Source organism: Lepisma saccharinum, chromosome 26 (genome assembly GCF_977018435.1).
Source record: "Lepisma saccharinum chromosome 26, izLepSacc3.1, whole genome shotgun sequence".
Taxonomy (NCBI): Eukaryota; Metazoa; Arthropoda; class Insecta; order Zygentoma; family Lepismatidae; genus Lepisma; species Lepisma saccharinum.
In genome coordinates, this window is record NC_139254.1 from 47193013 (window position 1) to 47337191 (window position 144179).

Consider the following 144179-nt stretch of genomic DNA (forward strand, 5'->3'; position numbering starts at 1 on the left):
AAGGTGTTTCGGGTGTTTCTTAGTTTTTTCGACAACATTGAATTCTTTACATGATCGGATTTTACTTGTTGTCCCCGAGAAATTCGCTATAAATAACATGCATGCAAATTCAATCTTTTTTTACTTGACTTTTGATTTGTGTGAAATCGTATTTAAAAAAATGGAATCGACCAGGTTCACTCGTAAAAATGATAAAACCGAATGCGTATCTTGTAGGAAGCTAATCTCAAGAAACAATTTATCAGTACATAGGGCAAGGTGTAGAGAAACAGATTCATTTCTAAAATGGTGATATTTGATCTTAATTTTGAAACTTCTTCCCGTTAGAACTGTTCCGCGACCCTCTTTACATTTTTGACATCTTTATAGCAAACGGGTATGAATTAGTGTACAAAAGATTTTTTTTAAGTATAAGTCAGGTATAAGTGAATCTGGTGGATGTCGACTTGTTAACAACTTGTCTATATACTTAAAAAAATACGATTATTCTAGTGGCGAAGTTGATAGCGAAAGAGTTTCAACCATGGATTTTCCAATCCTTATTTTCAAGTTCAGCCAATGACAGGAAAAAAAGAAAACACTTTACACTTTACATAAGGGCGTGACTCATTCCAAAAGTCACATTACAGAATTGTCCATAGATGTTAAAACTTTCACTGTTCTCTGAATAATCGCACATATCAATGTTGCAATATTTTTGCTTCTGTACATTCATCTCCACCGAGATTTTTGGACAACGTTTTTTGAAGAGGTGCTCTTAAATTAACTGGCGTCCAGAATGAATGCATAGACTATATTTTTCTTGTTCTGATTGAAATAAGGTTTTACACCACTGCTCTCTTGTTCAATTGTTTTGAATTTCCTTTATCATTGTAAACAGCGTTGATATGACCGAGGCGTCGTGTCTCATTCTGACAACTGAACTAACTGTGCCCCGTGACGTAAATTTAATACTTCTGTATGTATGCAAATTTTGGAACAGGCTTCTTCATAAATAATAGAATTATCTCTGCTCTTAAAACAGTAGAATAGGATATCATATGCAGTTTTACAGGGTAGGTGGTGTAAAATTATTTTAATAAACATTCACGCAGCAACGGAAGATAAAGATGATTTTCTTTGCAGAGTTTGAACAGATATTTGATCAATTTTCCCAGTATGACATGGAAATTCTGTTAGGTGACTATACTTCACAGATTGGTATAGATGAGACATTTAAACCCACGGTTTTTAAAGGAAGTCTTCATTAATTAAGTAATGATAATGGTACTTTTGCAACCTCAAATAATTTAACTGTGGAAAGTACCATTTTCTTCTGGTCTTCTCCAGATGGTAAAACTCATAATCAGATAGATCATATTCTTATTGATAAGAGAAGGCATACTAGTATAATTGACGTTCGTTCACATAGAGGTGCTGACTGTGCCAGTGATAATTATTTAGTAATTGCTAAATTAAGAGAAAGACTCATAAGCAACAAAATCTAAAAGTTCTAAAATGTAATACAGGAAAATTTGTTGATGAATGAATTAAGAAAGATTACCAAATTAAACTGTCAAATAGATTTGATGTTTTGTAGGATTTAAATGATGATGAAACAGACATAAATAAGAATTGGGAGCACATACGTAATGCAATAGAATCAGCAGCTAAAGAAAATAGGATACCATAAACCAAGAAAGGTAAGCCATAGCTTCATAGCGAATGTCATAATGTAATAGAAATAAGAAATCAGGCTAGACAAATGTAAGCAATTATAATAGAATAAAGCGAGAAGTTAACTGCACGTTTAGAAGTAAAAGAAGAGCAAGATTAACGAAATTGAAACAAACAGCAAAAAACAAAATATCAGAGATTTATACAAAGGTGTAAATGAATTTAGAAAGGGGTGGCAACCTAAAGTAAACTTGATAAAAGATAATGACGGTTATTTTTTGACTGATCTAATCGACATTTTAAATAGATGGAAGAACTACTTAAATGTTCATGTAGAAGTAAATGAAGTACACACAGGATGATCGCTTTTTGCGTCCCTTCATAATTTCGACCGGATCTCGGACGGTTACACTTTTGGTCAAAAATCTGTTTCTTTTTTGAATTAGCATGAAGGTTAGTTTATCACATAAAAGATAGTAAAAAAAATTAAAAATCTTTGGGGCCAGTGATTTTCTTAACAAATAAAGAATTCTTTAACACGCATTGTAGAGTTCGCCTTTATCATTTTCTACAGTGAAGGTGTGATGTGATGTTAGAGGTTAGCTTAGCCGTAAAATGTCGTAAAAAACAAAAGTGGGTCAAAAAGCACGTTAAGCATAAGAAGTAACATGGTTCAAATTTGCAAGAGGTAAAAAATAGCTTAAAAAGTGTTGCCCGTGCATTTTGTCTCCTTTTAGGTTAGTTTTGTCCGTAACAGGATGTAAAATCAAAAATAGGTCAAAGAGTGTGTCCAGCTCCTACAGTTTCATACTACTACAAAAGTAGGTCAAAGTATGTGTATGTTTTCTAACTCGTGAAAGAAAGCGATTAGGTTACGTTATATCACGTAACATCGTAAAAGGTCATAAGAAAAAAATATGTAGACAAAATCAACCCTTGTAGGTTGACTTAGCCCGTAAAAGGTCGTAAAAGGAAAAGTAGCGATGCATTTCGACCAAGAAAATGAAAAACGACCAAAAGGATTGAAAACTACCAAAAGGAGTACGCAGAAAAAAACAACATACACTACTTGGGTTAACTCTGAGTTTACTGTTACTCGCGAGTAAATTGACATTGGTGCAAACGGCCATACGAAACAGAATAACGATGTACTGATATCATTTTAACTTTGTATGAGACGCTGGTTCAAAAATATTATCATATAACATACGTAATACCATTCCATGTAAATATTGAATAAACTTTGACACACCTGATATCAATTTAGACGGTATATTGTATATAATAATTGCTCAATTTACACAAAAACAACACAGCGTGTCAATAATCTCCGTCATTAGTAGGCAACATCGCCACAGGTCCGTTCTAGAAGTTAGTTTTATAGAAAAGGAACTATAATCTATCTCTTCCCGAATTACCCTATATTAGGTTAAGTGGACGGATTTACGCTGGTGTGTCAAACAATCTAGTTATAGAACCGTATTTTACCGCATCATATTAGTTAAACATATTGACAGTGGTGACGATTAGGAGGCAATAGGGGGAGTATTTCACCCACTTTCTGCCCCAGCACTATCGCCTCTTAATGCTTCTAGGTCTTGTCGACCAAGAGGAAATAAACTGTTCTTGCCTTTCTAACCCCCCCCCACTTGCAGGTTTGACACCCAAACACCTCTACTGTGTGCATATATTTTAAAACGACAAACGCAAGTGAACGAAACATTGCAGAAAAATATACTACGTTCTCACCAATATCGCAAGAAAAGAATCACATCAAATATAAGGAAACACGTGACTCTGTTTTAAACTACATTATCTTCTCAACCCCTGACTCTACCGGCACGAAACGAAAAACATTCTCTAGAAATAATCGTGAACAATGAATTTGGTCCCGTGGATTTATGTCGTAAATTACTACGTTTGTTACATAGTTGCTGTTATTTATGTCGGAAACAACCTTTTATCACAATTCTAACAATGAAAGAAAAGATTTGACGCTTTGTTGGTCAATTAAGACTTATGGTAGCTATACCAAACACAATCCATAATTTCCAAATTTTCTGCTCTTTCATTTTGATTATCTTCACTTTTTGTGTACAATGCGCTGTTTTTGAGATATAATATTTTTAAATTTCCAATGAGAATTTTGACGCCATTCGTTTCCAAGATCACTGCACACCTACTGGTCAGAGAGCGATAGACACTTTAAAATTGCATTCCTCACATTTGTTTTACTAAAGAAGAGTTGGCTTCATTTCTCTTGCAATTTGTTCTTAAGATGGTCAAAAAGTTGCATAACTTTTCTTGACTCGAAGAGGAGCAAATATCAATAGTTTTATCAAAGGAGGAATTGAGGAAAAGAAGAAATTAGGGGAGGTTATAACACGAATGATTTAATTACTACATCGGACAGCAGAAAATGAAGTTACACAAAATGGGTTGTGGTTGGGCTGGGTACGAAGGAACTCAACATGGAGCCACCTCCTCGCGATTAGCTTCGGGTTGTATCTATTCAGAAGCAAAGAAAGAGCTACATAATTAAAACATCATGCAGTGGTTTCCCATGTGATAAAAGGGAATTTAATTGAAATCTTATGAAACTCCTTAACACGATTAAAAGATATGTTAAGGATGAGATTGAGGGTTATAAATATTTTCTTATCAAAAGGAAAATCATATAATTTTGTATTTTCATTACGAATATAACTCTTTACTTAAGGAAGTTGTGAACAAAAAGCAGTAAAAATCCTTAAAAACAATGCGTTTGTAGTGTTCGCACTAAAAATATCGTCAGTAGAGCAACAAAATGTTGCATGTTCAATTTTTGTAGAGAACGTTTACGCACTAGGCTCTTCCCAACTTTGAAATAGATGACCAGTGGAAGAACATTTCACACAGGTTCGTACCATACTTTAAACTGTAGGTCCACTCCCGATTAGCCTATCTGTATACAAAGTAGACACAAATCCTAACTCAAACAGATAAATGAATTTCGAGAAAAATGTTTAAAATTACAATTTAGGATCCACTCTAGTACCCATGGAGCAGAAAGAGTCAACATCGTCACTGCAACTCCAATTTTATATAACAGAACAATTTAATACATTATGTACATCTGTGAGCACGGGATGGCTTGTATACTATGTAGACTTCTTGCTCATTTTAGTCTTCCCCTGTGGCATAGTAGTAACGCTGTTGTTTGTAATTAAGGCGTCCGAGATTCGATTCACAATGGAGATGAATTTTGCAGTGGTGTGGACTACACTGTATATCCAGACCCGTTTAGAGTGTGGGGATATATGCGCTATCTGGAGGAAAAGGTAAAGATCAGTGACAGGACCGTTGCTGGAAGTTGCATGATATGGTTTCCATAGCGTTTTCTCATTTTAGAATCTCATCAGACAGTGAATATAAATGCCAGTGACAGCAAGGAAGCAGTGAGATTGCATAACTTTAGGATACTGTAGAATATCCTATCTTCGATGTATTGATGTCCTCTACACATTGTGAAATTTGTCAGTGTTGCACAGCAACGCTGTGTATTTGTAATCAAAACCATTCAGGTAGCAAAAATTCCGATTAACAGAAAATATTAAATATATAAAAATATATCTTATGATTCATTTCCATTATTTTACTTCGCTTTTTGTGCCACTTTTGGCTAATTTGCGAAGATGGGGATGAGTGATGATAGGATTAAATTGATGAATTGACACACACAAAACATTCATGCCCAGGCCGGGTTTCGAACCCTGGACCCCTGGCGTTGTAGCGCCATGTGCTAACCACTCCGCAACTGGGGCAGGCATATTATATCTTATTTCATTATGTGTATTTGAAAAAAAAAATACATTGTCTGTAGTAGTGTAAAATACAATATTACTGGGACGAGAAAGTATGAGCCCCCCTCAGACAGATTTGGCTACACTTAAAACTAGCTCAAGATGCCCATATGAGCTTTTTGCTCAAGTGTGGTACCCTGTCTAACCCAAGATTTTTGTAAAAATGCCCTCGGGAATTTCCCGTGAAAGTATGACCCCCCCCTCAGATTGATTTGGCTACACTTACAAAAGCTGCATCTGCCAGATTTTTGTCCATAAGCTTGTCAAAAATATGAACCTCTTGATATTGTTTTGGCTACACTTAAAATTAAGCCAAGATGCTCATAAAACCCACACCCACCCACATCTACACCCACATATATTTACTTCCAGTCCGGTAATATGCAGAGGCCTTCTAGAATTGCTCTGTGACTCTCTCATTTCTTACATCATAAACATATGATTTTTCACTTATAAGAATAACACTACATATGGTGTCATCAGGGAGTGTATCGTGGAATTCACAGATAATTTTAATGTTTGTCCTGTCATTAACCACAACTTGTTTCCTTTTTGAAGTGTTGATGACAAACATGGGTCTCTGTGCTTTGAATTCATCTGGTGTGTAATACATGTCAGTATTGCCAGTAGTGACCCTTTTGTATGCTGTAAATGCTTCATATAATTTAAGAAAATCATCCTTGGACATGTCTAAATTATAATTTTCTCTAGGAAATACCTCATTTCTGCCATTTTTAAGATAAATGTTCTTGATGTTGCAGTTATCAAATTTACTTGAATTTTTTTCCTGATTATTGTGTCTTCCAGTCTGAAACAGTACCACCACAAAATCTGGCATATCATATTGTATACTGGAGAATGAATTTGTAGCATCAAACTCATAATAGGTACCAGTGGCAGGCTTTTGTACACATTGATATGTATAAAATTGTAAAGGTACCTGTGGATTTTTTAGGATATCTGCTTTGTATTTAAGAGCATAACTGGCTTCATATTCAACAACCGGAGTAGTATAAAAGTATATAGGATGAGCGCCACTTACAAGTGTAGAAAAGGAGAGGCTATTTGATTGAACAATCCGATTTGCCTACACTTAAAACAAAGCCAAAAGGGGCTTATACCCCAATTCTTCAGGTGTGATATGCTCTGATTTTTAAGAAATTCTGAATTTCTAGTGTAGAAAAGGCGAGGGCTCAACAGATAGATTTACCCATACTTAAGACAATGGCAAGAGTGGCTTATACCCTAATTTTTCAGGTGTGGAGGTTCGGGTTTAAGTCCTTATAAAATATGAAGCCTCCCCTGATGGCAAAATGATAATATTGTTGCCTTGTAAACAAAAGGCTCGGGGTTCGAGTCCTGATAAAATATTTAAGATTGAAATACATGTGGCAAAATAATATGTCCACAAGTGAGATTTTGAGAATAATTACTGCTAGTTGATAGCCCCCAAATCTGAAACCCCCCCCTCCCTCCTCTGCTCAGACAGATTCGGCCATATGTGTAAAAGCTATATCTGTGTGATTGTTGTTTATAAACTTGTCAAAAATATGGCTTTTTTGTATGAACACATACAATCCTGAATACAATTCTGGTTTTGTATTGTTCTGTTAATATAAACACAAGTGAGACTTACAGAATATTTATTGCACAGTTCAAAATCCAATTTTGAATTGTATTTAGTTGATATAGAGATGAGGTTTTAAACCTGGTGAAGTGTGTTGTACATCAGCAAAACTATCACCAAAACCTAGTTACTGCTGTTGTTTGGGTATAAAAGCACCAGCTCAGCCACTAACTGCTGAACCCAACTGATATTTTTTATTAAGTATAAAGTTTTGAATTGATAGCCCCCAAATCTGAAACCCCCCCCTCCCTCCTCTGCTCAGACAGATTCGGCCATGTGTGTAAAAGCTATATCTGTGTGATTGTTGTTTATAAACTTGTCAAAAATATGGCTTTTTTGTATGAACACATACAATCCTGAATACAATTCTGGTTTTGTATTGTTCTGTTAATATAAACACAAGTGAGACTTACAGAATATTTATTGCACAGTTCAAAATCCAATTTTGAATTGTATTTAGTTGATATAGAGATGAGGTTTTAAACCTGGTGAAGTGTGTTGTACATCAGCAAAACTATCACCAAAACCTAGTTACTGCTGTTGTTTGGGTATAAAAGCACCAGCTCAGCCACTAACTGCTGAACCCAACTGATATTTTTTATTAAGTATAAAGTTTTGAATTGAAGCCCAGAAAATCTTATATAATAAACAACAAGAAAAAATGCCAAAACAAAAATATTGCAATCGGTGTAATAAAAATATATCTAGTTCTCATTGGGCTAGGCATTGCCGTATTTGTAACTCTAAGAAATGCAGAAAAGCCACAAAAATGTGTCCAAGATGCCATAAAATATTAAGCAAGGCATATTACAAATGGCATAAGTGTAATTCTTATGTACAGTCATCAGCATTGCCCTCACAACCATCCACATCTGGTCTGAAAAGGAAGCATGAAACACCTGTTAATGCTTCACCTGCAAAGCAGCCACGCCATGCACCTATCCATAGCAGTTTTAATGCCCAACTTAGAGATTATCGGTTTGTATCAGAGCCAAGATGTGGCATTGAGAATTTTTTGAACAGTAAAAAACCTGATATACAGGCAATTCTAAATGCACAAAATGGCTCTTATAAGCTGTCCCTCAAATTGTATACTCAATATAAGAAACCAAATGGCACAAAATTTACACAGCCCCACATAACAGAAACTGTACCGGTTTATTCAAATACAAATTCGGACAAAATAATAAGCAGGTTGATAGATCAATTGAATATGAAACACTCTGAATTTGCGGCAAAAGAGTCAGGATGGAGCCTATGCGGCTCTCCACACAAGTTATATGTTAATATTTCTGAATTCAGCCCATTACAAGGATCTACATATCTGCCATTACCTGCTAATATCAAAAACAAAAGAGCCGTGGTCAATATAAAAAATAATGACGCGAAATGCTTTTTGTGGTGTATATTAGCTGCTCTGTATCCAGTTTCAAGGGATCCTCAGAGAATAAGTTATTACAAACAACATGAGCACGATTTTGACGATGCAATGGAGGGTTTAGAATATCCAATGTCTGTTCAGAATATTGATAAATTTGAAAAAAAGGCCCGGGATATTAATGGCAAACAATTATCTATTAATGTATTTATTTGTTCCACTGGCAATTGCTTGATAGCACCTCTCAGAATCAGTACACTTGATGATGATTCTGCTGTTCCGATTGATCTGCTCTTAATTGAAGGGAATAATACATATCATTACACTCTGATACACAGTCTTGAAGCTTTAGTGAGAAAACAACAAGGCAAATCCAATACAATATTCAAGTCGTGCAGAAGATGTTTAACTGAATTTGATGGTAAAAAAATAATAAATGGGGTTCGGGAAGTGAATGCAGAAATTGCTAAAAACAAGTTAATTGAGCATCTGAAATACTGTGGCAACCATAAACCTGTTCATATGGTGATGCCCAATCCAAGTGAAAATTGCAAATTCAAAAAGTATGAAGCCTCGTTGGAACACCCAGTATATATTGTCTGTGATTTTGAATCGAACGTCAAACCTCTTGAATTCTGCAATCCAGATCCTGAAGAATCTTCAAGTACACCATACCAGCTACACGAACCTTCCAGTTTTTGTTATGTGGTTGTACAGGATGGTGTAGCTAGTGAGCCACACTTATACATGGGACCAGATGCCATCAAAGAATTTGCACATAGAATAGAAAATGTGTGCCGTGACATAGCATCTAATATTTTATTAAAATCAAAACCCATGTTGCCTTTAACAGAGGAACAGATTGAAGATTTCAACAATGCAGAAAAATGCCCGGTATGTGATTCTGAATTTTCAGATACAAATATCAAGGTGAAACACCATTCTCATACAGATGGTAAATTCTTAATGGCCCTGTGTAATAGCTGCAATATTCAGATCAAGAGACCAAGATTTGTCCCCATATTTTGCCATGGAGCATCCAATTATGATTTCCATCATCTGATCAGGTACAAGGGGTTTGACAAGCAGAATTTAAATATTTTAGCTGAAAATGATGAGAAATATATATCTATTAGCAAGATAATTAAAGTTGATGGTGTTCCTATTCACATAAGATTTCTTGATTCTTACAGATTTTTATCTGCTAGCCTGGCTACACTGGCCTCTCAATTACCTGATGATCACTTGAAAATCACACGTGCATTGTTTCCAAATCAGGACCTGAAATTAATTAGGCGGAAGGGTGTATATCCATATGACTATGTTACAGATTTTTCTAAATTTGATGAGTGTTCTTTGCCACCACAACAAGAGTTTTACAGCAAAATCAGAGGATCTGGAATCACTGATGATGATTATCACCATGCCCAGTTGATGTGGAACAATTTAAATTGCAAGACATTTGGTGATTACCACATGGCATATTTGAAACTTGATGTGACCCTCTTAGCTGATATATTGCAGGCATTCAGAAAATCTTCTATGCAAAATTATAAACTGGACCCAGTGTATTTTTACAGTGCCCCGGGCCTAGCATGGGCCGCAACGTTTTTGAATACCAAAAAGCAATTGGATCTGATCCACGATCAAGATATGTATCTGTTTATGGAGCAATGTATAAGAGGAGGGATGGTGCAATGTTCCCAGAGATATGCCAGAGCAAATAACAAGCATATTATGCTGCCTGATTATGATCCAGCACGGCCATCAAATTTTATACTGTATGTAGATGCAAACAGCCTGTATGGTTATGCCATGATGGTTAAACTGCCATATGCAGGGCTTGAATGGGTTGAAAATTACAATATTGAAGATCTTCAGGATTTTGATGACAGTGACTATGGCCTCTTCTTAGAGGTTGATCTGGCCATTCCTGATGATTTGCACAACATATTTTCTGATCTGCCCCCAATTCCCGAGGTTCAGTGCTCACCTGGCTCTAAACAGAAGAAGCTCATGATGACCCTGGAGCCAAAACAGGATTATGTCATATATTACAAAAACCTCCAGTTCCTGATGAAACAGGGTGTTCAAGTGACCAAAGTTGGCAAAGTTTTGAGGTTCAGGCACTCAGAATGGTTGAAACCATACATTGATACAAACACAGAGCTTCGAACATCTGCAAAGAGCCAATTTGATAAGGCCTTGTTTAAATTGATGGTGAATTCTGTCTATGGCAAAACTATTGAAAATGTCAGAAAACATACCGATGTTAAAATAATTACTGACCCCAGCCGGAGCAAAAAATTGGTTGCAAAGCCTAATTTCAATTACAGAAAAATTTATGATGAGCACATGGCACTTTTCAACATGAAGAAAACAAAGATCAAGTTTGATAAACCTATTTATGTAGGGGCTGTGATATTGGAATTGGCCAAATTACATATGTTAACATTGTATTATGATGTGTTGAAACCTTTTTATGGTGATCGTGTAAAATTATTGTACATGGACACGGATAGTTTTGTTCTTGATATTCAAACAGAAGATGTTTATCAAGATATTGCACAGTCTGAATTGTTTCAATACTTTGATACCAGTGAACATACAAAGATTCAACCCCACAACAAAAAGGTGCCTGGCAAGTTAAAAGATGAGACATGTGGTGATGTTATTGTGAAATTTGCTGGGTTAAGTGCCAAGATGTACACTTTTGAGACATGTAGTGGCACTGTTGCCAAAAAGGCCAAGGGTATTGGCAAAGTAACTGTTGAAAAAGATCTTCAATTTGAAGATTATGAAAATTGCATCAAATCACAGAGTTCAATCAGAACATCAGAAAATAGAATTCAGAGTGAGGATCACTTGTTGACTTCAAATATTGTAACAAAAGTGGCTCTGGACCCACATGATGATAAGAGATGCATTTTATCATGTGGCATACATACTTTGCCATGGGGTCATTGTGACTTGATAAGTGGCAAACAATGCCCAATTACAGAGCATGATTTGAAATAAATAAACATGCCCATGAACTTATTTGGGTTCAAAAAACAGGCTAATATGGAGCTGCCAACCCCACAACCCTCTTCTGATATGCTGTCTAAACTGAGTGGCTTGTTAATTATTCATCTGAACAGCATACTTACAGATGTTGATGACGAAACAGGTAAAACATTGTACATATTTAACAATAATTTAAATCACTACCAATTACCTGTAGGTGGGCAATTGCAATTTATTACAACCCCTGAGGGTGATGTCAAGATTTCAGTAGGGAGAAATATTTATAGAATTAAGCACTCAAACATGATTTCTGGCACTGTACATACTGTTTCTGCTGGTGACTGCTTATATATTGAGGTCCCTGGGTCATATGACAAGCTTATACCCTTTTTTATAGAATTAAGAATTAGATACTCTATAATAAATAACCATTAAAACAAAAATGCCTAATGATATTTTTGGCCACACAAGACATGAAGATCACAGTGATGAGATTCTTATGCTTGATGTCAGAGTCAAGAAATTAAGAAGTGATTTACAAGCTTTACAAACCACACTCAATGCCAGTCTTCAATTAGAAATTACAAATTTACAATCACAATGCATGGACCCTCTTCTTAAAATTGATTCTGAACTCAAATTGTTGCTTCAGAAATATACTGATCTGGCAACATTAGATAATTTTCAAAGTTTAGAAGAAGCTGTAGCAGCTCTTCAAGCCAAATTTAAGACCCAGACCACCAACTCTGAGCAATTGAAACAGCAATTGGAAGAGCAGATAAATAATGTCCAGACACAGCTCCAAACAATTGTTAATAGCATAAAATCACAAGAAGATTTTGATCTAGTCATTTCCACTCTAAAAGAACAGATTCAATCACTCCAAATACCTAATCTGGATCCTCTGCACAATGCCATAGCCGAGGTTAAAGAAAAAATTGAGACACTTGAAAATTTTATGAACAATTTGCCATCTTCTGATGCTTTGAGTGCAATAACTCGGAGTGTAGCAAATATTAAGCTGCAACTTGAAACATATGAAGATTTTGGAAAAATTCAAAGTACCATAACCCATCTTGAAGGTACAATAGCAGCAGTGCAAAGTGATTTGGCAAATGTACAAGAAACTCGCCTGCCTGGGATTGTAGATACACTTGTCAGTGTCCAGCAACAAATCACAAAGCTTGAAAACCTCAATACTGAATCTGAGCTGTCACATTTTCATCACTTGATAGATGATATCCAAACAAAACTTGAAATTTTACAACAATCAACACCCACTCAGGCAGATATAGCCCTGCTCCAAAATGCTATGCAAAATGTGGCTGATGCTTCTGAATTAAATAATGTGAAATTGGCACTTGAATCTTTGCAAAATACAGTATCAAATCTTCCCACATCACAGGAACTTAAAAATATTAAGAGAGCAGTGAATAGGATATTGAAATCAGAAGATATCAAGAATATCCAAGCAGAGATCAAACAACTCACTCAGACAGTGGCCACTCTTCCAACCAATCAACATATTAATGAACTGCATGCCCTGTTTGAGGATATCAGAAGACAGGTCCATGATCTTACTGCTCAAAATTCAAAATTGGCAGTTGTTGAAAATTTGCAACAAATTGTAGCTAATATCAAGCAGCAGCTAGGGACCATGGAATCCAATCAAGCAAATGCTCTGTCTGTTTTTGCCACCCAGCTTCAAGAGATTGTGCAACAATACAAGAAACTTATTGTAGACATAAAAATCAAGCCAGGCCATGATGATGTTGTTAGGACCATCAATGAGCATCTTGAATCTGTAACAAGCAGATTGCTTACAGCAGAAAAAGAAATAACTGGCATAATCGAGAATCCAAAACATACAGTAATTCTTGAATTGTACAGCATCCCCAACAAAGAATATGATTCACCATTTACACCAGGTGGCAAAATATATATGCTGTCCCCTGCACAATTTTATTACCAGTTTTTTGTTGGGGGCACATTGAGACCAATCAAGATCAAATATTGGCATCAACCACAGGCACACCACTACCCTACCTTATCAATAACAAATGCTGAGAACAAAGCAAAGGTCACCAGTGTAGAGTTAGAGGATTTTACAGACCCCAATACATTAGAAACATCTTATGCTGAAGATGATGGCTCTCTGGAATTTAATATACAAATAGGAGACAAATTATATTTAGAAAATCCTGCAGAATCAGCTGCTGAATACCCCATAGTTGCAATATTCTTGTTTACATATTATGTCTAGTAGTTGATGAATTACACAGACAAGCCAGGCATAATTTTAAGAGACTCCCAGTAGTCACAAAGGGCATAGATGATTTATGGCAGAGCGACTTGATTGAGTTGTCAAGTGGACAGTTGAAAAACTTAGACAAAATCAACAAGGGCTACAAGTATCTACTCACTGTCATAGATACATTTTCAAAATTTGCCTGGGCTGTGCCACTCAAATCCAAGACTGGAAAATGTGTTACAGAAGCCCTCAGGACAATCATCAATCATTCAGGAAGATCACCGCGCTATTTGCAAACAGATAATGGCAAAGAATTTTATAATTCAGTGTTTCAACAATTTATTAAAAGCCAGGCAATAAAACATTACTCGAGTTACAGTGATCTCAAGGCCTCAATTGTAGAGAGATTCAACAGAACCTTAAAAAATCTTATGTATAAACAATTTACACTTCAAGGTAATTATAAATGGATTAATATTCTTCCAGAACTTCTACATAAATATAACAACTCTGTTCATTCCACAATCAATATGAAACCCTCTGAAGTAACTTCATCTGATGAGCAAAATTTGATCAGGACTGTTTATTATCCTAGATACCAGCCAACAACAAGAAGGGCCAAATACAGGGTGGGTGATCAAGTAAGAATCAGCAAATATAAGCACTTATTCAAAAGAGGCTTTACAAGAAACTGGAGTACTGAATTATTTACAGTAGTTCAAGTTAAACCCGGGACCCTTAACACATATATAATAAAAGATCATCGAGGGGAAATTCTCAAAGGCAGATTCTATGAACAAGAGCTCAGCAAAACTAAACAGCCTGCCACATATCTCATAGAAAAAATCATCCGCAGAAAAGGCAACAAGTTATTTGTCAAATGGCTGGGTCATCCGGAAAACAGCTGGATCGATGCAGACAAAGTGATAATATGAGCACCTGGGATGTTATAAAAAGGCTGCCAGAACCTGAACAACAGAATAAGAGAAATGGCAACTTGCTGCCTGATAATATTAGATGTCTTATTGTTGGGCCATCTGCTTGTGGTAAAACTACACTAATGGTTGATAATTTTTTATTGGCACCCAACTGGTTAGACTGGAAAAACAGGCACTTGTATGTCTTTTCTAAGAGCTTGGAACAATTAAAATATCAGCAGCTGATGAAGCTATATGATGGATTGGATATAGCCACTTTTGAATCAGATGTTAAGCCACTTCATGAATGTCTCGATAATTCTGTTGTTGTGTTTGATGACATTATACTGGATAATCAAAACAAGGTTAGAAATTTCTTTACACAGGGGCGGCACAAAAACATTGATTGCTTCTACCTGGCACAGACTTTTTCTAAAATACCGAAGCAGCTGATCCGAGACAACAGCAATTTTATATGTGTGTTTCATCAAGATCATACCAACCTCAAACACATACATGATGAATATGTAGGTGGGGACTTGAGCTACAATGATTTTTCTAAATTTTGCAGCAAGTGCTGGAACCAGGACAGTTATGGGTTTGTCACAATTGATATGACAAGAACACCCAGTAGCGGCAAATACAGAAATAAAATCAACGATTTTCTAGACGTTGAGACGTATATAAATAACCATCAAAAGGCCAATCATTGATGATCTTAAGTTAAGAGATTATCTTGTAAAAAGATTCAAGGGATGGAAATCAGAGAACCGGGGAATTTATGAAAAACACAAACAAACAGAACAGCCTGTAATTGATGCTATTAATAATTTAGGTAAGAATATCAAAACTGTTACAGAGCAAAATCAAGATTTGATCACAGAGCTTGTGCCTGTAGCTGCAAGGAACATATTAGATTATCCATTCACCCCACTTTCCAGTATTCATACACCTAGTCCTGTTGCTCCTAGAAGAATTGAAGCTACTCAGGATCCAATTGAATTGGGTCTTCTTGCTCAAAAATATTTAACCATACCTAAAGACAACAAAGATGAGGTTTTTGGCTTATATGCCGATACAGAGCTTGACGGCAGCATCATTCATAGAATTGGCAATTTCAGAGTAACATTTATGGGAGATGATATAATTGTTTATTCAGAATCTCGTCTCGGAGAAAAAGGTGGTTTTGTTAAGTATCCCGGCACACCTGGATTGTGGGAATTGATGACTAGGAAAAGGCCTGGCAGCTATACAGATCAAGATTATGAACATTACAAAGAAATATTAATAAAATCAGATGCTCTATACCAGAACAATGATCCCACACAAAAAAGAGTCAAGTCGAGCAGTGGAGCAAAATACAATAATTTAATCAAGCCCATATGGTCACAGATCAAGACTGGCAGTGGAATCAAACAATACAACACCCTGCCCAAAGAATTTGTGTGGGTTGATGATGTCAGGAAACTTGTAGATAGGTTATTGGTGATAGCTGGGGAGGAAAATGCTGGCAACCACAATTTTTACAATGAAAAGGTTGGAATTATGGACATGATAAGCACAAAATTGTCTAATTTTATAGTGAATGACCCTAAGGGGATTGGATATCTTATAAAAATTATTAATACTCTACCACCTAAATTTTGGAATATTTCTGAGGGCCGGGGGCTGGTTAATGACATTATAAACAAGTTGCCATTTGAACTACACATTCCAGGCTATCAGTATTGTGGTCCCGGTACAAAATTGGATCATAGATTAAACAGAGGGGATCCTGGTGTAAATCCCCTAGATGCTGCTTGTAGAGACCATGACATAGCATACAACACACATTCTGATCTTGACAAGAGACATGTTGCAGACAAGAAATTAGAAGAGGCTGCATTTGGTAGATTTGTAAGCAAAGATGCTTCTTTGAGTGAAAAAATAGCAGCATTGGGGACCACCATAGCTATGAGCACCAAACAAAAACTGGGGTGGGGTTTGTGAATATGTATATAATAAACCTACAATGAAGGCCAAGGGTGTTATGTATCAAATACCTTATGCAGGTCTCAAATCTCTTAAAACTATTGACGGCCTTTTAACCAAAAAGCAGCGCAAGAAAAAAAGCTCTTGTATTGCCAAGGGACATGGTATGAAATTGTTGCTTAGTACCCCCCAATTAAAAAAATTACAGCAATCAAGAAAAAAATCACATGTGGGTGGGTTTATATTTACCATCCCTGCCATCTTAGCAGCACTCGGGGCTGTTGGGAGCTTGGCTGGGGGATCAGCTGCCATAGCAAAAACAGTAATAGATGCCAAGAAAAATAAGGCAGAATTAGATGAGCAGAAGCGCCATAACCTGGCAATGGAGAAAAAAGGCAAAGGTGTTAAGAGAGCCATGAATAAGTTTAAAAAAAACAAGAGCCGCTTACAAACCAAGATATTGAAGCTTTAATCAATCCACTGGGCATCAAAAATTTTAGAGGTGTGTACATGTCTAATTCTTTACCGGAACAACCACTCAACAAAGAGTGTGGCATTGTCAATTTGGATAAGTACAAAAATCAGGGCACTCACTGGATCTGTTATAAATATTTAAACAATGAGGCATTTGTGTTTGATTCATTTGGAGGTGTTCCACCTGAAAATTTAATAAAATATCTAAAATCACCTAATCTTTGTTACAATAATGCCCGTGTTCAAAATTTCAAAGATGTTAATTGCGGACATTTGTGTTTATCTGTTCTCAGATATATGTCTCAAATAAATAAACCATCAATTGAAAATTTTCAAAAAGCCTTGTGGTATCTGAAACATCATGGGGGTATTCCATCTCACCAGCCAAAATTCAATATTGAAACTCAAATTGCATGATGACATTGTGTATCCCAAAACAATAGCTCTCAGAGCATTTTACGGCATGTACCTGATCCCTAATATTACACACCACAACAACACAATTGCAGTAGGGGATCAAAAAATTGTCATCACTCCAGGGCAATATAATCTGTCCTCTCTAAATGCTCAATTACCCAGAGGTGTAGTGTTAAGTCAAAATTCTGTCACTCACAGAGTAGAGATTGTATCTGCTACAGAAACAGTGGAACTGGGTACTATAGGAGAGCTGTTAGGATTTGAGAACAACACAAAACTCGAAGCGGCCATCAAACACACTGCTATGAATATACCTAAATTCTTAGCCATAGAGACTCTGAATATTCACTGTAATGTGGCTGAGGGTATGATCACCAAATCAAATGGCATAGGCACTCACAAACAAACCGGCATCATTGCAACATTCAAACCTAATTCCGAATTCATGGAGCCCATCATCTACAATCCATCCCCAACATTATATTTTCCTGTGTGCCATAATAGAATAGATTACATTGAATTGATGGTCACTAATGAAAAAGAAGAATTAGTTGATTTTGCTGGAGCCACAACAACTGCTATCATAGAGATTAACATTTAAATAAAAATACATACAATGGAAAATATTGAGAGTTATGAGCTACAATCATTCCCTCCAAACAGGAGGACATTTGCAAATTTAAATCAACCCAACACAGAGATTGAGGTTGATCTTCATGTAGGGGATGGATTTATACACCCCCACAGAGCAGATCTATACATCAAATTTGATGTTGTAAAGCTCGATGGAACAGATTACCCGGCAAATTCTAATATAAGATTGGTAGACAATTTTGTGCCGCATCTATTCTCTGAAATTGAGATCAGAAAGCATGGCGTTGTTATAAACAGAGTGGATTATCCCGGTATTACCTCCACAGCTTTGGCCACTCTAAAATTATCCAAAACCGAAGCTTCATACTACAAAATCGGTGGATTTGAAGCTGGTGATAAGATATTATCTAAAAACCATACAGTGCTGTTCCCCATGCGCCTGTTGCCAGGATTCTTCTCAGATTACAAAGATATTATGTGGAAGGGCGGGTTAAGAATTACATTTAGAAGAGCTGCCAATGATAATAATGCTTTGATGAGATACAGCACATTAAACTCTACAGGGGAAGCTCTGCCTAATACCTTACCTGATGCAGGCAAGTGCCTTATTCAGACTATGGAGCTAAGAATCCCTGTTGTTGAATATGAGGCCAGTTACGCTCTTAAACACAAAGCAGATATAGTAAAAAATCCACAGATTCCTCTGCAATTTTACACATATCAATGCGTACAGAAGCCCGCATCTGGCACATATTATGAGTTTGATGCTACAAACTCATTCTCCAGCATTCAATTTGACATGCCTGATTTTGTGGTGGTATTGTTTCAGACTGGAAGACACAATAATCAGGAAAAAAATTCAAGTAAATTTGATAGCTGCAACATCAAGAATATATATCTTAAAAATGGCAGAAATGAGGTATTCCCTAGAGAAAATTATAATTTAGACATGTCCAAGGATGATTTTCTTAAATTATATGAGGCTTTTTCGGCTTTCAAGCGTGTCACTACTGGCAGTACTGATATGTATTACTCACCAGATGAATTCAAAACACAGAGACCCATGTTTGTAATCAACACTTCAAAAAGGAAACAAGTTGTGGTTAATGACAGGACAAACATTAAAATTATCTGTGAATTCCACGAGGCTTTACCAGATGACACCATATGTAGCGTCATTCTCATAGGGGAAAAATCATATGTTTATGATGTAAGAAATGAGAGAGTCACGGAGCAATTCTAGAGATCCGATTCAAACACAGAAACCCCTTGATTACAAAGCAATAATACCAACACTTTGCTGTCAGAGAGGTCCCAGACACTCTACCAGCTTTGAAACCTCAACTGTATTATCAGCTAGCAGTGAATATCTTATGTGTGGGCAGTTGTATATATTTCAATCTTTTATCAGGACTCGAACCCAAAGCCCCTGATTACAATGCAACAATATTAACACTTCTCAATATGGAATATGCCCACATTTTACTGGGTTCTGAGACCCTTATACAGACAAAATTGGATTTTGAACTGCCATAATATTTTCTAAGTCTTTGCCTAGGCTCATATTATCAGAATAGAATTGCTTTCAGCATGAAGGGGGTGCAGTTCATTGCCACTGTGTGAAAATATGTATTTTTATCTCAATAATCTTTGTTACACTTTTACATGTCTGCAACATGTTACACTTTTTCCCCCTGTCGCACAGAAAGATTAATGTCCCCTTCAGTGAATCGTACAGAAAAATCATTAATGCTCCCTTCTAGCGTGTAGATTTTATCTCTTGCGTGCCGGCAGGACATGGAGGCAATTAATTATGCCTACCCACTATTCTTCTATTGTATTGAGCAAGTGGTTATAAAACATGAGAAAATAAGAAAATTGAGAAATTCAGTTTTTGTACAATATATTGTTGTAAAACATTGTTTTACCAGGGTTTCAGATTTGGGGGCTATCAACTAGCAGTAATTATTCTCAAAATCTCACTTGTGGACATATTATTTTGCCACATGTATTTCAATCTTAAATATTTTATCAGGACTCGAACCCCGAGCCTTTTGTTTACAAGGCAACAATATTATCATTTTGCCATCAGGGGAGGCTTCATATTTTATGAGGACTTAAACCCGAACCTCCACACCTGAAAAATTAGGGTATAAGCCCCTCTTGCCATTGTCTTAAGTATGGGTAAATCTATCTGTTGAGCCCTCGCCTTTTCTACACTAGAAATTCAGAATTTCTTAAAAATCAGAGCATATCACACCTGAAGAATTGGGGTATAAGCCCCTTTTGGCTTTGTTTTAAGTGTAGGCAAATCGGATTGTTCAATCAAATAGCCTCTCCTTTTCTACACTTGTAAGTGGCGCTCATCCTATATACTTTTATACTACTAACCGGGATTCTTAGCTCCATAGTCTGAATAATGCACTTGCCCTCATCAGGTAGGGTATTAGGCAGAGCTTCCCCTGTAGAGTTTAATGTACTGTACCTCGTCAAAGCATTATTATCATTGGCAGCTCTTCTAAATGTGATTCTTAAACCACCCTTCCACATAATGTCTTTGTAATCTGAAAAGAATCCTGGCAACAGGCGCATGGGGAACAGCACTGTGTGGCTTTTAGATATAATTTTATCACCAGCCTCAAATCCACCTATTTTGTAGTAAGAAGCCTCGGTTTTGGATATTTTTAGTGTGGCCAAAGCTGTAGAGGTAATGCCGGGGTAATCCACTCTGTTTATAACAACACCATGTTTTCTGATCTCAATTTCAGAGAACAGATGTGGCACAAAATTGTCTACCAATCTTATATTTGAATTTGCAGGATAATCTGTGCCATCGAGCTTTACAACATCAAATTTGATGTATAGATCTGCTCTGTGGGGGTGTATAAAGCCATCCCCTACATCAAGATCAACCTCAATCTCTGTGTTGGGTTGATTTAAATTTGCAAATGTCCTCCTGTCTGGGGGGAATGATTGTAGCTCATAACTCTCAATATTTTCCATTTTTTTGTATGTATTTTTATTTAAATATTAATCTCTATGATTGCAGTTGATGTGGCTCCAGCAAAATCAACTAATTCTTCTTTTTCATTAGTGACCATCAATTCAATGTAATCTATTCTATTATGGCACACAGGAAAATATAATGTTGGTGATGGAGTGTAGATGATGGGCTCCATAAATTCAGAGTTAGGTTTGAATGTTGCAATGATGCCAGTTTGTTTGTGAGTGCCTATGCCATCTGATTTGGTGATCATACCCTCGGCCACATTACAGTGAATATTGAGAGTCTCTATGGCTAAGAATTTAGGTATATTAATAGCAGTGTGTTTAATAGCTGGTTCAAGTTGTGTGTTGTTCTGGAAGCCTAACAGCTCTCCTATAGTACCCAGATCCACTGTTTCTGTAGCAGACACACTCTCTACTCTGTGAGTGACAGAATTTTGAGTTAACACTATACCTCTGGGTAACTGAGCATTTAGAGTAGATAGATTATATTGCCCTGGAGTGATGACAATTTTTTGATCCCCAACTGCAATCTTGTTGTTGTGGTGTGTAATATTAGGGATCAAGTACATGCCATAAAATGCTCTGAGAGCTATTGTTTTGGGATACACTATATCATCATGTAATCTAAGTTTCAATATTGAATTTTGGCTGGTGAGATGGAATACCCCCATGATGTTTTAAATACCACAGGGCTTTTTGAAAATCTTCAATTGATGGTTTATTTATTTGAGACAGATATCTAAGAACAGATAAACACAGATGTCGACAATTAACATCTTTGAAATTTTGAACATTGAATTATTGTAATAAAGATTAGTTGATTTTAGATATTTTACTAAATTTTCAGGTGGAACACCTCCAAATGAATCAAACACAAATGCCTCATCTTTTAAATATTTAAGATAACAGATCCAGTGAGTGCCCTGATTTTTGTACTTATCCAAATTGACTATGCCACACTCTTTGTTGAGTGGTTGCTCTGGTAAAGAATCAGACATGTACACACCTCTAAAATGTTTGATGCTCAGTGGCTTGATTAAAGCTTCAATATCTTGGTTTGTAAGCGGCTCTTGTTTTTTTAAACATATTCATGGTTCTCTAAACACATTTGCCTTGTTTCTCCATGGCCAGATTATAACGCTTCAATTCATCTAATTCTGCCCTATTCTTCTTGGCATCTATTACTGTTTTTGCTATAGCAGCTGATCCCCCAGCCAAGCTCCCAACAGCCCTAAGTGCTGCTAAGATGGCCGGGATAGTAAATATGAAGCCACCCACATGTGTTTTTTTCTAGATTGCAGTAATTTTTTTAATTGAGGGGTACTAAGTAATAATTTCATACCATGGCCCTTGGCAAGACAAGAATTTTTTTTCTTGCGCTGCTTTTTGGTTAAAAGACTATCAATAGTTTTAAGAGATTTAAGACCTGCATAAGGTATCTGATACATAACACCGTTGGCCTTCATTGTAGGTTTATTATATATATATTCACAACCCCCACCCCAGTTTTTGTTTGGTGTTCATAGCTATGGTGGTCCCCAATGCTGCTATTCTTTCACTTAAAGAAGCATCTTTGCTTACAAATCTACCAAATGCAGCCTCTTCTAATTTTTTGTCTGCCACATGTCTCTTGTCAAGATCAGAATGTGTGTTGTATGCTATGTCATGGTCTCTACAAGCAGCATCTAGGGGATTAACACCAGGGTCCCCTCTGTTTAATCTATGATCTAGTTTTGTGCCTGGACCACAATACTGATAGCCTGGAATGTGTAGTTCAAATGGCAGCTTATTTATGATGTCATTAACCAACCCCCGACCCTCAGAGATATTCCAAAATTTAGGTGGTAGAGTATTAATAATTTTCATAAGATATCCAATGCCCTTAGTGTCATTCACTATAAAATTAGACAATTTTGTGCTGATCATGTTCATAATTCCAACATTTTCATTGTAAAAATTGTGGTTGCCAGCATTTTCCTCCCCAGCTATCACCAGCAACCTATCTACAAGTTTCCTGACATCATCAACCCACACAAATTCTTTAGGCAGGGTGTTGTATTGTTTGATTCCACTACCAGTCTTGATCTGTTTCCATATGGGTTTATCAAGTTGTTGTATTTTGCTCCACTGCTAGACTTGACTCTTTTTTGTGTGGGATCATTGTTCTGGTATAGAGCATTTGATTTTATTAATATTTCTTTCTAATGCTCATAATCTTGATCTGTATAGCTGCCAGGTCTCTTCCTAGTCATCAGTTCCCACAATCCAGGTGTGCCAGGATACTTAACAAAAGCACCTCTTTCTCCGAGATGAGATTCTGAATATACAATTATATCATCTCCCATAAATGTTACTCTGAAATTGCCAATTCTATGTATGATGCTACCATCACGCTCTGTGTCAGCATATAAGCCAAAGACCTCATCTTTGTTGTCTTTAGGTGTGCTTAAATATTTTTGAACATGAAGACCCAATTCAATAGGATCCTGAGTAGCTTCAATTCTTCGAGGAGCAACAGGACTAGGTGTATGAATACTAGAAAGTGGGGTGATTGGATAATCTAATATGTTCCTAGCAGCTACAGGTACAAGCTCTGTGATCAAATTTTGATTTTACTCTGTAACAGTTTTAATATTTTGAAATAATTCACTAATAGCATCAATAATAGGTTGTTCTGTTTTCTTGTGTTGTTCATAGATTCCTCGGTTCTCTAATTTCCATCCCTTAAATCTTTTTACAATATAATCTCTTAATTTAACATCATTAATGATTGGCCTTTTCATGGTTATTTATAAATGTTTCAATGTCTAGAAAATTGTTGATTTTATTTCTGTATTTACCACTATTGGGTTTCCTTGTCATACCAATTGTGACAAACCCATAGCTGTCCTGATTCCAGCACCTACTGCAAAACTTGGAAAAATCATTGTAGCTCAAGTCCCCACCTACATATTCATCATGTATGTGTTTGAGGTTGGTATGATCTTGATGAAACACACATATAAAATTGCTGTGGTCTCGGATCAGCTGCTTTGGAATTTTAGAAAAAGTCTGTACCAGGTAGAAGCAATCAATGTTTTTGTGTCGGCCCTGTGTAAAGAAATTTCTAACCTTGTTTTGATTATCCAGTATAATGTCATCAAACACAACAACAGAATTATCGAGACAGTCATGGAGTGGCTTAACATCTGATTCAAAAGTGGCTATATCCAGTCCATCATATAGCTTCATCAGCTGCTGATATTTTAATTGTTCTAAGCTCTTAGAGAAGACATACAAGTGCCTGTTTTTCCAGTCTAACCAGTTGGGTGCCAATAAAAAAATTATCAATCATTAGTGTACTTTTACCACAAGCCGATTGCCCAACAATAAGACATCTAATATTATCAGGCAGCAGCATTCCATTTATCTTATTCTGCTGTTCAGGCTCTGGCAGCCTCTTTATAACATCCCAGGTGTTCATAGTATCACTTTGTCTGCCTCGATCCAGCTGTGTTCTGGGACTCCTAGCCATTTCACCAGTATCTTGTTGCCTTTTCTGCGGATGATTTTTTCTATGAGATATGTGTCAGGCTGCTTAGTTTTGCTGAGTTCTTCTTCATAAAACCTGCCTTTGAGAATTTCTCCTCGGTGATCTTTTATTATATATGTGTATCGGGTCCCAGGTTTAACTTGAACCACTGTAAATAATTCAGTGCTCCAGTTTCTTGTAAAGCCTCTTTTGAATAAGTGCTTATATTTGCTGATTCTTACTTGATCACCCACCTTGTATTAGCTTTTTTTGTTGTTGGCTGGTATCTAGGATAATAAACAGTACTGATCAATTTTTGCTCATCAGATGAAGTTACCTCAGAGGGTTTCATGTTGATTGTGGAATGGACCGAGTTGTTATATTTATGTAGAAGTTCTGGAAGAATATTAAGCCATTTATAATTACCTTGAAGTGTAAATTGTTTATACATATGATTTTTTAGGGTTTTGTTGAATCTTTCTACAATAGAGGCCTTGAGATCACTGTAACTCGAGTAATGTTGTATTGACCGGCTTTTAATAAATTGTTGGAACACAAAATTATAGAATTCTTTGCCATTATCTGTTTGCAAATAGCGCGGTGATCTTCCTGAATGATTGATGATTGTCCTGAGGGCTTCTGTAACACATTTTCCAGTCTTGGATTTGAGTGGCACAGCCCAGGCAAATTTTGAAAATGTATCTATGACAGTGAGTAGATACTTGTAGCCCTTGTTGATTTTGTCTAAGCTTTTCAGCTGTCCACTTGCCATCTCAACCAAGTCACACTGCCATAAATCATCTATGCCTTTTGTAACCACTGCCAGTCTCTTATAATTATGTCTGGCTTGTCTGTGTAATTCATCAACAATAATTTGTCTAGACATAGTATGTAAACAAGAATATTGCAACTATAGGGTGTTCAGCAGCTGATACTACAGGATTTTCTAAATACAGTTTGTCTCCTATTTGTATATTAAATTCCAGAGAGCCATCATCTTCAGCATAAGATGTTTCTAATGTATTGGGGTCTGTAAAATCCTCTAACTCTACACTGGTGATTTTTGCTTTGTTATCAGCATTTGTTATTGATAAGGTAGGGTAGTGGTGTGCCTGTGGTTGTAGCCAATATTTGATCTTGATTGGTCTAGGTGTGCCCCCAACAAAAAACTGGTAATAAAATTGAGCAGGGGACAGCATATATATTTTGCCACCTGGTGTAAATGGTGAATCATATTCTTTGTTGGGGATACTGTACAATTCAAGAATTACTGTATGTTTAGGATTCTCGATTATACCAGTTATTTCTTTTTCTGCTGTGAGCAATCTACTTGTTACAGATTCAAGATGCTCATTGATAGTCCTAACAACATCATCATGGCCTGGGTTGATCTTTATGTCCACAACAAGTTTCTTGTATTGTTGCACAATTTCTTGAAGCTGGGTGGCAAAAACAGACAAAGCATTTGCTTGATTGGATTCCATGGTCCCTAGCTGTTGCTTGATATTAACTACAATTTGCTGTAAATTATCAACAACTGCCAATTTTGAATTTTGAGCTGTAAGATCATGGACTTGTCTTCTGATATCCTCAAACAGGGCATGCAGTTCATTAATATGTTGATTAGTTGGTAGAGTGGCCACTGTCTGAGTAAGTTGTTTGATCTCTGTCTGAATATTCTTGATATCTTCTGATTTCAATATGCGATTCACAGCTCTCTTAATATTTTTAAGTTCCTGTGATGTAGGCAGATTTGACACAGTATTTTGCAAAGATTCAAGTGCCAATTTCACATTATTTAATTCAGAAGCATCAGCCACACTTTGCATAGCATCTTGGAGCAGGGCTATGTCTGCCTGAGTAGGTGTTGATTGTTGTAAAATTTCAAGCTTTGTTTGGATATCATCGATCAAGTGATGAAAATGAGATAGCTCAGATTCAGTGTTGAGGTTTTGCCTGCAACTTTAATTATTTTGCTAGTAGCTATATATTTCTCATCATTTTCTGCTAAATTCTTTAAATTCTTCTTGTCAAACCCCTTGTACCTGATCAAATGATGAAAATCATAATTGGATGCACCATGGCAAAATATAGGAACAAATTTTGGTCTCTGGATCTTAATATTACAGCTATTACACAGAGCCATTTTGTATTTACCATCTGTATGAGAATGGTGATGCACCTTGATATTTATATCTGAAAATTCAGAATCACATACCGGGCATTTTTCTGCATTGTTGAAATCTTCAATCTGTTTCTCTGTTAAAGGCAACATGGGTTTTGATTTTAATAAGATATTAGATGCTATGTCATGGCACTCATTTTCTATTCTATGTGCAAATTCTTTGATGGCATCTGGTCCCATGTATAAAAATTCTTCACTAACAACACCATCCTGTACAATCACATAATAAAAACTAGAAGGTTCATGTACCTGGTATGATGTAATTGAAGATTCATCAGGATCTGGGCTGCAGAATGCAAGGGGTTTGAGGTTTGATTCAAAATCACAGACTATATATGCTGGGTGTTCCAACAAGGCTTCAAATTTTTTGAATTTGGCATTTTCACTTGGATTAGGCATTACCATATGAACAGGTTTATGGTTGCCACAGTATTTCAGATGCTCAATTAACTTGTTTTTAGCAATTTCTGCATTCACTTCCCGAACCCCATTTATTATTTTTTGACAATCAAATACAGTCAAACATCTTCTACACAACTTGAATATTGTATTGGATTTGCCTTGTTGTTTTCTGACTAAAGCTTCAAGACTGTGTATCAGAGTGTAATGATATGTGTCATCCCCTTCAATTAAAATAAGATCAATCGGAACAGCAGAATCATCATCAAGTGTACTGATTCTGAGAGGTGCTATCAAGCAATTGCCACGGCCAGTAGAACAAATAAATACATTAATAGATAATTGTTTACCATTGATATCCCTGGCCTTTTTTTTCAAATTTATCAATATTCTGAACAGACATTGGATATTCTAAGCCCTCCATTGCATCATCAAAATTATGTTCATGCTGTATATAATAATTTATTCTCTCTGGATGATCTAAAACTGGAAACAAAGCAGCTAAAATACACCACAGAAAGCATTTCTCATCATTATTTTCTATGTTAACCACGGCTTTTTTGTTTTTGATATTGGCAGGTAATGGCAGATATGTAGATCCTTGTAATGGGCTGAATTCAGAAATATTAACATAGAGCTTGTGTGGAGATCCGCATAGGCTCCATCCTGATTCTTTTGCAGCAAATTCAGAGTGTTTAATATTCAATTGATCTATCAAACTGCATATTATTTTGTCTGAATTTGTATTTGAATATATAGCTACAGTTTCTGTTATGTGGGGCTGTGTAAATTTTGTGCCATTTGGCTTCTTATATTGTGTAAACAATTTGAGGGACAGCTTATAAGAGCCATTTTGTGCATTTAGAATTGCCTGCACATCAGGATTTATACTGTTCAAAAAATCCTTAATGTCACATCTTGGCTCTGATACAAAACGGTGATCCCTAAGTTGGCCATTAAAACTGCTATGAATAGGTGGTGCATAGCGTGGCTGCTTTGCCGGTGTAGCATTAACAGGTGTTTCATGCTTCCTTTTCAGACCAGATGTAGATGGTTGTGGGGGCAATGTTGATGACTGTGCAGAACAAGTACCTTTATGTTTATATAAGAAATATTCCAGACTATATTTTCTATGGCATTTAGGGCATATTTTTGTGGGAGTTCTATATTTGTCTGGATCACAATTTTTTTGGTGCTTGGCCCAATTAGGGCTGGATATATTTTTATTGCATTGATTGCAATATTTTTGATTTGGCATTTTTGTTGTTGGTTTATTATATAAAATTTCTTGGGGTTCAAATCAAAATTCTATGCTTAATATATATATATATATATATATATATATATATATATATATATAAGTTTTGTTCAGCAGTGTGATTTGTATATTTCTTGTATATTTTTAATATGTTAATATTATTAATTTTTATCCTCGGTTTATTATATAAAATTTCTTGGGTTTTAAATCAAAACTCTTTGCTTACTATGACAGGTTGTAAAGCTAATAAATAGCCTACATACACAAAGATGGAATAAATATTGATCTACACTGACCTAGCACAAATGCCTGTGCAGACATGCATGTCCTAGAAAGGCAATGACCTAATACTGTGTGTTATGTATTGATTATGTATAACATTCTGGGACAGATATAAGCCTGACACTAAATATGAGTGGATTACAACAAACAAGCTGGATGTAACAAATATCAGATTTTTTATACAAAATATAAGCCTTTTGTTCAATATACCAGAAATATATTTAATATGAATAATAAGAAATGTTATATATTAAACCAAACAGACCTGTAGTATGAGAAGCACTATAGCAACACATCTGTACTCTTTAACCACTCTCACAATACTAACTGATATGTAAATTCAACCTGATAATACTATTCCCTATGAAAAACTCTATGACCTTACTTGGGTTTTCCGCCAAATTATATGCTTCTAGTCTCCTATACTTTGGTGGAGCCTGTTCAGGTTCTATCCCCCGCGATGTGGGTTCCTCTGCCGATCCAGCAAAGGTGAGAAATCTGCACTGTGCTCTGGCTTATATAGATTTATAGAGCCAATAGAAATCTTGCTTACTTAAACCAATCAGAAAACACCACATCATCACATTATGTCATAACCAACTAATCAGAAAACAACACATGCCTAATAATTTATTGCATAATATTGCACAACATGATGCAATAGAAGTGGACCGGAAGTAAATATGTATGGATGTGGGTGGGTGAGCATCTGGGCTTAATTTTAAGTGCTGTGTTCAAAATAAAAATATAGTGGCTGGTAGCTGTATACAAGCCAGCAGAATGCCCTTCTTGTTGTATCCAAGCCCTATTATAATTTTTGTTTCTACATTCTGTCACTAGTTTTGATACTAGGACAGTTATATTTATGGGGGTGACTTTGCATGGCCCCCAGAGCAACATACTGAAATTTTTAAAAAATCGATAATTTTATTTCTGAATTTTTCACTAGTTTTGATCTTAGGCCAGTTATATTTCTTGGGGTGACTCTGCATGCCCCCCAGACCAACATACTAAAATTTTGAAAAAATCGATATTTTTTTTGAATTTTCATTATCTCTGGAACCATGAATGCTAGAGACATGGGGCTTGTTGCTTTAACATGGGCATGCCGAGATGTAACTTTTTGATCTCTATAATTTTTCAAAAATCTCTTGCTGTTCTCTAGATCTTGAACAACTTGCCTATTTTTCAAGATAGGAGCATGGGGGTTGCATATTTGAAATCTAGAGGCTGTTTAGAAGTTTTGTTAAAAAATCGATAATTTTTTGAATTTGTGATTTTTTCAAAAACTATCAGTGCTGGAGACTTAAAATTTTGTAGGCATATTCTAGGCATGATTCTCTACATTTTTTGTCTCTATAATTTTCCTGATATATGCAATATTTAAGCTGTAAATGCCTAATTTTTATAAATAGAATTTTTTGAGAAGTGCAATAATAACAGAATTGTTAATATTTTGAAATCTATACATGCTAGGGCACTATAGCAGTCACTATACTTAAGATATCATAAGATATCATACAATATCAAGAGGGGCATATTTTTGACAAGCTTATGGACAAAAATCTGGCAGATGCAGCTTTTGTAAGTGTAGGCAAATCAATCTGAGGGGGGTCATACTTTCACGGGAAATTCCCGAGGGCATTTTTACAAAAATCTTGGGTTAGACAGGGTACCACACTTGAGCAAAAAGCTCATATGGGCATGTTGAGCTAGTTTTAAGTGTAGCCAAATCTGCCTGAGGGGGGCTCATACTTTCTCGTCCCAGTAATATTGTATTTTACACTACTGTCTGTTAAACGTACTTCTGGCTCAAAATTTTTTTTCAAATACTATATTCTAGTAGTTCTGCCTTAAAGTGGATTCTCCTATTAAACGCATTAATGCCTATGCCTTTCCGTAACTTAAAGAACTGGCTGAAAAATGACAAAGCACCTGGCATTGATTTAATCCCTTCTGAGTTAATTAAATATGGTGGGAATATGTTAATATGTTAGATTAATAAATTAATTTGTATAATATGCGATGAAATTCCTCAAAAGTGGAAAGAATCTACAATTGTTCTTGTGTTTTAAAAAAATTGAGAAAACGAACTGCAAGAATTAGAGTGGAATTTCTCTACTTTCAACATCATGAAAAATATTATCTAACGTTCTTCATTGCTTCATTCATTAATTTTACAGTATGCACAGAAAGGCTAACCGGAACTGGACATACAGTTTAAATGGAATTCAAACCACTTGTGCCTTCACCGGATATTGAACCCGTGACACCCTTGAATACAATGCGACGACGTTACCACTACGCCATCGGGAAGGCGCCCTAACGTTATTTTAACAAGAGTAAGCGCATATGCTAATGAAGTGATTGTTAATGTAGATTTAAACATTACAGATCAACTATAGATAAAATTTTTAAGATTAGACAGACACTAGAGAAAAGTGGGTATATTATCAAAATGTAAATCAGGTATTCATTCATTTTAATAAAGAGTATATGATTCTGTTAAAAGGGATAAATTATATAATATTTGTCGAACTTAAAAGCTTGTTAATATGAGCGACAATTAGGGGATGTGGGTGGCAGTTGCCCACCCCCACTTGTTGCCACTTTCACCCCCACAATATGCTAAACCCTATCTCCCAAGGAAAAGAAAACTATCTTTGTTCCGCTTCCAGTTTTGGAAACCTATCGACGCCACTGGATAAAAGTAACTACCTCCTACATAAATTATCTCATCGTTTTAATATTCATGGGAAATTTCTCTCTCTGCTCAAACACTACCTCCGAAACAGACAACAAAAGGTTGTGTGTGCTTTTCGTAACCTCTTCTTCATATGGAGATGTATCTTCTGGTGTCCCCAAGGCAGTGTTCTTGGACCTCTTCTCTTCATCCTCTAAATTGATGATCTTCCAGAAAATCTTTCTGACTCTTGTAAAAACCTTCTTTTGTTCGCCGATGATTGCAAAATATACAGTAACATATCAAATTTAAATGACACGGCACTTTTGCAAAATAACTTAGATTCCTTAATAAAGTGGGGTGAAATATGGAACCTGAAACGTAATCCTTAGAAATATACCACCAAGACCTTCTCCTTAAAGAAAAATACATTTAATACACAATATTTCATAGCAAATTATTGCGTTCAAAGTGTTGCCGCACAGAAGGACCTGCGCGTCATATTTGATGAGAAACTCTCCTTTTCTGATCACATCTCTGCAGTCGCTAAGGGTTCCATGCGTATGCTATCGTTTTACTGAAATAAACAACCTGTCTGGTCTCGCCACGTTTTACAAATCTTTCGCTTCACCTAAACTTGAATACTGTTCTCCGATCTGGTCTATGGCATGCCCCTCAAAATTAGATAGACTAAATTTTGTTCTAAATTTCTTCCTGGCCATTGTTCGCCACCGAATTCCATCCACAAAACATTTACAAATGTCCATCCTTCTGAAAATGCTAAATATCCATACCCCTCATGATAGACACATACTTGCAGACCATATTTTCCTCCACAAAATGACCAATGGGAACATGAGAAGTGTTCGCCTTCTTCAAGAAATTCACTTTCGACTATCGTCCCGCACCAAAAGGAGCACTCAGCTTTCCACGTATCAGAAACCCAGATTAAGCCTAATACAGCGTTCTCTCTTCCACAGACTACCCGGCCTGTATAACACTCTACCAAACCAAGTTGATATTTTTGATAACCAGTCACGTTTTAAAAAGCTACTGTGTAACAACATGTAATCCACTTTATCTCATATGTATGTTTGCACACAGGTGAAGTATGAAGGAAAAGAGTTACTTCCATTGTTATTTTTATTATTTACATTGTTATTACATTCCAATGTAAAGTGGCCAAAGCTGTATTTGGAATTCTCTGGTAAATAAATAAATAATTGGTTGCTAATATTTCTGACAAATTCACAATTCACGATGGGATAGAACATGGCTATTCATTATCTCCATTGCTCTTTAAGTTTGCCTTAGAATATGCTGAACTAAACTAAAATTAATTAGCATGACTCATTTGTCAGCATATGCAGATTATGTACACCTACTGTAGTGTGATATAAATACAACTTAGTATAATGCTAAAGTGTTTTTAAGCAGCTGAAGTGATACTGTAGGTTTGGAAATTAGCAGAGAGAAAACTAAATAAATGCTTACATGCCGAAACCAAGTGCTAGGTCGTCGTCGCCTTGTAATCAAGAGGTCCAGGGTTCGATATCCGGTGGAGCCACATAGTGGTTCGGATCCCATTTTAAACTGTAGGTCCAATCCCAATTAGCCTTACTGTGCATAAAAAGGATTTAAAACACCAAATCAATCAATGAAGTCAATCAAGTGCTAGGTAATAATCAAAATTTAATTATTGATAACAACTTGTTTGAACCAGTTTCCAAATTCAAGTACTTAGGAGTAAAACTAACAAATGAAAATCACATTAAAGAAGAAACATAAAGCAGACTTAATTCAGGAAATGCGTGTTACTTTTCTCTTCATAAACATTTATCTTCTCCTATAATATCTAATATACTAAAAGTTAAAATATACAAAACAGTAATTTTGCCTGTAGTATTATATGGATGCGAAACTTGGTCCCTCACATTAAAATAGGAACATAAATTAAGAGTATTTGAAAATAAAATCCTTAGAAAAATATTTGAACATAAAAGGAAAGAAGAGACAGGTGAGTAGAGAAGGTTACATAATGTAGAATTACGTAATTTGTATTCATGGCCAGAGATTATTAGAATAATTATTTCAAGAAGACGTAGGTGGGCAGCCTTGAGACACGAATGGGGAGGAAAGATGACTTAATAAGATACTTGTTGGGAAACCTGATGGTAAGGGACTTGTAGGAAAGCCAAGGCAAAGATGGATGCATAAGTAACATTCTAAGGGATATCGGTTAGGATGGAAAAAATTGAATCGATCTGGCCCAGAATAGGGGCAGACGGAAGGCTCGTTTGCTGCAGCCTACAAACCTTCGGGTTTGAGCCTCCGTCATCCGTGTCCTTATATTAGCATAAATGTCCATCAAAACAAATTTTATTTACGTGAATTATTAATGCAAATCGATATTGAATTACACTAACACGTACTGGAAATCAGGCGAAATAAATGCAAACATGTCCAGTTCGGACATTTTTAGGGCCTCCAGATGGCGCAGTGGTACCATCGTCGCCTTGTAATCAAGCGGTCCCGGATTCGATACACGGTGAAGGCATGTAGTGGTTCGGTATCCACTTTAAATTGTACGTCCATTCCCGATCAGCCTTACTGTGCACAAAGTGGACTTAAAACTCAAGTTCTGACATTTTTATTAGCTATTAAAATAAATGAAAACTTAAAAAAATTGTTTTAGAAAGTGTTTTAGAATTACAAGCTTTCGCTCTTGAAGCAAATGCACTAAAATATTATTCTCAAAATGATTAAAACTTTACCGTATATTAAAGAAACTAATAAACGAATTCACCATTCGCAAAATTTGCAACGTATTTCATAAAAATTTTCAGCGAATTCTTCAAAACGAATTGAAATTGTAGAACTTATATGCGCTTAGAAAGGAGCTATTTGTTTCAAACATTTCAGTCAAAATCCTACTGACTCGCAGGAAAATAATCAAATGTGTAAAATACAACACGAAGAAACTTACAAAATATTATTAAAATATTCAAATCTCAATATGTTTCTCCTACCTTTACGAATATACGTAAACAAAAGACGTACTTACTTAAACAAATGGAACCAAAAGTTGTCAATTTTGAATACCGTTATTTTGACAACTCTGACACTTCTTGTGGGCACTGCAATGGTTTCTGCATACAAATAATTCTCATTCCGATCAACGTACCGTCGTTTTATTCTTCCTATATCCGCCAAATTCACGTCTGGCATGCTATGATTTAAGTTAGGAAACGTTCCCGCGCGCAGTACTGAGTGCCGCCAAAGGGGGACCGGTCACTTCAGAGGCGTGTAAGCAACTAAAAGAACGCCAGTAAAAAGGCACGAACGGCTTTATGTTTTCGTGGGAAAGGAAAAGGGGGTTGTCGGCTCTGCGTGCCCCCTTAAAAAAATTAGTCTCGAGTGATTTGTCAACTAGAGTTAATTATAATCAACATTGTCACAAAATAATTACTGAAATTGCCGTAGATTGTGATTAAATCGTTCTAAAGTCCCTAATTATTATTGATTTCTAATATCATTAATTTATCTAAAACTCGCTCACGTTATGAAGAATAACAGAGGAAATAACCCTTTGTGTTATATATAAATGCAGTGATTCTAATAGTGTTGCCGTTTATAAACATTCATTCTTTCATGTATTAGTGCTCCCTTTGCGTGGACGCAAGATTTTTTCATAAAGACAGTTCATGATTAGCTCCTCGGAGAAGACTCTTAGACTTGCACTATACAGGCTCCCTCAAGCTCCCCGGTGTTTCTTGTTCCTCGATCCAAAGCAAAAGACCTCACGTCGCCCGTTACACTCTAACTTATCCTTTCTTCCACCACCTGGTTATTGCTCCCTAATACCAGTTGATCAGCAACTTAATCAAGCAGGAGAATTAATTTAATACTGACTTAGCATTCTTTGAATGCTTGAGAGAGTAACGGCCGACGAAGGAGGTTATTGATTCTGGCTTGCTACTTTTCTCTAATCAGGGGAACCTGTTACGTTATGTAGAACTACTGAAGAAAAATATGATTTTAGCAAGTAATGTCTTAAGAACTGCTCGTGTCTAAGAATACATTAGATTACTGTCTCACGCATGTTATAAAAAAATATCATTCTGTAATTTCCCAACTTGTCAATTTGCATTTCCATCACTATCTTCATCACTAATACCTTGAACAATGGATTCATCTAGGGGATGTGGTGCACTTTCCTCTAGTAGTACTTCTAACCAGTCAATGCACTCTTGGTCCATGAACTTGAACAATAGGATTTTTCAAAAACATAGGCTCCAAAGTGATCCTGAATTTCTGTTTCTCTTGTTTACTTCTTGTTTCCATCCACTCTTGTTTACCGGTTTATTTCCACCATGTTTGGAAACCTTTAATGCTGGTTCTGAATTAGTAGTAGCAGGCCTACTCATTTTTGTACCCTTCCAATGCTGGAAAACACACAAAATGGAAGATCATTTTCATGGCGCATTTGTTCAAACAAACAGGGCTACCCCACTCAAAAATGGAAATACCCCAGAGATTTTACTCAGACTAGTGCGGAAAGATACGGTGATTTTTTTAAAGCGTTCTCCATAAAAAGGACACATACCGGTATGTGCCCCTATTGGAGATAACTCCTCATATATATATATATATATATATATATATATATATATATATATATATATATATATTAGGGCTGAGCCGATACCGTTACTTGTAAAATTCCAATTTAAAATAACAAAGGCTAGTTATTGAGTCACAAAACTCATCACATCACATTCTATTAACATCTACTCCAGAAATATTCTCGTATATCATTATATCACTTAAAATGTCCTACCCCCAGAGAATGAAAAGAAGAAGAAGAAGACGTTTTTGAAATATTGCAAGCATTGTTAAAGTGTTGCAGATACAACGAAAACAACGTTATAGCGTGTAAAAAAATGTAGTGCGTACAGCATACAGCTTGCGTATCGAATACAAAATAAATACAAATGTAAACAATATTCCTTTCGTTTGGATTAACTTGGACAGGAGGGAAAACCAAGAAAAAACACACAAATACAGATATATATTTGATGCTCATTTGGCAGTTCTGTATATGCCCTTCTGTTCATTAAACTCTGTTATTTGCAATAAAAACAAATCACTGCAGTGTCGGCATCGGACAGCAGTCACACAGAAGGGTAAGAGCACAAGAAGAAAACCCACAACCCTCCCTCCCACAGCGACATTCTTCCCTTTCCCAGGAACTCAGGAATGAGCCTAGCATTATAATAATGCTGATTTTGAAAACGTCACGATCTTAACCCACGACTTTGCAAGCAAGAATTTGCAACGAATGTTTTGTTTTATTTCCACATGACGTTGACCACCATGTAGTTACATGCCTTCAATGTCACGTTTGGGCGCAGCGCTTTCATTTAGTCTGCCTTTGATGTTGTCATCCGCTTTCCAGGAGGGTTAATAATTTTTCGAAATATACATGGAATTCTTGTGCGGAACCCCAAACTGTCACAAGGAAAGGTGAACGAACCTTCGAAATGAACAAATCTTGACAAATGAGTTGTTTCTCTTGGCCGCTGTAGCCTCCTTGGTATTGGATGGTATCGGCGAAAAAAATTCAACCGATACTTACCGATACCAATGCACCTGGTATCGGCTCAGCCCTAGTATATCTGTATATATATATATATATATAAAGGATGCATGTGTGTGTGTGGGGGTGAGTATATTTGTTTGTTCCGGCCTAACTGTCGATCGCCTGGAGCAATTTCATCTAAATTTGGTACACGTATCACTTGCAAAGTAGAAATAAATACTGTGGGGGTAAGACACCCCTGGGACACCTAGGAGTGGGGTTGGAAGGGGTGACTTGTAAAAATAATCGAGAACCACCGACATTAATTTCCTCACAAACAGACATTCGTGACTCTATGCAATCCACACAACGATAGTGTTTCTCGGGTTGTCTAACATTCAGGCTGTGTTGCGAATGGAATCCATAGTTCTCGTGATACTCCCAATGCGGCTCTTCTCTAAGTTCATCACCTATCGGCATGGGGGGGGGGGGTGAGAGGTGGTGAAAAATAAAATGCCACAAATGACCTAGATCACGGCCTCCTTTATAAAGGCCGGAATACTGAAATGTGGCAACGCTGTCTCGCCGGCCTAAACATACAGCTACATAGCAAGGGTGTTACAGTGAGATATGTTACAGTGAAGTTTTAGTGAGTTTTGTTCTACAGTTTTTGTTAGGTTAGGCAATTTTGTGCTCTTAGAGGTTTTGTTTGAATTTGTATTGTTTTTAGAATTCTTGCTTGAGTGTTGTAGTTTAACCCTTGTGCATAATACGTACAGTGTCTCTCAAAAGTTTTAGGACAACGACATTTTAAACTAGGCAACCCAATTTACACAAGGCGTTGGTGGGTTGCGTGTAGAGTTAGGCTCAATTTCAAGATTGTCACATGCACAACAGATATTTATAAAATACGCGAAAGAAATAAAAACAAGTAACATTGTATAAAATTATTAAAAATATCACTATTATATCGCAAGTGACAAAATTCTTTCTGTAAGAAAAAAATAGGTTTTCTAGTATTTCATCGCTGATGAGTCTACAGAAAGGAAAAGAGGTAAGAGAAAACGAAAGGTGACAAAGGAGAGGAGAAAGAGAAAGCGAAAGGAGAAGAGGAAAAGTAGAGGGGAGAAGAAAGAGAGGATAGACGAGGAGAGAAGATGTAGTGAGGAGAATGGAAAAAGATTGTAGGAGAGATGAGGAAAATGGAGCAAAGAAGAGAGAATAGGAGAAGAAGAAACTAGAAGAGGCGAGTGGAGAGTAAAGTAAAGGAGAGAAAAAGAGATGAACGAAAAGAAGAGGAGAAGAGTGCAGTGGAGTCGGAAATCTAAGACAGGAGAGGAAATACGAGGAGTGGAGATGAGTCGGATGGAGATAAGATGCGAGAAAATTAGGGAAGGCGATATGAGATAAAAGCAGAGCGAGCAGAAGGAGGGGAGAAGAGAAGAACAGAAGGGACTGAAGAGAAGAGGTAGTTGCAGAAAATATCGTCTCAGCGTCAAGAATTGATGCATTGGTCAAATTATCGACATGAAACATTCAATAATATTTTGAAATGTATTTGAGAATGTATTAGATCGGTTCGAAATGCCTTTTGGCTTAGTTCAGAGCAAGGTAAAATCTCCCATGTAAGATCTTTGATTTTACCTGCGATTATACTACTAAAAACATGAATGTAATTTGAATATTTATAAGAATTATCGAATTTTTGTCCACTTCTCGGTTCGTTGAAATGGAGATTTTGCAATTTAATATTTCCCCTCCCCCCATCGTTAATTCCAAACTGAATCTTTCCGTTTCACACAGCGTGGACAATGAACACAATGGGATAGGTCTAAAACTTACGATTTTTTTTTGCCACCGGAAGGGTTTGAACCTACGACCATCAGATTTACAGTCCTGAACGGTAAACACTACACTACAAGCCTTCGCTGCTGAAAGTAAGTAGAGGGAGCTGACCAATGTGAAATGAAGATGCAACTCTCCTCCTACGTATGATGTGCAAAGAATACTTGTTTGTAACAAAGAAAACGAAGGTAGTACGACTCGGCGAAAACATTTAATGGAGAATTGCACATGATGAAAACTTTTCGTTCGATATTTGCGGAGGTATCCTTGCATTGAACTTGAGTCGGAAAAGGGGTAAAATTAGTATGTCCTGAATTGCCACAAATATAAATAGTTATTTCATTAATATTTGTCAATGTCTTTGAAACAGTACACAATTATCGTTAGAGTATCATAATTCATGATCTTATACATGAAAATATCCCTTTGAATGTACCCAGTAACCAGGGGGCGGGAAGGGCATGGGGCCATGCCCCTTCGAACCCTGAAAAAATATTTAAATGTGAACCTATCAATAACTACGAAAATAACATCGTCGAGTTTAGAAATGTGTAAAAATTTCAATTTTGTTCTTACATAAATGAATCTGTTTCTTGCGCAAAAGTCTTCAGGCTGCAATATTGGGTACTTTTAGTTTTATAATCATTGATGCAAGGCTACCAGACGTCTGATTCAGCGATTTAGTCAGGACAGTGCGTTACTTTCAATCCCTGTCCTGACTTTTTCGAACTGCAATCGTGATGCGAGAATGTCTCTTTATTATTGCTTTTTCTTAACTCACAATTAGACATGTTCTTTATTGAAATAATAATTCCTAATACGCAACATTTAATTTATAAATATATTATTTTCTAAACATAGAATTAGCATGACGTTTCAATGGCGCTCGCACTATTTGAACTATTTTGTAATCTCTCTCTCTCTCTCTCTCTCTCTCTCTCTCTCTCTCTCTCTCTCTCTCTCTCTCTCTTATATAATAATAATAATCCTTTGCGCAACAGCACCTCTCTCTTATCTATACATTTGGGTCTGGCCCCTCCCTCACAGAATCAAACAAATCCTGCGTAGTATGGGTCTGGTCTACGTCAATGACAGAAATGCAAGCAATATTATTATTTATTTTTAACCCAATTAAAGGAATGTGGAAGAATTTAAAAGAAATAAGAAAGAGCAGAACGACTCTTGCTCTACTTTAAAAATTGTTGTTCTCCGAGAGAGAAAAATAAGAAGTATTTACTCCAGCACCTTAACACAGTGTCCCACGAGTCTCTCTTGACTAATACTGTCAAATGTGAAGAGATTTTATGAATAAAATTTTCCGCCTGTTTACGTCTAACGTTTGGTAGTTCGCAAACAGTGTAATTATTTCGTGTTACCTTACGCAACAGCAACTACATTTCATCATACTGTACTGAACACGGCACTTGCGTGAGTAAACAAGCATTTCGTCTGTTGCAGTATCGCAGGAAAATAATATCGTCCTGCAATGTTCAAGCCTCTAGATATTTTCCATTAATAATGTATAATCACAATAATATGTTAGAAAAATTACTCGCATTTTCGCAACTACCAATATTCTAGTTTTTCTTCATAACTTCGAAAATTATTTCTCGAAGATATCTGCTATACTACAAGAAAGCAATTCAAAATTAAAGTAAAAGTTCAACTACATGTATACTCAACGACATTTACAATAATGAAGGGACAGAATTCTTAAAAATTGTTGTTTCAATCGAAGGTAAGGGCGTGGTATAGTGGTTAGAGTTCTCGATTGGACTGCTAGCGGTCCCAGGTTCGATCCTTCATACTAGGTGTGGAGAGCATGGTAACATTATTTGTAATAGCAGTGTATAGTGGCTACATTGTTCTGCATATGGAATTTATAAAAAGAAATAAACAAATAAATGAATTGACACACATTCAAAGGGATATTTTCATGTATAAGAACATGCATTATGATAATCTAACGATAATTGTGTACTGTTTCAAAGACATTGACAAATATTAATGAAATAACTATTTATATTTGTGGCAATTCAGGACATACTAATTTTACCCCTTTTCCGACTCAAGTTCAATGCAAGGATACCTCCGCAAATATCGAACGAAAAGTTTTCATCATGTGCAATTCTCCATTAAATGTTTTCGCCGAGTCGTACTACCTTCGTTTTCTTTGTTACAAACAAGTATTCTTTGCACATCATACGTAGGAGGAGAGTTGCATCTTCATTTCACATTGGTCAGCTCCCTCTACTTACTTTTAGCAGCGAAGGCTTGTAGCGTAGTGTTTACCGTTCAGGACTGTAAATCTGATGGTCGTAGGTTCAAACCCTTCCGGTGGCAAAAAAAAATTCGTAAGTTTTAGACCTATCCCATTGTGTTCATTGTCCACGCAGTGTGAAACGGAAAGATTCAGTTTGGAATTAACGATGGGGGGAGGGGAAATATTAAATTGCAAAATCTCCATTTCAACGAACCGAGAAGTGGACAAAAATTCGATAATTCTTATAAATATTCAAATTACATTCATGTTTTTAGTAGTATAATCGCAGGTAAAATCAAAGATCTTACATGAGAGATTTTACCTTGCTCTGAACTAAGCCAAAAGGCATTTCGAACCGATCTAATACATTCTGAAATACATTTCAAAATATTATTGAATGTTTCATGTCGATAATTTGACCAATGCATCAATTCTTGACGCTGAGACGATATTTTCTGCAACTACCTCTTCTCTTCAGTCCCTTCTGTTCTTCTCTTTTCCTTCTCCTTCTTCTCTCCCCTCCTTTTACTCGCTCTGCTTTTATCTCATATCGCCTTCCCTAATTTTCTCGCATCTTATCTCCATCCGACTCATCTCCACTCCTCGTATTTCCTCTCCTGTCTTAGATTTCCGACTCCACTGCACTCTTCTCCTCTTCTTTTCGTTCATCTCTTTTTCTCTCCTTTACTTTACTCTCCACTCGCCTCTTCTCGTTTCCTCTTCTCCTCTTCTCTCTTCTATGCTCCATTTTCCTCATCTCTCCTACAATCTTTTTCCATTCTCCTAACTACATCTCCTCTCCTCGTCTATCCTCTCCTTCTTCTCTCCTCTACTTTTTCTCTTCTCCTTTCGCTTTCTCTTTCTCCTCTCCTTTGTCACCTTTCGTTTTCTCTCACCTCTTTTCCTTTCTGTAGACTCATCAGCTATGAAATACTAGAAAACCTATTTTTTTTTTCTTTCAGAAAGAATTTTGTCACTTGCGATATAATAGTGATAATTTTAATAATTTTATACAATATTACTTGTTTTTATTTCTTTCGCGTATTTTATATATATCTGTTGTGCATGTGGCAACCCTGAAATTGAGCCTAACTCAACAAGCAACTCACCAACGCCTTGTGTAAATTGGGTTGCCTAGTTTAAAATGTCGTTGTCCTAAAACTTTTGAGAGACACTGTACAAGTAAAAGCTTAGCATATGGTGCCTCATGCACACAACTTTTCTCAGCGTCAGCATGGAATTTGTTTTTGCGTAAACATGTTTTAAGCCTCTATGTTATAGCTCTTCGACATCGCTAATTTATTTTGCTCATGATAATTAAGAATATCAATATGGGATATTTATATATTCCATGATTCACCACATGTGAAAGGTACGGAATGCTCTCTGAAATGCCGCTCAAAATATGTAATGTATATTTTTAACAACTTGATAGCGAAGCTATTAAAGTCGGCGCAGACATATTGACAGACGAAAATGACATCGCGGATGTCTTTGCAACTTACTTTCATTCTGTGTACGCGGCCGAAAGAGCTAAATATGACGTAAATAATCTGAAAATAGAAAATGCTAAAGAACAACTTGATATTTTCACTTTGCGCAACATCCGCGTTAGCTAAGTAGAAGCTGCCATCAAGAATTTGAATTCCAAATCAACGACTGGCCCTGACAACATACCACCATATATAGTTAAAGGATGTTGCGATATTTTAAAATATCCCTTGCTGGAAATTTTTAACCTTTTCCTCGATACCAATACTTTTCCCTCAAGATGGAAAACATCGTCAGTCTGCCCTATCCCCAAGTCTCACGAAAGATCAAGCTTAGAAAATTATAGACCGATAGCAATCCTTTCTAGTCTTGCTAAAATATTTGAACAAATCATTTACAAAAGGATGTTAGCACACGTCAATCCAGTTATCTCTCCTTATCAGCATGGATTTACTCCAAAAAGATCTACCGTAACAAACTTAGTTAACTTCACCCATTACGCATGCAATGTACTAGATAACACAGGACAAGTCGATGCAATATACACCGATTTTACTAAGGCATTTGACAAAATTGACCATGATATATTACTACAGAAAATTGCATCATTCAATATTTCACTTAATACTTTAAATTTCTTCTTTTGGCCGATCTAACGCAAACTGTAATATACAGGAATATCAAAAGTCGTCCCTTCAAGCCACATTCTGGTGTTCCCCAAGGGTCCAATTTTGGACCGCTTTTGTTATTATTACTTATCAACGACTTACCAAATTGCATACAAAATTCTCAAAAGTTGCTTTTCGCCGACGATCTTAAGCTTTTCCACGAAATAACTACCTCTGACGACTGCTTGAAACTACAGGAAGATGTAGACAGAGTCATTTCTTGGTGTAAAAATAACAAGTTGGATCTTAACCCAACAAAATGCAGCGTAGTCACTTACACAAAACGCAAAGCTCCTTGTGTGTTTCCACACCGTATTTAAAAATGAACAAATCACGCGCAAAAATGAAATTAAAGACCTCGGAGTGGCCTTCGACACCTCAAAATTAATAAGCATATTGAAACTGTTACTAACGACGCTTTCAGAAACTTAGGTTTTATAACCCAGTCAAGCCACGACTTCACGAAAATAGAACCAGTGAAAATACTTTACTATTCCCCCATACGGTCAAAACTAGAATATGCGTCAGTAATCTGGAATCCCATTCAAATAGACTTAATTCATAGACTAGAACGTATTCAGTCCAAGTTCTTAGATATCTCAAATTCAAAGCCTGTGGAGAATATCCAACATTCGATTCATACGATAATATAGTCTCAGAGACCAACTTCAGCAAACTAGGACTCCGACGACAAGTAAATTATCTGCTCTTTCTGTATAAAGTAATTAACGGTATAATAGACGATTCCAACTTATTATCAGCCGTATCATTTAATGTTCCCAGCTCCAAAGCACGTCCCAAGCAAAAGATTTTTCATTGCCAGAGAGCGAAAACGTCAATTCTTTCTGCCTCTCCGGTGTGGAGAGCGTGCAAATCTTTCAACACAATTTCATGTGTAAATAACACAATTGATATTTTCAATGAGTTTATCCAATTTTAAAAATACTATTACTGGAACACTGAATCTATTGTAGTAATATTATGTAATTAGAGCACTACAATTGGGCTCAGTCTGTTGAGCTCTATCAATAAATAAATAAATAAATAACATATTGCTTTACTTAGGAAAAATAACGTTCAATAAACTAGCAAATACAATTTGAGCGAAGGAAGTTATTACGGGATGAATAGGCTACATAACATTATTATTTTTTTACATTTGGACGTTCATTCTGTAATGTTTATTCCGAGAAACATGAGCCGGCTGATGTCACGGTTTACAGGGTTGCCAAATTGAAAGCTCCGGCCTCTATTAAAGATGGCCGTGCATAGATTAGTATCGAATTCATAGTTTTCGGAGTAGCTAAGCTAATTGGTGACATTCACGATCACATTTAAAATTAGTTACATTTTACACTATAGTTAGAATTCATTATTTTCCTGTCTAATACAAGAATGGGATAAATATATACCTGGGCAAATCTGGGTAGTGAGCTAGTACATATATAATTTCTAGACAAAGTATGATGACGGAGATCATGCAGAGAGTTTATTCAGTCACATTCTAGAACAGTTTCTAACCTCTAGGTGAATAATGGCCACAGTGAGTAGACGGCGAACAATCCCTTGATGTGGAGAAACGATGAAACCTTTTTCTTCTTTTCAAGTGTGAAAATTGCGTAACACACAAGCCACTGCACTGACCTCGAACGTTGACTGCTTTCGGTGACACAATTCCATGACCTTCCATTACACTAAACTTCTTGCCGTTTGGCATTCAAATTGTCCTTGCGTGTGCGGTGCCTATCGTGAAATCCGATGCTAAAGAGGTTGGTTTCTTGAGTGTGTTCCAAGAACCAGTCGTCAGTAGTAACCAGAGAACGTGCTGGAAGTGTCTATCTTCTTGATTTTTACTACAGGTTCCCAATCAGGTAGCTTTTTTTCCTGTATGTAGATATTGTCTTGTAAAACAGTAATATTTAAGAACAAATTAATTTCTAAATGAGAAAATTAAAGTAATTCTATGTTAACTTTGTCTTCATCAAGTTTGCATTTTCTTGCCTATTATCATCTTGCAATGCTAAAACGGATAATTTGACGGTCGTCTGACACTTTGTTTGTATTCTGCTAGGATCGGTTGATGTTTTACTCGGGGATGTAGATGAATGATTGATTTGGTTTATTTTACTCCTTTTCTCCCACTTTTGGCTAATCGTGAAGTTGAGGATGAGCAATGTTTTGATGAAACAAAAGAGACACTCACCAAGAACACCCATGAACACGCGACAGGCCAGGATTCAAACCCGGGACCTGTGGCTTTGTAGGGTGCTGATCACTCCGTCAAGGAAGCCGGTCAATGAAGAAAGGGTGTAGGATTTTGTTCGTGGTGCTAGCTTTCATACCAAACTTGCGGGAGTGAAGAAATGGACGAAATGTAGGTGTCGCATTGACATGACAAAGTTAGATTGGGAACACAGGCGTGCACAGACCCTGTGATTAGGAAGGGGGCAAACATAGGCACCGACTTAGGGGGAAATACAAATTCTGCCCCCCCCCCCCCCAAATTCCTCAAGACTTATGTAGAGGGTGGCCAGAAAATCCCTTTACACCTCCACTTATTTCATCCCTACGTGAATAATATTGACAGTTGGTTGTCCAAAACATCCGTATGTGCACCTCCATGATCCCTGCACAGCTTGATATGCCTCCATGTCCTCTTACTATTCCGCTTTAGCAGCTGAAGCGTCACAAGCTGGAAGGCTTCAAGCACACTTGCCCGCAGAGCATCATTGTCCACGTACCGCTTCTTCCTGACGTGTGATTTGATGATACCCCACAGGGCATTGTCTATTGTTGTAAGGTCCGTGCTTCGAGGCGGCCAAGGTAAAAATCTTAAATGTCTTACCATCTTAAATTGTTACACGCATTTAGTTCGGGTGTAAAGGGACTTTCTGGCCACACTGTACATTATATATATACAAATTGTGTATATACGCACGCCCCACATACACACATATTTACATAAAGTTTACCCTCTGGGCATTGGTCCCTCTATTGTTAAATATTGCCCTGCATTTTTTGAAAAATTTAAACAATGGTTGATTGACGAGATAATTGCACTTGTCATTATTGTATTAACATTTTTGGTTATTATCTTACACAAATCTCGTGTCCATTGACTAACGGTGATATTTATTATGGTAAACACACGGGCAATATTTATGTATTAATCTTAATGATTGATCGATTTATTGTTTTAAGTCCACTTTATGCACACTAAGGCTAATCGGGACGTTTCAAGTGGGATCCGAACCACTATGTGCCTCCACCGGGTATCTAACCCGGGACCCCTAGTATTAATCTTAAGTACTTCATGTTATTATATGTGTAAATTTAAGCATTTGACCCAGCATAAGTTGTTTTCCTTACATATATACCCTTGCCACGAGTTTGTTTACTTCCTTCCTGGTCAGCAATTAACTTTTCACACTACAAGGTGTGGTACTTTTGGTCACTCTCGTACCGCTACACGGGTTCGAATCCTGACCTGGGCACGGATGTATGCGAGTGTCCATTCATTAATTTAATCGTATCATCACTCATTCCCATCTTCTCAAATTAGCTACAAGTGGCACAAAAAGCGAAGTAAAATAATAAAGAAAAATTATAGAAATCAAAACCTAATCATTGTTCAGATACATGCAGCTCAATGCCAATATCGACTACTGATGGTATCATTGTTCAGACATTGTTGTTCATTTCCCATGTCGACTAAGGTTGCTAAATGCGCATGTTGTCTACTGATCTTGTTATTGTTCAGCCAGGTGTTCCTCAATGTCATTGTTGACTACTGCTCTTTCCTTTTTTCAAGGTAATAATAACTAATTACACTGTGGATTCATATCTTGATAGAGTTCAACCGGACAGACAAATCAGTAGAATATCACGTCAGTTAAAAGCCCAAATCATTCTGTGCAGTTTCTTGAGATGTCACACAGAACGTGAAGTCTGAAACAGTGATGTAATCGAATCGAGATTTTTAATCGAGTGAAAGAGTGGAAAGATGCATGAGGATCTCTAGCCGTTACTGATATTTAACAAAGTTTTTATTATGCAGGCAATTGTATTAAGAACGTAAAACTATATTTTTAAAATCTTATTGAATAACAACGCGAAAAGCATCTTATAATGGAATGTAATATTTACTCACTATTCACTGAGTCGACGATTGTAAGTAGAGCTGAGGTGATAATTCTAGTCTTTCGGAAAAAGTCACGTAAATCATAATATTTAATTTTCTGTTCCTTGCATTTAAGTAAAAATGAATCAATTAACGTAAATATTAGAAGTAAAATTTCACATTGGACATGTGTAAATTTTCTAAACAGTGTAGATTAGAGAACGGATTTCAAGACCCATACCTATTTGTTTTGCTACATCCTAGACTTATCCTATTTAGAGATATTTACGTTTCATGTACACAGCACCTCCTCTACGGAAATTCTGTGTGAGCTATAAATAGCTATAAATGCCCTAAAAGCTATATTCTGACCTAAAAAAACACATTTTAAACCTTTGACGTAACTTTTAAAATAACCTTTATTATGAACAACCCTTAATTGAATTGTTTGAATTGAATTGATTGCATTGTTGTTTTAAGACCAATTTATGCACATAAAGGCTAATCGGGACTGTACCCACAGTTTAGAGTGGGGCCGAACCACTATGTGCCTCTGATATCGAACCTACGACCTATTCGTTACGATGACCTTATTACTACTCCTCAGGGAGCTCCAAACTGGTCTTAGGAATCAGCAGCAGTTGAGAAGTTTCTCCATGGACACATCTGGGTTGTAACGATCACATTGAAAGTTAATGAAATTCTTACAATCCAGAAGTGCCCATAACTGTAAAAATGCATACTAACGGACGACTGGAAAAATGCACTATGGAGAACATTGAAAAGCATATGCAGTATTTTGAAATATGATGAAAGATGTTGTATTGGACAAACTGTATCTTGTCTATAATGAAATTACATGTAAGATTGCACCTCTTTGTATACAAATTGTACCTGAACTAGTTATTTCATTGTTATTTTTAATTAATAATTACAGGTATTAATTTATTATAAGCAGCTAAAAGCCCTGAAATGGAGTTTATAAAGTCCTAAATTCCTCTTTTTTTACCACCTAGAAATCTGTTGATGGTGATCTTACATATATACGATGACTGTAAATTTTGCTACATAAAGAATTGGCATAAAATTGTCTGTCGTAACGTTGTATATTTCGACTATATTTATATTTCCAGAGAGATTCCCTCTGCATTACGCAAAGCGGGAAAAATGTTTCATGCAGAACGAACTAAGGAAGAGGAGGAGAAACTTCGAAGCCTTTTCAACGACGAAGACGCTGAGCAGATTCAGAAAGACTTGGAGCACCTGAAGGAGTGGCTGAGGAAGCAGCCTCACTTGCCACACGACGTTGGTGAGTAACGACTCAATTGCATAACTTTTAAAGTACAAGTTCAATCTTTCCCAGCATTAAATATTGCAGGTGTTCCAGACCAATTGAATTCTTGGGAAAATCCAAGCTTTTCGTGTATGAGGAGATACCTTAGCTTGACGAAACTTGATCAGAAACCTGAGAGAAATTCTACGCTGGTGATCTGGCGTTCCAGCGGATGGAGACTGAAGGGAGGTTCTAAAATCGTGGACTATTCTCCAGAAATCAATAGTTCACATGATATAACAGCTTAAGTTCAATTCCTAAAGATGAGACTCAAGGTATCTCTTGAAAGTTTTTTAGTTTAGTCTGAACTTGTTAAAAACTCCAAAGTATTTTGAATATAATTTCAATTTTATGATTTGTATAATAATAATAATTATAATAATAATAACCAGCACCTTTTTTTTCTGTCACCTTTTTATTTGTGAACATGCTAGAATATTTTGAGTAGTTTTCATGATGAATGCAAGAACAAACCAATTTCAAGAGTACCGGAACGTGTCCTCCCAGATCAATATAAAACTGAAATTTTAAGTTTATATGACTGAGGGCAAGGTGTGACCCCTCCCCTTTCCCCCAGGAAAACATCCTGCTCACACCCTTACAATGCTGTGGTTGATCAAAGAGTTCAATTTATTTACAGTGCCGAAACAATGCATCAAAAATGCATTTTTAGTGGCTTCTACTTGCACGAGTGGCACCAATGTTGATATTTAAGTTAGGAAATATAATTTAGTTACTCAAAATACATATACTTTTGTTCTTGGTACTTTATATTTTTTTACTTCGATCAATTTGGGAGCTGATGAATTCAAAATGACTTTCATATTTTTGTAAGATCAAAATTTGTTTTCTGTATAAGGTAAATAAAATCACCGAAGAATTGCTTCGTATGCATTATGCATACAAATGTATAAGTTGAAAAATATGCATTTAGATGCATAAAAGCCCATCGGACGGGCAAGTGACACACTAAGGTGCATCAAAAGACACACTCCACAGTCGATATTCCATTTGATGAAGTAGACGTCCATCAAACCGGGAGACAATTTCCAATAAAATAAGATTACACGTTTAGATGTGTTATTTGATGCACTAAGAGTGCATCAAATTCGCTTTGATGCACTTCGTGTTCTCTGACTGGAAGTACGGTGTTACGTTTCTTTAAAGTAAAGATATTCTATTAACGATTTCAAGCGTACGTTCATTACAATATTTTATTGCAATTCTTCTTAAGAGAACAACGTGCATCTATTTTCTGAGATACTCTCTTAAGGGAGGATGCAATAATATCGATGTTAAAAAAATCCGAAAATAAGACGGTATCGTAAAACTCAACAAATGCATGCTAAAATATTATTTATATCTGTAATATTTTAATGATTGTATTGTTGTCAACTCCACTACCTTTGGTAGTTCCTTCATGCCTTCCTGATGTCGTAGTGGTTACATCGTCGCCTTGTAATTGAGGATTTTAAACTGCTGGTCAAGTTCCGAATAGCCTATCTGTAGGATAAAGTTAACTTAAAACAAAATTTTAATATTTCCTCGAGTTACGGAAAAAATGCTGTATTAGACAAAAGGCAATTGTTTCCTTGAGCGAAAAATAATCCTTCTTCTACATGTAAGTATAAACTGTGAAGACGCATGTTCTCATTGTAATTTCTAAGGCTTAAAAATACAGATTATGTTGGAAAACAATAAATTCATTTCACATTTAGATATATTTACTTCATTGTACAAATTAACTTAGGATATGTTTCTTCTTAGCTACAATAATTACATAGACATTATCTATTCCGTTTTCATTGGCAGTACTTTTCAAGCTAAATAAATCTATTTAGTAAATATGTTTGACGTTGAGAAGAATAATGTCACTTCAATGCTCAGTTCAAAGAAAGGTACCCTACTATCTCTAGCACTCACCACACGTCAGCACGTGACTGGATGTATGATCTGCCAACTCGGCAGGTTGGAGTGAGACCGGTAGTCGACAGGTATCTGCGCCCTGGCTCTCACGGCCTGTTGCGACACGGTGAAGATATATTTAATATCAAATCGTCTCAGGGAATCTCTTAGGTGCATAAATTGCTCCCCTTAAAGTAGCGGAAATTAATAATATGTTTCCAATATTGATGTTCCTATTTTCAGATAACACCATGCTGCTAAATTTCTTACGTGGTCGAAAGTACAGTTTAGAGGCCACGAAGACTAAGCTGGACAAGTTCTTCACTTACAGGGGAATCCTGCCAGAGTTTAGCCAGAATCTCGATCCACTCTTACCTGAAGTCAAATTCTCAATGGAACATCAGTGAGTATTACTGCAGGCAGTATATGTTATTTTATGTTTAACTTCAGTTCTTTAAACAACACTCACACTAACCTTACGAGAATATTTTCCATCTGTTGAATATTTCGGAATATTGACATTCTTGTTCCAAATTATACAACTCAACGATCAAAATGTTCATGCAATAAACATAGCAATATATTTGCATTACTCGCTTCAAATCACATTGTGCCACTACGCACATCACACAATGATAATAGCTTCCTAATGATGGGAAAGTCGAACTGTGAACTAGTTCTCGTGGCATTATTAACATGAGTCTGAAATGAACTGATAAATGGTCAATTTTGACAAGGATAGGTCTAGGAAACGACATATTCAAATTTAGAAGCATATGGTATAATTTTTTACATTCATTAAATTCAATATTACCACGTCCTCAAAAATACCCCGCTTAAGTAAACTACAAAAACGCTGAACGGAAATCTGTTTTAAATTTTCTCTCAATCATAAATTATATTTGGAGATCCGAATTTGAGGATGTAAGTAGGACCAACATTGGTGCAATATTTAAAGATCATAATTGATTAAAGTTTTTACTAAGTTTAATCACGCTCTTCTTCTAAATGTATTCTGAGAGAGTGAATTCTTGCGCAAGATGTGAAAAATCATTTTAATAATTATTGAATTTTAGTGTTCTTCAGTTGCATTCAATATTCACTTGACATTGTCCATTGTGTAGTTCTCCTACTGCATGTACCTATTTTAACAATTTGGTGCTTTTTGAGGTGAACAATTTCTTTAATTGTAATTTTATTCATTGTCTAGCGCAGAGGTTTTCAAACCTTATGCTGTCGTGGCTCACCTTCGCTTCGAAAATCTGTACGTGCCTTCGGTCCGAAATTATAATAGAATAATTCACAGGACTACCGAAAAATAACAGAAAATCTATTCATGTGTTTCTTCACTGTTGATAGACATACAGGTAATGAAAATACGAATATAATGTGCGTAATTGATGCAGGTGGCTTACAACTTTTTAATGTTTATTATCTTGTGTCAATTCATTCAGCGATTACTAATTCATCAGAATAAAGGATAAATACAGACAGTAAGATCTGACGCATAGTAGATGGTAACACAATTAAGCCTTGATCTTATACTAAATAAACTAAAGTTCCACCCTGCTATTTGTATAAATACTTTCTGGTTGTGTATTCCATCATTTTAGTTTAGTTCCACGTCTAAGGAAGACACTTATATAGTGTTGAAACGTTACGTGTAAAGTTTTTTTTTTCAATTTTTAATAAACTGCCTTGGTCAGCAATTTTAGTTTACGTGGATAATATATGTTAAAAATTGGCATACAGATACAGCAATGGTTGAATTTCTTCATTTACTTGCATTTAATTGTAGGTCTCTTCCTTCAAACAATTTTCTCAACGTGCGAAGCCAGTCACCAATGCTTTCATCTTTATTTTTTTTTTATTTATTTGAGAAATCCTGAATACAGAGAGAATTTATTTTATATCAGGATATAAACAACAGAGAGAAAAATAGAAATTAACAAATGAGAAGCACGCAGACATACACAAACATTATTAATTACCCTTCAGCTGCTTGATGCACGTCTTTCTGAAAGCCTGCTTAGATAGATGGAAGCCTGGAGGAACATTTAATGTATTGTGCCTTGTTTGTAGCCTATAGAGAAGTGACCATTGTTCTAGAGATAGCCTTGAGGGTTTTGTGTAAAAGAACTTGTTGCATTTGCTGTTGGTACGTGGGATCCGGATGTGAAGATGTGGCAAGAGTTCGTTAGTGAAAAGATGTCCATTCATGATTCTGAAAAGAAATGTTGGATCTGAAACTTAACGGCGAATTGAATGATCGTGAATTTGAAGAGTGGATAGAATTTCATGTTTGGAAAAGTTTGCAAGGGTTGGACATCTAGGTTCAACTATTTTGATGAAGTAATTTACCACTTTGTTTGTTCTCTTTATATTGCTATCACAGGCCATTGACCAAATACAGCAACCATATTCAAGAATAGTTACAACGCACATTGTAAAGTAGGTTTTGAGGGCAGAAACATGTGTGAAATCTGTAAATCTGTAAATTAGCCCAAGGGTTTTCATGGGTCTGGAAGTTGTGTAATCTACATGGCGGCTGAAAGTGAGTTTGCTGTCGAAAATGACTCCAAGATCTTTGTGCTGTTGTACGAACGGGATAATTCTGTTGCATAATCTATAGGATGGTGCTGTAAAATTGGATTTGAGGGTAAACCTCATAACAACAGATTTCTCGGGATTTATTTTCAGATTCCAGTCCCGTTACCAGATTTCAATCTTTCTCTTACAAAGCAGCATCTTCCTTTTGAAGGCTAGGTGCACAAATCCCTTTTACTTCGACGGGTATTCGCGATTAAAATTATCCGATATGCCATCTGGTGAGATTATCAGGAACCACTCCACGTAGGATACCCCGTTGCGCTTCGCCGTGTTGAAGCCATTCAAAGCATGGGAAACATGCGAAAAAGTAGCGTATACTGTTCAGTTGTTTTCTCTAAATCGTTTTGTGGTTCAGGACAAGTGAAAAGCTTACATGTGTTTTCCACCCCGTGAAATCAACAAAATGAAATGTTAAATAAATCAGGGAAAACAGAACTGATTGACAAGATTGGCATAACTGAAATGCGGCAAGGAAATTACGAAGAATGTACGAGTCTGTTCACTCTATTTTCCGAAATAATCTTTCCGGAAGATGATTTTATTGCCATGAAAGTAAGTTTTAAATTGTTCTTTATGAATATAACATTTTTTTCAAAAACAATGTATTATGTATGTAATTTGAAACAGGTTCAAGTCGATTAAGTGCAAAGATGAAAATAGTTTGAGTATTAATTAATGTCCCTAATCATAAAGGTAAGTCAGAAAAACATAATTGACATGCTAATGTTGCTGTTTGATTCAGTATGTCAATTTTCACAAAAGATTGAAAATAGCGTCAATGAAATTGTTGTTATTGTTATTATTATTATCATTACCCGGTGTTGTTAATAAACCAGCCTGCCTCTTTGGGGAAAAAACCTGCAGCAGCATGTTTTCATTTATTTCCTCCTAAGCTTTGCGATACAGGTGAATTGCTTCATTTTCAAATCATTTCTGAGAGCCCCAGTTAGGCAGTTACAACGGAGGTGCAGTGCAGATGAAACAGCACCGCATTAAAATAACCAGTGCGTATACATTAGTTTCGTGTGCGTTTCCCGTGTTATTTCTATTATCATAATTAAATGCTTCACCTTCCAGCTTCACCTTCGTTATAGTCCCTGGAATTCACATCGCATTCTCAATATTTAAATATAACGCGTAATTTAAACGTTTCTTCCATACCAGCAATAACAACACGCTGCTATTACGCAAGGACTACTACTACTAGTACTACTGAATGTAAACAAAGATCTATGCTACGTAGAGCGGTCATATTGGAAGCAACACTAGCGCTCAGGTGGTAATTGTAATCGCGAATAGAAGTTTCTTCAATGAATAAGGCATACTGCTTTCAGATTATTCTATATTCCTGTTTACAAAGTCATCCCAAAATTAAACTTTCACCAAACAGAGTTTGCATTTAACTGTGTAACATACTTTGTTCCCTACAAACTTCAACATTCATATGTTTATATATGCAAGGTCAAAAGTCACATCACGTGAACTTGAACTGAAAATTTTGATATTGTCATATAATTATATTTCTTAATGAAAACTATGCCCCCTTAGCTTTAAAACAAGCACAAGTTGAAAGTTATACCATAATTGGAAACAAAGTTATGAATTGTCTTATATGACCTTGAAGGCACATCAATTTTACATTTGTTATAAGTAGGGCTAGGACATTTATGACCTAAAAATAAAAAAAAATATGCAAAAGAAAATATGCTCTTATGACCTAAAATTTAACAAAATATGCACTATAATTTGGAAAATATTCCCTTATAACTAGACTGTTTCAAACATCACTAACTAACTTCTCCTGAAATATTTTATTTACATGCTAATTTTAGTTCACTTTATGGGCCCTGATGAATTAAAATGCACAATGGATACCTTCTGTAAATTTTCAATTAAAAATGAAAAATATCTTACTGGAGTCCAAAAAAGAAAAAACTCGACTGAAAATGGGAGTAAGAACGAACACACTTGCAAAATGATTGTATATTTTTTGAAAAGGCGAATATATGCTGAATATGACCAAAAAAAAAACACATCAAAATATGCTTTATCAGGTAGAAATTGCCAAATATGCCAAAATATGCCCTTAAAAAGCACCTTAAATCAGTTTGTTTCTTCACAGTATGAATTTTTATGCATATTTAGAGAACACATCACCCTTATCAAAAAAATATCATAAGTCCTAAAAATCCTAGCGCTAGTTATAAGATTGGCAACCCTGCTGTATGAATACCGTGTATCGCTGAGAGCTAAAATTTTACACATGTACATTACTTCATGTCTTCTACCATTCGATAATGTCATGGAAATCTGAAATGATCGGGTTGAAAAGTTCATTTTTTTTGGTAATGATTTGACATGGAATAAACCACATGAATGTACATAACATTTGTTTAATGAAGATTTATTAATAGAAACAGTGAGAAAGCCGATAATTTTATTTTATAGCCTTTTGTAGAATATACGTTAGTCTTCATTTTTTTAAAAAAAATGACCTGAAAACTGCAGTGTCTTTTAGTGATAATGCAATTTTAGTAACGTTAGACTTTGACACAAAAGAGAAACATTATTAAAAATGCAATAATTTTTCTGCCTCTCAGTGCAAAGGAATATTGCTAACAACTTTTAAAATGGAATATACATATATATATATGAAATTTAGGAAAAAAAATTCAAAGTGATACATTGATTTGATTTTGAGACATATTTTTTTTAATCACTGCAGGCAACTATCATGGTTTTGGCAATGACCAATCCGTGGAAAATTCTGAAAATTTAGCCTCAAGTTTCTCAGTAACTATGAGATGTAGAGAAGAAAAAATTTGAAATTTGTCTGGGTTATTTGATGTCGAATCAGTCAATGATCGACTGGCCTTTCCTTTCCCAGAAAAGGAAATTCTGCTTGTTTACAAATCCATGAACGTACACATAGTTCTTGTGAGAATAATAAAAAATAATAATTTTAAAGTCCATCTTACTTCCGTCAGCCATTTCCCATATTTTTCGCAGCATTGGAGACGTCTTTGTTTGTCAATGTTACACAGCTGCTCGATGAACAAGTAAAAATGTGAAAACGTTACATGCACATCGCTCTCCTCCTCAGTCCACTGAAAAATGCTAAGAACGCATAAATGAAATCAGGCTACTATACGTGCATCTTACTGTACCACGCCACATGCCACACAAATATGTTTTGTTGCCTGAAATTATTGTCATCAATTCTTAGATTCCTAATACTGTACGGTGTTGTGATGCCATACAGCATTTCGGGTCAAGCATGTGACATTTTCTGCTACCAATGAGGTTCCTGAACGGTACACGGTACATTGAATATTCAATCACTTTAGATTGAAACTCATCCATTTCGAATAATTTTCCCTCGTTCCATTTCTCGCTATGTACACTAACAATGGAATTGCCTATTAGTAGTGTGTTTTGTGGTATTATTAGCACAAAATCATACAAATGAAAGAGCCATATGCCCGATTTGGCTACACTTAAAACTATGCCAAGATGCCCATATGCCCCAATTGTTCAAGTGTGATATGCTCTTAATCCCAAGAATTCTTAATCCTAGTGTACAAATGAAGAATCACACAGTGTACAAATGAAGAGCTCATATGATTAAACAGCCAGATTTGGCTACACTTAAAACAATGTCAAGATGTCTATATGAATCAATCGGCCAAGTGTGCACACATTTAAATCTAAAGAATCTTGAGCCCTAGTGTACAAATGAAGAACCCTCAACAGACAGATTTGCCCATGTGTGCAAAGGCTGAATCTGTGAGATTGTTGTCCTCACCCACCCACACCCACTTATATTTACTTCCGGTCCGGTAATATGCAGAGACTTTCTAGAATTGCTCTGTGACTCTCTCATTTCTTACATCATAAACATATGATTTTTCACCTATAAGAATAACACTACATATGGTGTCATCAGGGAGTGTATCATGGAATTCACAGATAATTTTAATGTTTGTCCTGTCATTAACCACAACTTGTTTTCTTTTTGAAGTGTTGATGACAAACATGGGTCTCTGTGTTTTAAATTCATCTGGTGTGTAATACATGTCTGTATTGCCAGTAGTGACCCTTTTGTATGCTGTAAATGCTTCATATAATTTAAGAAAATCATCCTTGGACATGTCTAAATTATAATTTTCTCTAGGGAACACCTCATTTCTGCCATTTTTAAGATATATGTTCTTGATGTTGCAGCTATCAAATTTACTTGAATTTTTTTCCTGATTATTGTTTCTTCCAGTCTGAAACAGTACCACCACAAAATCTGGCATGTCATATTGTATACTGGAGAATGAGTTTGTAGCATCAAATTCATAATAGCTACCGGTGGCAGGCTTCTGCACAAATTGATATGTATAAAATTGTAAAGGCACCTGTGGATTTTTTAGGATATCTGCTTTGTATTTAAGAGCATAACTGGCCTCATATTCAACAACCGGGATTCTTAGCTCCATAGTCTGAATAAGGCACTTGCCCTCATCAGGTAGGGTATTAGACAGAGCTTCCCCAGTAGAATTTAATGTACTGTACCTCATCAAAGCATTATTATCATTGGCAGCTCTTCTAAATGTAATTCTTAAACCACCCTTCCACATAATATCTTTGTAATCTGAGAAGAATCCTGGCAACAGGCGCATAGGTAACAATACTGTGTGATTCTTAGATATAATTTTATCACCAGCCTCAAATCCACCTATCTTGTATTATGATGCCTCGGTCTTGGATAATTTTAGTGTGGCCAAAGCTGTAGAGGTAATACCAGGGTAATCCACTCTGTTTATAACAACACCATGTTTTCTGATCTCAATTTCAGAGAACAGATGTGGCACAAAATTGTCTACCAATTTATATTTGAATTTGCCGGATAATCTGTACCATCGAGCTTTACAACATCAAATTTGATGTATAGATCTGCTCTGTGGGGGTGTATAAAGCCATCCCCTACATCAAGATCAACCTCAATCTCTGTGTTGGGTTGATTGAAATTTGCAAAGGTCCTCCTGTTTGGGGGGAATGATTGTAGCTCATAACTCTCAATATTTTCCTTTTTTTTAAATGTATTTTTATTTAAATATTAATCTCTATGATAGCAGTTGTTGTGGCTCCAGCAAAATCAACTAATTATTCTTTTTCATTAGTGACCATCAACTCAATGTAATCTATTCTATTATGGCACACAGGAAAATATAATGTTGGTGATGGAGTGTAGATGATGGGCTCCATGAATTCAGAGTTAGGTTTGAATGTTGCAATGATCCCAGGTTGTTTGTGTGTGTCTATGCCATTCGGTTTGGTGATCATACCCTCGGCCACATTACAGTGAATATTTAGAGTCTCTATGGCTAAGAATTTAGGTATATTAATAGCAGTGTGTTTGATGGCTGGTTCAAGTTTTGTGTTGTTCCCAAATCCTAATAATTCTCCTATAGTACCCAGATCCACTGTTTCTGTAGCAGACACAATCTCTACTCTGTGAGTGACAGAATTTTGAGTTAACACTATACCTCTTGGTAACTGAGCATTTAGAGTAGATAGATTATATTGCCCTGGAGTGATGACAATGTTTTGATCCCCAACTGCAATCTTGTTGTTGTGGTGTGTAATATTAGGGATCAAGTACATGCCATAAAATGCTCTGAGAGCTATTGTTTTGTGATACACTATATCATCATGTAATCTAAGTTTCAATATTGAATTTTGGCTGGTGAGATGGAATACTCCCATGATGCTTCAGATACCACAGGGCTTTTTGAAAATTTTCAATTGATGGTTTATTTATTTGAGACATATATCTAAGAACAGATAAACACAGATGTCCACAATTAACATCTTTGAAGTTTTGAACACGGGCATTATTGTAATAAAGATTAGTTGATTTTAGATATTTTACTAAATTTTCAGGTGGAACAACTCCAAATGAATCAAACACAAATGCCTCATCTTTTAAATATTTAAGATAGCAGATCCAGTGAGTGCCCTGATTTTTGTACTTATCCAAATTAACTATGCCACACTCTTTGTTGAGTGGTTGTTCTGGTAAAGAATCAGACATGTACACACCTCTAAAATTTTTGATGCCCAGTGGCTTGATTAAAGCTTCAATATCTTGGTTTGTAAGCGTCTCTTGTTTTTTTTAAACTTATTCATGGCTCTCTTAACACCTTTGCCTTGTTTCTCCATGGCCAGATTATGGCGCTTCAATTCATCTAATTCTGCCCTATTCTTCTTGGCATCTATTACTGTTTTTGCTATAGCAGCTAATCCCCCAGCCAAGCTCCCCACAGCCCCAAGTGCTGCTAAGATGGCCGGGATAGTAAATATAAAGCCACCCACGTGATTTTTTTCTAAATTGCTGTAATTTTTTTAATTGAGGGGTACTAAGTAACATTTTCATATCTCACATGACTGCGATCATTTCCATGTGTATTTTGACAATGACCTGTACTTTGTTGTCCAGGGAGGGGCATTTTCTTTTAGAAATTTTGGAATTCTCTGGTTCCTCCCCTCCGCCCGCATCCATATTTACATTCAATGTGCATAAAATGTATGTAATCCGAATCTATGGTTCATTCCCCTTATAACGGTACCTCATTCGTCTGTCTAGGGCAATTAGCCTCCGATCTACAGTCATCTAAATGAAACTCTGCATTTTGCTCAAAATTGGCCCGGTCACAGCGTGCTGACATGACAAAAGGGCTTGGTAATCTAAAGGTCAAACCCGAGACCTCTTTATTACAAGGCGAGATGAGTTCACTGAGCCATCCGGAAGGCCCTTGGAGTTGCCTATCGGACCGGGCATTTGTATCATCCTCTATTTCTAATAGCTGGGAATGTATACATCAGCATCATGTATGTTAATTAAAACAATATTGAATTTCATTTGTGTCAGACTTTTACTTTTTAATTATTGGAGTTGGTTTATCAAAACATTTTATAATGTGTTACGTAACCTAAATCTAATATAACTCCGGATCCTATTGACTACTCTTTATTCAATTTTGTAAGTTACTAAGTAATATTGTTTGTATGACAAACATGGTTTTTGGAAATAATTAAAATATCCACTTTTGAGAAAATGGGTACGAAAAATTTATTTGCGATACCTTCAGTTATTTTTTAACGGGACATAGGCACGTAATATCTCGTGTCAATTAGCCCTCAAGACCTTTTCAACGCCGTCTGAATCACTTCTAAAGAGGCCCTGATTGCCGAAATATTGCGATTTAAAGATAACAAAATGTTGAAAAAAAAATGCTCATTATCTCACATTTTGCGTCCTTGTAATTTCGGAAATACGAAAGATATTAATCTTCAACTTAGGTGCTCTTCGTAATGCAGTATTAGAATAGGCTAATGGACAACACTAGGCAATAGATAATGTCCAGTTAACATGAAGACGAAAGAAGAGTTGCTCTCTCGAAAGATGGTGTTAAAATGGGAATATGCATTAGAAGCACTAGGCAATGGATAGTATTGGCCAACTAACATGGCATGCCAAAGAACCTATTTACGTATATTGAAAAATCGCTTTTAACTTTAAAGTTAAGAAATGTATTTAAAGAGAACGAGTTGGTGACCGAACTTTCATACAATCCTCCACATGCTAGCCACTGGTATGACACTAAACAACGTTGACATAATTTGGAGATGTTGATTGATTGATTTGGTGTTTTAAGTCCACTTTATGCACAGTAAGGCTAATCGGGACTGGACGGTTTATAGTGGGATCCGAACCACTGTGCCATGTGCCTCCACCGGGTATCGAACCCGGGACTCCTTGATTACAAGGCGACAACGCTACCACTGCGCCATCGTGGAGGCACCATTTGGAGATGTTGTGTGACACACATCTTTAGGAAGCTTAGGACTATCTGTTCTCAAATTTGTTTATTATGCATTTAGATTCAGATTCAGGTAGCGCACTTATTACACAATGAATGTTATACATTTCAGAGTATTATGCGTTGCACCCGGATACACACCTGACGGGTATAGATTAATCATCATGAGCTCTCAAGACGTCGATCCAGAACCCTTCGACTGCGGCGTAGCCATCAAGCGCCTGCTATGCTGTTACGACACTTTGTTAGGATGGGACACTCTGAAGAGAGGCACTGTGATAATCTGTGATTTGAAAGGATTAAAAGCCGCACATGTAGTGAAAATTACTTTTCCACACATAAAGAAAACATTGACGCTGCTTCAGGTAAGCCTTTCTTACTTAGTAGGCTACTTTTTTATTAACTTCAAGGCTAATACTGTCTAACTAACTATCACTGTAATTAATTTCTTTGTTGTCTTGTATGTAGGGCATCCGACGATGACATGGGATTGTAGCTTTCTTTTCCCGAGGTATCGTCAAGCGGGGTAACTTAGTCATGAGACTGATAGATGTCGGTAGGAGTCACATGATGGTGGATCAAAGGGAGTGTGAAGCCACAGACGTGCAGTTGTGGAGCGGACATCAACGGAGGAAGTGTGTTGTGTGCAAGTGCATTGTGCTTTAGCGCTTTTTCTCGTGCACGGTGCCAAGAACATATAAGAAGGTAGTTGGTGGTCGGAAATTTCAGAACTATACCTCCGATCAGGTGCAGGAGGCTTTACGACTGATCGGAAAGGAAAAACGGTCGTGGAAGCGTGACGATCTTACCTCTTCGTGGGGATAATTTTGACCTGCTAGAAACGTAAGCAGAGATGAGGAAGTTACCCCATTTGCTGGGGTAACTTCGTCACGAAAATACTGACGTATTTGCACCCATAATATTTTTTGGAATTTCTTTGGTATTCCTTCAGTACATTTATAGAGGACAAAGTGTTCCTCGCGTATAGTTTTTGTGTTGTCACTCGCCACGGATTTTGCAGGGCACATTAGAATATGCCAAAATGTACGAAGTAGGTAGGTGATTTCAGGGAGGAATATTCCCAGCAATGCCCTTTCATTGAGTGGTTCATACATTCATTGAGTCTATAGCAAGCGGGTACGTGCGAGCAATCGTCCAGGGTAAGGACGACAGGGGAGTGGTGCTGTCCACGTTACTTTAACACTATCTGCTGCGAACAGCTGGTATCTGCAGTTGCGTTGCCCACCACCATACAACCCCTTCCCTCTCAAGCGTTCATTGGTTGAGCCCTGTCGAGTCACTACTTGCGCACGAACATGGTTTCGGTCGCTTGCTCAATAAATACCTGGGACAGAGCATATATTGTTATTTGAACATGAAAACTCTGATTTTGAAACATCGTTGCGTAGCGTAGAAACAGATTTTAATATTGAAATAATCATACAAGAAAAATACAAATAATAAAAATATGCTAATATTTACTGTAATATACATTTCCATGTAAAAAAATCATGCGTAATCCTATGTATAAAAGCCTCAATCCCACAACTCACTGACATAAATGTTCACCGTAAAGGAAGGCCCTGAGACAAAGAATGGTCCATTACAAAAACCTACCCCGAGAAAATCTAAAAATTCACTTAATTTTAAGGGTGAAAATGTATTTCTTTATATCCCTAATATCGCCAATTTCTAGTGGCTACAAATCCGACATTTTTTTCATAGTTCATCTCCCATGACCAAACCTTCTGATGCATGACTATATAATTTGGAGCTGTGTGCTGACACGGTCGTGCCAGGTTCAAGTATAGGATATTAATAGTCATAAGAATATGTTTATCTCAATACAAATTGAGAATGAGCAACATGAGACTGTATATTGGTATACGCGTGATATCTCCCAGGGCACGGGAAAACATTAAGATTTGCAGTAAATAGAAACATAAACACAGAACTTACGTTTATCATATGAATTCAGAATCTATTTATCTTGATTATGCAATTTAAAAAGAACCAAAGTTATACATCATAACGAAACTCACAAAAAAATCACAGTAACAGCACAATCTATCTCTCATGCACTTCCATTAATCTCGTAACTTCCAGCTACAAGATTCATATATATCAGGCGGGATGGTGTACTTCAACAGTCTGTTCATACGTCCGGGAAGGACATGTCTATTGAGAAACAAAATCGACGACGACTCGTGGAAGCACTCACTGTCTAGGAGATTTTGGATACAACCTTCTAAAAGTATCTTCCTCGTGTGTGGAGAACAATTAAAAATCTTCAGATTGTCGAAATTCATCTTGCACACTTCCTTGCCAGTTTTTGTGTCCAATAACACTGCCGTGTTGAATTTCACTTGGGTAGCTATGAACGGTCCTGTCCACAAATAAAACAACTTGGAAACGGTTGGGTTAACAGCTGAACTTGGACGATGACTTCTTAGCAGCACCAGGTCAACCTCCTTCAACTGCAAAGCATGGCACTTCTGTTTCAGTTTCCGCCTCTGCAAAGCATATCGTTCCCTTAACTGCACTTGAACAACCTTACTCTGCCAGTCGTTCTCACCTTCTTCTGACTCAGGCCATGGAAAATCTCTTAGCACTTGTGGTGGAACTGAATGGTGGAAAAACAATTCAATGGGTGAATATCCTGTAACTTCAGAAAGAGAATTGTTAATTAACCAGGCAACTTCATAAAGATGTTTGGATCAAATTTGCTGATCATGCTGGCAATAAACCCTAAGTAAACGAGTTATCTCTTGGTTGGCTCTCTCCACTAGGTTTCGTTGAGGGTGATAGGGCGTCGGACACACATGTTTCATTCCCATGGATTCGATGAAACTCTGCCATGATCGGGAAGTGAACTGGGACCCTCTACAAAATTAGTTTAACAGCTGGATAATGGGCGAAATATCTCTACTTCATTAAGCGAATTATCTCAGTGGTACTAGCCTTCCGCACAGGATAAACTGTGACGAACCTATAGAAAACATCTATAAGGCTGAGAATATATTAGTACCCTGAAGAAGGTGGTAACTTTCCAATAAGGTCAATGGAAAGCATCTCATGAGGTTCCTTTCCACTAATGTGTAGCTTTTCCTTCATGATACTTTTGCACAAATCAGGCAATCACGGATATAGTTATAAATATCAGGTTTCATTTTTTTTTCAATAATATCAGAATTGCAATTGCCTATAACACTTTCCCACACCAAAATGACCGCCGTCATCATGATTTTTTTTCCAGAAGCTCGGGACGTCTGAAATTCGGAACACACAACTTGTATTGTGAGGCCTCCCCACTGTATCTTCTAAACAGCAATCCATGATGAAGTTTAAAGGACTTCCGTAACCTGGTCATGCCTGCATCTTCGTTTTCAGTAGGCTGCTGAAGTTTAGCAATAATTTCACTGCAAAAAGAATCTTTAGCCTGGGCTTCTTTCCAATCACTCACTTCTTCATCTTCATCTTCTTCCCAGAGAAAATTTATGTGGTAATGCAGACAATCAGACTCCAGCTTGCTCTCGGTATCTGCCTTCACAGGATATCTAGATAACGTATCAGGAATGATAATTTCCTTTCCACTAACATACACTATTTCGAACTGATATGATTGGTTTTTCAAAGACCAACGGGTCAATCGACTATTCTAATTTTTACTATTTTGCAGCCACTGTAGTCCTTTATGATCAGTATAAATTTTAAATTTTCACCCCTACAGATAGACTGCAAAGCGTTCTATTCCAAATAATATAGCAAGGCACTCAAGTTCATGAACAGAAAAATTAAGTTCATTGTTACGTAACTTTCGGCTAGCATACTGGATAACGAAAATATCATGTCCGCCTGTCTGGAACAAAACGCAACCGAGCCCTTTTCTACAGGCATCTGACTGCAGACAAAGTTCTTTAGTAAAATCTGGTTGCGACAGCGCAGGCGCACTAACCAATTCAAGTTTCATCAATTACAAGAATTCATTTTCTACTTTTGTCCATTGAAATGTCACATTTTTAGACAAAAGATAAGTAACTGGTTGCACTTTTACTGCAAACTTTTCAAAGTACTTTCTCCTCCAAACGGCAAGTTCCAAAAATTTTCTAACGTCTTTTTTTATTTCTAGGTCTAGGAAAATTTAAAATGGCGTCGTTTTTCTTAGGATCTGTTAGGATGGAATCCCCAGAAACAATATGCCTTAAACATAATATTTCCGACTTAACTAAGGCACATTTCTTTAACTTCATCGTCATTACAAATTCTTCTAGTCTGGTCGAACATAATTAATGTGCCAGAAATGTTTCTGCAAATCACTATCGAAGAGTAATAAATCGTCGATATACTGGGTCAAAAATGAATCAGTTTCGGGCCCAAATATAGAATGCATAGCCGAAACGAAAACTGAAACTGCGTTAGCTATTCCGAAAGGCACTTTTTAAACATCCACTGTCTTCCTTTATACGAAAATGCTGTGTATGACTGGCATTCTTGCTTTACAGGAATCTGCAGATACCCGGATACCAAATCAAAACTAGTGAAGTACTTGGCACCTTTAAATTTCTATTAGTTCAACAGAACTTCTAGGAACAATAACAAACTTGTTCAACAACCGAAAATCTACACACGGACGTACAGACCCATCCGGTTTGTCCACAACAATTATCGGGTTCAAGTACGGAGAGCTACAAGGCACAATCGTACCCCAATTTTTCCATTTTTGCAGCTCAGCCTCCAGTTTTGCCCTTTTTGCCACTGGAATCGGGTACGGTCTTTCACTCGCTGGAACGTTACTGGACAAATGAATATCACAAACTAAGTTCTTGGGAGTGTCAGGCCTCTCTGAAAACACTTTACTATGTGTAATAAATATCTTAAATAATTCGGCTCTTTGCTCCTTAGTCAATAATTCACTGGAGTCAATCTTCTCTCTTGTATCCTCTAGCGGAGTAGCCCATTTATTGTAGCTAGCTTCAATCCCCTGGACGCTCATCTGCTGATCAACGGAATCATCATCAAGCTTTTGCTCAATTGGCTCTCCATCCACCATTAAATACAACTTTATGCTTGAGATTGATCTCTGCTTCATATTTCTGCAGGAAAGAATAACCCAATAATAAGTCTGAAGGCAACTCCTTCACAACAACAATTTCTAAAGGTATGGTGTTCTCAGCAATTTCCGGCACGATTCTGCGCTTTCCCACAACTCGAGTTCGACTTTTTCCAGCGAAATCAATAGGTCGCACCTCTGGAGTAGCTTGTAACATGGCTCCTGGCAAATTTTGCGTTATTTTCGTCAAAATATCTAGACTCAGAACAGATATTTCAGCTGCAGCGTCTACTATACAAGTGATATCAACATTTGCTACACGTGCCTTCAACTCAGGCGCTCTTCCAAAGTTTTTAGACTGACTAACCTGACACAAATTGTAAAGAAACTCACTCTATTCATGATTAATAACAAATACCAGCTTCAGTTCATTATTTACAGACTGGGAAATATTTTCTGCAGGCCCCAGTTCTATCCGAGACCACCTGACATCAGAAGGGGACGTTTCTATGCCAGGCATGGGGTAAAATCCCGCACCTGGTCGAGATTTGCTCCAGTCTCCCTGCAAAAATTTCTGGTCAGCTCGACGCTCTGTTGCTGCTCCTTACTAAGGTACGACACTGCAGCATCTGTTTGTAAGCCACTGCTCGCCACTTGCAATCGTTGAGAGCTACGACCTTCCCTCAAAGGTTCACTGTGCTCCGGTGAAGATAAACGGTTCTCAGTTCGTGGTTTCTCACAAGGTTCGTATCTGGTAGCAGCATACTCACGGCTCTACCTATTTTGGCTTTGTTGACTATAACGATTGTCGTTTCTATATGGACATACAGAGCGATTTTTACGGTAATTGTTCTGCCTCTGGACCATACAAACCCTCGGGTTTCTGTTTACCGAGTTGCCTGGAATATCTCGGTTGTTCTGGTGAGTAGGATTCTCCTTTCTCCACGCAGTTCGCCAAGCATCCTGCTCTTTTCCGCTTGCTCGTGTCTCTTAACAAATTGTGCAAGCAAATCAACAGTTACGGGAGCGTGGGTCATACACAATTGCTTCACTCTATAAGGCAATTGGCCGATTATGAGGTTTACCACCTCCTGCTCTGTGTAGTGGCTACTCAGGTTTCTGTAAGGAGAGTATACAGACCAAACATATTCTCCCAAACTATTGTAATTTTTGTGCCGTTTGGCCCTAACAGATGCCAACTCCCTTTATTTTGCCTCTGAAGAAGCAAAACGCCTCTTAAACGCCCTGCGGAAATCTGAATATGTGTGGAAATCATTCTTATGAGAGTAGAACCAATGATAAGGCATGCCCGTTAGCAAACGAGGAATAAACTCCAGCCTATATCTATGCGAGATATGAAGGATCTCAAGGTTGGTATCTAATTCCTTCAGATAAATCTCAGCCGAAGTGGCTATAATATTTCCGTCGAATTTCCGCATGGATTCAGGTCAGCCATCCGGGGAGTCATCACACCACGCGTAGCATTGGTTCGAGGTTTTCTTTCTTTTCTCTGTTCTGATAAAGTCGACTCGCTGCCTGAAGAACTGGAAACGATCTCTCTGTGGCGTTTTTGCTTCCCTTGTTTGGATTCCATATCATTTTTCCACTCTTCAACATTCTCTCTAGGACCCTCTGTGCCTTTACGTTTTTTCGCCACCATCTCTTCAACTCGCAAATTCAGGTTTTCTCCCAGCTGATATGCCATACTGGTCACCTGGTTGCCCAACTCTATGGGCATTTCTTCCCTGAAACCGCTCTGCGTTTCAGTGATTCCTTTCGGAAGTCCTCCTTGGTCTGCTCAGCTTCTTCCCTCAACAGAACAACTGTTTCATGGAGTTTAGATTCCACCTGCTGAGAATTTGACTGACATGCTTGACGTTGGCTCATCATCTCAATTTCAAGGCTTTCCTTCAATTTCCGCTGTCCCTCAGACATTTGCAGAGTCAGTTGTTCGATCCTCCTTCCCATCTCTGAATTGGACGCAGCGAGTTGTGAACAACTCTGGGACAGTTTCTCCTCCATCCTTTCTTCTAGCCAGCACTCAAGAGTTCTACTACTTTCTTCTAGTTTTAGTTGTAAACTGTGCTCCAAAATATTCACATTTTCCTGGAGTTTATCCTCTAACCTCCTACAGTTCTCATGTAACTTACCCTCCAAGCTATCAGAATGTTCCCGCATTCTAGATTCTAGATTATTAGCATTTTCCGTAATCCTTTCCTGGATTCTAAGTTCTAGATTACTAGTATTTCCAGTAATCTTTTCCTGCATTCTAAGTTCTAGATTACTAGAATTTTCAGTAATTCTGTCCTGGATTCTAAGTTCTAGCTTACTAGAATTTGCCTCCAGCATTAGCTGTAATGACGCGAGAAAATCAGCAGTAACAGGAACAACAGGAACTACAAGTTTTTATTTGATTGCCAGACATGTTAATTCACCAGGAAAATTACTTAACGGGCGCCAAACCAAAAGACCCAATCAGTAAGGTGGAGTGAAAATATAGGGCATTTTTTTTAAAAAAAAAATTAAGATGCCTGTAGTTGGAAAGGCTGTGTTATTATACAGTTAATTAACCCTAACTATTTCAGAAAAAAATGATTTTTAGTGGTGCCCCAGGGTCACTGATAATTTCATATTGAAAATCAGCATTTACGCACCGAAAATTATAACTTTTTATTTATTTTCCTGAACTGAAACACAGAATACCGTGTTTCCTAAGTAAACAAGTGCAAAAAATAGATATTTGAATACAACCATAAAGTTGTGCTACCGAAATACATAAAATAAACTACCGAAGTACCCATTAGTACCCAAAATATGTAACAATGTTAAACTTTTACATTTACATATAGCCCAATATCGTATTACTAATTACATTTAAAACTTATATTCTTTCTTAGTGTGAAATGTTTTCATCAATGCTCTTGACTTGATAGTTGAAAATATAAATCCATCTCTTTGCACTGGAGCATATACCATCAACACAAAGGTCACAAGAGTTGTCAGATTATTTGAGGGTTTATCAGTCGATACATACAACCTTAGCATTCTTGCAGCTGTTGTTAGCCATCTAGAATGGTTTAATGGATGGGCCTGGTTTGCGATTCGCTAATTCATCACTGCAGTGTCCATTTGTTACACTAATACACCAATACATCATAGAGATACCTCTGATCAGTACTTAAGTCTTCAAAATCAACATTCCCAACAAGCTGACAAGAAGAAGGAACATTTATTGGATCGAATTGCACAAGAGGTTGTTTTTTCAAGTTTGTAGAGCTGTTCTTATTTCCCCAGAAAAGAACATTTTGGACCAGTTGTGAATCCATCATTTTCTGAAAGAAATGGTGCAGTGGGAGTTCATTAATATGAAGCAAACAAATAAGCCACTAGAGGGGTCTACCAAGTTCTTTTTTGAGTAAAACAATAACTCCTCCTTTGTTTCCTGTATTCACATTTGTACCATCACTAGAGCTAGGAATTTTAGGTGCAAAAATTTGCCACTAAAGGTGCAAAAAAGGTGCCAATTTTTGTACAAAAAAGGTGCTAAAATAGGTGCTAATTTTCAGATGTAAAATTTATTTGAGCAGTGCATATATATATGATTCAACTTGTCTGGATAAACACATAGAGTATTCTCTGGTTTTAAATCGTTTAATATAACTAAGCAAAGAAAATTCTCTGATACATTAGAAAGCGACATAAAGGAAAACATGCTTCTTCTTACTTGCTTAGAATTAGTCATTTAGAAAACTGTTAAAATACATTACATTCAAAATTTCTATGTTCTTCTGAGTGAGGCTACATCCGCGGTCACTAAGCAGATACTTGTAAGTTGAAAAAGAACGTTCAACGTCAACAGACACAAGTGGTGCGTATTTTGTTTTCAACCGGTAATCCACATCCTTGTTGGTTGCGACTTCTTGAACATCAGGGTTTTTGGCTAAATTTTGTTCTAACTTCTCTTTCCCGACCCCTTGCAGCTCTCGTTGCACATCCATCAAAACAGCCCACTGTACTTCCTTTTCAGGACACTGCTCCACCAGTTTTATTTGCAGTAGTAAGGAAAGAGAAGCCATGTACAACATAGAGTTCATCTTGCAATTCCTGTTTAAGTGCAAGCACGCTATAAATGTCCTTGCTGTCTCACTGAAAAATTCATTTGTATTTCTGAATTGTTGTCGCTTCCCATCTTTACCATCTCGTAGTTATTTATTCCTGACGTGCTTCCCACTTTGTAGATGCTGCACAACCCGAGTGCGTGGGTGTTTGTCATCAACAGCAATAGAAATATCACACACATCACACCTCAGGACAGATACATCACTCTGAATGCCATCACTGCTAAACTGTTTAACAATGTCCTTCAGTTTCCCAACATTTACTTTATGTTTTGGCATGGTGAACAAGCAAATCCGATGCATCGATCACATACTGCAGTTACCTTGCTCGCTGAGACGGGAGAAGGAAACTGAAACAAAACAGCTTTCCTACAACAATTCGTAAACATTACAGCATAGGACAAGAAGAGCACAACTTCTAGCAATTGTAACGCGTCATTGTTGGCACTGTTTAAAGTCCGCACGCTTACTACATTAACGTCCAAGAACTGAAGAAAGCAGATTCATTGTTGTGCGGTAAACAAGAATTGCGTGCCAAGAAGCTGTGCCTCGAATGTGGGTGGGTTTAAACAGCGCGTGAGTTGTATTAAAAAAATGATAAAGATGCAAAAAGGGCGAAAAGGTGCGAAAGGTTCTGAGATTGTGAAAAAGGTGGAAAAGGTTCTGAGATTGTGAAAAAGGTGCAAAAAGGTGCAACCGAAACACCATGAGTAGAGTTCAATACGTGCTTATTTTGGGGATGAGTTACTTTTTTACCCATTTTCACACAAAAAAATTTAAGGCGCAGCACCTGAAATTCCTAGCTCTGACCATCACATCCAACTGCTAAAAGATCGTCCATACTTATTTCCTTCCTAGCACAGAAGCTCAAGATCTCATTTTTTATAGTAAGAGATGACCCATTGGATACAGTGACGTGTCCCATATACTTTGAATTTGGCTCCTGGACTAAAGTCACATGCTCTTCTGTTACGACGAGACCATAATTCTTCACTCCTCTCTTCTCATTAATTCTTCTCTGGTCCTTCCTGCCATCAAAATACAATCCAGTCAGAGTATCCAAACTACCAGCAGCTGTTTTCCTGACTTTACTTATTTCCCTTCTAACCTTGCTCCTATCTATCACTTTAGAAACATATGCATCACTAATAACACCTACATCTTGAAGAACTGCACTAGCAATTTTAGCAGCACTTCTGTCAGATATGCAATGTCTGTCACACTCTCTAGCAAAATTCTTAAGAGGCAACCGCATTTGAGTTTCGTTTGAGGTTAATGAGGAATTCGCTGAAGTGGAGGGCATTTCCGATTTGGTTTTAAGTACTTTACTCGTGTCGCTGTCAGTATCTCAACCTTCTTCCTCCAGGTCACTTGATGGACTTGATTGAGGACTAATAGTAGCAGCATTGACACTACAGCTTGACAAATGTTTCTGAAGTCTTGCTTCTTCCATAGCTTTTCTTCCTTGCTTCTTCCGCAATTCTTTGGATTTTTTTAAATCAGTTTTCCCAATGAACATTTTTCTCGTTCTTTGATCCAAAAGAAATTCTCTTTCTTGAATAGGTACTTTCTTCTCTCTAGAACAAACACAGGTTGAAAAGTCTTTACACTTGCAACACGATATATCAAATAATGTAGAGTTACCATGTGAGAAATACAATGCAATTTTTTCTTGTAGTTTTCTTCATTTTGTCTATACTTAAAGGGCTTTAAGAGATTTCGATAGTGTTCCTAAAGTTTTTTCACTTTTGCAACGACTTGCTGATGTGACACTGATGGCAATGAAGCTTTCATCAAAATTCCTACCACTTGCTGAGAAACACTTTCACTAATTTCTGAAACATGAGGTTCCTGCGTTTTTCTCATTTTGCTTTTAAAGGCGGATATGAAGATATAATTTCATCACATCCAGAATTCTCCATGTGTCTTTCAATACTCTGAAATAAGTGGAAATATGAAAACTTCGGAGGCCTTTGGGCACTAGAAGAAATTGACCTAGAGAGCTGATTTTTTATATTTGACTATCTGACACCAAAATGCAACTTTCTTGACTACAGGCATTTCGAAAATAAAAAAAAAATATCCATGTATCTTTGAATACGCTAAAATAAGTGGAAATATGAAAACTTCGGAGGCCTTGGGGCACCAGAAGAAATTGACCTAGAGAGCTGATTTTTTTATTTGACTATCTGATACCAAAATGCAACTTTTCTGACTACAGGCATTTCGAAATTCAAAAAAAAAATTCACTCCACCCCACCAATCAGCGTTCTCCACGCAAATACTGCAACAGCGTCAGAGGGAACGAAACTCGTATTCGCGATTAAAAATACCACCTGAGCGCTAGTGTTGCTTCCAATATGGCCGCTCTATGTAGGATAAATCTTTGTTTACATTCAGTAGTAGTATGTAATAGCTGCGTGTTGTTATTGCTGGTATGGAAGAGACGTTTAAAATACGCGATATTTTTAAATATGGCGAATGGGATGTGAATTCCAGGAACTATAACGAAGGTGAAGCTGTGCTGAGAGCGAAGCATTTAATTATGATAGGTAAAAATGTCACGGAAAACGCAAACGAAACGAATATATATGCACTGGTTCTTCAAAGCAGTGCTGTTTCATCTGCACCTCGGTTGTAACTGGGGCTCTCAGAAATGATTTGAAAATAATCCAATTCACCTGTATTGCAAAGCTTGGGCAGGAGAAAAATGTAAACATATCTTTGCAGTTCTTTCCCCAAAGAGGCACACTGGTTTCATAACAACACAGGTTAATAATTATAACAATAACAACAATTTCATTGAGGCTATCTTCAGTCTTCACTGAAAATTTGACTTATTGACTGAATGAAACAGCAACATTAGCATGTCAATTTCCTTTTTCTGACTTACCATTATGATTACAGACAATAATTAATTCTCAAACTATTTCTATCTTCGCACTTAATCGACTTGCGCCTGTTCCAAATTACATGCATACTATTTTGTTTTCGAAAAAAATGTTATATTCATAGCAAACAATTTACAACTTACTTTTATGGTAATAAAATCATCTTTCGGAAAATAAAGTGAACAGACTCGTGCGTTCTTCGTAATTTCCTTGCCGCATTTCAGTTATGCCAATCTTGTCAATCAGTTCTGTTTTCCCTGATTTATTTACAAATTTCATTTTCTTGATCCCACGGGTTGGGAAATGCATGTAGATAAGCTTTTCACATGTCCTGGCCCACAAAACGATTTAGAGGATAAAACTGAACAGTATACGCTACTTTTTCGCATATTCCCTATGCTTCGAACGGCTTCAAAAGAGCGAAGTGTCCTACTTGGAGTGGTTCATGAAAATCTCACCAGATGGCATATCGGATAATTTTAATCGCGAATAGTGTGAGCGGGCCCCGGTCTACGGGGGGTTGAAATCACTGATCGCTCGCTTCTCCACCACCTCTCTTGGTGAAGGGGCGTGGGAACACTTGATGTTTCGAAGGAGACAGAGTTCAATGAATAAGTATGATCATAATGATTTGCATTACAGATTTATTTTGGGAGTCCACGTGCGAATGTGTGAATAGGCAGAAGCCGCTACTGTTTGAAAGTCAAGGTGGGGATTACCGAGAATGACGGAATACAATTGAAAGGGTATGGGGTAAAACATGGTGAGCGACATTTTGGTAATTTTTGAGTTACAAAGTAAAATGTACCATCCTTCAATATTCGGGTGAAATTGCCATGTCATACAATTTACATTGGGCTCAGTGAAGCGTTTTGAATTTGGTAAACACAACACAAGAACAATTTATCTAAAGTATAGCGTCTACTAACATTTTTTCTTATAGAACTCCGAAATTATCAAAATGTCACTCATCATCTTTTGCACCCGAGGACTTCAATTATTATTAAAAATGTAAACATGCCTTTTCAATTTAGGGTCGTTATCGAATGTAAGACAACTAACTGTTTTGAAACGGGCAGTACGTACCCAGTTTATTATAAGAAAACAGCCAAAACTATCTTGAGTACTAGTACAATATTAGAGCACGTAGAAACATGACGTTACGTTATAAACTTTTGAAACAAACGAACGCAGTCACTTGTTTATCTCCCTCTCATACTATATGCTGACATTTTCAAAAACGTTAAGAGCATTGAGGAACCCTAACATGGCAGAGGCCTCCAGATAGCGCAGTGGTAGCGTCCTCGCCTTGTAATCAAGGGGTCCAGAGTTCGATACCCGGTGAAGGCACATATTAGTTCGGATCCCACTTTAAACTGTAGGTCCAGTCCCGATTAGCCTTACTGTGCATAAAGTGGACTTAAAACACCAACTCAATCCAATCCAAAACCTAACATGAGAGCGCGCAGAAAGTGTCCCCAATCGCACCAATGGCTCACTGATGTAAATTTTCTCCAAGAAATAAGTCCTGTGAAATAGTTTCAAAACAAAGACAAAATTAAAAAAAAAGCCTCACTTCTTTCTTCAATGTGATAATGCCCTTTTCTAACGTCCCTAGAAACATCAATTTTCAAGAGCGAAATTCGACATTTTTTTTTCATATCTTGAAATCAACAACAATGCAAATGATTCGATTTCACATTGTGTGTCAGAAGAGTGACAGTTACATAAGAAGATGTAGCCATGCAACTTAGTACTCATTACGAAAATAACTACAGAGTGTTCACCGTGAGACTCCTACATTTTAAACAAATATAGTGGAAAGAAACATTTGTGCACCATCAATGCTATACATAAAGATGCTAATGTAACTCACACAACTCACAAAGTTCAGTTCAGTGTACTTGCAAATGGGCGCCTTTGGTGGCATTTTGGTCTTTCACGGACTCTACAAAAATGATACTTTCTGCCACCGTGTCCCTTCACAACACTGCCGGTCGTCAACAACTGATGACGTCACTGCTTTATTGTCTTAAATGTCGGTGTACACACGAGGAAAGTTTCGTGGCACTTGTGTAATAGATTTTGTTTCTGCATACCACAACACAACGCTCGTTTGGAATCGTCATTTTAGAAACAATTTATTGTTTTAGTGCCACTGTGGTTCTAGCTCGAACTACAACATTACCATGTCAACGTTTTGAGTATATGCATCTGCTCCTATTGGAATCACAACAGTATGACCTGAAATGAAAAAGAAATACACTTTCGAAATGTTGGAGAGGACTCGCTCTATATGGTGACTGATTTAATCCAATGTTAGAGATCCAACACTGTCTTGTTTCCATATTTATTGTTGACCATTGCAACTTGAGGAAAGATTATTTTCAATTGGTTTTCAGAAGTTCAAGTTAAACGAATATGTGTTTGTGTATTCATTTTATTTATTAAACTAGAAAAACATGAAGGCTGACACGCGAGCGAGAAGGCCACGTTGAAAGTGCTCTAGTATTACATATTATATCGTGGACTTGATTTATATGAAAATGTAATTTTTGTGTTTTATGTTGCGTTCTGTTCTACTTATGCAGTTTTGTGTGCTTCCGTCAGATTACATCGGCGTAGGTTCCTATAGTTCATTTTACATGGGGATTGGTAAATTATCCATTATGAATGAGATAAAACTTATGCTCGTACAGTAAAAAACACCTGCGAGATATACTATTGGCTGTTCCACATGAACAGTCGGTACATCTATGGACGAGCAGAGTTGAAAATATTTACTAATGAGGAAGTAGTAGGGAACGGATATTGATTGATTGATTGAGTTGGTGTTTTAAGTCCACTTTATGCACAGTAAGGCTAATCGGGACTGGACCTACAGTTTAAAGTGGGATCCGAACCACTATGCGCTTCCACCGGGTATCGAACAAGGGACCGCTTGATTACAAGGCGACGACGCTACCACTGCGCCATGGGGAATCCCGATAGGGAACGGGTTTTTACATATATACATATTTATGCATGAAGCTGAAATCTATTATATTTTGTATTTTTTTGCCCATCATGGCATGTAGTATCGAAAAATTCAGTTTTCATTTACCATATTTGTACATATATTATGTACGTTTCGGATCATATTTAGCATATTTTGATTAGTTTGACATATTATTTCCATATTTCAGAACCTTTCTCAACATATACTCCATATTGGTGCACATTTCTCTTTTGACCGAAGATGTTGGGTGAATTCCTTTCGGATAATGGACAAATTTGAAAACCTCTCCAATTATATTTTGCGATATTGAACGCAGTTTTAGTGAATATAAATCCATTTAAAGAGACAACAGAAGTAAATTCACTTTTGAACACTTACAACAAAATTTTGTTTTTCACTGTTTTGGAAACAGAAAATGAAAACACATTTTGTGTTGTTTTACAATTAATGTCATTTTATGTAGCTCGTGCAGTGTCATATATTATTAAAAAAGGTATTTTTTTAAAAAAAATTAAGTCCATATTTAACTCCATATTTTTTCGTGAAAATAACTAAATATTGAGCACATTTTTTAGTACTTTCTAAAAGAACACACAATGTGTTTTCATTTTCTGTTTACAGAACAGTGAAAAACAAATAAATCCGTTCGGTGCTCATAAAGTCATTTGTTTTTGTTTACGCTGGCTTATTGCTTCGAACGATTAGTAGATAACAATGCATGCGTGTGGGTAAGTATTACGTTCTATTATATTAGATTTGTGTACATTAATTATAATTGTAAACGAAATTTATCCAATTTCAGGAAGGATATCCAGACCAATTCAATAATATTTTTGTGTTAGGATTGAATTCCATTACTACAAAAATTATGAACCTCATAATTAGCTGCCTGAAAGAAAAGCTCCGGAAAAGGGTGAGTTAAGTGTACTTATTTCACTACAGAGTTTCTCGTCCAGAAGAGTGACCTGGAGTAAAGTTGGCTACTCTCTGCTCGTTCACAAAGGCTATGTTGCCAATTTAACTTGTTCTGTACTTAGAAAACTTTTAGGTCGGAAATGTACATAAAAGAATGAACGTAGAAATTTGTCCAGCACCGCGAGCCAAAGAAGAAAATACTACTGAAATATTGTAAGGTGAGAGGATTTGTTGTTAATCTTAAGTCGGCTGACATGCAGTAGTTTTCAGTTAATAACTTATGCTTATTGCTCCATACCACTAACTGAATATTAGTAGTTGTATTTGCTATAATACCAGCGCCGGAAAGTATGAACCCCCCTCAAGCAGATTTGGCTACACTTAAAACAAGCTCAACATGCCCATATGAGCTTTTTGCTCAAGTGTGGAATCTTGTCTAATCCAAGATTTTTGTAAAAAATGCCCTCGGGAATTTCTCGGAAAGTATGAACCCCCTCAGATTGATTTGCCTATACTTATAAAAGGCACTTCTGTGAGATTGTTGTCCATAAATTTGTTAAAAATTTGATATTTTTTTGGCCACACTTAAAACTAGGCCACCCACACCCATACACACCCACCTATACACACCTACACCCACCCACACCCACCCACACATATTTACTTCCGGTCCACTTCCGGTCCACTTCCGGTCCACTTCCGGTCTACTTCCGGTCCACTTCCGGTCCACTTCCGGTCTACTTCCGGTCCACTTGTGGCCAAGTTGTGGCCTATTTCTGCTTTTTTTATCCAGCATAGAGTTTTGATTTGAACCCCAAGAAATTGTATATAAATACCAATGCCAAAAATATCAACACACATACACACATACACATACACATACACACACACATACATACACATACACATACACATACACATATACATACACATACACACATACACACATACACACACACACAAAGCACAGTGCTGAACCCAGCTGATATTTTTATCCAGCATAGAGTTTTGATTTGAACCCCAAGAAATTGTATATAAATACCAAAGCCAAAAATATTAAGTGTATACACACATACACACATACACACACACACAAAGCACAGTGCTGAACCCAGCTGATATTTTTATCCAGCATAGAGTTTTGATTTGAACCCCAAGAAATTGTATATAAATACCAAAGCCAAAAATATTAAGTGTATACACACATACACACATACACACACACACAAAGCACAGTGCTGAACCCAGCTGATATTTTTATCCAGCATAGAGTTTTGATTTGAACCCCAAGAAATTGTATATAATAAACAACAACAAAAATGCCGAATCAAAAACATTGTAATCAATGCAATAAGAATATATCCAGTCCCAATTGGGCTAAGCACCAAAAGATTTGTGACCCAGACAAATACAGAACTCCCACAAAAATTTGCCCCAAATGCAATAGAAAATACAGCATGCAATACTTCACATATACACATAAAGATACTTGCTCTGCACAGTCATAAACATTGCCCTCACAACCATCTACATCTGCTCTGAAAAGGAAGCATGAAGCACCTGTTAATGCTGGACCTGCAAAGCAGCCATGCTATGCACCCATCCATAGCAGTTTTAATGCCCAACTTAGGGATTACCGGTTTGTATCAGAGCCAAGATGTGACATTAAGAATTTTTTGAACAGTATAAATTCTGATCTGCAGGCAATTCTTAAGGCACAAAATGGCTCTTATAAACTGTCCCTCAAATTGTTTACACAATATAAAAAGCCAAATGGCACAAAATTTACACAGCCCCACATAACAGAAACTGTACCGGTATATTCAAATGCAAATTCGGACACAATAATAAGCAGCTTGATAAATCAATTGAATATTAAACACTCTGAATTTGCAGCAAAAGAGTCTGGATGGAGCCTATGCGGCTCTCCACACAAGTTATATGTTAATATTTCTGAATTCAGCCCATTACAAGGTTCTACATATCTGCCATTACCTGCCAATATTAAAAACAAACAAGCCGTGGTTAATATAAAAAATAATGATGAGAAATGCTTTTTGTGGTGTATATTAGCTGCTTTGTATCCAGTTTCAAGGGATCCTCAGAGAATAACTTATTACAAACAACATGAACACAAATTTGATGATGCAATGGAGGGTTTAGAATATCCAATGTCTGTTCAGAATATTGATAAATTTGAAAAAAAGGCCAGGCATATCAATGGCAAACAATTATCTATTAATGTATTTATTTGTTCCACTGGCAATTGCTTGATAGCACCTCTCAGAATCAGTACACTTGATGATGAATCTGCTGTTCCGATTGATCTGCTCTTAATTGAAGGGGATGGCAAATATCATTACACTCTGATACATAATGTTGAAGCTTTAGTCAGAAAACAACTAGACAAATCTAAGACAATATTCAAGTTGTGCAGAAGATGTTTAACTGTATTTTATGGCAGGAAAATGGTAAATAGGGTTCCTGAATGTAACACAGAAATTGCTAAAAACAAATTAATTGAGCATCTGAAATACTGTGGCAACTATAAACCTGTTCATATGGTGATGCCTAATCCAAGTGAAAATTGCAAATTCAAAAAGTTTGAAGCCTTGTCGGAACACCCAGCATATATTGTCTGTGATTTTGAATCGAACCTCAAGCCTCTTGCATTCTGCAATCCAGATCCTGAAGAATCTTCAATTACACCATACCAGCTACATGAACCTTCCAGCTTTTGTTATATAGTTATACGGGATGGTGTAGCTAGTGAACCACACTTATACATGGGACCAAATGCCATCAAAATATTTGCACATAGAATAGAAAATGAGTGCCATGACATAGCATCTAACATCTTATTAAAATCAAAACCTATGTTGCCTTTAACAGAGAAACAGATTGAGGATTTCAACAATGCAGAAAAATGTCCGGTATGTGATTCTGAATTTTCAGATACAAATATCAAGGTGAAACACCATTCTCATACAGATGGTAAATTCTTAATGGCCCTGTGTAATAGCTGTAATATTAAGATCAAGAGACCAAAATTTGTCCCCATATTTTGCCATGGAGCATCCAATTATGATTTCCATCATCTGATCAGATATGAGGGGTTTGAGAAGCAGAATTTAAATATTTTAGCTGAAAATGATGAGAAATATATATCTATTAGCAAGATAATTAAAGTTAATGGTGTTTCTATTCAATTAAGATTTCTTGATTCTTACAGAATTTTATCTGCTAGCCTGGCTACACTGGCCACTCAATTATCTGATGATCAATTCAAAATCACAAGTGCCTTGTTTCCAAATCAGGACCTGAAATTAATTAGGCGGAAGGGTGTATATCCATATGATTATGTTACAGATTTTTCTAAATTTGATTAGTGTTCTCTGCCACCACAAGAAGAGTTTTACAGCAAAATCAGAGGATCTGGAATCACTGATGAAGATTATCACCATGCTCAGTTGATGTGGAACAATTTAAAATGCCAGACATTTGGTGATTATCACATGGCATATTTGAAACTTGATGTGACCCTCTTAGCTGATATATTGCAGGCATTCAGAAAATCTTCTATGCAAAATTATAGACTGGATCCAATATATTTTTTCAGTGCCCCGAGCCTAGCATGGGCCGCAACGTTTTTGAACACTAACATGCATTTGGATCTGATCCACGATCAAGATAAGTATCTGTTTATGGAGAAATGTATAAGAGGGGGGATGGTGAATGTTCCCAGAGATATGCCAGAGCAAATAACAAATATATGCCTGATTATGATCCAGCACGGCCATCAAATTATATAGTGTATGTAGATGCCAACAGCCTCTATGGTCACGCTATGATGCAAAAACTGCCATATGCAGGGCTTGAATGGGTCGAAGATTTCAATATTGAGAATCTTAAGGATTTTGATGACAGTGACTATGGCCTCTTCTTAGAGGTTGATCTGACAATTCCTGATGATTTGCACAATAAATTTTCTGATCTGCCCCCAATTCCTGAGGTTCAGTGCTCACCTGGCTCTAAACAGAAGAAGCTCATGATGACGCTGGAGCCAAAACAGGATTATGTCATATATTACAAAAACCTCCAGTTCCTGATGAAACATGGTGTTCAAGTGACCAAAGTTGGCAAAGTCTTAAGGTTCAGGCACTCAAGATGGTTGAAACCATATATTGATACAAACACAGAGCTTCGAACATCTGCAAAGAGCCAATTTGATAAGGGCTTGTTTAAATTGATGGTGAATTCAGTGTATGGCAAAACAATTGAAAATGTCAGAAAACATACCGATGTTAAAATAATTACTGACCCCAGCCTGAGCAAAAAATTGGTTGCAAAGCCTAATTTCAATTATAGAAGAATTTATGATGGGCACATGGCACTTTTCAACATGAAGAAAACAAAGATTAAGTTTGATAAACCTATTTATGTAGGGGCTGCGATATTGGAATTGGCCAAATTACATATGTCAATATTGTATTATGATGTGTTGAAACCTTTTTATGGTGATAATATAAAATTGATGTACATGGATACGGATAGTTTTATTCTTGATATTAAAACAGAAGATGTTTATCAAGATATGTTACAGCCTGAATTGTTTAAATATTTTGATACCAGTGAACATACAAAGATTCAACACCACCACAACAAAAAGGTGCCTGGCAAGTTAAAAGATGAGACACTTGGTGATGTTATTGTGGAATTTGCTGGGTTAAGTGCCAAGATGTATAGTTTTAAAACATGTAGTGGTGTTGCTGCCAAAAGGGCCAAGGGCATTGGCAAAGTAACTGTGGAAAAAGATTTTGAATTTGAAGATTATAAAAATTGCATCAAATCCCAGAATTTAATCAAAACATCAGAATCCAGAATCCAGAGTGTGGATCACTTGCTGACTAGCAATATTGTAAGAAAAGTGGCTCTGGACCCACATGATGATAAGAGATGCATTTTATCATGTGGCATACATACTCTACCATGGGGTCATTGTGATTTGAAAAATGGGAATCAATGCCCAATTACAGAGCATGATTTGAAATAAATAAACATGCCTATGAACTTATTTGGGTTCAAAAAACAGGCTATTATGGAGCTGCCAACACCACAAGCCTCTCCTGATATGCTGTCTAAGCTGAGTGGCTTGTTAATTATTCATCTGAACAGCATACTTACAGATGTTGATGATAAAACAGGTAAAACATTGTACATATTTAACAATAATTTAAATCATTACCAATTACCTGTAGGTGGGCAATTGCAATTTATTACAACCCCTGAGGGTGATGTTAAAATTTCAGTAGGGAGAAATATTTATAGAATTAAGCACTCAAACATGGTTTCTGGCACTGTATATACTGTTTCTGCTGGTGACTGCTTATATATTGAGGTCCCTGGATCATATGATAAGCTTATACCCTTTTTTATAGAATTAAGAATCAGATACTCTATAATAAATAACCACTAAAACAAAAATGCCTAATGATATTTTTGGCCATACAAGGCATGAAGATCACATTGATGAGATTTTGATGCTTGATGTCAGAGTCAAGAAATTAAGAAGTGATTTACAAGCTTTACAAACTACACTCAATGCCAGTCTTCAATTAGAAATTACAAATTTACAATCACAATGCATGGACCCTCTTCTTAAAATTGATTCTGAACTCAAATTGTTGCTTCAGAAATATACTGATCTGGCCACATTGGATAATTTTCAAAGTTTAGAAGAAGCTGTAGCAGCTCTTCAAGCCAAATTTAAGACCCAGGCCACCAATTCTGAGCAATTGAAACAGCAACTGGAAGAGCAGATAAATAATGTCCAGGCACAGCTCCAAACAATTGTCAAAAGCATAAAATCACAAGAAGATTTTGATCTAGTGATTTCCACTCTAAAAGAACAGATTCAGTCACTCCAAATACCTAATCTGGACCCTCTGAACAATGCCATAGCCGAGGTTAAAGAAAAAATTGAGACACTTGAAAATTTTATGAACAATTTGCCATCTTCTGATGCTTTGAATGCAATAACTCGGAGTGTAGCAAATATTAAGCTGCAACTTGAAACATATGAAGATTTTGGAAAAATTCAAAGTTCCATAACCCATCTTGAAGGTACAATAGCAGCAGTGCAAAATGATTTGGCAAATGTACTAGAATCCCGATTGCCTGGGATTGTAGATACTCTTGTCAGTGTCCAGCACCAAATCACAAAGCTTGAAAACCTCAACACTGAATCTGAGCTATCTCATTTTCATCATTTGATCGATGATATCCAAACAAAACTTGAAATTTTACAACAATCAACACCCACTCAGGCAGATATAGCCCTGCTCCAAAATGCTATGCAAAATGTGGCTGATGCTTCTGAATTAAACAATGTGAAATTGGCACTTGAATCTTTGCAAAATACAGTATCAAATCTTCCCACATCACAGGAACTTAAAAATATTAAGAGAGCAGTGAATCGCATATTGAAATCAGAAGATATCAAGAATATCCAAACAGAGATCAAACATCTCACTCAGACAGTGGCCACTCTACAAACCAATCAACATATTAATGAACTGCATGCCCTGTTTGAGGATATCAGAAGACAGGTCCATGATCTTACTGCTCAAAATTCAAAATTGGCAGTTGTTGAAAATTTACAGCAAATTGTAGCCAACATCAAGCAACAGCTAGGAAGCATGGAATCCAACCAAGCAAATGCTCTGTCTGTTTTTGCCACACAGCTTCAAGAGATTGTGCAACAATACAAAAAACTTGTTGTGGACATAAAGATCAAGCCAGGCCATGATGATGTTGTTAGGACCATCAATGAGCACCTTGAATCTGTAACAAGCAGATTGCTTACAGCAGAAAAGGAAATAACCGGCATAATCGAGAATCCAAAACATACAGTAATTCTTGAATTGTACAGCATCCCCAACAAAGAATATGATTCACCATTTACACCAGGTGGCAAAATATATATGCTGTCCCCTGCACAATTTTATTACCAGTTTTTTGTTGGGGGCACATTGAGACCTATCAAGATCAAATATTGGCATCAGCCACAGGCACACCACTACCCTACCTTATCAATAACAAATGCTGAGAACAAAGTGAAAATCACCAGTGTAGAGTTAGAGGATTTTACAGACCCCAATACATTAGAAACAGCCTATACTGAAGATGATGGCACTTTGGAATTTAAAATACATATTGGAGACAAATTATATTTAGAAAATCCTGCAGTCTCAGCTGCTGAACACTCCATAGTTGCAATATTTTTGTTTACATATTATGTCTAGACAAATTATTGTTGATGAATTACACAGACAGGCCAGACATAATTTTAAGAGGCTCCCAGTAGTCACAAAGGGCATAGATGATTTATGGCAGAGCGACTTGATTGAAATGGCAAGTGGAGAGTTGAAAAACTTAGACAAAATCAACAAGGGCTACAAGTATCTACTCACTGTGATAGACACATTTTCAAAATTTGCCTGGGCTCTGCCACTTAAATCCAAGACTGGAAAATGTGTTACAGAAGCCATCAGGACAATCATCAATCAGAGTGGAAGATCATCGCGCTATTTGCAAACAGATAATGGCAAAGAATTTTATAATTCAGTGTTTCAACAATTTATTAAAAGCCAGGCAATAAAACATTATTCGAGTTACAGTGACCTCAAAGCCTCAATTGTAGAGAGATTCAACAGAACCTTAAAAAATCTTATGTATAAACAATTTACCCTGCAAGGTAATTATAAATGGATTAATATTCTTCCAGAACTTCTACATAAATATAACAATTCTATCCATTCCACAATCAACATGAAACCCTCTGAAGTAACTTCATCTGATGAGCAAAAATTGATCAGGACTGTTTATTATCCTAGATACCAGCCAACAACAAGAAAGGCCAAATACAAGGTGGGTGATCAAGTAAGAATCAGCAAATATAAGCACTTATTCAAAAGAGGCTTTACAAGAAACTGGAGCACTGAATTATTTACAGTGGTTCAAATTAAACCTGGGACCCTTAACACATATATAATAAAAGACCACCGAGGAGAAATTCTCAAAGGCAGATTCTAGAACTCAGCAAAACTCACAGCCTGACACATATCTCATAGAAAAAATCATCCGCAGAAAAGGCAACAAGTTACTTGTCAAATGGCTAGGACTTCCAGAACACAGCTGGATCGATGCAAACAAAATAATAATATGAGCACCTGGGATGTTATAAAAAGGCTGCCAGAACCTGAACAGCTGATTAAGAGAAATGGCAAATTGCTACCTGAAAATATTAGATGTCTTATTGTTGGGCCATCAGCTTGTGGTAAAACTACACTAATGACTGATAATTTTTTATTGGCACCCAACTGGTTAGAGTGGAAAAACAGGCACTTGTATGTCTTCTCTAAGAGCTTGGAACAATTAAAATATCAGCAGCTGATCAAGCTATATGATGGATTGGATATAGCCACTTTTGAACCAGATGTTAAGCCACTCCATGAATGTCTCGATAATTCTGTTGTTGTGTTTGATGACATTATATTGGATAATCAAAACAAGGTTAGAAATTTCTTTACACAGGGCCGGCACGAAAACATTGATTGCTTCTACCTGGCACAGACTTTTTCTAAAATACCGAAGCAGCTGATCCGAGACAACAGCAATTTTATATGTGTGTTTCATCAATATCATACCAACCTCAAACACATACATGATGAATATGTAGGTGGGGACTTGAGCTACAATGATTTTTGTAAATTTTGCAGCAGGTGCTGGAACCAGGACAGTTATGGGTTTGTCACAATTGATATGACAAGAAAACCCAATAGCGGCAAATACAGAAATAAAATCAACAATTTTCTAGACATTGAAATATAAATAAATAAACATGAAAAGGCCAATTATTGATGATCTTAAGTTAAGAGATTATCTTGTAAAAAGATTTAAGGGATGGAAATCAGAGAACCGGGGAATTTATGAAAAACACAAACAAGCAGAACAGCCTATAATTGATGCTATTGGTGAATTAGGTAAGAATATCAAAACTGTTACAGAGCAAAATCAAAATTTGATCACAGAGCTTGTACCTGTAGCTGCAAGGAACATATTAGATTATCCATTCACCCCACTTTCTAGTATTCATACACCTAGTCCTATTGCTCCTAGAAGAATTGAAGCTACTCAGGATCCTATTGAATTGGGTCTTCTTGCACAAAAATATTTAACCACACCTAAAGACAACAAAGATGAGGTGTCTGGCTTATATGCTGACACAGAGCTTGATGGTAGCATCATACATAGAATTGGCAATTTCAGAGTAACATTTATGGGAGATGATATAATTGTTTATTCAGAATCTCATCTTGGACAAAAGGGTGCTTTTGTTATGTACCCCGGAACAACTGGATTGTGGGAACTGATGACTAGGAAAAGGCCTGGCAGCTATACAGATCAAGATTATGAATATTACAAAGAAATATTAATAAAATCAGATGCTCTATACCAGAACAATGATCCCACACAAAAAAGAGTCAAGTCTAGCAGTGGAGCAAAATACAATAATTTAATTAAGCCCATATGGTCACAGATCAAGACTGGCAGTGGAATCAAACAATACAACACCCTGCCTAAAGAATTTGTGTGGGTTGATGATGTCAGGAAACTTGTAGATAGGTTATTGGTGATAGCTGGGGAGGAAAATGCTGGGAACCACAATTTTTACAATGAAAAGGTTGGAATTATGGACATGATAAGCACAAAATTGTCTAATTTTATAGTGAATGACACTAAGGGGATTGGATACCTTATAAAAATTATTAATACTCTACCACCTAAATTTTGGAATATTTCTGAGGGTCGGGGTCTGGTTAATGACATTATAAACAAGCTGCCATTTGAACTACATATTCCAGGCTATCAGTATTGTGGTCCAGGCACAAAATTGGACCATAGATTAAGCAGAGGGGATCCTGGTGTAAATCCCCTAGATGCTGCTTGTAGAGACCATGACATAGCATACAACACACATTCTGATCTTGACAAGAGACATGTTGCAGACAAGAAATTAGAAGAGGCTGCATTTGGTAGATTTGTAAACAAAGATGCTTCTTTAAGTGAAAAAATAGCAGCATTGGGAACCACCATAGCTATGAACACCAAACAAAAACTGGGGTGGGGGTTGTAAATATATATATAATAAACCTACAATGAGGGCCAAGGGTGTTATGTATCAAATACCTTATGCAGGTCTTAAATCTCTTGGGCCTATTGATAGCCTTTTGACCAAAAATCAGCGCAAGAAAAAAAATTCTTGTATTGCAAAGGGACATGGTATGAAATTGTTGCTTAGTACCCCCAATTAAAAAAATTACAGCAATCAAGAAAAAAATCACATGTAGGGGGATTTATATTTACCATCCCGGCCATCTTAGCAGCACTTGGGGCTGTTGGGAGCTTGGCTGGGGGATCAGCTGCCATAGCAAAAACAGTGATAGATGCCAAGAAAAATAGGGCAGAATTAGATGAGCAGAGGCGCCATAACCTGGCCATGGAGAAAAAAGGCAAAGGTGTTAAGAGAGCCATGAATAAGTTTAAAAAAAGCAAGAGCCGCTTACAAACCAAGATATTGAAGCTTTAATCAAGCCACTGGGCATCAAAAATTTTAGAGGTGTGTACATGTCTGATTCTTTGCCAGAACAACCACTCAACAAAGAGTGTGGCATTGTTAATTTGGATAAGTACAAAAATCAGGGCACTCACTGGATCTGTTATCTTAAATATTTAAAAAATGAGGCATTTGTGTTTGATTCATTTGGAGGTGTTCCACCTGAAAATTTAGTAAAATATCTAAAATCAACTAATCTTTATTACAATAATGCCCGTGTTCAAAATTTCAAAGATGTTAATTGCGGACATTTGTGTTTATCTGTTCTCAGATATCTGTCTCAAATAAATAAACCATCAATTGAAAATTTTCAAAAAGCCTTGTGGTATTTAAAACATCATGGGGGTATTCCATCTCACCAGCCAAAATTCAATATTGAAACTCAAATTGCATGATGATATAGTGTATCCCAAAACAATAGCTCTCAGAGCATTTTACGGCATGTACTTGATCCCTAATATTACACACCACAACAACAAAATTGCAGTAGGGGATCAAAAAATTGTCATCACTCCAGGGCAATATAATCTGTCCACTCTAAATGCTCAATTACCCAGAGGTGTAGTGTTAAGTCAAAATTCTGTCACTCACAGAGTAGAGATTGTATCTGCTACAGAAACAGTGGATCTGGGTACTATAGGAGAGCTGTTAGGATTTGAGAACAACACAAAACTTGAACCAGCCATCAAACACACTGCTATGAATATACCCAAATTCTTAGCCATAGAGACTCTGAATATTCACTGTAATGTGGCTGAGGGTATGATCACCAAATCAAATGGCATAGGCACTCACAAACAAACTGGCATCATTGCAACATTTAAACCTAGTTCTGAATTTATGGAGCCAATCATCTACAATCCATCCCCAACATTATATTTTCCTGTGTGCCATAATAGAATAGATTATATTGAATTGATGGTCACTAATGAAAAAGAAGAATTAGTTGATTTTGCTGGAGCCACAACAACTGCAATCATAGAGATTAACATTTAAATAAAAATACATACAATGGAAAATATTGAGAGTTATGAGCTACAATCATTCCCCCCAAACAGGAGGACATTTGCAAATTTAAATCAACCCAACACAGAGATTGAGGTTGATCTTGATGTAGGGGATGGCTTTATACACCCCCACAGAGCAGATCTATACATCAAATTTGATGTTGTAAAGCTCGATGGTACAGATTATCCTGCAAATTCAAATATAAGATTGGTGGACAATTTTGTGCCACATCTGTTCTCTGAAATTGAGATCAGAAAGCATGGCGTTGTTATAAACAGAGTGGATTATCCCGGCATTACCTCCACAGCTTTGGCCACACTAAAATTATCCAAAACCGAGGCTTCTTACTACAAAATAGGTGGATTTGAGGCTGGTGATAAGATATTATCTAAGAACCACACTGTGCTGTTCCCCATGCGCCTGTTGCCAGGATTCTTCTCAGATTACAAAGATATTATGTAGAAGGGTGGTTTAAGAATTACATTTAGAAGAGCTGCCAATGATAATAATGCTCTGATGAGGTACAGCACATTAAACTCTACAGGAGAAGCTCTGCCTAATACCCTACCTGATGAGGGCAAATGCATTATTCAGACTATGGAGTTAAGAATCCCTGTTGTTGAATATGAGGCCAGTTATGCTCTTAAATACAAAGCAAATATAATAAAAAATCCACAGATTCATCTGCAATTTTATACATATCAATGTGTACAGAAGCCCGCAACTGGTTCTTATTATGCGTTTGATGCTACAAATTCATTCTCCAGTATTCAATATGACATGCCGGATTTTGTGGTGGTACTGTTTCAGACTGGAAGACACAACAATCAGGAAAAAAATTCAAGTAGATTTGATAACTGCAACATCAAGAACATATATCTTAAAAATGGCAGAAATGAGGTCTTTCCTAGGGAAAATTACAATTTAGACATGTCCAAGGATGATTTCCTCAAATTATATGAGGCATTTTCATCATACAAAAGGGTCACTACTGGCAATACTGACATGTATTACACACCAGATGAATTCAAAACACAGAGACCCATGTTTGTAATCAACACTTCAAAAAGAAAACAAGTTGTGGTGAATGACAGGACAAACATTAAAATTATCTGTGAATTCCATGAGGCTTTACCTGATGACACCATTTGTAGTGTTATTCTCATAGGGGAAAAATCATATGTTTATGATGTAAGAAATAAGAGAGTCACGGAGCAATTCTAGAGGGTCTCTGCATATTGCATTGTCTTAGTACTAGATATGCAATATGGGCCTGGTGTCCAATTGAACTTAAACCGGAAGTAGACCGGAAGTAGACCGGAAGTGGACCGGAAGTAGACCGGAAGTGGACCGGAAGTAGACCGGAAGTGGACCGGAAGTAGACCGGAAGTAGACCGGAAGTAGACCGGAAGTGGACCGGAAGTAAATATGTGTGGGTGGGTGTGGGTGGGTGTAGGTGTGTATAGGTGGGTGTGTATGGGTGTGGGTGGCCTAGTTTTAAGTGTGGCCAAAAAATATCAAATTTTTAACAAATTTATGGACAACAATCTCACAGAAGTGCCTTTTATAAGTATAGACAAATCAATCTGAGGGGGTTCATACTTTCCGAGAAATTCCCGAGGGCATTTTTTACAAAAATCTTGGATTAGACAAGATTCCACACTTGAGCAAAAAGCTCATATGGGCATGTTGAGCTTGTTTTAAGTGTAGCCAAATCTGCTTGAGGGGGGTTCATACTTTCCGGCGCTGGTATTATAGCAAATACAACTAATAATATTCATTCCCTTGTAACCCCAAGTGTTCCTGCCCTAGATCTGTTGTGTGATTCTCCTGTACGTAGACATGAGTTAAGAGGTAAAGAGGGTCTTTTTACACAGAATTCCGTGGATAGGACGAAATTACCCTACATACTTTTGGGTTCCTCAAACCCGATTTGCTTATCTAAACACTACTGCATACCGAACCCAAAGCAGACAAACTGGTAGCAAAGGCAGACCAATTACAGAAATGTTGTGAAACAGTTATTGGTCTATCATTATGAGCTGAATTATTATGTCTTTAAACAAATCTCGAAAGTGTTTGATCAAAACGTTTCCTCTTCTGCACATGATTCTGCAAAACTTCTGTATGATTGATTGATTGATTTAGTTTATTTTACTTCGCGTTTTGTGCCTCTTGGCTAATTTGCGAAGATGTGGATGAGTGATGAAATGATGAAATTGATGAATAGACATTCACAAACAACCAAGCCCGACCGGGATTCGAATCCGGGACCCTTGGCGTCGCAGCGCGATGTGCTAACCACTGGGCCACAGGGTCGGGCAAAAATTCTGTATGAAAAGTACAATACAATTCTGTAGCCGTCTATATACAGACCTCCGTGGCGGAGTGGTTAGCATGACGTTCTACGACGGGGGTACCTGCTTTGAATCCGGGCGGGCATGAGTGTTCTATTTGAATGTTCCTTCCTCAGTTGCTACCCATCATCATTCTCATCGTCGCGATTAGCCAAAAGTGGCAGTAAAGCGACGCTCACAAACATTAAATCACACACACACATATACATTGAAGAAACTGAATAACAGCAAAAACCTTGACATGGCCTTTCACAAATACCGTGTATTTTACATGGAAGAAGCCTCTAGTAATATTTTTTGAAGAGCCTGAAATTTGTAGATTCAGCATTGCCATGGACATTTTTTTAAAAGCGTGAGCATTATAGTGACTCTTCCTAATATGTGAATACCGATACGAAATAAGGACACAGTAAAACGAAGAAAATGGAAAGTAATGTCGCATAATGGCTGTGGGTTTGTGTTTCTACAGTTTTTGGAGAGACGAATTCTAAAGTTAGTTCGCAACCTCAAGATAGCGCAAGTCGGTCTGCATACTATCACGAAAATACGAGCAATTCTCAGAAAAATGTCAAACTTGATGGTCTTAGTTATATATAAGTGATAAGCATTATATATAAGTGATAAGCATTATATATAAGTGATAAGCAATGTGCTGCAGAGAAATATCTGTAGATCGCGAATATAAATTACACTGTACACTGTATTTAAACTCTAAAATTTGCCTGTAAAATGTTTCCTCTTCAAGCACTAACTCTGATTCAGAAAATCCGTTACATAGGTTTCCAATCGTGTCAGTGCGCTGCTTTCAAATTTATAGCGTGAATCACAAGTCCCTTAATACCTCTTATAAAACGTGAAGAAGTTATGCTCGGTAGAATTGATCATAACTGAAACAGGATATGGCCAGAGGAAACCATAGTTGTGTGTACCAATCGGAGGTCCGCCATATTGTTAGCCGCCATATTGAATTCTACTCGAAAATTTTAAATGGATGGTGGGTGTCTGGACATATGTAATTGCGCTAGAATTTAAGGAGATATGCAGTTATGTAGGTTTTGAATGTGTTTAACCGATAAAGAGTTATGAATGCATCCTTCTAACCACTGGCGTACGCAGAAGGGTTGCTGATGGGACTACAGCATTCTCCGAAATTTTGAGAAAGTTAACATTTTCAAATTCAAGCAGTGAAGAACTGGCGGTAAAAAAAGAAAATAGTGGTAAATGATAACCCACTCCTTTAAATAACGTTCGATTGCCATTTTTTTAAAAATGGACAGTTCTAAAGATACAAAATATTTTATTGTGTATGCAGCCCTCCCCAAAAAGCAGCTGTGAAGTAGCCACCTTTACAGTTCCAGCCCTTCCCGAAAAATTCCTGAATACAGTAGTGCTTCATGATATCTAGGTGTCAGAAAAAAAATTAAAATGTCTCTAAGGCATGACGCCTCCAATCTTACAACAGTGTATAGTTGACAACTGATCTAAGGACTCTTGGAAAAATATATACGTACAAACTTACTTTGTCACTAAACCTTGTTGCTAGCATTGTTGGAGAGTTTTATCTTTTGTTGTTTACAATACAACCTCATCCAATCGATCAAATTTTTACTTCTTCAAAATTGACGCCTCTCCCATGTTCTAATTTGTTGCAGCCATCGGTAGGTCATTTGAAGCATGGTTTGCTTTTATTTGTTAGAGGTATTTTATAGCTCTGCACTCCTCTAAAATATTTTTCCGATATTTGATATTATACGTACAGTAATATAATTCCGTTTCATTAATGTAACAAACTGAAAAAAATTACCCAACCAAAATTTATGGTAGCAAAATATTTTCTTTAAAAAAAATCGATTTGTCACTTATTTCTCCATAATTCTAGTAGCATCAGGTGACCCACCTTCCCACCCGAGAGTTGCACCAACACGAAATGGCGCCTGCATGACTTTTGTTAATGCCACTTTCTGCAATATTTTGCTGAATCCAACTGACAGATGCCTCATAAAGACACACAAACACATGTGAACACATACAAAATATCTATTATCCGTGACAAAAGTATTGCGTCTGTGAGGCAACCACCAGTTTAGTATTTCTTTTTCAAGAACAATATACATATATTTTTTTTGTATGTGTTTCGTGTGTAGTTTGCGCTCTTCTCTGGAGTATAAGTGATCCACTCAAGGAGGACTCTGACGAGGAGGTGCGTGTAGAAATTTTGAATTTTAATTATATTTTTTTCTTGGGTTTATATTAATATTTAATTTATTCCTATTCTCCTGGGGTATTCGGGTTATATTTAGGGATTAATTGAGGTCCAGTACTATCAGTGTACCCTCATATACGGTCCATGAAAGATTACGGGCAGCTAGATGTGGAATTTCAACATGTAGTGTAACATACGCAAGAGGGCAGCACCTCGTGTGACTGACCAAAAAGGACTCTTGTTGGACACCCCCTCTGCCGGTCAGTCCACGAACCACCCCAGGAGGGAGAAGGGGGAATTTTTTTTGTTTTTTTTTCTCTTCGAGGAGAGAGGCTACTAACCGACACAACAAAGAAATAGTATGGCGGAGTAGAAGGACAAAGTAAAACAGCCTGTAGAGAGTGTGCGAGTGTGCATTGTGCAAATAGTGTGGATAAGAATTTTTCTTCATGTGTAAAATTGAACTAAAGACCAGAAAAGGAGTGAAATATGTATAAATTCGGAAGAAAGAAGCCGCCGAAGGAAAGTGTGTCAAAGAAGAGGACTGGACTAGGCTAGAAGGAATATGCAGGTGAGAGTGCAGTGAATAAGGGCCCCAACGGAAGGCGCCGGGACTTAGTTAATGTGTGTGTGCATGGGATAAGTAAAACAAATAGTAGAGGCCTTTAATAACCAAGACGGAACTGTAAATACAACAAGAAGCAAAAGTATATAACCTATCACAATCATTTAATCATCTTTTATAACAACGCAGAAATAATAAATTCAATATTTGTATAAATATTATTGTACTGGTTGTTTTTATGAACAAGTTATAGTGCTCACGGCGGCGATGTGGGGAAAGGGTTAACACCTACGTAAACTTTCATAAGAGTTTCATGCCATCCCTTTCGACTCTCCCCGTTGTGAATCACATGGCGCCCAACGTGGGGCGAATCCACGTGAGATGCAGAAAAAATCAAAAGAAGGAAACAATAGATTAGTAACACAGTTTTAAATCTGAAAGGATGAAAATCAAAATGCTAGTTTCGTTGTATTTGCCATGAACCGTATATGAGGGTACACTGATAGTACTGGACCTCAATTAATCCTTAACTATAACCCGAATACCCCAGGAGAATGGGAATAGATTAAATATTTAATATAAACCCAAGAAAAAATATATAATTCAAATACAAAATTTCTACCCGCACCTTCTCGCAAGTGTCCTCCTTGACTGGATCACTTATACTCCAGAGAAGAGCGCAAACTACACACGAAAAACATACAAAAAGAATAATATGTATATTATTATTGAAAAAGAAATACTAAACTGGTGGTTGCCTCACAGCGTCCTTTGTTGATGTTCTTGCAAAATTTTCTCCGTGGGAGGAAAAAGTCAAATATACCTAATTGGAGAGCCAGAAGTGTCTGCTTTTAGACAAAAGCAGTACAAAGTGATTTTACCTCTGTCTGTTCCTTTATTCAGACAAAAGAGTTAGTAAAGGTGTAGTTTTCTCATGTGTTTTTTACATAAGTCGAATTCAGTTGTGTGTAGCTTCTTGTAAGTTTGTCGTAAATATATGGTAGTTCTTGTGATTGAACCTTGTTTATGTGGAAATATCTCAGGCACAAGTAATGTTGCTATTATCTGTGGAACAGCCACAATTAATGTTTAATAAGTGTTGAGATCTCGGTAATGGTCAGCCCAATGGCGATGCAAAGCAAATGCAAATGATGAGGATTGAAAAGAAAATCAAATTTCCATATCTTATCTTTCACATTGTACAAACTGAGAACAACCAACACGATTGTTTTTCCTGACAACGGGCTCGCGCGTTTTCCTTACCGTTGCTAAGGGCAAGTGCGCTTTGTTGCTACACGCCGTTGCCCGCCCTTCAAACTCTGCGTCCAGCCAGCAGCTTTGACACGGAAAGCGAGCCGAAAGTTTTGGTTACTCAGTGAATTGTTGCGCACAGAGAAGCATAGTTGAGATGCTGTAATTGACCATTGCAAATTTTATTTTATCACTCCTGTGTTCCTACTATGAATTATTACCTGATCTCTCACACATCTATAACAGCCCTTACGTGCAATTTTTCTTTCCTGTTTTTCTTTGTTAAGAATTTGCTGTACGTCGCAGGAACGTTTTTTTATACATAGGAGAATGCGAAACCGGAAGTTACGGGTTCGAATATTTGTTAAGATCTTCATAGCCTTAATCAAATCATGCTCATCGTTGCACTTACTCTGTTTAAGGAAGCGACATAAAAATGATACGTAGAAAATGACGTTTGTATAAGGATTGGATAAAAGCTGGAAAATGTAAAAAACAAAAGTACAGTATGCAACGAAAATATATTTCATTCATAATATGACAAATTCTTCATTCTTTATTATACACTGCCACAATGCTTTGGAACGGAACGAACTTTTAGTATTCCCGCAGACCTTATGAGGTGGCAACACTGTGGAAGTCACCTGCTGCCCGTGGAGTCTGAGATTGGCCGCATCTTGTAATACGTCATCCGCGCGATTATCATATCAGGAGTGGCAAATAATAATATACATCTGTGGCCATACTTGAGATACACACGTTAAACTTATGGGATTGGATTAATTGTGTTACATAAACGTATTTTTACAATTTTATTGAACTTCCAATAATGCATTTCAAGATTGCAAGTTTCCCTAAATTATCAATTTTTGAAGTATCTAGTGAAGATTTGCTTTTCACTTTTTCCACAGAGGTGCAAGAGGTGCAACAATAAGCCGTCGTCAAGTACAAAACTCACAGTATTACATCAAGAGTTGACTATGAACTGTATGATCTAAAGTTACCCGTTCTTGCAAAATGGAAGAGAAACTACACTTTTAAGTGAGTTCTTCCATATAATAAGAAAATGCAATGAATAATACTTTTAAGATTCTTATTTAAAAATAGATACGTGAAGCTTTCCAAGGAGGTATATTTGGAATTTTTCCTCGTACTGAGTAAAATGTTACAAGCACGTAAACAGAGGGCTCAATATTTTTTGTCACGAAAAGTAGTGTGAACTTCCCCGCACAACCGACAATGGTTGTTAAATCCCACTGAAATGTTTTCATTTTATTTTGCAGTTTGTATTTTTGTCGGAGAAAAATTTCGAACCACTCCATGAAGTGGTGCCTAAGAAAATGCTCCCTTTTGAATATGGAGGATCTGCTGGAACTCTGTTCGAAGTCCATGGTAAGTTTGCATACTGCAGTAGATGTAATACGGTTAAGCGTAAAATAATAAAGTTTGGATAATTAGCCAATATCAATGGTGCGAGTTACTTTATTTCTATACCCTGTATAATAAGTCTCTCCTCAAATAGTGACAAATTGTTGCTCATTGGCAACACTGTAGGTTAGCGGGGTGGCCTTGACTTGACTGTTACATGACCTTAGCTTTGGCTGACATTGTTGCATGGTAGGTCTTCACCCTCAATGGTCTGTCGCGCTACAGAATTTACATTATTTACATCACGTGTATAAAGTTTGAGTAATATGCTTCAAATTATGCAATTTCATTGTATTTATTTCACGTACATTCTCATGTTGACCAATGTATCCGCTACAGAGAATCATGAACTGGATGTACTCTATCCGGATATTTCCCATTTGTTGGCTGTTCTTATCTCGATTGTGTTTACAACAATGTTTAATCCTGGCTTACCCGAGAAGAAGAGGAGTAGTCCAATCAACCCGGTTGAGCAACCTCAAGTGAGGAGCTGAAGTGAGGCTCGCCTTAATGGATTTCTCTCGTAAGGCATGAGCTCCATTTGATGGCGCAGTGTTGCCAGCTCCTTACTCGAAAAAATCACCAAGGTTTTTGGTCTAACCTAACCTAAAGCAAGGAGCTGGCAACCTATTTCTCGCAGTGTTGTCAACACCTTACTCGAAAAAATCACCAAGGTTTTTTTTTTCTTGGCCTAAACTAACCTAAAGCAAGGAGCTAGCAACCTTGCTTGAGGCTTGCCTTACAGTGCATAAAGCAAGGCTGCCAACCTACTGGTGCTTTTGCCATGGCTTTTTACAAAAAAGAGAGAGGATAGAGAGAGAGAGAGGGAAGAGTTAAACAACCGACAGCCTACCTACAGCTTTTTTTTCTTGGTCTAACCTAACCTAAAGCAAGGAGCTGGCAATCTTGCTTGAGGCTTCTTAATAGTTTGTTCTTGTAAGGCATAAGCTCTATTTTCTCGCAGTGTTGCCAATATTTTACTCGAAAAAAATCACCAAGGTTTTTTTTTGTCTAACCTAACCTAAAGCAAGGAGCTGGCAACCTTGCTTGAGGCTTGCCTTACAGTGCATAAAGCAAGGTTGCCAACCTACAGGTACTTTTGCCATGGCTTTTTACAAAAAAAAGAGAGAGGAGAGAGAGAGAGAGAGAGAGAGAAGAGTTAAACAACCGACAGCTGCCAACACCCACCCTAACCTAACCTAACCTAACCTAACCTAACCTAACCCACCCTAACCTAACCTAACCTAACCTAACCTAACCTAACCTAACCTAACCCACCCTAACCTAACCTAACCTAACCTAACCTAACCTAACCTAAAGCAAGGAGCTGGCAACCTTGCTTGAGGCTTGCCTTACAGTGCATAAAGCAAGGTTGCCAACCTACTGGTACTTTTGCCATGGCTTTTTACAAAAAAAAAGAGAGAGGAGAGAGAGAGAGAGGGAAGAGTTAAACAGCCGACAGCCTACCTACAGCTTTTTTTGTCTAACCTAACCTAAAGCAAGGAGCTGGCAACTTTGCTTGAGGTTTGCTTTACAGTGCATAAAGCAATTTTTGCCAACCTACATATACTAAACAAGGAGAGCCGGCACTGCCGTAAAAGAGAGAGATGGATGGATGGGAACACTACACGGGTTCAATGTCATCAAATAAAAATTGCCTTAATGGTTTTTTTTCTTGTAAGGCATGATCTCTATTTTCTCGCAGTGTTACCAACTCCTACCTACACCTTTTTTCTAGTTGGCAAGGGCTAGAGAGAGAGAAAAACTTATAGCTGGGAACAGTAATGAGCGAATGCGCCATATCGTAATTTTCCAACTCCGGCAATGTTTGTATATCGCGACTTTTGTAAACCTCTCTCTCTCGGGGGAACGATGTGCCACACACACACACACACACACACACACACACACGCGCGCGCGCGCGCGTATGTATTGTGACGCAAACAAACAAACAAAATAATAATTGTTGTTTTTTAGGATGCCTGGCCCCTATAACCTCGCCAGGGTGCGTGGTGCCCAGCCAAAAAAGTAAAGGTTTTCTAACGGCTGCGGTTATCTACAACCGCACCTCTGTAGAGTTTCACGTGTTTTATTTTTTTTCTCAAACTTCCATGAAACTCTACAGAGGACCTCCGTAATGCATGCAACGTGTACTAACGACTCTAATGTTATTTGATGTTGTGATATTTTTGGATATAGAGTTTTATTGTGAGATATAGATAAAAATAATTATGTTTATTATAATATTTTCTTGATGAATATGTGTGTGTTACAAATAAAGTTGCATGCTTTTTTTTTCTAGTGTGTGTGTATGTGTTTTTGATGTTTCGACAGCATCTGAAACGATAAAAAAAGAAATTTTATTGTTAATTTTCACGTGTAAAAACAACAACAAATTTTTTTGTGCAAATTTTCTGATTGTCTCGTGCTATAGTGCAAAAAAGATATTGTAACTGATAACTAATGAAATTGACATTTGTAACTGATCTGAACTAGTGAAATTCGTATTGTGCCATTGTAACTGATTGTGCTAGTGCAGAAAATTTCTTATTGTGCAAGAAAAGATGTTAAAAACTTGTTAAAACTGCTCTGTGACCCTCTCGTTCTTCACGTCGTAGGCGAAGGACTTCTCTGCAATCAGGATGACACTGCATAGGGTATCCTCGGGCAAGGCATCGTGGAACTCGCAGACGACCTTGATGTTGGTTCGATCGTTGACCACAACCTTCTTTCTCTTAGATGTGTTGATGACGGTCATGGGTCTCCGTGCTTTGAACTCGCTGGGCGTGTAGTACATGTCCACGCTTCCCTCGGTCACGCGTTTGTAAGCCGAGAACGCTTCGTAAAGTTTGAGGTAATCGTTTTTGGTCACGTCGAGGTTGTAATTCTCGCGCGGGAACACTTCGTTGCGTCCATTCTTCAGATAAACGTTCTTGATCTTGCAGTCGTCGAACTTGCTGGAATCTTTTTCCTGATTCTTGTCCCTCCCGGTCTGAAAAAGCACTACGACGAAATCTGGCATGTCGAACTGTATGTTGTTGAATTGAGTCGTCACGTCGAATTCCATGTGACTTCCCGACGCCATCTTCTGCACGCACTGGTAACCGTGAAAGTGAATCGGCACCTGCGGACTTTTCAAGATCTCTGCTTTGTACTTGAGGGCGTAGTTCGTTTCGTATTCCACCACCGGCATTCTCAATTCCATGCTCCGGATGACGCACTTGGCTGCTTCGGGTAAAGTGTTGGCTATCGGCGTGGTGCCGTCCGGACCCAAAGTAGCGTATCGCATCAGTGCGTCGTTGTCGTTGGCCGCTCTTCGAAACGTGATCCTCAGTCCTCCCTTCCACATGATCTCCTTGTAGTCCGAGAAGAAACCAGGCAGCAGACGCATGGGAAAGAGCACCGTGTGACTTTTCGTCGATATTTTGGTCCCGGCTTCGAATCCCCCGGCCTGGTAGTACGCTGCGTCCGTTTTGGATAATTTCAACGTTCCCACTGCCGTCGACGTGATGCCTGGATAATCTATTCTGTCGATGACGGTGTTGTGTTTCCTCACCTCCACCTGCGAGAACAGGTGAGGCACGAAGTTGTCCACGAGTATCAAGTTTGCTGCTGCGGGAAACGCATCTCCGCTTTCCTTCTTCACCACGTCGAATTGAAGGTAGAGGTCCGCTCTGTGAGGATGAATGAACCCGTCGCCTACGTCCACGTCGTATTCGATCTCCCTGTTCGCTTCGTTCAGATTGGCGAACGTGCGACGGTTGGGAGGGAAATATTGCAATTCGTAACTTTCGATTTGCTCCATTTTACATGTATGGTTATTTATTATATGTTGATCTCCACGATGGCCGTCGTAGTGGCACCTGCGAAATCCACCACCTCTCCTTTCTCGTTCGTCACCACCAACTCTATGTCGTCTATGCGGTTGCGACATACTGGAAAATAGATCGGCGAAGAGGGCGTGTAGATGATCGGTTCCATGAACTCGGAACTTGGTTTGAACGTGGCTATGATTCCCGTCTGCTTGTGACTTCCTAACAATCCGTCCGAAGATTACGTGATCATGCCTTCGGCCACGTTACAGTGTACGTTCAGAGTCTCGATGGCCAAGAATTTAGGAATGTTGGTTGCTACGTGCTTGATGCCAGCTTCGAGTTTGGTGATGTTCTCGAAACCTAGAAGTTCTCCCATGGTGCCCAGGTCCACGGTCTCCGTCGCGGATAGGATTTCCACTCTGTGCGTGACCGAATTTTGAGAAAGGTATGTACCTTTGGGTAATTGAGCTAGCAAAGTGGAAAGATTGTATTGTCCTGGCGTGACGACGATGTGTTCGCTTCCGACGCTAATTTTGTTGTTGTGATGCGTAACATTGGGTATGAGGTACATGCTGTAGAATGCACGCAGAGCCACGGATTTAGGATAGACGATGTCGTCGTGCAGCGTGAGTTTCAAGATTGAAGATTCGCTCGTGAGATGGAACACGCCCATCCTAGTGATGCTGTTTGAGGTTCCACAATGCTTTCTGGAAATCCTCGATCGTAGGGTTATTTATTTTAGAGAGAAACGCGAGCACGGAGAGGCAGAGATGACCGCAGTTCACGTCTCCGAAATCTTGAATGCGTTCGTCGTTGTAGTATATAGAGGTTTTGTTCGTTTTCAGATAATGGACTAAATTTGTAGGTGGAACACCTCCGAAAGAATCGAAAACGAATGCTTTGTTATTGTCATCGTTTTTGTGGTAACATATCCAATGCGTGCCTGGATTTTTTTGATTGTCCAAGTTGACTACTCCGCATTCTCTTCTTTTGACGCTTGAAGGTAACGAGTCGGACATGAAAACTCCTCTGAAGTGTTTGATTTGTAACGGTTCGATCAGAGATTCAATGTCTCGGTTGGTGAGTGCTTCTGTTTCTTTTTTTTAAACTTTTTCATCACACCCTTCCCCTTTTTCTTCTCCATGGCCAGGTTGTGACGTTTCTGTTCTTCCAATTCCGCCTTGTTCTTCTTCGAGTCGATGACGGTTTTCGCGATGGCGGCACTTCCGCCGGCCAAACTTCCAACGGCCCCCAATGCTGCCAGGATGGCCGGGATGCTGAATATGAAACCTCCGATCTTTTGCTGTTTCCGCGAACGCTGCAATCTTTTCAATTGAGGTGTGCTGAGCAGCAATTTCATTCCGTGTCCTTTCGACAAGCAAGAACGTTTCTTCTCGCGTTGTTTCTTGGTGAGTAACCCATCGAGGGTACCTAGATTTTTTAGATTCGAATATGGTATCTGGTACACGACACCCTTGGGCTTCATGTTGATGCTCTATGTGTTATTTTCACGGTATGTTATTTATATATATATTCTGAGATTTTTTCTTGTGTAGTTTTTTTACGGTATGTTATTTATATATTTTCAAGGCCTCGCAGTCGTTACACAAATTCTATTACGTGCTTCGTTTTCTTGCCAAGAAGTTCCCTTGTCCCCTTGTACACGATTCGAGTTTTGTTCTCGATTAAAATAGATAGCTTCTCGTCGCATAACATGTTAGCGTATCGATCTGGTAAAAATAGACTGTATTGTGCGTTGAGCAACAGGCGTACCTTGGGACCATACTGGGTAGAAACGATTGAACCGGAAGTTATCGTGTAAGGTTTGTCGACTTCCAATTCCTGAATTTTTACATACTCGACTGACAAATTTAGCATTTGTTTTAATGCTTGGAGATCACTTATTTTTTCAGTCGTCATATCAAAGAAAAATTTCAAAGTGTTAGAGAGAAATTTAATTGTTTTTTTCACGATGTGTGTTATTTATATATACCGAAGATTATTTTTTTTCACGATGTGTGTTATTTATATATCAAGTTTTTTTTTTTTTCACGATTTGTATCGAAGATTTTTTTAACAGGGGAAGAAAGTTCGTGCTTCGGAGAACGCGATGATGTGCGTAATGATATCTTCCGTCTCCTGCTTAGACTTGCGCCAATCATCAGTATACCGTCTTCTTCCCTGCCTTGCCTCGAGCAATTCATCTAACCTATCGTTTAATTTCTCCCCTGCAGCCAAAAGCAGAATGTTGAGATCACCGCACCTCAGGCCACTGATCTCCCGAAGACGGTCCTTGAGAACTATTTCACACGGAATTCGAAATGCCGGCGTTGTTCTTGCTATGATCACAAGTTTATTAACATCTCCGTTAACTACCTTTTTGAATATTTTAGATAGTAGTTCGTGCGGCAAATCAGTTATGCGAGACATGTTGCTATTATTATTATTTTTTACTCTATGTTATTTATATACCCCACCCCAATTTTTGTTTCGTGTTCATGGCGATGGTGGTGCCTAGTGCGGCGACCCGTTCACCCAACGAAGCGTCTCTGCTCACGAACCTTTCGAAAGCTGCGTGCTCTAACTTTCTGTCTGCTTCGTGACGTGCATCCAGATCCGTCTGCGTGGTGTTGTAGGCGATGTCGTGATCTTTGCATGCGGCATCCAACGGATTCACACCCTTGTCTCCTCTCTCCAATCTTTTCTCGAGTTTGGTACCCGGTCCGCAGTACTGGTAGCCAGGTAAATGCATCTCAAAAGGTAACTTGTTGATGATGTCGTTCACGAGTCCCTTTCCTTCGGCCACGTTCCAGAATTTCGGAGGCAGCGAGTTGATGATTTTGATCAGGTAACCTATGCCCTTGTCGTCGTTCACGATGAAGTTGGAAAGTTTCGTGCTGATCATGTCCACGATGCTAACCTTCTCGTTGTAGAAATTACGGTTGCCTGCATTCTCTTCGCCGGCTATCACCAACAATCGGTCCACGAGCTTCCTCACGTCGTCCACCCAAACGAATTCTTTGGGTAACGTGTTGTAGCGTTTGACGCCGCTGCCTGTTTTGACCTGGTTCCAAATCGGTTTGATGAGATTCCTGTAATTCTCGCCGCTGCTTGATTTCACCCTATTCTGCGAGGCGTCGTTGTTCTGGTACAAGGCATCCGTCATGATCAGAATTTCCTTGTAACTTTGGTAATCTTCGTCGGTGTAATCTTTCGGCTGCTTTTTGGCGACGAGTACCCACAGTCCCACCGTACCCGGATACCTGTTCCAACTATCCTTGTCGCCTAAATTGACTTTAATGTCGTTGCCTTCGAAGGTCACCTTCGATTTCCCAATCTTCCACACCACACCGCCGCCTTCGCTGGTTTCCATGCTGGGATACAATCCGAACACTTCTTCCTTGTCGAATTTCCCCGTGCTCAGGTAGTCTCGTGCCAAAGGTCCCAACTCGATTTTATCCGAAGACGACGTGCTGCCTATGGCTCGACGTCGTGCCGGTGCATCCTTCAGTTCGAACGGCGTCGAAGGAATGCTCGAAATAGGCGTGGGTACGGCGTAACTTTTAGCTGCGAGCGGTACGAGTTCGTTGATCAAATTTTTATTTTGTTCCGTGACACTTTTAATTTCTTTACCTAGACTGCTGATGGCATCGATCACGGGTTGATCCTGACGTTTCTTCTCTTCGTAGAATCCGCGATTCTCGGATTTCCAACCTTTGAAGCGTTTCGCGAGGTAATCGCGAAGCTTGAGATTTTCGTCTTCGATTTTTCGTTTCGTCATGACGTTATTTATACACGTCGTTTCTCACAACGTTGCAACGTTTAGAAAGTCGTTGATTTTGTTTCTGTATTTTCCGTCGTTGGGTTTTCTCGTCATGTCGATCGTAGCGAATCCGAAATCGTCACCGTTCCAGCAAGTAGAGCAACGTTCCGAAAATTGATTGTAGTTCATGTCTCCGCCTACGTAGTCATCGTACGCGTGCTTGAGGTTGGTGTGATCTTGACGAAACAAACATATGAAATTAGCGTTGTCGCGCACTAACTGTTTTGGAATTTTGGAAAACGTTTGAGCTAGGTAGAAGCAATCCATTCCTTTGTGACGACCTTGCGTGAAAAAGTTGCGAATTTCATTTTGATTTTCCAGGATGGCGTCGTCGAACACAACGACTGAATTTTCACGACAATCGTCGAGTGGTTTTATTTCCGAGGCGAACGTTGCAATGTCCAGACCATCGTACAGTTTCATCAGTTGCTGGTATTTGGATTGCTCCAAACTTTTCGAGAACACGTACAGGTGCCTGTTCTTCCAATTTAACCAATTCGGTGCGAGGAGAAAATTGTCCACGAGCAGTGTCGTTTTCCCACACCCCGAAGGACCTACGATCAGACAGCGGATGCTGTCGGGAAGCAACTCGCCGTTCTTTTTTTTCTCGTTTGACTTTCCGGATCCGGTAGACGCTTCACCACGTTCCACGTACTCACAAGATCACTTCGCTCGCGTCGATCCAACTCTTTTCCGGAAGTTCCAGCCATTTGACAAACAGTTTGTCACCTTTCCTACGCAATACTTTCTCGATGAGGTACGTGTCGGGGTGTTTCGTTTTAGAGAGTTCCTCTTCGTAAAATCTTCCTTTCAAAATCTCGCCGCTACTATCTTTTATTATATACGTGTGTCGGTTTCCGGGTAGAACTCGAACCACCGTAAAGAGTTCTGTGCTCCAATTTTTTGTGAATCCCTTCTCGAAGGTGCGTTTGAATTTGCTAATCCTCACCCGGTCTCCAATTTTGTATTTAGCTCTTTTTGTCGTGGGTGTGTACTTTGGACAGTAAACTGTAGAAATTAAACGCTGCTCGTCAGACTTGGTAACGTCGGCTGGCTTCATGCCTATTGTTCTGTGTACCGTATCATTATAGGTGTCGACGAGTTCCGGCAGGATGTCGACCCATTTGTAATTTCCCCGAAGCGTGAATCGTTTCCACATGTGTGTTTTCAAGGTTCGATTGAATCTTTCCACGATGCTGGCTTTGATGTGACTGAAGGTCGAATAATGTTGAATCTTGTGTTTTTGAATAAACTTTTGGAATACGGCGTTGTAAAATTCCTTCCCCTTGTCTGTTTGCAGAAACCGTGGTTGTCTGCCGCCGCTTTCGTGAAAAATTGTCTTGAATGCTTCCGTGACGCATGTTCCCGTTTTCGCCTTCAAAGGTAGAGCCCATGCGAATTTCGAAAACGTGTCTATGACGGTGAGAAGGTACTTGTTGCCCTTGTTCAATTTATGTACGTTTTTCAAATTGCCGCTACTCATCTCCACGAGGTCACTTTGCCAGAGGTCGTCGATGCCCTTGGTTACCACAGCCAAACGTTCGTAGTTACGGCGTGCAGGTTTATGCAATTCTTCGACGATGGCTTGCCTAGAAATTTTTTTTAGAGATTACGTTTCAAGAGAAGCACAAGCGTGATGGGATTCAAAGAGGGTGGCACTTCGCTCGTGTTTTGAATGATCAGCTTATCGCCGGCACTCACGTCGAAAACGGTAAGATCTTCGTCTTCGTGTATTTCATATATGTTGCGCGTTTCGTTCCAACGTGCCAGAGGAATGTTTCCTGCTTTCTGGACACCACGATTCGATATCAAAGTCATGGTGGGAACGCTAGCTTTCTACCGTGAGACCAGTACGAAAATTCGTTTATCTGAATCGTGCCATCGAGGAGAAACTTGTAGTACGGATGATAAGGATGCAACATGTACAGTTTGTTACCTTCGACGAACGTGGAGATTCTCTGTTGATTGGGTACGCTGTTGATTTCGATGGCTTGCAGAGAATGCAGTTTAGCGAATTTAGTGTCGACGCCGAGGAGATTACTGTGAGCATGTCCGAGTTTATTTTCGATGGGCAGCAAATGCTCGATTATGGTATCCGTTACGGCAGAAAACGACGGTTTGATTTTCACTTCCACGTTCAACTGCTTGTAGTTTTCGTTGAGTTCTTGCAACTTGGCACCGAAAGAGGCCAGCGTCGATTCCTGCGTGGATTCCAGCACTCCGACTTGATCTCTGATGTTGACGACGATGTTCTGAAGGTTCTCGACTTGATTCAATTTCGAGCTCTTCTCGGTAAGATCGTTCACGATGCTTCGCATCTCTGTAAACTGCGTGTGAAGGTCGGCGACGCTCTGCGAAGTGGGCAGCGTCGACACCAGCCAAGTAATTTCGTCTCGAATCTGTTCCACGTTCGCCGTTTCCGTTTCTAGTCGTTTCAGCATTCGAGATATGTTTCTTTTCAAAGCGTGCAATTCTTTGGAGGTGGGGAGATTGGCCACCCTACTCTCGAGATCGCTCAATGAGCTTTTGATGTCGCTCGAATCGGATAGTGCCGTCACCGCCGTTTTCAATTTTTCCAAATCTTCGCTCGAAGGCACGCTCCTCCGTAACGATTCCAAGTCACCCTGTATGTTGTCCAGTACGTGATGAAAATGAGCAAGATTCGTTTCAACGTTCAAATTTTCTAAATATTCGATGTTCTGCTGAACCGTGCTCAACGTGTCTTGAATGCTCGTCAGCGCGCTCGCTTCAGCGTGAATATTTTTAATTTCTTCGTTGATCAATTCCAAGGACGCCTGAAGCGTAGCGATGGTGGTTTGAATGTGTTCGAAATCTCGATACGCCTCCAATTGAATTTTTATGTTCGCGACGCTTTTACCGATGACCTGCAATTCGTCCGACGATGGTAGGTTCGTCATTGTATCTTCCAAAGTCTGCAACTTGGATTTAATTTCTTCCAACGTGCTGGTGAATTCTTCTTGTAATTTGGAAACGACGACATGCAAGCGTTCTACATCAATATCGTTCACGACGGTTTGAAGTTCAGAGAAATTCTTTTCTATTGCGGAAGTTCGTTCTTCGATTTCGAGTTTCAATTTTTCCAAATCTTCATTTTTCGATTGAAATTGCTGTAATTTGGCCAAATCATTTTGAAGCGAATCCACGCTCAACTGTATATTTTGAACGTTGTCGTAAGAAGGTACGTCGACATAATTTTTTATCAGCTTCTTCAGTTCGGAATCGATTTTCAGAATGGGGTCGAGACATTGCGTTTGGAGCGTAGCGATTTCCGACTCTAAACTTTTGTTTAAGGTTTCCTGCAAAGCAATCAAATCGGTCCTCAACTTCTTAACTCGAATGTCCAACATGAGAATCTCTTCTGCGTGGTCTACACGCTTGGTGTTGCCGAAAATGTCGTTAGGCATTTTTGGTTAACGGTTATTTATAATAGGATAGACGATTCGTAATTCTACGAAGAGAGGAATAAGTTTGTCGTAATCTCCGAGGAGTTCCATGTAAAGATAATCTCCTGCAGACACATCGTACGTAATGTTAGAAAGCATCTTGTCGTGCTTAATTCGAAAAATGTTCTTGCCGGTAGAAATTTTGATTTCGCCTGCGTTTTCCGGATTTACGGTGATTTGAAGTTTCCCGTCGATCGGAATTTCGTAGAAATGTAAATTGTTATTAAAAACATAAAACATCTTGCCCACATCGTCATTCAGTTTCGTCCAAATGCTGTTGAGGTGAATGATCAACAGACCGTTGAGTTTAGGTAACACGGAAGGTAAGACTTCATGATCTGGTATGGTTTCCATAATGATCTGTTTTTTGAAACCGAACAAATTCATAGGCATGCTGGTTATTTAAGAATACGGTCAAAGTTTCTTTTTTTTTTTTTGTAATAACAGTCAAAGTGTTTTGTTTTTTTTTGTTTTGTTTTGTTTTTATGAATCTTCTGTTGAAGATGGACATATGTTGCAGGTTTTGCTTTCTGCTAAGCGATAGTGCCCTCACGGCAATGTGTGAATACCACACTCGAGGACGCACCTCTTATCGTCGTTGGGATCCAGCGCAATTTTTCTAACTTTGTTTGTGGTCAACACATGGTCGACGCTCTGGATGCGCTGTTCTTCTCTTAGAACCGACGACCTGGTCTTGAGGCAATCGACAAAGTCCTCGAATGTGAGATGCTCCCGAACCACCTGTCTGCCGACACCCTTGGCCTTCTTGGTAACACTGCCCTCGGCTTTGATGGCATAGGCCTTGGCACGAGGACCTGCAAACTCGAGAATTACATCACCGTCCTTCTCGTCTTTGAGTTTGCCAGGCACTTTTTTGTTTCGGGGCAGGATGCCGTACTGGTTCGGCTGGGGATAGCCCGAGGTGTCGAAGAGGTTAACCAAAGCTGGTACCGTGACTATATCCCTGTATGCATCGGCTGAGTGGACGTGGTACACCAAGCTGTCCGTGTCCGTGTAGAGAAGCGAGATGTTGTGGCTATAATGTGGACGTAATATGTCGTAGTACGTCTCGAACATGTGCAGCTTGCTCAGGTCTAATACTGAGGCACCAACATAAATTGGCTTGTCGAGCCTCACCTCACTCTTCCTCATATGCACCAGAGCAAGCTGCTCATTATAAATGGTCCTCGATTTGAATAACGGGTTTGCTACGAGCCTGCGACATTGTGCTTTCCTCGTTACCAATTTTATGTCCATGCGATTCCGTACATTCTCCATAGTTTTGCCAAACACCGCATTATTCATTAACTTGAAGAAATCGCGATCGAAATCAGAAGTGGCGACTGTGCGATGTTCGGTGTTGAGCTCGATGTATGGCTTCAACCATGGAGAATGCTCGAACATCAAAACTCGATGTACTGTGCGGACGGTAACCCCTTGCTTCATCAACCACCGGAGGTTTTGGTAGTGCAGGACATAACGCTCTTTGGACTCGAAGTCCATGACGAACTTCTTCTGGTTGGAATCGGGTGGACACTTGAGCTCGGGTGCAGGGGGAAGATCGCAGAACAAATCCTGCAGCTTCTCGGAGAACTCAAGGTCCACCTCGGCGAAGAACCCATGTTCCGAATCGTCGAAGCTTTCGATGTCGAAGTTGGAAGGGTCAGCCCACTCGAAGCCTCTAAAGGGGAGTGGCTGCATCATGGAGTGTCCGTAGAGGTTATTGACGTCCGTGTACATGATGTAGCTGGACGGTTGTGAGGGGTCGTAACCGGTGGACATGTGGTGATTGTTGGCGCGCGAGTGTCGCTGCGACACCTGCACCATTCCACCCCGCACGGCACGTTCCACAAACAGCACCATGTTCACGTCCGAAAGAAGCTCCAGCTCGATCTTCGTCACCAGAAACATGGCTGACCACGCCAGTCCGGGGAGACTGTAGAAGTAGGCTGGGTCCAGCTGGTAGATGGTCTTCGCAGTCGCACGGAACGTCTGGAACACGTCGGCGAGGAGCGTCACATCAAGTCTGAGGTAGGCGTCGTGGTAGTCCCCGAGAGTTCGACAGCCCAGCTCGCGCCACATGGACTGGGCGTGGTGATATTCCTCGTCGGTGATGTTCGAGCCTCGCAGCTTGCTATAGAAGTTTGCTCGAGGAGGTAGCGACGTCTCTGCGAACTTGGAAGGGTCTGTGATGTATTCGTAGGGATAGACCCCCTTACGCTTGAAGAGGCCGGCGTCCAAGTTCGGAAAGTTTCCGGAGGTAATGAGCATTTGCTCGTCGCTAAGCTTCCCTGCGAGAGCATCGAGGCTGGCCGGGAGGAACCTCAGGGAGTCGAGGAAGCGAAGCTCGACGGTAGAGTGTGTTTCTGAGATTCGCACCCACTTGCTCAAGCTAATGTAACGCTCCTCGTTCTGCGCCAGGACGTTGATTCGCATGTCGTCGTACCCAAGATGCTTGACGAGGTGGTGGAAGTCGTATCCCGAGCCATTGTGAAAAAACACAGGGATGAAGTGCGGGTCCCGGGCCATGAGGTTGCATCCGTTGCACCATGGACCAACATACCTACCGTTAAAGTGATCATGGTGTTGGACTTTACGGTTGTTGGCGGTGTACTCCTTGACGCAGACAGGGCAAGCGATGGACTCGTCGTGTCTACGCTGATCGTCGGGGGGCAGTGGGAGCATAGACTTGGGGGCCAACAGTACCTTCCCTATCTCGTTGGCCTCGACAACCATCCTCTCGAGGAAGTGTTTGGCTGCGTCGGGACCACGGTACACGTAGGGCTCGGGGGCAATGTGCTGGTCTCGTCGCACCACAACGTATGCATAACTCGAAGCCTCGTGGAGTTGGTAAGGGGTGGTGGAAGAAACTTCAGGGTCGGGATCGCAAGTGGACAGGGGTTTGAGGAAGGCCTCGAAATCCGCGATGATAATAGCGGGATGCTCTACCATGGCACCGTGCGTGTGGAAACGCTCCACGGTGCCAGGTTTGGGCAAGACTGCCACACCTGGCTCGTTGGCATTGCAGTAGATCTTGTGGCTGGCAAGCTTCTCTGCAGCGATGTTGGAGCCTCGAACATGTTGGTAATTGTGTTGATCCCGTCCGTCGAACATTGACAAGCACCTGCGACACACCTCGACGTGGTGACTATCACTGCTCCGCTGGCTCGAAACAAGTCTAGAGAGGGAACGGATAAGAGTGTAGTGGTGATGGGTCTCGTCCTTGATGAGCAGAAGGTGAATTTCCTGCACACCATCAACGTTTACGTCGCTCACCCTGATGGGGTACACCGCATTTTCGTCAGTGAGACCGTAAACGTTGATGGCCAACCGCGCACGAGCCTCAAACTTTCGAATGTCCGAAAGCGCCACCGGGTAGTCGATCCCAGCCATCGCAACTTCCAGCTCTGACTCGTAGGGTAGGTAGTGGTTAACTCGGTGTGGTTGGTTTTTCCTGTCGACAGGGTGCAACGCTGCAAGCACCGACCAGACGAAGCACTTGGCGTCACTGTTCTGAATGTTCAGGACAGCCTTCTTTGCCACAATAGTAGGTGGTAAGGGGACGTAGCTGGAGGCGGAGAGAGGCACGAACTTACAAAGTTTGACGCACAGTTCGTGAGGCTCGCCACACAGCGAACCCCCCGAGCCTTTAGCTTGATGTTCCTCCTGTTTTGCCACCAGCTCCTCGGCAAACTGGTTGTAGATGACCTCGAGGTTGTCGACATCCGCCAGATGCAGCGTCTTCGCCTTGGTGTTGTGGCAGAAGCTGTAAATTTCATCAGACGGCTTCTTGTACTGGCAACGTAGCGATGCGTAGAATTTGGTGGAGTGCGTTGCAAGCGCATCACCGAGGATGGAAATAATTTCGGCTTGCAAGTTCTCCAAAAAGCTACGCACGTCGCATGAGCCCTCCGAAGTGATGACAAAATCCTCTAACAAACGCTGGAAAACAGACTGGTTCGCTTTCGCCACAGGCTTGACGCGTTTGGCGGATGGTGGCGAGTCGGCTTCCGCTTTCCTCTTGGTCGAGCTGGTCGACGGTTGTGGAACAGGTACTCCGACGACGACTTTGCATGATGTTATATGCCTCTTTAAATTATTAATAGTAATATGTATACCGCACCTGGGACATGATTTTTTAGCGGTCACACGCTTACCAGGTGCGCAGGTACGACAATGTCTTGCAAAATTTTGGCTTGATATGGTTATCTTGCACACAGGGCAACTTTTCTCAGATTGCATCTTGTTGAAAATATTTGTGGGTATGTTATTATATATATATAGTGGAGTGCCACAAAATAAATACTGTGCAATAATTCACAATAGTGTTGGGTTTGATGGGAGTGTGTTATTTATGCTACTTCTTGCTTCTTAATGAATCCTGTAAATAATTGAAAAAAAATAATTAAGCTTGTGTATAGAAAACACAAAAATATTATGTGTGCATAATTCTACCAAACAATCTTTTTTTTCTAACCCTCAGCCCTCTTGGCGTATGAAGTATAAATCATAATTTCAGAAAACATAGTTATTTTCCGCTCGCCATTTTAAAAATCAAACCATAAGCATTATTTATGTTTATAGTATTCGTCGAGCGATAGCAGATAGAGCAAGAATTGTTTTCCTACAACCCATAGTTGATGAATTACAAAACATCTTAGAAATTGCATCTTGAAATTTTAATCCAAAATAACTCGAAAACAGCAGGCAGTAGTCATCATCCCTCCAATAAGTTGTAGAGTACTTCTAATTTTGTATCGAATGCTATTAAAATTTTCGAATTAGGGCAAAAACTAAGCCTGCAAATCAAGTTTCTCAAAAAAATAAAAAATTGTCTGTATTTCCGAAACTTGAGGGGGTAGAATCGATTTTATTTGCTAGTCGAATAGTTCTCGTCGAATCCTATCCAACAAACCTCAAATCATCATCCTAGCTCAATTAGGAGCCGAGAAAATCAATGTCTTGGAAAACGTCTTAAGATTTTTGTCTTAAGAAAATTTTCTTGACAGACCGGAAGTAACATCTTGAGATACCGGAAGTCGACTTTCTTAAAGATTGAGATATTTGTCTTAAGACGTTTTCCAAGACATTGATTTTCTCGGCTCCTATGGGGCCTAGAACCATGTAACTTTGATCTATGTATATACCAGCACTTGCCCGACCCTGTGGCCGAGTGGTTAGCACATCGCGCTGCGACGCCAAGGGTCCTGGGTTCGAATCCTGGTCGGGCTTGGTTGTTTGTGAATGTCTATTTCATCACTCATCCCCAATCTTCGCAAATTAGCCAAGAGGTACAAAACGTAAAATAAAATAAACTAAATCAATCATTAAGTTCCGTGTTGCAATCATGAAATTAAATTTTAATTAACTTTTTTTATCCATCTCTCTCTCAAATCTATATAGCCTGTTCATATTTGGCATGTCAGCTATTTTGTTTACGTGGTAAAAAAAATCTCAAGCTATTTTTTTTTTTTTTTGCAAATGCTCGTTGTAGCCATAAGTATAATTGGATATAATTGCCGGATTTTATTTAATTTTAGGTTTAAAATCAATAAGCGTGCATAAAAAAAAACTAAATATTTTAAATAAATAAGATTCGAATAACTATGTACTTCCACTAGCCTTTGCGATGGCGCAGCGGTAGGCTTGTATTCAAGGGTTCGATACCCGCACAAGTGGTTCTTGAAACTGTAGGTCCAGTCCCGATTAGTTTTACTGTGCATAAAATAGACTTAAAACATCAAATCAATCAGTACTTCCACTAGCCTTTGCGTTAGCACAGCGATAGCCTTGTAATCAAGGGTTCGATACCCGCATAAGTGGTTCTTGAAACTGTAGGTCCAGTCCCGATTAGTTTTACTGTGCATAAAGTGGACTTAAAACATCAAATCAATCAGTACTTCCACTAGCCTTTGCGTTAGCACAGCGATAGCCTTGTAATCAAGGGTTCGATACTCGCATAAGTGGTTCTTGAAACTGTAGGTCCAGTCCCGATTAGTTTTACTGTGCATAAAGTGGACTTAAAACATCAAATCAATCAGTACTTCCACTAGCCTTTGCGTTAGCACAGCGATAGCCTTGTAATCAAGGGTTCGATACCCGCATAAGTGGTTCTTGAAACTGTAGGTCCAGTCCCGATTAGTTTTACTGTGCATAAAGTGGACTTAAAACATCAAATCAATCAGTACTTCCACTAGCCTTTGCGTTAGCACAGCGATAGCCTTGTAATCAAGGGTTCGATACCCGCATAAGTGGTTCTTGAAACTGTAGGTCCAGTCCAGATTAGTTTTACTGTGCATAAAGTGGACTTAAAACATCAAATCAATCAGTACTTCCACTAACCTCTGCGATGACGTAGCGATAACGTCGTTGTCTTGTAATCAAGGGTTCGATACCCGCATAAGTGGTTCTTGAAACTGTAGGTCCAGCCCAGATTAGCCTTACTGTGCATAAAATAGACTTAAAACATCAAATCAATCAGTACTTCCACTAACCTCTGCGATGACGTAGCGATAACGTCGTTGTCTTGTAATCAAGGGTTCGATACCCGGTGGGGACATAAGTAGTTCTTGAAACTGTAGGTCCAGTCCAGATTAGCCTTACTGTGCATAAAATAGACTTAAAAAAAAACGCCAACTCAATCAATCAATCAGTACTTCCACTAGATATCAAAAACACGCAACTCTCCTCTATTTTTCCTGTCTTCCTCTAACAATTTAACACATTTATTTTTTTGAAATATGCCCCGCACACATATTTCCTACCTACCAACAACGGCACACGGAAGAAAAAAGATATTCCAGCTACCAAGATGCATGCTTCAAATATATAAAAGCAGAGAGAGACATGAAACACCTTCTATATTCTCTCTCTTTTTGCATGTTTTGCGAGTATATTTTCTTCCACAAAAACCATACTTATAAATCAAAGCCAACTCATGCGAGCTAAGAAACAAAGTTACTTACTTTTAGAAATTCTGCGGAAATGCTCTTCACTAACGTTGAAAATGAAACAGAACTTTATACACCAGCGCTTTAAGTTTTATACGGTTTTCTAATAACATCAAAAATGATATGTTAGCCAACGCAACGTGGACCAATAGAAATCCAAGAACCAAATTCTCTAGAACATTCCCCCCCTCCCCCCTTTCCCCCCTACATTTCAGCCACATCATTTTGCGCGTTGTGTTCGAAAATTCACAAGTTAATGCATCGCATCATTGTTACCTATGCTGTTAACTGGCTATGAAATAAATAACCGGAAAATTCATTGTATTTTTTCTCTGCCACCAAGCATACGTATTTGTTGAATTTGTGTTATTGTGTCAACATTATTATTGTTAGCTTTTAAAAAAACAGGAAGTACATCCGCCACTGTGAATAGCCAGAAATGCTGCCCCTCCCAGTCATCCATCTTTCTCTTACAATAGCGTGTGTGTGTTGGCAACTCTTTCTAGTTGACGGGGAATGCTTTCCGTGTAAAATACAGAGAGGGAGAGGGAACGAAATTGTCGTTTTTCTAGATATCCACAGGCAAAAGCGTAATATTTTTTTCAAATACAATATGACAGTCGCTTTTCGATACCGAAAAACTAAATACAATAAGTATATATATATATTTACAATATTAATGTTTATTTAACAATATCTACCTACGAATTTGCCTCGAACGAAAACATGTCATAGAAAAACATTTTTCCAGCCGTAAATTCAAAAATTTTGGCCCCGCGCGCGCGTGTGTGTGTGCGTGTGTGTGTGTGTGTGTGTGTGTGGCACATCGTTCCCCCGAGAGAGAGAGGTTTACAAAAATCGCGATATACAAACATTGCCGGAGTTGGAAAATTACGATATGGCGCATTCGCTCATTACTGTTCCCAGCTATAAGTTTTTCTCTCTCTCTAGCCCTTGCCAACTAAAAAAAAGGTGTAGGTAGGAGTTGGTAACACTGCGAGAAAATAGAGATCATGCCTTACAAGAAAAAAAACCATTATTTGATGACATTGAACCCGTGTAGTGTTCCCATCCATCCATCTCTCTCTTTTACGGCAGTGCCGGCTCTCCTTGTTTAGTATATGTAGGTTGGCAAAAATTGCTTTATGCACTGTAAAGCAAACCTCAAGCAAAGTTGCCAGCTCCTTGCTTTAGGTTAGGTTAGACAAAAAAAGCTGTAGGTAGGCTGTCGGCTGTTTAACTCTTCCCTCCCTCTCTCTCTCCTCTCTCTTTTTTTTGTAAAAAGCCATGGCAAAAGTACCAGTAGGTTGGCAACCTTGCTTTATGCACTGTAAGGCAAGCCTCAAGCAAGGTTGCCAGCTCCTTGCTTTAGGTTAGGTTAGGTTAGGTTAGGTTAGGGTGGGTTAGGTTAGGTTAGGTTAGGTTAGGTTAGGTTAGGTTAGGTTAGGTTAGGGTGGGTGTTGGCAGCTGTCGGTTGTTTAACTCTTCTCTCTCTCTCTCTCTCTCTCTCTCTCCTCTCTCTTTTTTAGTACCTGTAGGTTGGCAACCTTGCTTTATGCACTGTAAGGCAAGCCTCAAGCAAGGTTGCCAGCTCCTTGCTTTAGGTTAGGTTAGACAAAAAAACCTTGGTGATTTTTTTCGAGTAAAATATTGGCAACACTGCGAGAAAATAGAGCTTATGCCTTACAAGAACAAACTATTAAGAAGCCTCAAGCAAGATTGCCAGCTCCTTGCTTTAGGTTAGGTTAGACCAAGAAAAAAAGCTGTAGGTAGGCTGTCGGTTGTTTAACTCTTCCCTCTCTCTCTCTCTCTCCTCTCTCTTTTTTGTAAAAAGCCATGGCAAAAGCACCAGTAGGTTGGCAACCTTGCTTTATGCACTGTAAGGCAAGCCTCAAGCAAGGTTGCCAGCTCCTTGCTTTAGGTTAGGTTAGGCCAAGAAAAAAAAACCTTGGTGATTTTTTCGAGTAAGGTGTTGACAACACTGCGAGAAAAAGGTTGCCAGCTCCTTGCTTTAGGTTAGGTTAGACCAAAAACCTTGGTGATTTTTTCGAGTAAGGAGCTGGCAACACTGCGCCATCATATGGAGCTCATGCCTTACGAGAGAAATCCATTAAGGCGAGCCTCACTTCAGCTCCTCACTTGAGGTTGCTCAACCGGGCTGATTGGACTACTAAGAGGGTGGATAGCTGCCGGGTCCACCACCTTTTGTTCTCAGTTTTCTACTGTGAATATTTTTGCAGAAAAAATAAAACAAAATAATTACATTGTTCCCTAAGGTGTTCCCAATGTTTCTGTTTAACTTTTGTTTATTGAATCATGAAGCAAACTTACACAGGTGGTGAGCATGTCAGGTCCCCTCTTGGGATCTGTGTTCCGAAGTTACATTCATACCTGTAAAAATGGTAATCTTTGAAATTGTTATAATTACTGAATAATTGCACATTTTAAATAAAGAAAGCATTCATGTAAATTAATGTTGTTGTTTTTTTGTTTTTTTTACGATGATTTTAATACACTTTAAGAACAGTAAGGCTAATCGGGAATGGACCTACAGTTTAAAGTGTGATCCGAACAACTGTGTACGTCTACCATGTATCGAATCCGTGACCCCTTGATTACATGGTGACGACGCTTCCACTATTTTGTAAGGAATATGCCTAAGCGGAAGTATATTCCGTTCTAAACCTATTTCTCAATTTTCACACATCTCAGTTTTTCTCAATTTTCAGTTCATCCATATCTTGTCCGGGATTCGAACCCGGGATCCCTGGCGTCGCAGCGCACTGTGCTAACCACTGCGCCATCGGGGAGGCCCTTTTGTGGTGTAGTGAATGATAAAATACGTGCGTTACACTCATGCAAGGGTTTCTTCTTATCTTTTCCTTAATTCCATTTATTACTAAACTCCACCAAAGGAAGCAGTGACACAATAACTAACTAACTAACTCTCTAGCCTTCTTAAACCCGAAGGTTCATGGCTGCAGCAACACAGGCCTTCCATCTGTCCCTGTCCTGAGCAAGATCTATATACTCTTTTGCATCCCTACCGATTTCCTTTAGGTCCATCTCAACGCTGTCAAAGTGACACAATAATAAAAACAAACTTGATTTTTTTTTTATAAGTAGGTGCACCCGTAAGCTAGGCTTAAGTTGTATCCATGCTTGTTAACTTTGGTGCTAGAAAGTGGAACACTTTGAGTGTGATGAAAGTATGAGTTAGTTTGACACTATATACAAATAATATTAGTTTGAGACTATATTAAATCATTTAATTTTTCTATGAAATTCCTCAAACTCTCATATTTTTTCTTCCCAGAGCGCTGGAACCAGGAGCTCTATGCAAAGAGGGACTGGTTATTAGAGTTGGGAAAGAAGAAAGCGAACGAATCCAAGAGACCAGGGAAACCGAAAAATGCGAGTGATCTTCTTGGAATGGAAGGCTCCTTCAGGCAGCTCTCTATGGACTGACTCAATTTAAATTATCAAGTTACTATTGTTTGGTTATTCCGACTGTAATGTAATTAATGTGGTGAGACGATAAGCAAATTACTTGTGCAAAGAGGTTGATTTCCAGCAGAGTCGCCCACAAACTTTTTTACGGGGGATCAAAACTGAGTTGTTTCTCAATGGTGTTAAGGTATGAATCATCAAGAATTTTCATTTTCCAATGTTCTTAAGAAATCACGTCTAGGGCTTAGTGTGACTCACTTTGAACCCAGAAATCCTTGGTTGGAATATAACTACTGAGGTAAAACTACTATAACAACAACGTTTGAGATGCAACACACTGTACTACACAGGAGCAAGTAGATAGTTTGTATGTGTTACTTCATGTATTTCACCATGATCATATTTTTTCAAGAACTGCAAAATATTTTTGGATCAAGCACAGAAAACAATCTAAATACCAAATGCAATGTAGCATACTCTACAAATAAATATTGTTTAGTAATCTGAAATACAAATACTGTTAATTACAGAAAATATCAACAAACACTCTTCTCTAGCACTGTCAAAGTCTCTGTGAAAGCAAAATACAGGAACCTTCTTTTCTTCATGCCAAATGAGCCCGACCCTGTGGCAGAGTGGTTTTAGTCCGTGCTTGGCCACGGGAGAGGCAGGTCGAAGCTAAGCAGTCGTGCGGGCTTAGATAACGCGTGACGCGTAAAACCGAGTGCGACTGTTGAGCCAAGTGGAAAATAGGACTCCGATCGGTAATAGTATTTGACAATAGTTAATAAGAACAAAAAGGATAGCAATGGAACTTGAAATTACCATTCTGATAAATTTCGTATATGGAGCAGGAAAACCCAGTGCAATGGACGTGCATGAGTTCATTTACAGTCAGTTTAAACTTAGTATTGATGAAATTTTAGCAATACAAATACCGACAACTGCGCGAGGTGTTTATTTGAAATTAGTGCGACAACGTACTATGTTAAAATTGCTAGAACAGTACCCAGGTGAATTAGAATTTAAGTATGATAATGTGAAAGTAAAAATTAGCGACGCAAGTCGAATAGTGAAATACGTACGTGTATTTAATTTACCTATGGAAGTTGAATTAAGACAAGTGCACGGGAAATTCAGTGAATATGGAACAGTGGATGAAGTGACAGAAGAAATGTGGAGTGAAAAGTTTCGTTACCCTGTGCCCAGTGGCGTACGTGTGGTAAAAATGTCATTAAAGAAGCCAATACCATCATTTGTAACTATTGGCAAATATAAGGCACACGTGATATATACGGGACAAACTCCAACGTGTGAGTTCTGTGGTTCGGATGAACATTTAAGATACAGTTGTAACCAACGGCAAATGACTACCCTACGCGTCCCACCGAAAATCAAGGAAACCTGCAGTAAGACAGCTTTGACCAATGAGACCGACATAGTAAGCTCAGAGGGATTAGCTAGTGCATCAAATTAGAAGAAAAATTAGGTTACCTCACAAATGTTGCCAACTAGTAATAATGAGATCTGAAAACAAATAGGAAGAGCACAAGAGGAGGGAGCAAATAAAAAAACGACAGAACCTGAAGAATACTCGAAGGAAGAAAAAGAATCAAGAGAATTAATGAAGAGTGAGAAGGAAAAGGAAGAATTCATGGACACATCCCTCCCCCCCCCACTACCTTATCGCCAGAGGAAACTGCATCCGCCACTAAATCACTGAGTGACAAACAAGAATCAGAAGAAGACAGTGATCTCATTTCCACTTGTGAGAGTGAGAATAGTAATCAAATGAAGGTAAGTGAAACTAAGCTTAAACGAAAAACAAAAACAAGAAACTCTATAGCAAAACGGCGTTCTACCAGACGATTACGAAATAACTTTTCAAATAGTGCTCCAATTATTGGATTAAATTCTCCAGTAGCGAAGATGGGGAATGTTAATCGAAGTAAAGAAAGCGAAAAGGCAGTTCAAGAACATAATACTTAGAGTAATTTATTTATATGGAAAATATGTATTATACAAAAGTGTGGATTATTTTAATACTATTAATAGTATTATATAGGAATATGGAAACATCAGTAATACGAGTTGCAAATATAAATATAAATATTATACAAAATGAAACAAAGTTAAAATCACTACGTAGTTTCTTGCATCAAAAAAGTATAGATGTTGCAAGAAGTAGGCCGAAATTCGCTAGAATGTAATCAAAATTACATAGAATATAATAATTATAATTCAAGTGGTACAGGAACTGCAATTTTAGTTCGTAAAGGACTATCATTTATTCAAGTACAAAAAGAATTCAGTGGAAGATTAATCATGGGAAAATTGGGAACCTTGACATTAATTAACGTTTGTGCCCCTTCGGGATCAAGATACCGGAACGAAAGAAGTATTTTGTATACATATACAGTACCACAATACATTGCAGGTAGTGCAGGTTCAATGTATTTAGCAGGGGATTTTAATTGCGTATTACGTAATGTGGATCAATCACCGGGTTATAATTTTTCAAATGCTTTGCAAAAATTGGTTCACAATTTGCAGTTAAAGGATGTGTGGCAATAAAAAAGAGGCAATGAACTCGGATACACATACGTTACTGCAACTAGTGTCTCGAGAATAGATAGGGGATATGTTTCAAGTGAACTAAAATCAAATATTACCTCTGTTCATATGGAACCGGTGGTTTTTAGTGATCACCATGCTGTAATTACAACAATGAAATCACCGGTAAGGTTAACTAGAATAGGGAGGGGAACTTGGAAAATGAATACATCACATTTAATTGAAGAAGATTTTAGATTTGGCTTTGACAAACAGTGGGAAAAATGGACTAAGAGATCATTATATGAACAAAATATTAATAGATGGTGGACAGAAATTTTTAAACCAAATTTCCAAAGATATTGTAAACAATACTCCTGGGAAAAACAACACGAATGGAATAATAAATTTAATTTCCATAATGCAGTATTACATGACCTATATAAGAAAAAGAAAAACGACAGTGACACGCAAACGAAAATTGAAAAAGTAAAAGCACAACTACTGCGCCTACAGGCAACAAAAGTAGAAGGAATACGTATACACAGTGCGCTTCCCAACATAGATATTGAAGAAGAAATAAATTTAGTTCACGTAACAAATATATATCAGCGACAAAAACAGAGTCCGATATCAGAACTGCAGGATAATAATGGAGTAGGCCATAATGAGGGGAACCAAATACAACAAATAGTGTATAAATTTTTGGAAAATAAATATTCAAACGCATATCAAAATAATGAGAAGGCTAGTCAATATTTAGACAAATACATACCAATCCTCCAATCAGAAGAAATGGTTGGATTAAGCCAACCATACACAAATGAAGAAGTGTATAAAGCAATAGTACAGGGGGTACGGGGAACAGCACCTGGGGAGGATGGAATAGCGACTAATGCATATAAAGTTTTATGGCCAACAATGGGTAATACTTTAACAAAATGGGTTAATACAGTATTAAACAAAAATAATTTAGTAAATTATGAGACAACAGGAATAATAATTTTAATACCAAAAAATAATCAACCCAAGGAGATGAAAGATTACAGACCAATAACATTATTTAACACAGACTATAAAATACTGACTAGATGTGTAGCAAATCGATTAAAGTTGATTTTGACAAAACTGGCTACACCATATCAATATGGAGTAGTTGGAGAAAAAAAATATACCATTTATTTACACTATTACGAGATGAAATAATAAAATCTCAAGAATCCCAACCTCGTAGCGATTGATTATTCACAGGCATTTGATAGAGTGGGACATAGTTTTTTTGTTAAAAACAATACAAAAGATGGGTATTCATGGACAAATGTATGAAAATATTAGAACTTTAGTGACAAATATAAGCTTAAAGGCAAAAATCAATGGGTTTTTAACTAATAAATGCATAGCCAAAAGAGGACTTCCGCAAGGAAGCCCATTAAGCTTACCCCTTTTTGTAATGGCCTTGGCACCTTTCCTTCAACACTGTCGCACGACCGTAAATGATGACAATACAGGAACGGAATTTACGATTGGAGCTTATATCGACGATGTCACAGTCATATGTCAAAATCAGGCAGCGATTAAGAACTTAATGGAATGTATACGACAATATGAAATAGAATCTGGTGCCTTAGTGAATATGACAAAAACGTGTTACTTAACATTAGGAAAACAACATGAACAGCCACCTGACGTGACGTTTAAAAAAGTGGATCAAGTTAAAACCCTAGGAGTTTTTTTTACAAATGGCACTACAAAAAGCATAAAACTTAGTTATGATAATATATATCAGAATATTAATTATACCACACACAAGTTTTTACAACGACCCTTCACTTTATGTACGCGAGTCAAAATAGCAAATGTATATCTCCTATCAAAATTGTCGTATGGAGCCCAAATTTGGCCATGTGATAATCGTAACTTAGCACGAATAAAGAAAAGTTTAAACCGGTTCCTTTGGGCAGGAAAAGTTTTCCGAGTGAATCAGCAGACACTTATCTCACAAAAACAGCAAGGAGGAATGAGTTTGGTGGATGTTGGTAAAAAAACAAAAACTTTGTTTAATCATCGGTATTTTTCAATGATTCAATCTAAAGAAAATGTCGAGGACATTCCAGGGTATACATATATAAGAGGTATTCCATTAGAAGCACCAGTGAATGAGATCAAAATTCCCACTTCCCAAAAAGTATATCAAGAAGCTATAATGGAATATTTATATGGACTTATAAAGAAAATAGACTATAATCAGCTAACAGTGAAAGATTTGTATAATCAATACCTTACTCAAAATATGGATACGCCGCACATAGTGAAGAAACACCTACAATATAATTGGAACAGAATTTTTACCAATATTTCGGCAAAATATTTATCCCATAGACAATGCAGTCAATGGTACCAAGTTGTTCACGAACTAATTGATAATAAAGCAAAACGACATCGGTTGGGGTTTAGTTCAGACCCTAATTGTGAGCAGTGTTTAGTAGAAGATACAATAGCACACAGGATGACGTACTGTGGAAAGGCAAAACAAGACTGGCCGGTATTCCAAAAAATGATAGCACATATAAGTCGATCATCAGTTCAGTGTATTACTCCGAAATTAATAATTTTTCCGGAATTTGATTTTTTCCCTGCTACAAAGCATCGAGCGATACAGTGGATTATAGGTACGTACATGATACATATTTTTTCCAATGGACAAACAGGATACAATATGAGGGACTATTACCGAAGTGAATATGGGAAAATTTTACCTAGTAAAAAAGAAAGCTTATATGCAAACTATATTCAACACACACTGTGTGACTCAACAATAATGTAACATTTGTGAATGTAACCACAAATGAAGTATGGTTAAACCTTGTTAAAAAGTAGTAATATGTAATAGTTATATTGTAACTAAAAAAAAGGTGGTTAGCACATCGCGCTGCGACGTCAAGGGTCCCAGGTTCGAATCCCGGTCGGGCTTGGTTGTTTGTGAATGTCCATTCATCAATTTCATCATTTCATCACTCATCCCCATCTTCGCAAATTAGCCAAGAGGCACAAAACGCGAAGTAAAATAAACTAAATCAATCAATCAATCAATCAATTCATGCCAAATGTTTTGACTTTCCCTGCAGAAAATCTATTTTTCTACATATGAAACCACGTTGTAGCTTCAGCTTTCAAGTTTTCCAAATGGTCATTGTGCGAAAGGTTACGTCAAATAATCAGTTTCCTTGAGTACTCTAATGTTCTTTGGATGCAGTTGAAGTAAGGAGAAACAGTTCTCAATATCGTTTGAAAACCTGGATTCCATACAATTTATTAAGGAGTGTAAATATGGTACATAAACTGAACGTCTGAAATAACCTTCAATGGAGTTTCTTGGCACGTTAGGCACATATGTGTACTTGTCTTGGCACAATTCATGGCTTTTTTTATTTTTATGTCTTGCTCACTAGCTGTTTTCAGAGCTTCTTCCATTATCCCTTGGAACTGTTCATCTGCAGGTTCCCGATGGACCTTAAACATGTCTGTTAAAAACTTGACATGCTTATGTACTGCCATCAAGTCTTGATCAACACCCTGAAGTATATTAGTTATAGGCTCGAGTACTGCTGAATACGTTGCTACAATATGGAAGCACACAATAACATTTGAACCAGCATGGTACGGTATAACACGACGCTGCCCTGCTACTTGTGTTCTGATTACGCAAGCTATTGGTCGCACAGCAGTAGCTTTGTGTTGGCTACGTTACCTCGGCTGAGCCCCAAGTTCTGTAAACAGGAGAGAATTAACGATGACAACTCCTCTTCCACAGGGATCGGCTTCTCGCGAGGTACCGTGCGTAATACGAGCCTTGCCCGCTCATGCACGAAGCAAATCATGGAATGATCTTTGCCACTCAAATGCCAATATAAATGTTGGGATTTATTCTTTAGTCGTGCACACTGCCGAGCCCACGTTGCCTCATCAGAGATATGGAAATTGAAAGTCTGCAATTGGTAAAAGAGTAGCAGAGAAAGACAGTTAAGATATGCGTGCGTGCATTATAAATATATTTTTTTTTATCAAAATAACACCCTTTTCTTAAAGAATTGAGATTTAACAATCAACATTTTCTTAAGTAATATGAAACGAAGTTGGGCAAGACATGAATTTGAATATCGCACAATTTAATCATAGTGTTTGGTGTATATTGTCATTTTCCAAGGGGGTCATCTGGCCACCCTTGACCCCTACCCCTGCGGCCACCCTTGGTTTCCAGACAAGCATATAAGGAAGACCTACATTAGGCACAGAGTTATTTTCGAAGTGCTTCTTCGCACGTGTGTTGCCCACGCTTTTGGGACAGGTGACCGGGCTTTGGTGATAACCTGTAGCAGTTTGTCTTCAGTTGTGCGGACAAACCCGTTCATTTCTGTTGAATTACAGTCGCGATTAGCAAAAGTTACTGGAACGAATTTCTGTCGTGGTTCAAAACCTTAATTATCATCAGGTACTGCAGTGACATAGTGCTGATAAAATTAATAATATTTTGAAGCTAGATACTCTTGTAATTTATATGACCATTCTGTTTGCTTACAACTCAATCTATACGCTTCTTAAGTAATTCATTAGCTACTCTCTCATCCTCACGTCTTGTATATAGTCATCTTTGATGTAGACCTCGACAATGCAGTTTCAGTGAAAGTTGTGGTGCCAAGTGTATCCCCCAGGGAGCAATCCTACTCCAAATGTGTTAATCCACGTAAGCCTTCATGTTTTATTGTACTGTCAATCTGTGGCGGCGATTGGGTTAAAAAATCAAGGGGCAAGGAGCCAAAACTGGGGGCAAGGACAGTTGACTTTCGCTAGTTAGGTAAGGTTTAGCATAGTTTCGGGGCAATTGCCCCCACGCCCCCTAATCCCGCCACTGTTGTCAATAAAGTATACTGTGAAATTTGAAGGTTATTGTAAGAATCCGTAATATTGAGTTTCACTTTTGGGGGAGTATTATAATTTTGTTAAATAAATTTTATTCAAGAAATTAATACTTCCATGTATTTTTCCATTTAACAAACAAAGAATATGACACACAGACACACACGCAAACAAAGAGAGAGAAAGTTTTCTGTTCAGAAATTCGTGTATATATTTAAAATGTTGGGTTACTCTTCTTTTACAGCAAATACAGTGTATTTTGCATTTACCGAAACCTAATCTTGATCGCTCATAACACGAACAATGGGGGATATAATTGCACTGAGTTTTCTGAAATATGAAACCTTATGCGTTGAAATATTTGTAAATTCGTATGATTGCAATTTCAACTCATTCATGAAATTTTGTAAATTGCTGACTTATCGTAGTCACATCACGAAATTTCATTACGATCGGACCACACGTTTCTTATTTATAGAATTTCAAAGAAAGCGGTAGTTTGGTAAACACCAAAAAGCAGTCCCTTTTTTCGTTCCCATAACAATACAAAATTGAAGGTTTATTTGAAAATATATTTGGTTATATAGTGTAGAGATATGGAGATTACGAATACGAGAAAACCTTGTCAAGAGAATATTTACGCTTGTTTATTTCCTGGAATTGTCCGACCAGCGGGCGATCCCAAGAATGCGCTAATTTTGTAACTTCCGTGAAACAATGACTGAAAGGCAAATGCGTGGATCTAAACAAGATCCGGCGTGTTCGAAAGGTTTAACAACCTTTCGAAGCCTAAGATTATAAAAGGCAGCTCACTCGCCGAACTCGCTCTCATTTTGGATCATTAGTCTCAGATTACACTTGGATTACTCTACGACACATTACAACTTACAGAACTACGACGACGGTACACGAAGTTACGGCTGCATAAGCATGCAGTGAGTCGCGCGGGATCGCTAGGATCAGTGAGCCAAGGGTCACGGGATAGAACCTTGGCATCAGTCACAATTTGGTCTGCAAGAAGCATCTGGACAAGAACATCACTCGCCTACCTGGTATGAACAAGCGTAAATAACCTTTAAATTCAACCTTCCATATCTCTTCCCTCTTAATCGGATCAGGTTCAGCTGACAAGTATAATTAAGCTCTACCTAAAATGTATTATTCAAGCATCCCTGTGACCTCAGATCCCAGGTAAGACGGGATTACAACTTGGTGGCCCTTTTTGCAATTGAGTACCCTTCTGTACAAATTGCTTTAAATTAAATTAGTCTCCCCCCTCCCACTTTGTTAGCATTTTTGAAAATAAATTTTTAGTAGTTACAATTTCATACTCCCACAGTACGCTTAAGATGCGTCAGACCCAGTGACAATTTTGTATATTACCCTATGGAATACAACCCTTCTTTTCTTTTTGTGCCGAGTCCCCCCCACAAAATCTAGTTGTTTTGCATAATTTTCATTCTGTACGTATTTCAGCATCATTCACACAGGAATGAGAACAATTGCTTATATTTATTTGGCAGACGACATATTAATGAAATAAATAACTGCATACCCATACTTTCATTTGTTCTTTGGTCAGCACGACGAACTTTAGTCTATGAATACGTCACAGATAGCATTACACGAACACCTAGATGCCTCCCTCGACCAAATCATAGAGTTAGCTACTGCAATTACGGCAAACCCAGAAAAATCACAACCTGTGTCACCACCCCCCTCCCCTGCACTAACACGGTTAAGATCTGCTTACAGAAACTACCCTCAATTTTTACTAGGATTAGAAACACCCAGCAGAACCCGACACCAACCCTTAGCAAGCACCTCCAACTAACGTCCCTACTACCTCTAACAATACTAATAGCCCTGATAACGTTACTGTAGAAATTCCCACCACTAACATGTCCACTCCAATCCCAACTGCGTTATATCTGACGCCTTTTAGCGGAAACGAACCCAAAGAAGTCGAACCCTTTTTCCTCAAGTTTCAAAATGTAGCACACGCCGCGGGATGGTCGGAAGCTAAGCGTAAAGAGATGTTGCCTTTATTTTTGACTGACACCGCTTTGACTTACTTTCACGATATACAGAAACGAACTAACTTTGCAGACCTGACATTTACATACATCAAAAATGAACTAAGTACTTTGTTCAGAAGCTCGTATCTATCTGCTGAGCCCGTTCAAATAGTATTAGCCAGGAAGCAGATAATTACAGAACCAATTCACGCCTATGTTATTGCTAAGAAGGCATTAGTCCAGCAATATTTCCCGAACGCCACTAGAGAACAAACTATATCCTATATAATCACGGGACTGCGAGCTAAATACATTGGTTGTTTAACTAATAAGCACTTTTCCAAAACAGAGGAATTAATAGCCCACCTACAAAATTTCGAACGCCAACAGTTATTGATTAATTCCCGTATGATGGAGGAGAAGTATGAAATTGATCAGACAATCGCACAAGCAAGCTTGCATCAGCAATTGACCCAGACGCCACTTCACAGCTGTTCACATGCACAGGTTTACTCCCCCCACCCAAGTAATCCACCGAACCCGCCTCAGTAATTTGTAGCATATAACCAGAATCCAACTTTCTCCCCCCCCACACCCCGCTTATCAAGTCCAAAGTCTGCAATCAACTCCCGGTCCCGTCATTCCCTCCCAGACAGTTTATCAAGGACACAATTCCTCTTCTCAGTTGTCCGCTTGACAGCCTGTCTCGGCTTCTCAACGAAGTTCCGAAATTCCCCACTGCATGGAGCCACCAGCTGTGGCCAGCGCAGAACACAGTCACAATACTGCCTCTGGTGATGATGTAAATAAGATTTCGTCCCAACTTGGGAATCTATGTTTGCACTCACACCAACAACTGAACACAGCCTCACTTTTTACTTTCTGCTCAAATGTTCTGGAACTCGCGAAAAATGCTAATCAGAGCGCACATGATAGAGGTAATACAGTTCAAAACAAGGGGAATAATAACTCCCCTTCCTACAGAGGTAATTATAGGGGTAATCCAAGAGGAAACTTTAGGTCGAACTCTCGAGGCCAATTAAGGGAAATAATAGGTTTCAACGTCGAGATCAGACTCGAAATATGGGTAATCGCGACGATACAAATCCATCGGCCTGTACGTTCTTATGTTTGGTTATTATAGATTAATGTAGAATTGAATAAACTAAATTTTGATTTAATTCGGTTTTATGTAAGTGAACTGGTTCAAACTCGAGTATCCAGAATTTTTAATCCAACACTATTGGGTCAGGGAAGCGCGGTAATGGAGCTTTCAGACCAAATCGACAAGAGACACGGCATCATCCAATCTGTGAAAACAGGCTTCACTTCGCATAGTATGCTCGACCAACAGTCCAACAGTATATCCCAGTAGTGCGTGAAGAAACGCCGCGCATAACGGTGAAGACAGGGCGAGTTGGTGGAGCGAAGCAGGATACATACGCTGCTGCAAACAGCCCCCATGTAGTCCCTTTCCCTCTCACGCGTTCATTGGTTGATTCCCCTGGAGAGACCACTTACGCAGAGACTTATTTCCGACCGGTCGCTCCACAGATTCTTGGGACAGAGAATAGACGATATGATGGATGATACTGAGAAAAAGACGAAGGTAACCGGGGAAAAAGCTATAGGTATTGCAAGAGTTCAGAATGTCTATTATTTTTCTTGTTAAAACCTTATTCTGTCATAGCAAGAGTTAAAATCTTGAGCAAGAAATAAGCCAAACTCAATTCTCAAAAGACTTAATCCAACACGACGAGTGTAATGCTCTTAGAAAGAGGATTTTTAATATTTTGAAAGTTCTTCTTATATAACAAGAACAAGCAGGAAGCGAAGTGAAAGAATCTTTCATTTTAATTTTATTATTGACTGATCAATGTGCGACTATCAGTTCTTGTCACCTAGGTTTTCATTATTTTATATTTTCGCGTAACTTTGTATTCTCTTGAAGCTTGAGCAAAGAAACACCACTTTTCTGAACCTTTTATGTTTCTCTCCTTTTTGACTTTTCCCCTGTTCGGTCAGAGGAGCTGGGAGACAACAATATGCTGTGATAAATCTTTCACTGTTAGGGCGACTTTTGTGCATACTGCAACAGGATGTTCGACTTGGGAGGCCAATTAGTGGAGAAGTAGCGTCTGTTACGTACACAGATGGGTTCAGGTGTTAGAACTATTCTTTTCGCACCATTGAAAAAACTGGACCAAGCAAAAAAGGACGCTAGACGACCAACGATGGAACTTCAAAGTTTCCGCTTGTAGAAGTCAGTCAGTTAGAATTCGAAATTTCAAGTTTTCTTTAAATATTGAACGAACAGAAGAACATTTCACAGTAGATCGTTAGTGTTCGATCCGACAACACTTCTGCGACAGACGGAGTAAGATTCGGGACTTTTTTCTACCGCGCTGTGTGTTTTACTCTGCGTGAGTGACAGTGACTAGTGCTATAAATACGCAGTGATGATTAATTAGTCACCTGTGAACTGGACGTGTTTCATTTTTTTGTGACGAGGAACAGTGATACAAACATGGCGGGCTAGAGCAGAAGAGAAGGGAGGCCATACGGGTCTTCCCAGAAGCTATCCTGGGTGAGGCCGACGCAGAAGTTCACCGCTCAGCGTCCCGACGCTACACCGCTAATCCGATGCCACGCCTCCACGAACACCACGCCACGGTACAAATGACGTCCACAGCCCGATATGCAGCCATGTCACGATGCCGCCGAAAGCCGCCAGCCGAATCAGCGTTCTTGAGTACTTCGGCGCCGACAAAAAAATCTACAGAGAGAGAAAAGAGAGAGAGGAATTTAGAGATGAAGCGACACCAGCCCACACTTATACTACATACCATATAGAAGAAGAGATTGAGTGATGAAGTGACACTTGTTGCCTCTTGAGACGGCGCCTGAGACGACGCCGACGTCCTGCGTAAGATTAGCGGTGAGAAGCCACGAATGCCCCAGTACAGCGACTTCAACCATTTCGCCTTCCCCCGAGTAGAGAGAGAGACGATGTCGAAGCAATTAATTTCTCCACCACAAAGCAGACAGATGACAAAGAGGCAGTTTTCCCCCATCTTCGTCGCTGTGATGTTGAAGCGTAGAAGGAAGGTGTGTGCAAGAAGTTTGCGATGCGCCACTACAAAGAATTAACGTGAGGAAGTGTTAGTGCCGCGATGAGGACACGCGCGAGCACCGCGGATTGACGTCACGCCACCGTCTAAAGGATTACTGTAAACGTCGCTGGAACGTCGAGATGGTACAGTACACGACTGTTCATTTTTCTATATGTGTAAGTGATCATCGACCCAGAATTCCAAAGATCGGCCTTCGAATGAAAATATACCCATTTTTGAAATAAAGTCGCAATAGTATTAATTAAAATTTCCCCAACATGATCTAAATTTCATAGCAAATTGTAATACCTAAGATCGTTCACAGCATACTGTTGTTTTTCTCACGCTCTGCGCCGAGGAGCATGAATAATTATCTTTATGTCATATTAGGTGTGTACTCTTAAATATTTGATCAGAAGTCCGTAACTTGTCTCCCTTTTGGAGAATTCGCGTATCTTTCGTAGAGATCGCATCTCAGTTTGTTAGGTACAAATGTAAGTTTAACTTCGTGCAATTTTTAATATATTCATGCAACAGTGTCTTCATTTTTCATTCAGTGAACATGTACTACTAGCCTTGCGTTTCATATATGATGTTTGTTCTAAACGTTGTGCCCTGCCTAATGTTATTATTCCAAGGCACGTTAGTGAAAATTCGACAATAATTTATTAATGTTTAATTAATTGCGATATATATAAAACACTACGTGATATGCCAATTATCTTGGATTCTAAACAAATTAACGTCTGGAGGCGCAGATTAAGATTGATCCCTGTTCATAAGAAAACTAAATATGTCTTGGTATCTAAAAATGGGCCAATGCATTCACCTTAATGTATTTTCACCCCTGCAGTATGAGTGAGAGTGTGAATGCTTGAGTGATAGTTGTGTAATGTGTCTATTTTTGTGTGCTATGTAATATACATTTTTGTTATCCTACAAATTACTATGATTTATATATATATATATATATATATATATGGACGGCGTAGGTTCGAATCCGGCTCTGGTCGGAATTTATTCGTCCTACGTATAGGGCCGGTGGCAACCCACCATCGTGAGGAAATTGGGGAGCTCCGAGTGAGTGAGCGTAACCCGGTCGAGAAGACCTACAACAACGGCTGGGGGTTCGTCGGACTGATCACCCGTCACCCCAATACTGGTCTGAGGCCTCCACGCTATAAACAGGTGACGGAGGAACAGTGTGGGAGGGAGACCAGCAGTCGGTAGGTAAGCCAAGGCCCGTCAAGGTGCTGTAGCGATTTGGGTTATGTTATATATATATATGTATATATAACATTGGTATTAATATTTGTTCAACGTTAAGCCATTGTTTAGCTCATTTCCGCTGGATTTTAGGACTGAATATCTATTATTATTATTATCATCGACGTCATTATTATTATTATTGATTATTATTATTTTTAATTATTCAACATAATTTTATGCACGTGTTGGCTATGCGCCGGGGATGAAAACCGATCCGGTCACACGAGCCTGGAATCGAACCGTTAGCTTGGCACCTAGAAGGAGACTTCGGTCTCCCGACGAAGGTAAAGTATCTCAGTAAGATTTGGCGCTACTAACAGGTCTCCACTGGAAATACCGAGGTAAGAAATGTCAAGTATTGAGGAAGCATATGTCAAAGTGATTAGCAGCAGAATCACTTGATATGGCTTTCATACTCTTACGGAACGCTCCTCTTAAAAATGACTGAGCTTCGGAGGTCATTTGAATCACTTGTCGAAATTATGAAAATACGTGCCATGCCAGGTAGGAGAATTTCAAGTGAATTATCTGATAAAGAATGAGGGTATCCCTGATGGCGCAATGGTATCGTCGTCGCCTTGTAATCAAGGGGTCCCAGGTTCGATTCCCGGTGGAGTCACCTAGTGGTTCGGATCCCACTTGAAACTGTAGGTCTAGTTCCGATTAGCCTTACTGTGCATAAGGTGGACTTAAAAACAACAAATCACGACGCCAAGGGTCCCGGGTTCGAATCCCGGTCGGGCTTGGTTGTTTGTGAATGTCCATTCATCAATTTCATCATTTCATCACTCATCCCCATCTTCGCAAATTAGCCAAGCGTCACAAAACGCGAAGTAAAATAAACTAAATCAATCAATCAATCAATCAACAACAAATCAATCAATCTGATAAAGAATCAAAATGAAAAATAGCCACTTTGACGAACTCTGTCCAAGGACTTGCCAACCGAGAGAGCTGGTTCAGCATATCAATATTTTTTGTACTTGTACGTGCATTTTAATTGGAGTCCAAACTGGAGTATCTATAATTTTTAATTCGAGGATAGAGCTACTGATCTCTGGGGCGACTTTATACAAACGCTCTGATGTTGCTGACGTGACATTGAGTTACACTGCGGAGAGATTCATCACTCATCCTCATCTTCTCGATTAGTCAGTAGTAGCAGAAACGAGAGGAAAAATAAAACAACTCAATGAAAAGAAAACCCTACACCGACATGTCGCCATCTATTCAGGGAAACGCTGAACTAACAGTACAGTTGCGCTCCCTAGCGAGACATGCATGAACTTCATTCTCCCTAACTTTTGCAGTGAAATTATAATGCGAAGTGGTGCAGGAATGTTTTTCATTTGGGGTGTTACAATATTCAACAAGCACGCAACCCCTGAGGGTAGGGCATTGTAAAAGTTTCATTGAAGAACAGCATGGTGAATTTCCTGCTTACAAACAAAGAAGTCAGTGGCGGCTTGTAATCACACATTCGCGATTATCTCGAAAACTGCTCGTTTGCAGACCCATGTTTGCTGAGACTTTTTTGCTTCCATTGTCGTGTACTTTCACCTGTGTCAGTTTGTGCTATTACTTTTGAGACACTCTGTATAAAGTCTAGACCTCGTTTGTGGCTCATTTCGAAGTTAATGGAACTGAAAGTCTTAATTTGTGACATGACATGTCTAAACAAACATAGCTACATGTATTCGTTTGGATGTAGGGTGCGATTTAAAGGGGGAAAGGGGGGCATTCTCCCTTTTCTGTCTTGAACCATACAAGCGTGTTGTTATCAATGCCACATCACAAGCAGAGATATTTTTGGCACCTACTGGATATGTAAACTGTAATATTATATGTATCATACTTATGGAATTTCAGTTCAGTTGTAAATACTAGCTTACCCGTACCGTACGAGAAACTTTCTTACCTGGGGGGGGGGGGTCACAGGCCTACACTTTTTTAATCACCAAAATCAAGAAACCATTTTGTTATTGAATTGCTTCTTGCTTTCTTATTCATAGAAGTTTAGTTATTTATTAATTATAATGATTACAAAAATTGCTATAATTAAGAAAAAATATTAAACAATTATTGCATTAGTGTTAGACCCATATTTTACCATTTGCTAAAACTCACAAAAATCATAATATTCTTTATTAATTCTTCTTTGTTTATAGAGGGACAGTTGTTTATTATTAATTATAATAATTACAAAAACTAACATTGTTACCAACCAATTGTACACTGTCGGTAGCATCAGTGTCTCGAATAACAAGCGGCCTTTCCTATGGTAGTGTCGTAGCCTTGTAATCAAGGGGTCTCAGGTTCATTTTCCGGTGGAGGCACATAGTGGTTCAGATCCAACTTTAAACTTTAAACTCAATCAAATCGAATAACAAGCTTTTACGTGAATATGACGACTGATACGCCCTTTAAGTGGGTTTTTTCCTCCTAGTTGCATTATATGTATGTTTTTTTATAAACAAGACTAATACAGAATCTTCAGAACAACCGACAACTAATACAATTTTTGTTGAATTTTTTATAACAATTTTCACAGTTAAAAATTGAAAAAAAAAGTAGAAGTGGTGGGCCTGACAGCCCCCTCGGGCATGCTAGGCTTAATTCAACAGTTCACCAAAGTATCCTTAAACAATTTGTGGCGTTGATTACCATATCGGGTTACTTATTATACTTTACACGTATTCGGCATTTTGTCAGACTTACAGAGGGTGTTTCAAAAATTCCTTTAAATCGAATACTAAAGCTGTGCCATGTGTTTTGACGTTAGTAGAGTCCCTTCGCCCATTAATGCTTTTCGAACCCTTGTGTTGGCGTAGACATCTTTTTTTTTAAATGAGTCAAGATGGTTCCTTGTTTACTTGCGAGAGGTCCACTTTTGAGCAACTGGTAAAACACTTGACAGTAGTTATTTATATTGGAATTAGCTGTACTTCATGACGCTCTACAAGTTCTGAAAGTACTTTGTACGTCCATGAATATGAAAGACAGAAATTCTTCAGTTCTTAAAGAAAAGCAAGAAATTAACATGGCTAGAAAATTCTGAAACATTAAAAGCAATTGATTGACCGCGTATGACAACGGTAGTTTATTTATTTATTTATTTATCAAAATTTCCAGTACAACAGAAGCCATTGTAAACCGGAAAGAAACAACAGTAAAACAGTACACTAGTGTTAAAAAACACACTAAACAAAATAAAATAAAATAATATAAAAATATAAATATATACAAGCCAAGACAGTACCAAGGTAAACAGATTATTTTCACAATGCATTACTTATGTACAATTTTTATTCTAAGTTGGTGATTAAAGAAGAATATGAACTGAATATATCCACTTGGTTTGAGATGATATTGAATTGGGTCGGTAGCCTATGGAATAATGAACGTTGTATGAGTGAGAGTCTGGGGGTTGCAGTGTGGAAAGTTTATGTTTGGTCACTCTGCGAGAGAGTCCCTGGAGTGGGATGCTGTAGCATAGGTTTCCATTAATGATCTTATGTAGTGATTAGATCTATTTCTAAGAAAATTTATCTCAATATAGGTTAAAGTATTTCTATTTTCGAACACACTCTGAAAACTTATAAAAACCAACGGTGAGCTGTTTCGGAAAAACTGAAGACGTAAGCTCTAGTTTGGTACACATCAATGGGGGCATTTCAATCTATCGTTTCGTTTAGTTTACAGAAAATTGCATTTTTAGTTTTCAATAAATCTTGACATGCACTTCGGTATGTATTATTGACACTAAAAGAGGTAGGGGTCGACCATCACAATTGATATTTTCATTATTCCTAGTTAAGAATGGAGTTGGTTGTGTAGGTTTATGTGTGTAAATAATTTATCTGATAATACTATACCTAGGTATGACATTTTCAGTAGAATTACTTATGTATCAAATCTATTAATAGTGATGGAATATGAAAAGTTATAGTTTATATAATTTCAAAAATAGTAAAAAATCCTACAATATATTTTTGAACAGGCTCCCATTGTTAGTTCTCTTGCCCTTGATACAAGCGGTCCCGGGTTCGATTCCTGGTGAGTGCCCCCAACATTTCAGGGTTGACCCAGCGCCGTAAGAATCATTATGAAGCGGCTTGGAGAAGTAGCGGGATCTGGACTGAAAAACAAGAAAAGAGCGGCGATTGGTTTCGATTCGCTGACCACACGACATCCAATTCTCGTATTTAGTTTAAACGATTCTCATCTCTCTAAAACATTTTCCACCAATAGAACAAAACAAGTAGAAATGAAGTGGGATACATTTATAATGGTTTGAATTATTCTGGAAAGGAGGAAAATGTTTGTAAACATTAAATCTCTTTGGGTTGAGCTATTTGGAGACACCAGCACATTCCGTCCGTTTAATTGTTTGAAGAGGAGGGGTACAACGGGTACAACATGAATCGATGGCTCTATGGGGTACTGTAACCCCTCCAAAAAATTTGGAGGATACACGTACCCCTGTACCCCTCCATTCCTGCGCCACTGGGAGAGATAAAACAATATAGCCAAAAGTGGAAGCAAAACGAGGTAAAATGAACAAAAGAAATCAAATCAATCAGAAAAAAATTTCCACCAATAGAACAAAACAAGTAGAAATGAAGTGGGATACATTTATAATGGTTTGAATTCTTCTGGAAAGGAAGAAAATGTTTGTAAACATTAAATCTCTTTGGGTTGAGCTTTTTGGAGACACCAGCACATTCCGTCCGTTTAATTGTTTGAAGAGGAGGGGTACAACGGGTACAACATGAATCGATGGCTCTATGGGGTACTGTAACCCCTCCAAAAATTTAGGTGAAATTTCATAGCTTATGGAGCACTCTTTACGCTACTTGAAGAACCAAAGTTCATGGAATTTGATTTTATAATTTTGGGTGCATCAGCACATGAAGGTTATTTTGCACCCGTCACGTTACACTCGTACGGGTCCAGCTCCTTACCATAACTGAAATAACTGTAATGTCGTTAACTGAAAAATATAAAACATTCTGACTTCAGTTAAAAGCTGAGGCTGTAAAGAGGCACTCAGCGCACACAAGGACAAAACACAGGACAACACAAACAGTCCTACGAATATTATAATAGCGGGAGGTCCAGACACCAGAGCCTCGTTAGTCTGCAAAATACAGTCCAGTGTGTTCTACGTGGAAGCGAGGTTGACAATTGTGTGTACTACGTGGAATGATCACTCCTTACACCCCCCCCCCCCCACCAACATTCATCGCAAATGAATGTATTCCTGAGACACGTTCAGTAATCGTTGGTCTGCTTGATTCAGAAGTAGATTCTCATGCAAGTTGAAAGCTCCTACACGCCGAAAAATAAGGAGAAATCTTTATCCACATTTGGTTCAACTCTGAAAGATAACAGGACACTGCTGCTCTGTGGTTCAAAAACATTTTGATGCTCGATATTCTTAGGTATTTTATTAAAACCGAACGTATTAGGAAGTGGAGTTTACGCATATCTTGTCATTTTGCTGCATCAGGAGCAACGCTTGTGCTACAAGTGCACGACTGGATGTACAGGAAATTATGAAATGGGAAATGATATCACCAGGTATATACGAAGATATCGTGATAGATGCACCCCTTTTTAAGGTTCACTATAATTTTGTTATTTGTGTCAATACGGATGAGAAAATTTAACCATAGTATTTTGTCGAAATGTGTTAACGACAAATAACAGTATAAATGTGAAGGGTAGAGAAATAACTTTTTTTAAAAAAATAATGATATAATATGCCAGTGGTACATCTACCACATATAACCCTGGGTTAGGTGGACTATACTCTATGGGAGAGATGGACCTCAGAAATAGAACAATACATTAGTTTTAATCACTATATTAAAAAAAAAAATAAGCGTTTTCCATTGCGCATGGTGGTTCGGATCCCACTTTAAACTGTAGGTCCAGTCCCGATTAGCCTTACTGCGCATAAAGCGGACTTGAAACCCCAACTCAATCAATCAATCGTTCAACACTATATTATCAGTATAGTATATTTGAGGTGTTTCTTCCATGCAAAATAAATCTTTGTGACAAAATAGAACATAAGATCACAATTTTTTCTAAATGTTAATTACTTTCGTTTGTTACTTTTTGATGCGTTCTCCGCACACACGTCACATTAGTGTTTTTTGCAGTTTTCACTAAGTCAACGGGAACAAGAATCCAGTCTTCAGTGCCAATAGTTGCATAAATACACATACACAAGCACACACAGACATACATACACACCTACACATACACACAAATAAGCAGGCACACATACGTAATTACGTAAACAGACGCACACGCATCCTATATAAACAGATTACGGTCCTCTTACATAGGAAACACCTTAGGTGGACTGGATTACCGAAGTAGCATTCTTAAGATTCTCGTACAATTATCAATAATTTGCCGAAAACTTATTTCTTACGCATACACCAAATGGCCCATCTCTCTCGTAACAACGTGGTCCAACTCTCCTGAATGTCCAGGAGAGATGGGTCAGCCAGCCATGATGGCACCGTTAGTGCCAGCACCACTAATGAATGTTTGCACCAACGTTGTAATATCTCGGGAGTAAAAAGTTCCGTGGGTCAGGGTAATCCTCGAGTAACGATCATCTTCTGTTGCACCAACGTGTAAGCTGCCATGGACATAGCGAGTCACGTAACTCTGGTTTACCCTAGGAGAGAAGCTAGACTCAAAGCAAGTCCCTAAACGTCATACAGATGGAAGTGCGTGATTGGTTACTCCTTTCGAGAAGTCGTGGTTGGCGGGCTTCTACACGTGGTGGGGAAGGAAACAAGGGAAGAATAGAAGTAATGATACCTGGACATTGGTATCCTAAACAGTGACAAGCAACGGGCATGATGAAATTTCAAGCACGAAATAAAGATGGGCAAAAACATATTTACGTGAATAAATGTTGATATACTAGTGCAGCTTGCAATCGTAGTAAGTAGTGTTACAGTTATATTTGTAGTAGATTTTTATATATATGCATCTATCTCAACGTAGCATTCACGATCGTTTTGCTAATGTTTACATCGCTACGGAGGTTGCTGAGTGTGTGTTTATGCTTGTATTGCACGGGCAATTTCGCAAACGATGTACTGCAGAATATGTACAGTAAACATCTCCCAAAGTATATACATAGTAACATACTATATATTTCTCGCTTTTGAGATGCACAGTTTTAAACCAAGACTTCCTATTTAACATTTATTTAGTTTTGAAATTCTGAAGTGATACATTGCCGGTTACGGTTGGCAGCCATTACTTCACAGCGTGTGGCTTAACTCCGCTTCTACTCGCCGATCTCAGAGGATAAAGTTTAATCTCCTTTTACTCCCAGCTTACGCGGCGTTTCTGTTGGTGCAACAGATAATCAGCCGATTCGTGCTTTAGTAGTTTATATTGTTTTTTTCTGCGTACTCTTTTTGGTCGTTTTTCAGTTTCTTGGTCGACATGCATCGCTACTTTTCTTCTTACGACCTTTTACAGCCTAAGTGAACCAACAAGGGTTGTTTTTGTCTAGGTATTTTTTTTCTTTCACGATCTTACGTGATATAACTTAACTTAATCGCTTTCTTTCACGAGTTACAAAACATACACATACTTTGACCTACTTTTGTAGTAGTATGAAACGGTAGGAGCTGGACGCACCCTTTGACCTATTTTTGATTTTACAACCTTTTACGGACTAAACTAACCTAAAGGAAGAAAAAATTCACGGGCAACACTTTTTAAGCTAGTTTTTACCTCTTGCAAATTTGTACCATGTTTCTTCTTACGCTTAACTCGCATTTTCACCTACTTGTGTTTTTATACGACCTTTTACGTGCTAAGCTAACCTCTAACATCACTTCACACCTCCACGGTCTAAAATGATAAAGGCGAACTTTATAATGCGTGTTAAAGAATTCTTTATTTGTTAAGATAATCCCTGGTCCCCAAAGATTTTTTAATTATTTCTTTTACGATCTTTTATGTGATAAACTAACCTACATGCTAATTAAAGAAAGAAATTGTTGACCAAATGTGTAACCGTCCGTGATCCGCTCGAAATTATGAAGGGACGCAAAAAGCGATCATCCTTTCGAAAGTTACGACCAAACCCCCTCCCCCTCTTGAACTTAGTTCCTCCAAATTTCGCACACGTACTCTATCTACATCATCGAAATCGACAACGGGGAGATTTTTCGTCCTGTCTCTCGCCGTTTTCGCAATTTTAGGTTTTTCAACGTGGGACTTGGAACAAAATTCAGAGGGACCTCCAAAAATATTTCGCCGTTTCCGAGATCCGGTCGCTATTTCTGTAATTTCGAATTTTTGATAGGCGACGACAGAGCCATCTATGAGCAAAACGTGAATGTTGGAATTTTCTGTCAACGTTTTTCAGTACAACGACTTTTTTTTTTTTCCTTAGTGTAATGGGTTAAGTGACTTGCAACGACGACAACACGAACTTAGCGTATTTCACTAAAACATGTCTCTAACTAATGTCATTTAGGAACCGTCATCTCCTTGTGGTAAAATTGGCTATAACCAATTTGAAAATTGAGCAAAACATAACAATGGAGGTGGCAATTAAAAGTTCGGAAAAATTACAATAAATACAGGTTTCTCAAATGTAAATAGAATTGTTTGGTTGAAATTTCCAAGGCGTAATTTGCATTTTTTTAAAAAATATGAACACGTTGATTTTTTTACATTATCGGATTTTTACCTGTTGTCCCCCAGAAATTCTATATAAATAACATACATGCAAATTCTATTGTTTTTGACTTGACTTCTGATTTGTGTGAAATCGTATTTAAAAAATTGGAATCGACCAGGTTCACTTAAAAAATGATAAAACCGAATGCGTTACTTGTGGGAAGCTAATCTCAAGAAACAATTTATCAGTACATAGGGCAAGGTGTAGCGAAACAGGTTCATTTCTAAAATGGTGACACTTGATCTTAATTTTGAAACTTTTTGGCGTTAGAACTGTTCCGTGACTCTCTCAGTTTTAACATCTTTATAGCAAACACGTATGAATTAGTGTACAAAAGATTTTTTAAGTATAAGTCTGGTATAAGTGGATGTGGTGTGTGTGGTGGCTGTCGACTTGTTAACCACTTGTCTACATACTTAAAAATATACCATTATTCCTGTGGCGAAGTTGAAAGCAAAAGAGTTTCGAGCATGGATCTTCCAATCCTGACTTTCTCGTCCAGCCAATGACAGACAGAAGAGAAAACACTTCACACGTTACATAAGGCGTGACTCTTTCCAAAAGTCGCATTTCAGAATTGTCCATAGATGTTAAAACTTTCACAGTTCTCTGAATAAACGCACATATCAATGTTGCAATATTTTAATAGCATCTTTAACTTCAGTCAAGTTAGGTTCTGCTGTGTGTACTTCATTTACTTCTACATGAACATTTAAGTAGTTCTTCCATATATTTAAAATATCGCTTGGATCAGTCAATAAATCACCGTTATTATCTTTTATCGAGTTTACTTTAGGTTGCCACCCCTTTCTAAATTCATTTAAACCTTTGTATAAATCTCTGATATTTTTGTTTTTTGCTGTTTGTTTCAATTTCGTTAATCTTGCTCTTGTTTTACTTCTAAACATACGGTTAACTTCTCGCTTTATTCTATTATAATTGCTTAGATTTGTCTAGCATGATTTCTTATTTCTATTAGATTATGACATTCGCTATCAAACTATGGCTTACTTTTTCTTGGTTTATGGTATCCTATATTTTCTTTAGCTGCTGATTCTATTGCATTACGTATGTGCTCCCAATTCTTATTTACGTCTGTTTCATCATCATTCAAATCCTGCAAAACTTCAAATCTATTTGACAGTTTAATTTGATAATCTTTCTTAATTCATTCATCAACAAAATTTACTGTATTATATTTTAGAACTTTTAGATTTTGTTGCTTATAAGTCTTTCTCTTAATTTAGCAATTACTAAATAATTATCACTGGCACAGTCAGCACCTCTATATGAACGAAAGTCAATTATACTAGTATGCCTTCTCTTATCAATAAGAATATGATCTATCTGATTGAGTTTTACCATCTGGAGAAGATCAGAAGAAAATCGTACTTTCCACAATTAAATTATTTGAGGTTGCAAAAGTACCATTATCATTACTTAATTCATGAAGACTTTCTTTACCAATCGTGGGTTTAAATGTTTCATCTTTAGCAATCTGTGCATTATAGTCACCTAACAGAATTTTCATGTCATACTGGTAAAATTGATCAAATATCTGTTCTAACTCTGCATAAAAATCATCTTTATCTTCCGTTGGAGCATGTATGTTTATTAAAACAATTTTACACCACCTACCCTGTAAAACTACATATTATATCCTATTCAACTATTTTAAGAGACTAGATAATTCTATTATTTATGAAGAAGCCTGTTCCAAAATTTGCATACATACAGAAGTAGTAAATTTACGTCACGGGGCACAGTTAGTTCAGTTGTCAGAATGAGACACGACGCCTCGTTCACATCAACGCTGTTTACAATGGTAAAGGAAATGCAAGAAAATTGATCAAGAGAGCAGTGGTGTAAAACCTTATTTCAATCAGAACAAAGAATTATAGTCTATGCATTGATTCTGGACGCCAGTTAATTTAAGAGCACCTCTTCAAAACACATTGTCCAAAAAGCTCGGTGGAGATGAATGTACAGAAGCAAAAATATTGCAACATTGATATGTGCGTTTATTCAGAGAACTGTGAAAGTTTTAACATCTATGGACAATTATGTAATGCGACTTTTGGAAAGAGTCACGCCCTTATGTAAAGTGTAAAGTGTTTTCTTTTCTTTCTGTCATTGGCTGAACGTGAAAGTGAGGATTGGAAGATCCATGCTCGAAACTCTTTTGCTTTCAACTTCGCCACAGGAATAATCGTATTTTTTGAGTATATAGACAAGTGGTTAACAAATCGACAGCCACCACATTCACTTATACCAGACGTATACTTAAAGAAATATTTTGTACACTAATTCATACCCGTTTGCTATAAAAATGTTAAAACTGAGAGAATCACGGAACAGTTCTAACGCCAAAAAGTTTCAAAGTTAAGATCAAGTGTCACCATTTTAGAAATGAACCTGTTTCGCTACACCTTGCCCTATGTACTGATAAATTTATTCTTGAAATTAGCTTCCCACAAGTAAACACATTCCGTTTTATCATTTTTACGAGTGAACCTGGTCGTTTCCATTTTTCAAAATGACTAACTAACTAACTCCCTAGCCTTCTTAAACCCGAAGGTTCATGGCTGCAGCAACACAGGCCTTCCATCTTTCCCTATCTTGAGCAAGTTCTATATACTCTTTTCCATCCCTACCGATTTCCCTTAGGTTCATCTCAACGTTGTCCCTCCATCTTCGTATTGGCCTTCCTACAGGTCTCTTACCATCAGGTTCCCCAACAAGAATCCTGTAAACTCCTCTTTCCTCTCCCATTCGTGCCACATGGGCTGCCCACCTAAGTCTTCTTGATTTAATCATTCGAATAATATCTGGACATGAATACAAATTATGTAGTTCTAAATTATGTAACCTTCTCCACTCACCTGTCTCCTCATCCCTTTTAGGTCCAAAGAATTTCCTAAGGATCTTATTTTCAAATACTCTCAATTTATGTTCCTCTTTCAATGTAAGGGACCAAGTTTCACATCCATATAATACTACAGGCAAAATTACTGTTTTGTATATTTTAACTTTTAGTTTCTTAGATATTAAACGAGAAGACAAAAGTTTATGAAGAGAGCAGTAACATGCATTTCCTGAATTAAGCCTACTTTTTATTTCCTCTTTAATATAATTTTCATTTGTTAATTATTACTCCTAAGTATTTGAATTTCGAAACTGGTTCAAACGAGTTGTTATCAATAATTAGATTTTGATTATTACCTAACACTTGGTTTCGGCTTGTAAGCATATATTTAGTTTTCTCTTCGTTAACTTCCAAACCTATCTCTTTAGCAGTTTTGAAAAATATTTTAGCATTATTTTTAATTGTATTCACATCATCCCCCGGTAAGTCTACATCATCTGCATATGCTAACAACTGAGTCACACCATTTAATTTTAGTCCTTCATTAGTTTGTTTTACCTTCCTTACAGCATATTCTAAGTCAAAATTAAAGAGCAAT

General features: G+C 38.1%; 1 protein-coding gene across 2 annotated transcripts; it reads left to right on the forward strand.

Annotated features, from left to right (window-relative positions):
• Positions 1 to 45034: 45034 nt before the first annotated feature.
• On the forward strand, positions 45035 to 118565 carry LOC145979493 (alpha-tocopherol transfer protein-like). 2 transcript variants are annotated; one of them, XM_083112423.1, is made up of 7 exons: positions 45035 to 45179; positions 48562 to 48737; positions 50910 to 51069; positions 61260 to 61512; positions 77007 to 77117; positions 96465 to 96573; positions 117978 to 118565. In XM_083112423.1, the coding sequence occupies exons 2-7, from the start codon at positions 48596 to 48598 to the stop codon at positions 118127 to 118129; spliced, it is 927 nt and encodes a 308-aa protein (XP_082968549.1). In that variant the 5' UTR covers positions 45035 to 45179; positions 48562 to 48595; the 3' UTR covers positions 118130 to 118565. The 2 variants fall into 2 exon arrangements, with proteins under 2 accessions (XP_082968549.1, XP_082968550.1); XM_083112424.1 differs by lacking the exon at positions 45035 to 45179 and adding an exon at positions 47245 to 47365.
• Positions 118566 to 144179: the final 25614 nt, after the last annotated feature.

What these genes read in the sequence shown, in the direction of transcription:
- LOC145979493 (XM_083112423.1), top strand. Translation starts at nt 48,596, where the DNA reads ATGTTTCATGCAGAACGAACTAAGGAAGAGGAGGAGAAACTTCGAAGC. An exon ending in TCACTTGCCACACGACGTTG is followed by an intron (nt 48,738 to 50,909) that starts GTGAGTAACGAC and finishes TCCTATTTTCAG; the next exon opens with ATAACACCATGCTGCTAAAT. An exon ending in AACTCTGTTCGAAGTCCATG is followed by an intron (nt 96,574 to 117,977) that starts GTAAGTTTGCAT and finishes TTTTCTTCCCAG; the next exon opens with AGCGCTGGAACCAGGAGCTC.